This window comes from Vitis vinifera, chromosome 12 (assembly GCF_030704535.1).
Source record: "Vitis vinifera cultivar Pinot Noir 40024 chromosome 12, ASM3070453v1".
NCBI lineage: Eukaryota > Viridiplantae > Streptophyta > Magnoliopsida > Vitales > Vitaceae > Vitis > Vitis vinifera.
In genome coordinates, this window is record NC_081816.1 from 2,565,296 (window position 1) to 2,709,474 (window position 144,179).

Consider the following 144,179-nt stretch of genomic DNA (forward strand, 5'->3'; position numbering starts at 1 on the left):
AGAAAAATTAATGTTAAAAAAAAATGAGTGAAGATTAACTTTGGGGATGATATATACAAGTCATTTGTCAATAGGAAATAACTTTTTTGAAAATAACCATCATGGTAATGTGGGTGTCACATAGCACTGCTAACCATGGTTTTGTTTCTATAAACTAAAATTTGTCATTTCATCAAAGTCATATAGCAATCAACAAGTTCGAACTCAGATTGAATTTTAGAATCAAATAGATATAACTTAGATTTCCTATGAATACTACAAATTAGGAATTTGAAAATATGGGAAATAAGACTTTCACAAAATATATTAAAACGTCTAGTAGGAACAATAATCCTAAAAAAATATGGAATTATTTAAGTAAATTAGATTAAAAAAAAAAATCAGCAATTCATCAAACAAATTCATACTTGAATGAAATATCATGACCATTAGAATTGATACATCTATACCTATAAAAGAATATTAAGGTAGGGAATTGTAAGCACAAGGTTAAGGAATTAATTAGTTTGAGTCCAATTAGATGTAATTATTATTTCGAAGTTGTTAAACAATTTATTAAATTATTAAACAGATTACATAGATTAAATTATGAAAAAAAAGAAGAAGAGTAGCATCGGAAAGTGTGACTACCAAGTCAATAACCAATGTTCTTGCACCACTTTGGTAAGTGAACTGTTATCACTCTGGATGGGATTACATTGAAGCCCTTGTTCACCTCTGAGGACATTTTTTCCAAAAAAGGTTGTTGCTCACGAATTACTTGACAGACGTTAAGATCACTCACAGCTCTCACCGATCTCACCGGTGTAACGGCTGCTGCTTGCTTCAGAAGTTGTTGCACTTCTTAAGTTGGGTAGTTTGTAAGACTTTGTTAGATTAGTTAAGACTGTTACACAATGGAAAATTCTATGGCACCGAAGTGGGTACCGCACCTGCAAAATTCCTGTCGTTAGATCAAAAGCTTCCAATCACGACTGAATGCCTTTGCACAACTTAGCCGGACAGCTCCATGTGCAATTGGTGTTTTTTTAACCATCGTTGCCTCTTCTTGAATACGCTTTGCTTGACCAACTTTTCAGGTTTCTTTCTTGGTTTTGGTAGGACTGCACTGTTTTTGCCCCTGCTTGCACTCCATGACCCACTTTTTTCCAAGGAGGTGGTTTCCAATCAATTTTTCTCTCCTTGAATACGCCATTAGATCGTGATATGCGGACAGCTCTATATGCAAATTGAGTTTTGTCTCCTGTGGAATGTGGACTACAGCACCGTGATAACCCACTCTTCACTGCACCAGGCTTCACCTGAGGTTAGCTCTTTTGTCCTTCTGGAAAACTGCACCGCAGCTGTCCCTTCTTGACCGGCTCAACCCACTTTGTTCTTTCTTCATTCTTCCTACATTTCTCAAATTGCATTATGACATGCAAAGTTTTGTTGAATTGTTTTGAGTATGCCCTGCTAGAGACAGTTGCAGCAGCTCTGGTCATAATCCATGCTGTCAGTGATGTGTAGGAAATATCAATTTTTACGGGAGTTAGAAAAGTCTTGCTTCTTCGATGATTATCCAAAGATAGGTTTGGAACTTATTTCTTTAGAAAATGTAAATCTTCATGTATATATATGAATCTCCAACAATCCCTACTTTCTTTAAAATGAAAGTATTAACTTTAAATCAATTACATAAATTCCTTATTCCACTCGCTTTCAAATGAAAGTATTCTTATAGAATAGATATTAACTTTAAATACTTTATCAAATATTCCACCACTAAAACTCAATGGCAAAAACAATGAAGGATAGAAAATAAAAAATAAAAAATAAAATTATTTTATATAAAATGAAATAAAAATACCTTTGAACCTCTTCATGTATATAGGTACCGTTTGGAGTTATTTACGACTGATTTCTTCAATGTTGTCTAGAATATATACTAGAGATAGCTCAAATACTCACAATCATACACAAAGAAAGAGGAGCGATATACCATCTTCTTACTTGCAAAATGGGGATTGGTAGTTGAAAATTTTATTATTATTAATCTACCATTTCCAAAGTGAAACCATCAAAACTTTCTAAATTTGAATTTCTTGTTAATAAAGTTTGATAGAAGATAAGCAAAATAAAATTATAAGGTATAATATAAGTACTTTTTAATAATAATAATAATAATAATAATAATAACATTATTATTATTATTATTATAGTTATGGATTTCCTTAATATAATACATTAGATGTTCTTTAAGTAAAGGAATATTGTTATTGCTTTTATAATAATATATAAGAACATTAGAAAAAAATAGTTAATGACAAATTTAATAATCATAATTTAATATTTAAAACTACCATCAACAATAATGAGATTCGACATCTATAGATTTTAGAGGATTTATAATATAATCTTGTAAGATTTACATGTTTAATTTACATGAGCAAATTACTAATAAATTATTTAGTCCAATAAATCGCAATAGATGTGATATTTTATTTGAAAATAACTTTTAAAGTTTAATACATTAACTAGATAATATTTGAAAATAACATTTAAATTTTTTTATATAATTAGTGTTGGTTTAATTTTGTAAAATAAATTAACCTTAGTCTTTAATTATTTTCATTATCAAAGAGTCAAAAATAATGTGAAACTAAAAATTTTAAAAAAAGGTTAATTAATACTACAGTTTTTTTTTGTTTTCTTTTTGGACTAAAATTATTCATATTTGCAACATGAAAAACCATATCCTTGAGTAAAAAATATATATATATATATATATTACACAATGTGTATTGAACCAAACCAAAAATATAAAATATAAAACTTTGAATATACCTCCATTTTTTTTTATTTTTTTTTTTAGAAACAGAAATAAAAAAGCTCTATTTTTTTTTTAACTGTTTTCTTTTTTCAAAGTCTAAACAAATATTTTTTGTTTGTGCTATATATTTGAAAACTAAAATTTCCATAAAATTTTATCAAAACTTTAAACAAGTAATCAATATAAAAAGATTAATTTAATCACTCATATTTCTAGTCATTAAACTAAACATTGTCATCAACAAGTATTTAACATTTATATAACCTTGCTAATCAAAAACATAAATATGATTTTTCTTAATATATATATATATATATATATATATATATATATATATATATATATATATATATATATATATATATATATTAATCATTATTTGGTTGCATAGGAATTTTAAGAAATTTAATTATTTTACTAAGAAATTCATCATGAAGCTTAATTTGTAAAGTTACAAAAAAAGTCCATGAAATGGAGCTTTTTGTTGGAAGTTGATAGCGTGGAAATGATGTCTCTGCTACTAATGGGTTTGCAGTCCCTGTTTTTGCCATGAGCCATGTGCTCATGTTTGTATTGTGGGCTCTGGTTGCTGCTATTCCTTGTCAGGACAGGGGCCTCCAGATTCATTGTTCAGTCCCCCGACGTTCCTCATGGAGTGCTCCATTTATCTTGCTTCAAGAGAGAATTATGGAGGATTCAAAGAAGCGGGAGCGACGGAATTCTAGCGGGTTGTTGAAGGAGATCAATCAGATGGAAAGGTGTGCGTCTCACATGACAGACTTAGTGGATTCTGTTCACTTTCCTCTGACGGATGAACATAAGACAGAAGCAGGACAGCAAGAGCAGTGATGAGGTTTTCCACCTGGTCTGGTTCCTGCTCCGGGTTGAAAGTGCTGTCCCCATATTCATCAGAGGAGGTGCATGGCAAGGATTCTGAAGAAGCAAGCCAAGTTACTGTTTGGCTTCTTATGCCATCTGATCAGATAAGATGTGTTATTGGGAAAGGTGGACAGACAATTCAGAGTATACGCAGTGAAAGTGGTGTACAAATTCACATTCTAAAGGATGATCACTTACCTTCTTGTGCATTGAGTTCCGATGAGCTTGTTCAGATTTCTGGAGAACCCTCCCTTGTTAGGAAGGCTCTTTATCAAATGGCATCTCGTCTTCATGACAATCCTTCCCGATCTTGAAAACCTCGTCAACGAGCAGGTGTCTTCACAAACATACTCCTTGGATGCAAATCTTTGCCTTCTCCGCCTCTACCAATTTGAGCCAGAGCGAATGAGTACCCAAATCGTTGCTCAGATTTTGGTGAAGGCCCTTATGGCAATGCCAGCTCCAGATTTCAGCCTGTCTCTTTTTAATTCCAGAACGAGTGCAAATGGAGGAATAGTTTTAAGACTTCGATTGTTCTCTCACATTATTTGGAGACAGCAAGGTTCCGTCAGTTCTGGGATGAAGCAGCTAAGAATTGACACATAGTTGAAGTTGTTCCAGGTTTTGAGCAAGAATCCAAGCCTATGCCATTCACGTTATTTCCTTGACTTATCAAAAGGTTCCTAGGACTGTATTTGCTGTTATCATTGGTGGAGTTCTTGAGAAGGAGGTGAGAACTGCAACACTAAAAGAACCCTCAGGCCATCAGGAGCCCGCATGGTGTTTTTCCACTGAAGATGAGCTACCATCTAGAGTCCAGAACCTCACCCCTTGCTTTCTGTCATCACATAAATCCTCGTACCCCACTCTTGCATGTCATATATGGCCACCTTTCGTGGGCCATTCTTAAAACCTACGTGTCCTACCTCCTATATTTTTATGCATGCCTCCAAAACTCGGTTTTCAAAAATCCTGTTTCCAAATAATTTTAATTCTTCAATTTTTCTCTCTTGGTTTTAAATAAATCCAATTTTAATAAACCAATTCCTACCATTTTCCATTAGGCATGCATCTTTTATTTTTTTTTTATTTTTTTTATTTTTTTTTCTTAATTTTAAATATTTTCTATTTTTTAATAAAATTGGTTGCCACATTTCTTTCCAACAAACACTTTTCACAAATTCTCCTTGATTTTTTTAATAATTTTCTTATTTTCATTTTTTTTAATAAGCATGAATAATTCTATAATTTCAAGTAATGAAATTTATGAAGTTAACTCATGCTAAAATAAATCGAGCTTTGGTGGGGCCCAACATATGGGATTTTCTCATTGATCGATTGATTGCTATGTTTAACTGGCTTGCCTCACTCTATGGCATGCATACAATCATCTTGTATTTGTGTACTAACCTTGTCTCTTATGATAGTACTTAGCTTACGATTAAGGTACACCTCATACCCGATTGTGTTTATTTATTTATTTGTTATCATGTGTGTCTTGTTTTCACACCCCTGATTACTGTACGATATCAACAATTAATCAATCAATTGTCACACTTGTTTCACCTAATTAGTAGAGACCCATTTTAGGAGCTTAGAAGGGTGGTACGGTTTTTATCGTAACTTCCCAATAGGTAACCTGACCTCCGAATTCAGACTCGATTTTTCATAGATCTGTTTTTCCTTCAGGAGTCACATTTAGGGTTTTCTTTCTTATTTTATTTTTCCTTTTAAAAATAAAACAAAAATAAGTGACGACTCTAAGTTATTTTCTAAAAAATAAATCATTTTTCGAAATAAAAAGCGAGTCTCACCATTTAAGTGGGAAACGCATGCGTGTAGAAATACGGGGTTCACAAAGGTATAATATACGTACTTTTTAATAATAATAATAATAACAACATTATTGTTATTATTATTATAGTTATGGATTTCCTTAATATAATACGTTAGATGCTCTTTAAGTAAAGGAATATTGTTATTGCTTTTATAATAATATATAAGAACATTAGAGAAAAAACAGTTAGTAATGTATTTATTGACAAATTTAGTAAATATAATTTAACATTTACAACTACCATCAATAAGAATGAGATTCGACATCTATAGAATTTAGAGGATTTATAACATAATCTTGTTAGATTTATATGTTTAATTTACAGTGAGCAAATTACTAATAAATTATTTAGTCCAGTAAATTGCAATAGATGTGATATTTTATATGAAAATAATTTTTACGGATTAATACATTAACTATATAATATTTGAAAAGAACATTTAAATTTTTTTATATAATGAGTGTAGGGTTAATTTTGTAAAATAAATTAGCCTTAGTCTTTAATTATTTTCATTATCAAAGAGTTAAAAATAATGTGAAACTGATAAAAAACTAAACACACACAAAAAAGGTTAATTAATACTACAGTTTTTTCTTTTCTTTTTTTCTTTTTGGACTAAAATTATCCATATTTGCAGCATGAAAAACCATATCCTTGAGTAAAAAAAAATAAAAAATTACACAATGTATATTGAACCAAACCAGAAATATAAATATCCATATTTGCAGCATGAAAAACCATATCCTTGAGTAAAAATAAAAAAATACTAACAATGTGTATTGACTGGCTTCACCTCCTAGGACATCTTTCCCCGAAAAAAGGTCGTTGCTCACTAATTACTTAACAGACGTTAAGATCACTCACAGCTCTCACTGGTCTCACCGGTGTAACGGCTACTGCTTGCTGCTGTACTTCAGAAGCTGTCGCACTTCTAAAGTTATATAGGTAGTTTGTTAGACTTTGTTAGAATAGTTAGACTGTTACACAGTGGAAAATTCTACGGCACCGAAGTGGGTAGCGCAGCTGCAAAATTCTTGTCGTTGGATCAAAAGCCTCTAATCAAGACTGAATGCCTTTGCACCACTTAGCTGGACTGCACCATTCGTATTGCCTATTCTTGAATACACTTTGCTTGACCAACTTTTCAGGTTTCTTTCTCGGTTTTGGCAGGACTGCACTGTTGTTGCCCCTGCTTGCCCTCCATGACCCACTTTTTTCCAAGGAGGTGGTTTCCCACCAATTTCTTTCTTCTTGAATACACCTTTAGATCGTCATATGCTGACAGCTCTTCACTGCACCAGGCTTGACCCGAGGTTAGCTCTTTTGTCCTTTTGGAAAACTGCACCGCACTGTCCCTTCTTGACCGGCTCAACCCACTTCTCCGAAAGAGGTTGAGGGTGTCTTGTCCCTTTAGGGATCACCACATAGGGTTTACCCAGCAATTACTTTGTTCTTTCTTCATTCTTCCTACATTTCTCCAATTCCATTATGACATGCAGATGCTTGTTGCATTGTTTTGAGTGTGTCCAGCTGGAGACAGTTGCAGCAGCTCTGGTCATAATCCATGCTTTCAGTCATGTGTAGGAAATATCAAACTTTATGTTTGGTCATGCAGAAAATGACACCTGAATTATAATTTTTATGGGAGTTTGAAAAGTCTCGCTTCTTTGATGATTATCCAAAGATTCAATCATGAAATGCGGAAAATGTAAATTCATGTATATAGGTTTGAAACTTATTTCTTTAGAAAATGTAAATCTTCATGTGTATATGAATCTCCTACATTCCCTAATTTCAAACCCATATCAATGGTGTGTGTACCCCATTTATATTTATTACAACCATCGGTTATATATATCACATTCAAAACACCCACAATCATATACAAAGAATTTTAGCAAATTTTTGGTTGCAAAATGGGGATTGGTAGTTGAAAATTTTATTATTATTGATTATTATTTCATTAGAGGGTTGTCAAATTTCTTGTTAATAAAGTTTCACAAAAGAACAGAAAATAAAATTACAAGGTATAATATATGTACTTTTTAATAATAATAATAATAATATTATTTGTATTTTGTCTATCATTATATATATATATATATTGATAATTTATTTAAAGTTATAAATTTGTTAATATTATTACATAGTTATGGATTTCTTTAATATAATATGCTAGATGCTCTTTTGAGTAAAGGAATATTGTTATTGCTTTTATAATAATATATAAGAACATTAGAAAAAAACAGTTAATGATGTATTTTTTTGGCAAATTTAATAATCATAATTTCATATTTGAAACTACCAATAACATAATGAGATTCGACATCTATAAAATTTACAGGATTTATAACATAGTCTAATTAGATTTATATGTTTAATTTACATGAACAAATTAAAAATAAATTATTTAGTTGAGTAAATTACAATAGATATGATATTTTATATCAAAAGATAATTTTTACTGATGAATACTTTAAATATATAATATGGGAAAAGATCATTGAAAAGTATTAATAAACTGAGGTGGTGTTTGTTTTTTTACTTAATTCTAAATAGAACCTTAATGCTTAATAGTGTCAAATATTAGATTGTTTGTTTTTGTAGTATTTTATTTCTATTAAGTATTAAAAAAATAAAAATAAAAACAATATGTTATTTTTTCTATTTAGAAAAAGCTACATATTTTAACTTTTTCTATTTAGTAAAAAGTTTATAATAAGTCATGAAAAATAGAAAAATAAACAACCTAAATTCTAAAACTAAATTGTTTTCAGCAAAAAGCCAAAAAAAACAAACACCACCTGAGTGTAGGGTTAATTTTGTAAAATAAATTATCTTTAGTCTTTAATGACTTTCATTATCAATGAGTTAAATTAAATTCAATACATTGAACTATCATACCAAATGCTTTTCACTTTGATTGATTTAGCAATTATTATAAAGCTTATAATTTTTAGAAAATAAGAAAATAAATCTTAAAAATCATTCACATAAGGTAGACAGCTCTATTTGCAAGTGGAACTTTGTCTACTGTGGCATGAGGACTACGGCACCATGATTGCCCACTCTTCAGTGCACCAGGCTTGACCCGGGTAGCTCTTTTGTCCCTTTTGGAAAACTGCACCGTAACTATTGCCCCTTCTTGTCCGGCTTAACCCACTTCTCCAAAAGCGGTTGAGGGTGTTCTTGTCACTTTAGGGACCACTACACAGGGGTTACCCAACAATTACTTTAATATGTCTAACGAGAGACAGTTGCAGCAGCTCTAGTCATAATCCATGCATTCTATGAGGTGTAGGAAATACCAAACTTTGTGTTTGCTCATGCAGAAAATGACTCTGGATTTATAATTTTTATGGGAGTTGGAAAAGTCTTTGCTTCTTTGATCCATGATTATCCAATGATTCAATCAGGACAAGCAGAAAATGTAAATCTTCATGTATATAGGTTTGCCAGTTATTTCTTCAAAAAATATAAATATTCATGTATATATGAATCTCCAACAAGCCCTAATTTCACCCCTATAAATTCGATATTTCACTCCTATAATTTGTGTCATGCTTCCATATTATATTACTCTTCTCCAATAATCGTTGAATCTGCTTTATTAATTCTACTCCAATATCTCTTAATTTCGCTTTCAAGGACAAAGTTATAAATCTTCTATTCTATTAATTTATATCATGATCTAATTGCTTTGTGTCCTTAGTCACATTGCTTTGTACCCTTGATCACATTGCTTTGTAGAGAGGTTTCATTTCTTCATGTTTTTGTCCCAATTGGTTGATCGTACCATAGTTCCTTTTGCTTTGCATCCCCATTGTTACAAAATCAAATAAATAAGTTATACTCAACTCTCAATGGTGTGCACCCAATTCATTTGTATTACAACGTACCATATGCTATATATCACATTCAAATGGAAGTATTCTTATAGAATTGATATTGATGTTAAACACTTGACCAAATGTTTCATTATTTAGACCAAAGCTCAATGGCAAAAACAATGAAGGATAAATCATTAGATAAGGTAGACTTTAGGATTTTAATTGAGCTAAAATATTTTTATTAGATTATTAAAAACCGGATGCATGCTCAAACCTAGCGCTTAATTAAGTACTCAAATTTAGGCTCAAGCGTTTGAGAGCACTCAAGCACGAGAAGCACTCTAGTATTTGAGCGTTTGAAGTCGATCTTTCCAAATTTGAATTCCCAATTTTGTTTTAATTCTTTTCATGTTTTAAGAATTGGTTTTTGGAAACTTTAGGTGTCAATCCACTAGGGTTTCATCCTTGTATAAATATTATGTCTAGGAATTGTTTTCGTTATTGATGGAAATTTGAAAAAAAGATTATCAGCCTTTATGGATTCTAAAACTCCTAGGTTTTTGTAATTCTCATTCTTTCAGTTCGTGAGAGAGATCTGCATCCCTTTAGGTGTTGAGATAATCCATTGATTGCATGTGTGGTGTTGTGTTACGAATTTGAAAACTAGTATATGTATTGAAGAATAAAACTTAAGGATAACATGCACCATATAAATTTGTATATTTTTCTTTTGAAAGAAGATTTGTGTTTTGTAGTCTTTAATCCTATGGGTTTTATATCTGTATATTTACAATGATATAGATAAGGAATGATAAATATTTGTTCATATATATATATTAGATTATTAAGGTAGAGAATTCCAAGCACAAGGTTAAGGAATTAATAAGTTTGAGTCAAATTAGATGTAATTACATTGAAGTTGTTAAAACGATTTATTAAATTATTAAACAGATTACATTAGATTGAATTATCTAGAAAAAGAGTAGCACGGGAAAAGTGTGACTACCAAGTCAATAACCAATGTTTTTGCACCACTTTAATAAGTGAACTGTACCATATGGTTATCATTCTGGATGGGACTACATTGAAGCCCTTTTTCACCTCCTAGGACATATTTTTCCAGAAAAAGTTGTTGCTCACGAATTACTTGATAGACGTTAAGATCACTCACAGCTTCTCACTGGTCTCACTGGTGTAACGGCTGCTGCTTGCTGCTGTACTTCAGAAGTTGTTGCACTTCTAAAGTTAGGTAGTTTGTTAGACTTTGTTAGATTAGTTAGGCTGTTACACAATGGAAAATTCTGTTGTACGGACGTGGGTACGGTACCAGCAAAATTCCCGTTTTTGGATCAGAAGCTTCCAATCAAGACTGAATGCCTTTGCACCACTTAGCTGGACTGCATCATCGTATTGCCTCTTCTTGAATACGCTTTGCTTGATCAACTTGCCCCTGCTTGCCCTCCATGACCCACTTTTTTCCAAGGAGGTGATAACCCACTCTTCACTGCACCATGCTTCACCCGAGGTTAGCTCTTTTGTCCTTTTGGAAAACTGCACCGCAGCTGTCCCTTCTTGACCGGCTCAACCCACGTCTCCAAAAGAGGTTGAGGGTTAGGGATCACCACACAGGGTTTACCCACCAATTACTTTGTTCTTTCTTCATTCTTCCTACATTTCTCCAATTGCATTATGAAATGCAAATGCTTGTTGCATTGTTTCGAGTGTGTCCAGCTAGAGACAGTTGCAGCAGCTCTGGTCATAATCCATGCTTTCAGTGATGTGCAGGAAACATCAAACTTTATATTTGGTCATGCAGAAAATGACACCTGAATTATAATTTTTATGGGAGTTAGAAAAGTCTTGCTTCTTTGATGATTATCCAAAGATTCAATCATGAAATGCAGAAAATGTAAACTTCATGTATATAGGTTTCGAACTTATTTCTTTAGAAAATGTAAATTTTTATGTGTATATATGAATCTCCAACAATCCCTAATTTCACACCCATATCAATGGTGTGCGTACCCCATTCATATGTATTACAATCATCTGCTATATATATCACATTCAAACAAAAGTATGCTTATAGAATTGATATTGAATTTAAATACTTGATAAAATTAATATTCCATTACTTAAATCAAAACTCAATGGCAGAAACAATGAAGGATAGAAATTAAAAAAGAAATAAAATTATTTTACATAAAACGAAATAAAAATACCTTTTGAAGCTCTTCATGTAGATAGGTTTGGAGCTTATTTATTGCTTCTTCATTGACAGATTTCTTCCATGTTGTCTAGAATATATACCAAAGATAGCTCGAAACATCCACAATCATATACAAAGAAAGAGGAGAAATATGACATCTTTTAGCAAATATTTACTTGCAAAATGGGGATTAGTAGTTGAAAATTTTATTATTATTGAGCTACCATTTCCAAGTAAACTCATCAAAACCTCCTAATTACAAGGTAGTAGCTGTTGGGGTGTTCTCTTGAAATATAAAATTCCATATAGACTCTTGAACACTTAAATGTATAGCAAAAATTTAAATGGTTTCAGAAATATTTTCGGTTTAAAAAAAAAAAACTAACACGCTTACTTTTGGTTTTATTTTTAATGGTTCGATTGCCTTGATTTTTAAATCATATAATAAATTTATTTTTGAAAAATGAAATGTCTTTACCCTAATAATTATTTATAAAATTTTCTGAAGGGCAGCTTTTTGAAAAAATTTCAAGTCCTTCACCAATCCTCTTTTTCCACAAGTAATGTTACATTCTAGATTTGGCTATATTTTTATCTGCTTCTTCAATATATTTGATAGAGAAGTTATATACAAATTATCACACACTCTCTCTATTTAAATTGATTGAAAAAAGTGGACCAAAAAAAGTATCATTTGCCTTTCTAAATTGACATAACCAATAGTATAGCGTCGCTCTAATGAAATGATAAATCATTTGTTATGATGTGATATAGATATGAAATGATAAATCTTTTGTTCAAATATAAATTAGGTTGTTTTGTTTGAATTAACAATTTTGTTCTATTCATCTTGACTTAGCAATTATTTACTTGACTTTTCTTACTCTCTATTGAAGATTCAAAATTGTTGTATCATCAACCCAAAATTAAACAAGTATAGAGAGATTCAAAAAAGGCTAATTAGGATAAATTATGAGATAAAATTGGCTTTAGGTTTTTAATTAAGCTAAAATATTTTTAAATAGATTATTAAAAACTAGACCAACACTCAAACCTAGTGCTCAAGCACTTTAAGAACACCCAAGCGTTTGAAGCAAATTTTTCCAAATTTGAATTCTTGATTTTGTTTTAATGATAGGTGTCCGTCCACTAAGGTTTCATCTCTATATAAATATTGTGCCTAAAAATCATTTTGGTTATTGATGCGAATTTCATAAAAAGATTATTAGCCTTTACTACATCCCAATATTCCCATATTTTTGTGAGTCTCATTCTTTGGGTTGGTGAGAGAGATCTGTATCCCTTCAAGTGTTAAGGTAGTCCACTTGGTGCAGATATGATCTTGCATTTTGGACTTAAAAACTAGTATATATATTAGAAATTAAAACTTAGGGAGAACATTTGCCATGTAAATTTGTATACTTTTCTTCTAATAATGGGCTTCTGCTCTATAGTCTCTTACCATGTGATTTTTTTTACATTTATATGGTATTTGGGAGATTTTATGGGTGGTTTTTCATGTAAAAATTGTTGGTTTCTTTTTCTTTTTTTTCTAATTATTAAAGAGGAATTAAAAAAAAATTGTATTAAAAAGAAGATAATACGATTTACCCCGTAGGTGTTTCGTAATTGAAATATACAAACTTTTAAAATGTCATACATTTAACTTATAAAATGTGGAGAAGATTTCTAGTGTATAATTAATATAGAGAATTCCAAGCATAAGGTTAATGGATTTAGATTGAGTGCAATCATCTTGAGTTGTAATTATATCAAAGTTGTTAAAGTAATCCATTAAATTAATTATTAAATAGGTCACAATCTTCTAAACAAGGAGTAACATAGGAAAGAGATTGCCAAGTCAATAACCAATGCTTTTGAACCACTTAGATAGTTCCATGGTTGTCACTCTCGGTGGGACTGCACTTGAAGCCCTTTTCCACTTCCTCACACACTTCTTCCAAGAAGGTTGCTACCCACCAATTACTCTCCCTTAACCCCTGCTTTGTTGAACCACATCCTCTCCTTCAACCTTTATCAACAACCTTTTTTTCTTGTTCTCTCCAAGGAAAGATGCATCTCTTTTCACCTTATGTTTCAGTGTTTGCTTTGGTGCATTATTGGGTGGCTTGCTTCACTCCCATGGTATTCTCCATCAATTTAGTTGATGACTTTGCTCTTGTTGCCTTGAAAGCCCATATCACATATGATTCCCAAAGCATTTTGGCAACAAATTGGTCAACCAAAAGCCCCCATTGCTGTTGGTATGGTATTTCTTGCAATGCTGCTCAACAAAGAGTTTCTGTAATCAATCTTTCTAACATGGGTCTTGAAGGAACTATTGCACCACAAGTTGGCAACCTCTCCTTTCTTGTTTCTCTTAATCTTAGTAATAACTACTTTCATGCCTCTCTTCCTAAGGATATTGGTAAGATTCTCATAATTTTTCTCTATTTTACAAGTCAATACTCATATTTCCTGCTTCAATATATAACATCAATAAGATTGAGATTATCATAATTTTTAGCTTTCAACCATGATGAGATAGTTGAGTAATTGATAAATTATAGTTTAAAAAATAATAATTAAATATTTGTTAAATTGGATAATATGGAATGATAAAAGTTTAACTTATTCTCTTTATTTTGATATAAGATTCATTTTAATTAAATAAATCATTATAGGATTTAAAAATGAGTTGTATTTTTTTTTCATTTCTTAAAAATTATTTTCTTCTTTCTATTTTTACTGAATTCAAGTAAACATAATCATTACAATTGTAATAATTTTTTATTTTAAATTTTAGAATGGGTAATACCCACAAATTAGATTAAATAAATATAACAATAATAAAAAGTTTCAACTAACAAAATGTTTTTCTTTTAAAGTTACAAAATTAAATAATTTATTTATGGTAACATTTTTCATTTGATAGATAATTTTGAATATTGAAAATTTTGATCCAAAAAGTTAAATTATTGAAAAAGAAAAACATAATTTAAGTAATATATTATAAATTAAATGTAATAAAATATTTCATAGATATCAAATAATTTCATATATATATATATATAACTAAATTTAATTTAATATAATATATTTAAAGCTACAATACAATATTTATTTGTAACAAAAAATAGTGGATATTTTTGTTATTAATATTTCTTATAAAAAATAAAAATAAAATGTCAATTAGTTAATTATATTCTATCTAATACTTGACATTTGTGTTAAGTGCATGGTTAATTTCACAAACTATTTGATAATATATTATAGAGTAATAAACATTATTGTACACAATTCAAACCGTCATGTAAGTTGCAAATTGTATTCAATCAAACCAAAATGCTCTACCTAAATGCTTGGCAACCATCAACATGTGATTCATGATAAGTTTTTCTCAATATTAGTGCCTCTTTCAAATATTATCGTGATATTTGATTTCGAGAAAGTACTAAGAAAAAAAATAAAGAAAATAATTTTTTATATTTGATTTTACTATGAAAAAAATCAAATATAATTAATTAAAACTTATCTATTTTAAAATTATTTAATCTTTATATAAATGAATTAAAACAAGTTAAATATGTTTAAAGTAGCACGTAAATAATCTATTGACTTTAAATCTATTTTTTTCTTTACTTTTATTTTTACTCTTTCTTTTATATATATGAGGGAAAGAAAATAAAAAGGAAACTTAGAAGAAGAAAAAGCAAAGAAAAAAAAAAGATTTAAATTGAATAAATTAAATTTTATATGTTCCTTCAAATTCATTTAAAATTAAAAATAGATTTAAAGTTAATAAATTGATTTTATATCTTTCTTCAAATTCATTTACTTATTTTAATTCTTCTATATAAAAATTTAATAATTTAAAAATGCATACATTTTTTATTAATTTTAATTATTTTTTTTTTCCAATTTTCTATAGTAAAACCATTGGGAGAAGATAATTTTCCTTTAATATTTTTTTTCTTTCTTTTATTATCTTCTACAACCAAACATAGCCTATAGGTTCATGATAATCTTTTTTTTTCTTTAATTTTATTTTTGCTCTTTCTTTTTTATAATTTTTTTTTTGTCTATTTTGTTTTCCTCGTATTTTCTTGTAAGCAAGCAAAATCTTTGACTATGTTTGGTTCCCAAAAAAATAAGAGGGAAAGAAAATAAAAAGGAAACTTAGAAGAAGAAAAAAGTAAAGAAAAATAAAAAATAAAAAAATAAAAAAGATTTAAATTTAATAGATTAAATTTTATATGTTTCTTCAAATTCATTTAAATTTAAAAAATAGATTTAAAGTTAATAAATTGATTTTATATGTTTCTTCTAATTCATTACTTATTTTAATTCCTTGATATAAAAATTTAATAATTTTAAAATGCATTCATTTTAATTAATTTTAATTATATTTTATATTTTTCCTATTTTCTATGGTAAAACCATTGGGAGAAAATAATTTTCCTTTAATATTTTTTTTTTCTTTCTTTTGTTATCTTTTATAACCAAACATAGTCTATATGTTAATAATAATAATATTTCAAATCTTTTTTTATTTTAGGTAATGCAAGGAGCTTCAACAGCTGAATTTATTCAATAATAAACTGGTTGGAAGCATTCCAGAAGCCATTTGTAATTTACCAAAACTTGAAGAGCTATATCTTGGCAATAATCAGTTAATTGGTGAAATTCCAAAGAAGATGAGTCATCTTCGTAATCTGAAGATATTGTCATTTCGAATGAACAACTTAACAGGTTCCATACCAGCCACCATTTTCAACATATCTTCTTTACTCAACATTAGTCTGTCCTACAATAGCCTCTCTGGGAGTCTTCCCATGAATATATGCAACACCAATCCAAAGCTCAAGGAGCTTAATCTTTCATCAAATCATTTGAGTGGACAGATCCCTAATGGTTTAGGCCAATGTATAAAACTTCAAGTAATTTCCTTATCATATAATGAATTCACGGGAAGCATACCAAGAGGAATTGGTGAATTGGTGGAGCTTCGGAGATTGTCTCTCCAGAATAACAGTTTGACAGGTACACTCTTTCTTTTCTTTTTTATTTTTCCTTCTTATTCTTTCACTTTCCCTCAAGCTTTCAAAGATGTAAGCATAGCGTTAATGTTTTTCCAACCCACTCATTTTAATTGTGTTGCAGGAGAAATGCCTCATTCTCTGTTCAACATTTCTAGCCTGAAGTTTCTGAATCTGGAAGTAAATAACCTAAAAGGTGAAATCCCCTCTACTTTGTCACATTGTCGAGAGCTCCAAAAGCTATCATTATCATTCAATCAATTCACTGGACGCATTCCAGAAGCCATAGGGAGTTTATCTAATCTGGAAGGATTATATCTTGGTTATAACAAATTGGCAGGTGGAATTCCTAAGGAGATGGGGAATCTTCGTAATTTAAATATTTTGAGCCTAACTTCTAGTGGACTAAGTGGTCCTATTCCTACCGAAATTTTCAATATCTCTTCATTGCAAGAGATTCATTTAAGTAATAATAGCTTTTCTGGGAGTCTTCCAATGGATATCTGCGAACATCTTCCTAATCTCAAAGGGCTTTATCTTGCTATCAATCAGCTCAGTGGTCAACTTCCTGCAACTATATCCTTATGTAGGTAACTTCTGTCACTGTACCTATTTTACAACAAATTCACAGGAAGCACACCAAGAGAAATTGGCAACTTATCCAAGCTTGAACAGATTTATCTTGGGAGAAATAGCTTCACAGGTACCATTCCACCTTCATTTGGTAATTTAACTGCCTTACAGGATCTTCAATTGGGGGAAAACAATATTCAAGGTAATATCCCCAAGGAGTTGGGGAGTCTCATCAACTTAAAATTCTTGAATCTTGGCCCAAGCAATCTAACGGGGATAGTACCAGAAGCTATTTTTAACATCTCTAAGCTGCCGTCCCTTTCGCTGGTACTAAATCACCTTTCAGGCAGTCTCCCATCAAGTATTGGCACTTGGCTCCCGGATCTTGAAGGGCTTTATATAGGTGGCAATCAATTTAGTGGAATAATTCCATTGTCTATTTTAAACATGTCAAAGCTAACAGTCCTAGACATCAGCGTTAACTTCTTCACTGGATATGTGCCAAAGGATCTAGGTAACTTGAGACGACTCCAATACCTCTCCCTTTCACGAAACCAGTTGAGTAATGAACACTCAGACTCTGAGCTTGCCTTTCTTACATCATTAACGAATTGCAACTCTTTGAGAAATTTGTGGATCAGTGGTAATCCTTTAAAAGGCATTATTCCAAATTCATTAGGGAATCTCTCCATTTCTCTTGAAAGTATTGTCGCGAGTGGCTGCCAACTCAGAGGCACCATCCCTACAGGGATTAGTTATCTAACCAACTTGATCGATTTGAGACTTGATGATAATAACTTGACAGGGTTGATTCCAACATCATCTGGACGGCTACAGAAGCTCCAGGTGTTGTATTTTTCTCAAAACCAAATACACGGGCCCATTCCTAGTGGTCTATGCCATTTGGCAAACTTGGGATTCTTGGATTTGAGTTCCAATAAACTTTCCGGAACAATCCCTGGCTGCTTTGGGAATCTTACTTTACTACGAGGCATCGATCTTCACTCCAATGGACTAGCTTCTGAGGTACCTTCATCTCTGTGGACCCTTAGAGATCTCTTGGTTCTTAACTTGTCTTCAAACTTCCTCAACAGCCAATTGCCTCTAGAAGTTGGAAACATGAAGTCTTTAGTGGTATTGGACCTGTCAAAGAACCAATTTTCAGGAAACATCCCAAGCACCATATCACTTCTTCAAAACCTGGTCCAACTTCACTTATCCCATAACAAGCTACAGGGTCATATGCCCCCCAATTTTGGTGATTTGGTGAGCTTGGAATGCTTGGATCTGTCTGGGAACAATTTATCTGGTTCTATTCCCAAGTCATTAGAGGCTCTGAAATATCTCAAATACCTAAATGTTTCTGTCAACAAACTACAACGAGAGATTCCAAACGGAGGACCCTTTGCAAACTTCACTGCTGAATCTTTCATCTCCAACCTAGCACTTTGTGGAGCACCTCGGTTTCAAGTCATGGCATGTGAGAAAGATACTAGAAGGCACACAAAATCACTCCTCTTGAAATGTATTGTGCCACTGGCTGTATCATTATCAATAATAATAGTAGTGGTTCTCTTTGTTCTACGGAAGCAAAGACAGACTAAATCAGAAGCACTGCAGGTTCAAGTTGATTTGACATTGCTTCCCAGAATGCGTCCAATGATTTCACATCAAGAACTCCTTTATGCAACCAACTATTTTGATGAAGAGAATTTGATTGGGAAAGGAAGCTTAGGAATGGTATATAAAGGGGTGTTATCCGATGGGTTGATTGTTGCTGTAAAGGTTTTCAATGTGGAATTGCAAGGAGCTTTCAAGAGTTTTGAGGTAGAATATGAAGTAATGCAGAATATTCGGCATAGAAATCTTGCCAAGATAACCAGTAGTTGCTACAACTTGGACTTCAAAGCCTTGGTGCTTGAGTATATGCCTAATGGGAGCTTAGAGAAGTGGTTGTACTCTCACAACTACTTCTTGGATTTTGTCCAATGATTAAAAATTATGATAGATGTGGCATCAGGGCTAGAGTATCTCCATCATGATTATTCAAATCCTGTGGTTCACTGTGACTTGAAGCCTAGCAATATCTTGTTAGATGATGACATGGTTGCACACATTAGTGATTTTGGCATTGCAAAACTGTTGATGGGAAATGAGTTTATGAAGCGAACCAAAACCTTAGGCACCATAGGCTATATGGCACCAGGTAAAGTTTCCAACAACTTCAACACATTCATATATTACAATGATATGAACTTATGCCATTTTTTTCTCTCTCAACTAGCTGGTTTTCCATTTGACCAACAAGCACTAGTTGGCATCAAAGTTTTACATAATGAACAACTAATATTACATGCGGGGAGCAAGTTAGAGGATAAGTTATTGCAAGTTTTCTAGGTTTTTAAAATTGTTTTCAATCATTGGCTCTTTATAAATGTCTTGCATCTTTTTTGACTTCTTAATACTTAATATTTTTTCCTAAGAAGATCGTTTTTTATTAGTATTTATCTTTCTTTGTTCATTTTATTAATGAAAACTAATATGCAAGCATGTAGAGTATGGCTCAGAGGGAATAGTATCCACAAAAGGTGACATATATAGTTATAGGATCATGCTGATGGAAACTTTTGTGAGGAAAAAGCCTACGGATGAAATGTTCATGGAGGAACTAACCTTGAAGAGTTGGGTGGAGTCATCAACCAACAACATAATGGAGGTTATAGATGTCAATCTTCTAATAGAAGAATATGAAAATTTTGCCTTAAAACAAGCTTGTTTTTCTTCCATTAGGACATTAGCTTCGGATTGTACAGCGGAGCCTCCTCAGAAGAGGATTAATATGAAAGATGTGGTGGTTAGACTCAAGAAGATCCTCAATCAAATTACTGATGTAAGGACTCCACAATTAAGAGAAAGAAGGCATGAAGATCAGGTCTCTTTCTTCCACCCTGAGCTTGTTTAAAAGTTCACAAATCAAGAATTGAGGGACCATTGGGCATGGCCTGCCAAGTAGTTGAAAGTTCCTTATTATATGAACTCTATGCAAATTATGCTCAAGTGTTTGTGTAGTTCCATCCATTTTCCCTAATGTAATTCAATTTGAGTAATGTCATGGGTCTAATTAAATGCTTTTATTTTGTATTTTTCCATTAACATAACATTAAATGAAGGTGCCCGGTGAGTAACTTTTAGAAGAACATTTTGTGCTTTTCTTTTTAAGATATGATAGACTTTACTACAATAAATTATTTGTCTATGATTGATCATTTCAACAAATTGTCTAGTCAAAATCGACATCTGCTTGCAGACATATCTTAATTTCTTATAACTTGCAATTACTTCCCGATTGTGTATAAATGGATTTGGCTTATTTCAAAATCATGGCTCGTGAGAATTAAGAACTTTGAGAATTCGTATTAAAATGTGTCTTTCTTCTTCCAAACATGTTTTATGGTTTGAAAAGAATGTAATATAAATTGACAACAAACAACTATTGAAAGAATAGAGTAAAAATGGATTATTTTACTCAATTAGAAATGTAACATGATCAATATTTATTATGTAATTTGAACAATTTTGAAAAGGTCAACAATTTTAATTTTGTGTTTTTATTTGTAAGAATTAAGATCTCAAATTGGAAAAAGAATTTAGTAAAATGTAAAAAAAAAAAAAAAGCCAACAATAAATTGAGTGAAGATTAACTTTGGGGATGATATATACAAGTCATTTGTCAATACGAAGTAACTTTTTTGAAAATAATCACTATGGTAATGTGGGTGTCACATAGCACTGCTAATCATGGTTTTGTTTCTATAAAGAAAAATTTGTCATTTCATCAAAGTCATATAGTAATCAATGTAATTTGAACTTAGATTGAATTTTAGAATCAAATAGATATAACTTAGATTTCCTATGAATACTACAAATTAGGAATTTGAAAATATGATGAATAAGTCTTTCACAAAATATATTAAAACATCTTTTAGGAACAATAATCCTAAAAAATATGGAATTATTTAAGCAAATTAGATTTTAAAAAAATCAGCAATTCATCAAACAAATTCATACTTGAATGAAAAAGCATGACCATTAGTATCAATACATCTATATCTATATTTAAAGTGATAGATATGGAATGATAAAATATTTTATTCATATATATAAAAGAATATTAATGTTTTATATCAAAGTTGTTAAAACAATTTATTAAATTATTAAACAAATTTTCTAAAAAAAGAGTAGCATCGGAAAGTATGACTACCAAGTCAATAACCAATGTTCTTGCATCACTTTGGTAAGTGAACTGCACCATGGTTATCACTCTGGATGGACTACATTGAAGCCCTTTTTCCCCTCCTAGGACATCTTGTTCCAAAATAGGTAGTTTGTTAGACTTCCTTAGATTAGTTAGACTGTTACACAATGGAAATTTCTACGGCACCGAAGTTGGTACCGTACCTGCAAAATTCCTGCCGTTGGATCAAAACCTTCCAATCAAGACTGAATGCCTTTGCATCACTTAGCTGGACAGCTCCATGTGCAAGTGGTGTTTTTTCCCCCTTGGTAGGTGGACTGCACCATCGTCGCCTCTTCTTGAGTACGCTTTGCTTGACCAACTTTTCAGGTTTCTTTCTCGGTTTTGGTAGGACTGCACTGTTCGTTGCCCCTGCTTGCCCTCCATGACCCACTTTTTTCCAAGGAGGTGGCTTCCGACCAATTTCTTTCTTCTTGAATACACTTTGTTTGACCACTTTTTTCCATGACAAATTTAATAAACACAATTCCATATTTGAAACTACCTACAACAATAATGAGATTTGACATTTATAAAATTTAGAAGATTTATAACATAATCTAATTAGATTTATAATTTTTATTTTGCATGAGCAAATTACAAATAAATTATTTAGTCGAGTAAATTACAATAGATATGACATTTTATATCAAAAGATAATTTTTACTATGAATACATTAACTATATAATATTGGAAAAGAACATTGAAAATTATTAATAGACTGAGTGTAGGGTTAATTTTGCAAAATAAATTATCTTTAGTCTTTAATGACTTTCATTATCAAAGAGTTAAATTAAATCCAGTACATTCAACTATCATACCAAATGCTTTTCACTTTGACTGACTTAGCAATTATTATAAAGCTTACCGTGGCATGTGCAAGTGGTACACAGCTCTATTTGCAAGTGCAGTTTTGTCTACCGTGGCATATGGACTACGGCACCGTGATAGCCCACTCTTCACTGCACCAGGCTCGACCCGAGGCTAACTCTTTTGTCCCTTTTGGAAAACTACACCATAGTTGCCGCCCCTTCTTGGCCGGCTTAACCCACTTCTCCAAAAGCGGTTGAGGGTGTTCTTGTCACTTTAGGGACCACCACACAAGGGTTACCCAACAATTACTTTGTTCTTTCTTCATTCTTCCTACATTGCTCCAATTGCATTATGACATATGCAAATGCTGTAGAATTGTTGAATATGTCTAACGAGAGACAGTTGCAGCAGCTCTGGTCCTAATCCATGCATTCAATGAGGTGTAGGACATACCAAACTTTGTGTTTGGTCATGCAGAAAATGACTCTGGATTTACAATTTTTATGGGAGTTGGAAAAGTCTTGCTTCTTTGATGATTATCCAAGCAGAAAATGTAAATCTTCATGTATATAGGTTTGGAAGTTATTTCATCAGAAAATATAAATATTTATGTATATATGAATCTCCCACAAGCCTTAATTTCGCCCCTATCAATTCGTTATTCCACTCCCATAATTTGTGTCATGCTCCCATATTATATTACTCTTCTCCAGTAATCGTTGATTCTGCTTTATTCCACTCCAATATCTCTTAATTTCGCTTTCAAGGACAATGTTATATATCTTCCATTCTATTAATTTATACCATGATCTAATTGATTTGTGTCCTTAGTCACATTGCTTTGTACCCTTGATCACATTGCTTTGCAGCGAGGTTTCATTTCTTCATGTTTTTGTCCTAATTGGCTGATCGTACCATAGTTCCTTTTGCTTTACATCCCCATTGTTGGTACCAATCAAATAAATAAGCTATACTCAACTCTCAATGGTTTGCACCCATTTCATTTGTATTACAACCATATGCTATATATCACATGCAAATGGAAGTATTCTTATAGAATTGATATTGATGTTAAACACTTGACCAAATGTTTCATTATTTAGACCAAAGCTCAATGGCAAAAACAATGAAGGATAAATTATTAGATAAGGTGGACTTTAGGATTTTAATTGAGCTAAAATATTTTTATTAGATGATTAAAAATTGGATACATGCTCAAACCTAGCACTTAAGTGCTCAAATTTGGTGCTCAAGCACTTTGAGAGCACTCAAGCACGAGGAGCGCTCCAGTGTTTGATCATTTGAAGTAGATATTTCCAAAATTGAATTCCCAATTTTGTTTTAATTCTTTTCATGTTTTAAGAATTGGTTTTCGGAAACTTTAGGTGTCTATCCACTAGGGTTTCATCCCTATATAAATATTATGTCTAAAAATTGTTTTCGTTATTGATGCAAATTATGGATTGTAATACTCCTAGGTTTTTGTAATTCTCATTCTTTGAGTTCATGAGAGAGATCTGCATACCTTTAGGTATTGAGATAGTCCATTGATTGCATATGTGGTGTTGTGTTACGGATTCCCAAAGATTCGATCATGAAATGCAGAAAATGTAAACTTCATGTATTTTTATTTACATGAAATGTTAGAAAAGTCTTGCTTCTTTGATGATTATCCAAAGATTCGATCATGAAATGCAAAAAATGTAAGCTTCATGTATATAGGAAAAAACAGTTAATGATCGATGTATTTTTTGACAAATTTAATAATCATAATTTAACATTTAAAACTACCATCAACAATAATGAGATTCGACATCTATAGATTTTAGAGGATTTATAACATAATCTTGTTAGATTTATATGTTTAATTTACATGAGCAAATTACTAATAAATTATTTAGTCCAATAAATTGCAATAGATGTGATATTTTATATGAAAATAATTTTTATAGATTAATACATTAACTATATAATATTTGAAAAGAGTATTTAAAATTTTTTATATGAGTTATATAAAAAAAATTTATATAACTTAAATTAATTTTTTGATCAATATTTATCATTGAATCTAAGGGAAGACAATAATAGACTTAAATACCAAAAATGTCCTTCAACTAAAACTTTTAAAATTCAAAGCATTTAAAACACTTCACTTGATTTGTCAAGACATTTATGGTGCATGGGTCTCACATTTATTATAATTATTGACATTCAAATTTTAAACCAAAATTTTGAGTTTAACCCTTAGAATTATTACATATAGTGATAGTATAATTTGTTATTTAAATTAACTATTTAAAACAAAAATACTTCTAAAAAATATTTTCAAAATATCATTTATTGTTTTTATGTTTTTTTCTACATTTTTATTTTTATTCTAATTTTTAATTTTATTAAGAAAAAAATAAGTTTTACAATTATATAATAAAAATAAATTTAATAAAGGAAAAAATGTTTTTCTTCCTTCGATTTTTTGTACATCAGTGTGAGATAAATGGACCAATGGGTAGGTTGGATTTTCATTTTGAAACCAAAGTGTCCGCCCATGGGCAGTGAAAAACGGGGTGGGATCATCATTTTGAAACCAAGCACTTACATAATCCCATGGTTCCGTTAAATCTGGGTCGAGCATTAGCAAGAAGGGTGTTACGCTCAAAGGATGGTCCTTCAGGAGGAGCCTAGAAGTAACCCTCTTCGTCCGCACTTTCTTGGACTCTTTGCTTAGTAAAGAATCCAGAATGAACAAGAATGCGCATGAGGCGATGAACGCACAGTGTCTCATTCGGACGGACAGGGAGCTTAGCAACCAGCTCATGAAGAGTCATGGGCTGACAATGGTAGTGAATGATGTATGGGATGCCAAGTTGAATAGCACATTTCAGTGACATGGAATTTATGAAGTTGAATAGCACATTCCCACGTGTAAAGGGCATAAAGAGCTTCATATACAACAGGTCCAAATCGGCGGCCCCGTCAGTTCAGCGACAGTACGATGGCACTCTGGGCCCGGTGCTGCATCTGTCCACAAAAGTACACCACAGTTGTCTTTCACTCTCTCTGCCCACTCACTAGTCAAACACGTGTATTATGTTTTTAATATTAGGACCCACTCTTATACACAGAACGCAACGTTTCTCTTTCAGTGGCGTGGTTTTGGAATATTACGTGCCTTGGCTATATAAAGAGGTCGAGGTTCAAGGTTGGAATATGTAAAAATCAGCGGTAAGAGATCGGTGTGAGATACATGGATTTGGCAAACGGTGAGATATCAGCTGAGCTGCTTCATGCTCAAGCTCATGTCTGGAACCATATATTCAACTTCATAAAGTCTATGTCACTAAAATGTGCTACTCAACTAGGCATCCCAGACATCATCCACAACCATGGCAAGCCCATGACTCTTCCTGAGCTGGTCGCTAAGCTCCCAGTCCACCCTAAAAGGAGTCAGTGCGTGTACCGTCTCATGCGCATTCTTGTTCATTCTGGCTTCCTTGCTGCGCAAAGAGTCCAACAAGGTGAGGAAGAAGAGGGGTATGTGCTTACAGATGCCTCTAGGCTCCTTCTAATGGATGACTCCTTGAGCATAAGGCCCTTGGTGCTTGCCATGCTCGACCCAATTTTAACTAAACCATGGCATTATCTGAGTGCTTGGTTTCAAAATGATGATCCCACTCCGTTCCACACTGCTTATGAGCGGCCATTTTGGGATTATGCCGGCCATGAACCTCAGCTCAACAATTCCTTCAATGAAGCCATGGCTAGCGATGCTCGCTTACTCACCAGCGTGCTGCTTAAGGAGGGCAAGGGCGTATTTGCGGGGTTGAACTCATTAGTTGATGTAGGGGGTGGCACCGGAAAAGTGGCCAAGGCCATTGCTAACGCTTTCCCACATTTGAACTGCACCGTGTTAGATCTCCCCCACGTGGTTGCTGGCTTGCAAGGGAGCAAGAACTTGAACTACTTTGCAGGTGATATGTTTGAGGCAATTCCTCCTGCAGATGCAATTTTACTCAAGGTATACCCCAATTTTCTCTTGTCAGTTACATAACGTTGTCTGGATCACAAAGAATAAGAAAGATTTTTTTTCTAAATGTTCAAAAATAAATAAATAAATAAATAATCATTCTACGTTGTCAGTCAGTCCGGGTTCAAATATGCTACATGTTATATAGGGGTTCGGCTGGAAAAGCCAACTGAAATAAGGTCACACCGATCACAAAATACTAGGTGTCGAATACATCATGTGGCTCTTTCATAGTTTTTATCCATGGACATGAATTGAATTGGATTTCTGGTGAAGCTTTCTCCATCCGAATCTAATTATATACTTCCATGTGTAACTGGAATTCAAATGACTAGTGGATACTGCACGACTGGAGCGATGAAGAATGCGTGAAGATACTAAAGCGATGCAGGGAAGCAATTCCGAGCAAGGAAAACGGAGGAAAGGTGATTATCATAGACATGATCATGATGAAGAATCAAGGAGACTACAAGTCCACAGAAACACAGCTGTTCTTTGATATGACGATGATGATTTTCGCCGCGGGTAGAGAGAGGGACGAGAACGAATGGGAGAAGCTATTCTTGGATGCTGGTTTCAGTCACTACAAGATAACTCCCATTTTGGGTTTGAGGTCCCTCATTGAGGTTTATCCTTGATGCTCTATTTGTTTGTAGGATGGCAAATTTATGCATGGTTAATTCACAAAGTCTGCTGAGATTAAGATGGTTCTTGCTCCGTTTGATTGGGCAGAAGTACTGTTCATCTTTGTTGTACGAATTTCAATAATAATAATGAATTTCTTCATATAATCTACGTGTTTGTTTTGGAGTAATGAATTATTATTTTCTGTAATATTAAATTTGGTGGTTCATGGTTGAGTAGTGTTAGAGTGCATGATTGTGTGCCTAAATTCTATAAGTTTAAAATTTTAGAAAAATTGGTTGTTTAATATGATATTATACCCTCTTTGAATCTCATCCTCTATGTTTTTCCCTCAATTTATCAAAAAGAAAAAAAGAAAAAAATTACCTTTCCTTTTTATTAAAGCCATTTGTAAGTTCAAAGAAAGTCGACTCATGAGATGATGGTAGATTCAAATACTTAAGGTTACGTTTGGTTATCGAAAAATGTGAGGAAAACTACGATGAAAATAAAATAGAGAGGAAAAGTAAAAATAAAATAAAATAAAATAAAAAAATAAAATAAAAATAGATTTAAAGTTATTAAATTATTTTATATATTACTTCAAACTCATTTGATTTATTTTTCTACTTCTGCATAAAGATTAAATAATTTAAAAATATATAAATTTCTAACTAATTTTAATGATATTTAATTTTTTTTAATATAGAGACCAAACATGAAAAAAATCATTTTTCTTAATATTTTTTTGGTTCCTTGATACTTTTTGTATGTTCCAGTCATTTTTTTTAAATGATATAAAAAAGATTTGTTAAACATTATTAAGAGAGAGAAAAGGTTGAAATTTTCTTTTCAAAAGAAAACCTCTCCAAATCAATTATGAAAAGGAGACTTTTCAAGGGTGAAAGTTTATTACTCTTTTTATTTAAAGGACTTATTTTGGTCTTAGTAAAAAAAAAAAATGAAAATGAGGATTAACTAAACAGGAAAGGTGATTCAAAGACAAGGATAAGAAGAATGGAAAAGCCTTCAAACTAAAAAAAAAGTCTTTCTCTTCCAATCATTTATACTGAGACTGAGACAAAAGTGTAAGGTAAAGAATTTTGTATGTATTTTGGGATTAAAATCGATCGTTTGTATATTGTAGAGTACGTACATAATAGGCATGAGAAATTGTTAAGATATCTATGGATAAGAAATTTATTGTGTGGAGATTATTATTATTATACATTTTTTTAGCTGGTTAGTTGGTGAGAAAATACAAACCCTAATTTTGTGGGTTCCCATTTGTAAGAATTTTTTTGAAGTCATATATTTTAATGGAGTTGCAAATTATTGGAATACTAAATAGAAGGAAAATTTAGGCCACGTTTGGTTCTTAGAAAACTTGAGGGAAAATGTGAATGGAGAGAAAAGAAAGGAAAAGTGGAAGGAAAGTGAAAGAAAATAAAAAAAAAAAAATTTAAATTCAATAAATTATTTTTATATGTTTCTTCAAACTCATTTGACTTACTTCTCACCATTATATAAAGATTAAATAATTTAAAAATATATAATTTTTTTTACAAATTTTAATTTTATTTTATTTTCTTTTGTATTTTTCATGGTGAAACCAAACATGAGAAAATCATTTTCTTTGTCATTTTTTTTTTCTTTCGTCAGTACTTTTCAAAAACCAAGCATAGGCTTAATGTTTGATATTTGAATCAAATATGTTTAAGTAGGGAATAAAGGAGGAAGAGCGACCTGCATTTGAAAAAGAAAAAGAAAAGTAAGAAGTTGTAGTAAATGAGGCTTAGAAATTAGGAGAAATACAATTTTGGGAGGGTTATGCATGGGCAAGCCTGTGTATTTGAAACGATCCCTATGGACCTACATTTTTATCATGCGCTCCCCACTCGATTGGTGAGACTCGCTTTTGATTAAAGTGAAAAATTGTACATATGTAAAAACTTAAAGTCGTCACTTACTTTTATTTATTTTGTAAAAGGAAATCAAGTAATAAAAAATTTAAAAAAAAATGACTCCTAGTTTATTTAGAAAAGTTGTATCTGGAAAATTCGAGTTTGGGTTCGAGGATCAAATTACTTATTGGGAAGGTACATCAAGGAGGTAGCACCCCTCTAAGCCCTAAAATGATCTCTACTAGCTGAGTTAAGGGAAATACAACAATTAATCAATTGATTATGAATACCTAGATAGGTTAAGGTGATTTTAAAAGTCTACTAACTCTAATATGCTAAACAAGGATTCAAACCACAATCATAAAGAAAGGATAATATGCGTACTTGGATTTGCAACTTAAATGCTATCACAAAATATCAAAGTTAGTTCAGTTATTATCTCACTCAACATGCATTTTATCATAGGAAGTCATCAAGGCACCCAAAGTCAATATCAACACATGGATATAGTTTCCAATGACATACATATTCATAGAACTTTGAAATGAGAAGATAGAGAGCGTACTTGAGTAGCAAACATTAGCGCTTTTATAAAAATGAGGTTAATTCACAAATGATAATAATAAGATTAATGAATAATAAAAAACTAAACCTATATATATATATACTTAGCATGTCTCAAATCAAGGAAAGTTCACAAGCATGTTCAAAAGGGACCAAATTATCAAAAGCAAAGGAATTATCATTAATAGGTAGAATATCGGTTCACAAAATAAACTCCAAATAAATATCAAGAAATGTTATCTCACCAAAATAAAAAGTAGGTAACATCTTTAACATGTCCAGATTAACATCCAATAGGCCAAATTAATCAATTATATTCCAATTAATATCAAATTTATTCACAAGTGGGTTACTTCACAGAAAAATCAGCAAATGATCATAATAGAAGACTCTGCAAAACAAATCTAAAACAAATATCTAGAAGTTAAGTTTTATCATGAAAATTTTCAGAGAACATCTCCAATATGTCTAGTTTTTTTATCTAAGTGACCAAATTTAACCCGCCCTCATGTAGTACCAGATTTCATAATGATGATAATATGTCTAGAACAGGGTGTATTTTTAAGGTATTCAACAATTGATTTTTTTAATCAACTAAAATATGTACTAAAATCATTAAAAAAAAAATTTCATATACTAGCTTAATATTTTTATTTTATATGAAAAATAATTACAGGGAAATATCACATTCATAACATATTTAAAAATAAATAAGCATCTCTCAACTCCAGAAGAGCACTTGTATAGTGGATTCAAGAAGAAAAACAAAATATCTCTCATTTTAGAAATTATTTATTAATATTTTATGGATCAAAAATTAAATTTAAGAAGTATATATTAAGAGAAAAATATTTAAATAAATTAAAGAGATCTTTTAGTAATTTAATTTTGCAAAACAAAACTAAGTATAAAAAATAGAGTGAAAACCGAACCTTCTAAAATATTAATTTATATCTTCTAATTGGAAAACCATATTTGACCCAAGCAAGATTCTAAAATCAAGTTCAAGGAGTCTAGAATGTCATAGAATAGTTATAAAAATTTTGAAGGGTCTCTATTGTCAGATTCCAATTTACGAATGCAAAAGTACAGTGAACTACCCACAATTTCAATGAAAAACTATGTTTTGGAAAAAAACTTTGCATGTAGGGATCTACTAAATCCCATTTTAATTTCCTTGAATTTATTCATAAAGACTCCATTGATTAGAGCTATCAAATTTAATTCATGTATATTCAAAACCAAAATTCATTTTAAAACCTTTTTTCAAATATGCATACCGAATAAATTTGGTTGCATGAATTTTGGAAAATTGACATTTCTTTACCTAATTGAGCTAAGATTAATTTTAAAATGAAGTTAGAAGATTAATTTGGCTATATAAAAAAAGTTAAAACAAATTTAAAAAAATATTAAAAACACATAGAATCTCAAACACAAACTATCAAGAAAAAATGTAAATGTGTATATGTGAATTCTCTAGTGTGCCATGATGAAACTCAAGTGTCCTAAATATTAACCTAAGGTGCAGCTACATTTAAGACTAATTATGTCTTAATTTGGGTCTTAAATTATGATACAAAAGTATCCTAAGTGTGTGCCTAATTAAGCCTAGACAAGCAATCATCTATTGGTGTCAAATGTGTGTGAATTATGATAGGTAAGCCGAAAACTTGCATTAGCCGAAAATGAAAAATCAAGGAGGCATAAAACCTAATTAATGCATTTATTCAAAGCCCATTGTCATGCAATTTTCCAATGGCTTATTCAAATAAAAGAGTTTGAAGAAAAATTAACCCAATCTCAATCATAATTTATCAAACAATCAACATTCAATCAAACAAATTCCCAAATGTCAAATCTAATAACACTCATGTGTGGCCCGATTTGTCCACACCCAACCTATTCTAATGTATTCAAAAGAAATAAATAAAGAAGAAGATATGGAAAATTAAATCAGAATTAGGACAATTAGATAATTCATCACAAGGTGTCCAAAATTCTATTAATACCTTGATGTTCTCCAAGTTGTGTTCGACTCATATCTGCTACAGTTTCAACAAAACCTTCTTGTGACCCTTAATGTCCACACCAAACAACAAACGACATCGGAAGATCGACAGAAAAAAGAAAAGGAATGCATGATAATTGAAATGAACCAATGAACCAGAAACTTACTACAGCCATACCTATAACAACTCCTCCAAACCTTGTTGACCAAGCTTCAAGCAAGTTGCATCCCCTCCTATAGCTGATAAAATGACTAGCCCTCATTCTCTGTCCTTTAAATGTCTTCTCCTTTATTTTCCTTTATGTTTTCCTTTTGTTTCTGGTTCTTTCTCTCTCTCTTCGAGCGCTCTTTGAATTTTTTCCTCTGTGCCTCTTTGTCCCTATCTCTGCTTTTCCTTTAAAAATCAGAACTTTTTTTTTTCTTTTTCTCCTCAGAATCCTATCTAAAAGGCTTCTCTCTATTTTTTTCAGAAATCACAGCTTGCTCCTTCCCCATACACTCCATTTCCCACCAAAACTCCTTTCAGCTTTTCTTGCTTCCATGGTAAGTTTTCTCACCTTTAAAAAGTCTGGAGGATCATGCCTTCCATTGAGATGGCAGCCCGTTTTCCTTATGCAAAACAAAAATAATAATAATAAGTTAGCAACCATTCATTGATAAAATGAAGATATAAAATTTGAGAAACTTCAAAAGAAAGTATGATCTTATAATTAAAAATTAAAATTATGTAATTAAAACCAAAATATCAATCATATGCATATTAGAACAAATAAGATACTATTTCATGCAACTTAAAAAGAATTAATTTCGTCAAACTCATGCAATTTTGTGAAAATAAATAAATAGATAAATAAATGAATGAATGGACTAACAATTAATAAATAAGTATCATGTATACAATCAAATCTGAAAATTAATATAATGAATCAACAAAAAATAATGAAAAATGGAATATCGAACTTACACCACTAAAAAAACCGAAAAAAACCATCTTAATTAATCAAGAACTGAAATCAAGTCCCAAGCTCGCCTAACCCTAAAATCAGACAGTTAGACTCAAGAAACCAACCTAAGTGAACTAGGCTTAATTACGAAAACATCTAAGTGGAATCCTTCCTCAAAAAGATCTAAGTGAGATCTAAACTAAGCTCGAAAGGTAACCAAGGTCATAGTAAGGGTCCTTGAAGGTGGCTTAGAAAAAGAAGTATGAGTGTTGATGAGCCACCAATAACTACCATGAAGTATTGAAAGAGCACTTAATAGTGCAAGTACTAAGAAGACAAAATGGAGGGTCTACAATCCCTCCTGTGTAGAGTTGCCAAAGTGGGATTTAGGGTTTTGGGAAATTTGCAAAATAAGAAGAAAAAAAAACACATTTTCTCTTTCAATTTTATATTTTTCTGTCCATATAGTCACTTTGTCCAGTTTGTCATACTTCAAGAAACACTAGCACGAGAATACGCGAATATGTATTATGGTCTCAAACAACCTCTTATTTAAGATTTTGCTTTTCAACTTGGACTTTGTGGGCCAATTTTATGGCTTTCTCAAACAGCCAGCTCTCAATGTTCCATTGAGTTAAAAATGAGAATAGATATACCATGAAATTATTCAAATGTTATTTAGCTTTAATTTATTGCACAACATAGCACACTCACGAGTACAATCTTAGAGATGTGAGGCATACAACAACATGTCTTCATAGGCCTAATATTATTATTAATTAACCATTAGACATGACATATCGGATGCCATCCACAACCACAGCCAACCCATGACCCTCTGAACTGGTCACTGTCGTCTCAGTCCAATCATCTAAAGCAACATGCCTTCAGCGCCTCATGTGTGTTCTTGTTCGCTTTGGCTTCTTCGTCGAACCAAAAGTCCTCTTCCATAATGTGGAAGAAGGGTATTCACTAAATTCTTTTTCTTGTTCATCAAACTTTCTTTGAGTCTTATCTCCTAAAGAGCCTTCTTTGAAATCTCATAGCATCTATAGTTCATTTAGATATTAAGGCAAGCTCTTCTATTCGTCCCAATTCAAAATTCTCAGTTTTTTTTTTTTTTTTTTCATTCCTAGATGCCTTAAAAGTGGTTTCCTGTGGCTTCTAGGTCTCATGTAGAGACATTTTATAGGTCTAAAATGATCCTATAAGTTCATCAAATCTCGTAGAGAGTTGATGTCCTTACTTTCCTCTATGGTTGTGACCTTGAATTTAGGTATCATCTCTCCTATATTAAAACAAGAGTTGACTGTGTTGCTAAGTTCTAAGTGAAATGTAGAAAAGGTCAGCAATTTTAATTTTATATTTTATATTTGTGAGAATTAAGATCTCAAATTATGAAAAGAATTTAGTAAAATGTTAAAAGAAAAAAGGAAAAAAAAATTGAATGAAGATTAAGGGCCTGTTTGGTTGCTGTTTTTGAAAACTGTTCTGGAAAACAATTTTTGAGAACAGTTTTTGGTGTTTTTTAAAAAAAAATTGTGTTTGGGAACTGAATTTTGAAAAACAGTTTTTGTTCTCAAAAACAAAAAAACATGTTTGGTTGAGTTAATAAAAAAAAAATTAGAACAAATAAAACAAAAAATATGTTTGAAAGATTTTTTTTTCTTTTCTAATTAATAAAATATTTTCTTCAAGTAATTTTATATTATAAATTTATAAATAATTTTTAAATATATAGTTCATTTAAATTTAAAAAATTATTTATTTTATTAATTTAAAAATAAAAATATTTTTTATATTTTTTTAAAATAAATCAAACATAATAAAATTATTTTTATTAATATTTTTTTATTTAATCTTTAACTTTATTAAAAATTATAGCATATTTTATTAAGTTGAGATAAAATTGTTCTCATGATGTTAATTTTTTTTTATCTCTACTAAATCTAAAATTCAAAATGCCACCCACTTCTCTCATCGGGCATCAAGAAGCCCTTTTCTAAGTTGCCTTCCAGCCGAGAGAATAAGTAAAAGGCCCTATTTTCCTCTGCCACTCTCAATCCTCACAGGTACTAATCTAATCATGTTATTATTATTTTTTTTTTTTTTTTGCAACCCCCGTTTGATTCCCAAGAAAATCCATCCCCCATTCGATTTCCGGGAAAATTCATCCTCGTTTGATTTCCGAGAAAATCCAAGCAAAAACCCTGCAACCCCTGTTTGATTCCCAAGAAAATCCATCCCCCATTCGATTTCCGGGAAAATTCATCCTCGTTTGATTTCCGAGAAAATCCAAGCAAAAACCCTGCAACCCCCGTTTGATTCCCAAGAAAACCCATCCCCCATTCGATTTCCAGGAAAATTCATCCTCGTTTAATTTCCAAGAAAATCCAAGCAAAAACCCCAAGGAAAACCAAAAAAATGGATTTTCTTTTGCTCCCTGCGTTTTCTGGATCCGTTTTAGGGGTCTCTTTGCTATTGTGCGATTGGATTTAAATTTCACAAACCTTGAATCAAAACTGAGAAACAAGAAGAGGCGAGCCACTGTGCTGGAGAAGAGATGAAAACGGGAAGAAAAAAAAAACACGGGAAACAGATTGTTTTTTTTGGTTTAATTTTGTTCTGTGACAGTAAAAAAACGGGGAAAACAAGATTTTGTTGTTCTCTAAACAGTGTCATTTTGAGAACACGGGAAACAACAAAAACAAAAATCACTCTCTCAACCAAACGAGTTTTTGGTGTTTTTTGTTTTCAAGAACAGAAAACAGTTCTTGAAAACACTAAACAAACAGGCCCTAACTTTTGGGATGTTATATACAGTTGATTTGTTAATATAAAGTAACTTTTCCAACAATAATCACCATGGTTTTATTTCTATACACAAAAATTTGAAAATAATATTTGAAAATAGCATTTAAAATTTTTTATATAACGAGTGTAGGGTTAATTTTGTAAAATAAATTATCCTTAGTCTTTAACTATTTTCATTATCAAAGAGTTAAAAATAATGTGAAACTAAATAAAACAAAAGGTTAATTAATACTACAGTTTTTTTTTTCTTTTTGGACTAAAAATATCCATATTTGCAGCATGAAAAACCATATCCTTTAGTAAAAATTAAAAAAAATATATTAAACAATGTGTATTGAACCAAACCAAAAATATAAAATATAAAACTTCGAATATACTTCCTATTTTTTTATGTTTAGAAACAAAAATAAAAAAGTTCTATGTAAGGGTTGGTCGGGCCATGTGCTCTGATTAGTACAACTATTAAACTGGCAAAATGATTGAACAAGTCAAGTTTGAGAACTAGTTAATTTACATATAATTTTTTTTTAACTGTTTTCTTTTTTCAAAGTCTAAACAAATGTTTTTTGTTTGTGCTATATATTTGAAAACTAAAATTTCCATAAAAATTTATTAAAACATTAAACAAGTAATCAATATAAAAAGATTAATTTAATCACTCATATTTCTAGTCATTAAACTGAACATTGTCATCAACAAGTACTTAACATTTATATAACCTTGCTAATCAAAAACATAAATATGATTTTTCTTAATATATATATTAATCATTATTTGGTTACACAGGAATTTTAAGAAATTTAATTATTTTACTAAGAAATTCATCATGAAGCTTAATTTGTAAAGTTATAAAAAAAGTCCATGAAATGGAGCTTTTTGTTGGAAGTTGATATCTTATACCATATTTTAGTTTTTTATTTTCATTTTTTTCCTTATTCTTTTTTCTTAAACATAAAATTTTAAACGGCATAAAAATTTACTTTTTATGTGAGATTATATTTTAGTATTTACTTTGAATAACTTAAATTAATTTTTTGATCAATATTCATCATTGAATTTGAACAATTTTGAAAAGGTCAACAATTTTAATTTTATATTTTTTCTTTGTGAGAATTAAGATCTCAATTATGAAAAGAATTCAGTAAATTGTTTAAAAAAAAATTGAATGAAGATTAACTTTCGAGATGTTATTTACTGTTGATTCTTCAATAGGAAGTAACTTTTTCGACAATAATCACCATGGCAATGTGGGTGTCTCATTGCAGTGCTAACCATGGTTTTATTTCTATACACAAAAATTTGTCATTTCATCAAATCATATGGTAATCAATGAATTTTAAAATCAAATAGAAATAACTTAGATTAAAAAAATATAAAAAATATAAAAATAAAATCACCAATTCATCAAACAAACTCATACTTGAATGGAATAACATGAACATTCATATTAATACATCTATATCTATATCTAAAGTGATATAAATATGAAATGATAAATATTTTGTTTATAATATATTATGATGTGTAATCAATTTATTTCTAAAAAAAGGAGAAAATTTTAAGATTATTAAGGTGGAGAATTCCAAGCAGAATCTTAATTAGTTTGAGTGTAATCATCCATGAGTTGTAATTATATCGAAGTTGTGAAAACAGTTTTGTTAAATTGCTAAACAGATTACATCAAAATTGTTAAAACAATATTTTATTAAATTATTAAACAGATCAAATAGATTCAATTATCTAAAAAGGGGTACCACTGGAAATGGTGACTACCAAGTCAATAACTAACCAATGTTTTTGCACCACTTTGGTGAGTGGACTGCACCATGGTTGTCACTCTGATGGGATGACATCTTTTTCTAAAAAAGGTTGTTGCCCACTAATTACAGACATCTTTTTGTTAAAAATGTTGTTGCCCACTGATTACTTGATAGACATCAAGATCTCTCATCGCTCTCAGTAGTGGAAGACGACTGCTGGTGTGCTTTAGAAGTTGTTGCATTTAGATAGATTAGGTGGTTTGTTAGACTCTTTGGATTAGTTAGACTGTTACACAACGGATATCATGAAAGAATAAAAATAGAAGAAGGAGAGTTGAGTTTTCTGAAAAAACTTTCGTTACTTTCTCTTCCTTATCTCACACCCCAAAACTCATTCCAAGGGCATGATGATCATTTCACACCTCCTTCATATTGTAACTAGAAATTACTAATTACCAAATTTCTATTCAGAGTAATAAGACAAAATTTTAAAATCTCCCAGTATCAACTTTAAAAAAACTAACACATCAACTAAAGTGTTATTGTCTAAATAACTCCAAATTCAAATAATTTAAATGGGGAATTAAATTTTAACATCTAAACAATGTCCAAAAAAAATTTGAACTAAAATCCTAATAAAGAAAAATTCTCTGGCCTAGCCATCACTCATCGCCCGAACTGAGAGTACTTGAAAAATTATCAACGAATGGGCATGAGCTTAAAGCTTAATAAGGAATATCAATACAGTTTCATGGATCAAATATTTTCAATCATACTTGCAAATATGAGATATAACATATACTTATTTTCATAAAAAATTTTGAGTTCAAAATACTAATACATTCAAACTTTTCAACAAAACTTTCTCATATCCATTTCAAAACAATTTCTCATCAAAACCAAATCGAATGCATTCAAAATATCTTTACTCTGGTTATCAAATAACAAATGGTGTCCAATTAGGTTGGACTTCACAAATGAGTGGTTAGTTTCAAATTTGTTCTAGTTAAGGTGAACAAAACCAAATGTCAACAATTATAACCCATTGACTAAGGTCATATAATATCAACTATTATAACCCGTTGATTATGGCCGACAATGTCAACAATTATAACCCGTTGACTAGGACCATATAATCCAAAGTCAAACACTTTATTTCATTAATTCAAACTTACAAAACAAAATATCATATCTCCTCAATTTTTCACTTTTCATAAATAAATAAAGAAAATTCTCAAAAAAATATTTTCCATACAAAACACATATTTGATCAATGTGAAAAGATAAAAATAATATTTTTACACATTTCAAAATATAATATAAAAAGAAAATTATTTTCTTTTATAAAAATCTGCATTAATTTCTCTTACCTTGAAGAAGCACTAAAAAACTTGAAGTATTTAGCTTGACGAATTTACTCATCACCTAACATAATATCATATATAATATTGATTATTGATTATTTATTTAAATATATAAATTTGACAATCTTAAAAATATTTTATTTAGTATTAGGGATCCTAATTAATTTCTCATATTAATATTATTACCATTCAATATTATTTTCAACTTTCTAAACAATAATTTTTTTTTTCTAACTTATCTAAATTAAATCTTTTAAGAATATTTATTTGCATTAAACTATTATTACTATTATTTAAATCTCCTATTGAAACTTAACAAATACCCCATGCAATTCTTTTTTTTTTTTTTTTCAACATGCCAAATCCTTCCTACGCATCTTTCATCATTTTTTTTCCTCTCTAAAGTCAAAATTTTTAACCTCCATACTCACATATATATATATATATATATATATATATATATATATATATATATATATATATATATATATATATCTAGATCTATTCATTTGAGTAATCAAAATTTATCGATCTTTATTAATAAATCAAACTATGTTCATAAATTTTTAATCTTTTTGACCTAGAAATTAATTAAACGAACTCTAATCAAAATTGAGATATTCTAAAAAATATCTAAAGTGTTCAAAACTAATTAACGAATATAAAATATTAATTTAAGGATTAAAAATTTTACTTGAAAAATTAATCTTCAGCCCTATGTTTTCTGATCTTTCTGATTTCTGTGTAAAAGGGTTTTCTGAATAGAGAAGATAAGAAATATCTAATATATATTTAGGGGTTTTAAATACGAAAAGACCTTTTTACCATTATTAAATTACTCTAATTAATTAATAATTTTAAAATTATGATTTTACCCCTAAATTGGGTTTTGGGCATTACACCTTAACCTCAGCGTTTATGACTCATCCTAATCTTGTCCAACCTCCTTACCTCCGGTGAGTGTAACAACACTCCATAATCCACTCATCAAACAGAAAATCATAAGGGGTTAAATACATTTGGGGCAAACTCATCCATTCAATAAATAATTTTTTTTCAATAGTTCAATTTATCGACTTCTGATATCCTCTGTTTAATATAACAAAATCAGAAAACTTTTGATGTCCTCTATCTAGTATAATAAAACCAATTCAGGTTTCATGATCTTATAATTAAAACATTTTTATTAAATCATTAAACAAGTTACTAATAAAGAAGTAGCATTGTATGTGAGACTAGCTAGTCAATAACCAATGCTTTTGCATCATTGAGGCAGCTCCATGTGAAAGCGGTGTGCTTCTTAATTTTTTCCTAATTTCTTCTTGAATACACTTTGCACTAAAGATGCATCCTTTTGACCTTAGGAAAAAAAAACAGAAAGGTTTTTGCCCACCAATTACTTCACCTTAAAGATAGCTTCATGTACTAAAATAACATTTAAAATTTTTTATATAATGAGTGTAGGGTTAATTTTGTAAAATAAATTATCCTTAGTCTTTAATTATGTTCATTATCAAAGAGTTAAAAATAATGTGAAACTAAAAAAAAAAAACACAAAAAAGGTTAATTAATACTACAATTTTTTTTTTCTTTTTCAACTAAAATCATTCATATTTGCAACATGAAAAACCATATCCTTGAGTAAAAAAAAAAAATTACACAATGTGTATTGAACCAAACCAAAAATATAAAATATAAAACTTTGAATATACTTCCTATTTTTTTATTTTTAGAAACATAAATAAAAAAGTTCTATGTAAGGGTTGGTCGGGCCATGTGCTCTGATTAGTAAAACGATTAAACTGGCAAAATGATTGAACAAGTCAAGTTTGAGAACTAGTTAATGAAATATAATTTTTTTTTTAACTGTTTTCTTTTTTCAAAGACTAAACAAATGTTTTTTGTTTGAGCTACATATTTGAAAACTAAAATTTCCATAAAATTTTATTAAAACTTTAAACAAGTAATCAATATAAAAAGATTAATTTAATCACTCATATTTCTTGTCATTAAATTGAGCATTGTCGTCAACAAGTATTTAACATTTATATGACCTTGCTAATCAAAAACATAAATATGATTTTTCTTAATATATATATTAATCATTATTTAGTTGCATAGGAATTTTAAGAAATTTAATTATTTTACTAAGAAATTCATCATGAAGCTTAATTTGTAAAGTTACAAAAAAGTCCATGAAATGGAGCTTTTTGTTGGAAGTTGATATCTTATACCATATTTTAGTCTTTTTTATTTATTATTTATTTTTTTTTTCCTTATTCTTTTTTATTAAACATAAAATTTAAAATGGCTTAAAAAAATTTACTTTTTATGTGAAAATTTTTATTTTTGTATTTACTTTAAATAACTTAAATTAATTTTTTTTATCAATATTTATCATTGAATATGAGCAATTTTGAAAAGGTCAATAATTTTAATTTTTTATTTTTTTTTGTGAGAATTCAAATCTCAAATTATGAAAAGAATTCAATAAAATGTTAAAAAAAATAAAAAGGAAAAGGAAAAATAAAAACAAATTTGAATGAAGATTAATTTTTGGGATAATATATATCGTTGATATGTCAATAGGAAGTAACTTTTCTGACAATATTCTCCATGGCAATGTGGGTGTCACATAGCAGTGCAAATCATGGTTTTATTTCTATAAACAAAAATTTGTCATTTCATCAAATCCATATGGTAATCAACTAAGTTTGAACTTAGATTGAATTTTAAAATCAAATAGAAATAACTTAGATATCCTATGAATACTTCAAAGTAGGAATTTGAAAATATGGGAAATAAGTCTTTCATAAGATATATTAAAGCATCTTTTAGTAACAAAAATACTAAAAATATGGAATTACTTAAGCAAATTAGATTTAAAAAGAAAAAGAAAAAAGAAAAATCAGCAATTCATCAAACAAACTCATACTTGAACGGACTAATATGAACATTCATATTAATACATCTATATCTATATTTAAAGTGATATAGATATGAAATTTACATATATATTATGATGTGTAATCAATTTACTTCTAAAAAAGGAGAAAATTTTAAGAATATTAAGGTAGATAATTCCAAGCAGAATCTTAAGGGATTAATTAATTTGAGTCCAATCATCAATGAGTTGTAATAATATCTTAAAACAGTTTTGTTAAATTACTAAACAGATTACATCAAAGTTGTTAAAACAATATTTTATTAAATTATTAAACAAATCAAATAGATTCAATTATCTAAAGAAGGGGTAGCACCGGAAATGGTGACTACCAAGTCAATAAATAGCCAATGTTTTTGCACCACTTTGGTGAGTGGACTGCACCATGGTTGTCACTCTGATGGGATGACATCTTTTTCTAAAAAAGGTTGTTGCCCACTAATTACGGACATCTTTGGGTTAAAAAAGTTCTTGCCCGCTAATTACTTGATAGACATCAAGATCTCTCATAGCTCTGGAAGACGACTGTTGGTGTGCTTTAGAAGTTGTTGCATTTAGATAGGTTAGGTAGTTTGTTAGACTCTTTGGATTAGTTAAGACTGTTACACAATGGTTAGTATGAAAGAATAAAAATAGAAGAAAGAGAGTTGAGTTTTCTGGAAAAACTTTCGTTACTTTTGCGTCCTTAACCTCAGCTTTTATGACACATCCTAATCTTCTCCAACCTCCTTACCTTCTGTGAGTGTAACAACACTCCAGAATCCACTCATCAAACGGAAATAAAAAGTTATAGTAGTAGAGTTTTTTCTTCTTCTCATACTAGTGGCTACAAACATGTTTTTTCACTTTTTCACTAAACCCTAAATTATGAGTTAAATACATTTGGGCAAACTCATCCATTCAATAAATAAATTTTTTTTTCGATAGTTCAATTTATCAACTTCCCATATCCTCTGTTTAATATAACAAAATTGGAAAACTTTTGATATCCTCTATCTAGTATAACAAAATTAATTCAGGTTTCATAATCTTATAGTTAAAATATTTTTATTAAATCATTAAATAAATTACTACTCGAATTATCTTCTAATAAAGGAGTAGCATTGGATGTGAGACTACCTAGTAAATAACCAATGTTTTTGCACCATTGAGACAACTCCATGTGAAAGCGGTATGCTTCTTAATTTTTTTCCTAATTTCTTCTTGAATACACTTTGCACTAAAGATGCATCCTTTTGACTTCATGAAAAAAACACAGAAAAAGGTTTTTGCCCACCAATTACTTCACCTTAAAGATAGCTTCATGTACTACCACATCCTCGTCTAACATTAATTAATTCCTAATCACTCAAGGAAAAGATAGATGTATTTGTAAACTTGAAATTTGTCCTAGGGTCTTTTAAAACCCATTGACTTAGAAATATTTTTACCCTCTTACACTTGACCTATAAACTTTTTATATTTGTTTTGGAAAGAGAGAAATCAGAAATTTTTAAGGGTAAAATTAGGATGTTTTGAGAGAAGATCATAATTTTTTAAAATAGAAAATGAGAATTTTTTTGGGGTAAAATAAAAAAAAATTGAAATATCAAATTTTTAAACGGAAAATTAAATTTTTTTTTAAGGGAGAACTCGAATTTTTAAATAAAAAATAAAAATTATTTTTAGAGAAAATTGGACTTTTTTTTTAAGGGGGCTTTTTCTCACAACCAAGGAAGGGAGAGAGGGAGAAGAAAAGGAAAAGAGAGAGAGAGAGAGAGAGAAAAGGAATAAAAAGGAGGATTTTTGTGATAGAAGAATTGTATAGTTGCGTATTTTCCATGTTGTACCCGTTGGATATGGTCATAATTATACACTTTTCTACTTGTAGAGAGTAAAGGTGGTATTATTGTTTTACTTAATCAGAAATATAACATGATCAATATTCACCATCAACCATTGAATTTGAGCAATTTTTAAAAGGTCAATGATTTTAATTTTATATTTTTTACATATGAGAATTAAAATCTCAATTTGAAAAAAAAAAATAAAAATCCAGTAACATGTTAGAAAGAAAAAAAAAATCAAATTTATATGAAGATTAACTAATGGGATGATATGTACCTTTGATTTGTCAATAGGAAGCAACTTTTCCCAAAAATAATTACCATGACAATGCGGGTGTCACACCGCCATGACCATTATGGTTTTATTTCTATTAAAAAAATAATATATATTATCTCATCCAATTAACACAATAATCAATAAAGTTTAAACTTGGTTTAAAGTTTAGAATCAAATTGAGATAATTTAGATTTTCTATGAATACTTCAAATTAGGAAATTGAAAATATAGGAAATAAGTTTTTCATAAAATATATTAAAATATCATTTAGAAATAACAATACAAAAAACATGGAATGATCACTTAAAGCAAATTAGATTAAGAAAAAAAATCAATAATTTGGACAAACTCATACTTGAAATGGAATAACATGATCTACTAATGTCTCTAATCTCTAATGTGATAGGGATATAAAATGATAAATATTTTGTTCAAATATATATTATGGTACATATGCAATATAGATAGAAAATTCTAAGCACAAGGTTGATGGATTAATTACTTTGAGTGCAACCATCATTGAGTGTGTAATTATATCAAAGATGTTAAATTAATTTAATAAATTATTAAACAGATTACACAGATTGAATTATCCTCTAAAAAAAGAGTAGCATGGGAAGTTGGACTACCAAGTCAATAGCCAATGCTTGTACACCACTTTGTTGTGTTTCCTTTTTTTTTTTGTCTCCTTTGGTAAGTGGACTGCACCATGGTGTTGTCAATCTCCATAGGACTACACTGAAGCCTTTTCCACCACCCTAGACCCCTTTTTCCCAAAAAAGGTTGTTGCCCACTGATCACTTTCCCTCCCTTAACCTCAGCTTTTAACATTATTCTAATCTCCTCCAACCTTTATCAACTACCAACTCAATGATCGATCACTGCAATAATCATTGAGTTGTAAATATATGGAAGTTGTTAAAACATTTTTTATTGAATATGTAATGCATTGAATTGCCTTCTAATAAAAAAGGAGTAGCATTTGAATGTGAGACTTCACAATCAATAACTAATGCTTTTGCACCGTTCAGACAACTACATGTGAAAGTGGTGTAATTCTTAATTTTTTTCCCATTTAGTAGGTGGAATGTAACATGGTTGTTCCCTCTTGAGCATACACGTTGCTGTAAAGATGCCTCTTTTTGACCTCATTAACCCCTCTTTTGTAGAAAAAAAGAAAAGGTTGTTTTTGCCCCCAATTACTTTCCCTTGACCCCAACTTCATATACTATATAACATCCTCGTCCAACATTATTGTATCCACTTCATTTTCTTCTTGCTTTTTCTCCAAGGGGAAAGATGTACCTCTTTTCTCCTTTTGTTTTAGCATTTGTTTTGGTATATTGTTGGGTGGCTTGCTTCACTCCCATGGTTTTCTCCATCAATTTAGTTGATGAGGTTGCTCTTATTGCCTTGAAAGCCCATATCACATATGATTCCCAAGGCATTTTGGCAACAAATTGGTCTACCAAAAGCTCCTATTGTAGTTGGTATGGTATTTCTTGCAATGCTCCTCAACAAAGAGTTTCTGCAATCAATCTCTCTAACATGGGTCTTCAAGGAACTATTGTGTCACAAGTCGGCAACCTCTCTTTTCTTGTTTCCCTTGATCTCAGTAATAACTACTTCCATGCGTCTCTTCCCAAGGATATTGGTAAGATTCTCATAAATTTTGTCTACTTTATAGGTCAATACTCATGTTTCCTACTTCAATATATAACATCAATAAAAGCTAGGATTACCATAATATTTTACTTTCAACGATGATGAAATAGTTGAGTAATTGATAAATTATAGTTTCAAAAATAATAATTAAATATTTGGAAAATTGGATTGTTAAATTATTGTGATCATGTATAATAATACAGGTTTAATTTATTCTCTTTATTTTGATACAAAATTCATTTTAATTAAATCAATCATTATACAAGTTAAAAATTAGTTCTAGTTTTTTTTTCATTTCTTAAAAATTATTTTCTTTTTCTATTTTGAATGAATTTAGCATAACTATAGGAATGGTGATAATTTTTTGTTTTAAATTTTAGAATGAGTAATACCAAATACAAATCTAAATAAATATACACAACAATAATAAAAAGTTTCAACTGACTTAGTTCTTTTCTTTTTAAGTTATAACATTAATTGATTTATTTATTGTAACATTTTACAATCGATAGATAATTTCAAATATAGAAAATTTTGATCCAAAAAAAAATTAAATTATTTAAAAAACAACATAATTTAATGTAATATATTATACATTAAAATGTAATCAAATATTTAATAGATATCAAATAATTTCATATATATAACTTAATTTAATTCAAAATAAAATATTTAAAGCTACAATATAATATTTATTTGTGATAAACAATAGTGGATTATTTTGTTGTTAATATTCCTAATAAAAAAAATGAAAATTAGTTGATCATATTCTATGTAATACTCAACATTTCTATGAAGTGTATAGTTAATTTCACAAATTATTATTATAGAATAAGAAACATTATTGTACACAATTCAGACCAACGTAAAGGTTTCAACTAAACCTAATTTCGTAGCAAATGTCAATTTGTGATTCATTCAGTGAAAGTACTAAGAAAAAAATATTAAAGCAAATAATTTCCTTATATTTGATTTTTTTTGTAAAAATATAAAAAATCTAATATAATCAAAATTAATTAAAAATTATCTATTTTTAAATTATTTAATCTTTATATAGAAAATTTAAAACAAATTAAATGTGTTTGAAATAGCATATAAATAATTTATTGACTTTAAATATTTTTTTCTTTATTTTGTCTTCCTATTTTTCTTCTCAATTTTCTTTCTCTCATATTTTTTTCCAGCCAAATAAAACCTATGACTATATTTGGGAAAATATAAGGGAAAGAAAATAAATAAAAAATAAATTTAAAGTTAATAAATTAATTTTTTTGTGTTTCTTCAAATTCATTACCTTATTTTAATAATTTGATACAAAGATTTAATAATTTTAAAATACATAAAATTCTAACTAATTTTAATTATATTTTATTTTTTTCTTATTTTTTATAGAAAACCAGAGAAAATTATTTTCCCTTAATATATTTTTTTCTTTAATACTCTTTTGAACCAAGCATAGTCTACATGTTCAAAATAATAATATTTCAATTTTTTTTTTCTTTTATTTTAGGTAAGTGCAAAGAGCTTCAACAACTGAATTTATTTAATAATAAATTGGTTGGAAGCATTCCAGAAGCCATTTGTAATTTATCAAAACTTGAAGAGCTATATCTTGGCAATAATCAGTTGACCGGTGAAATTCCAAAGACGTTCAGTCATCTTCGTAATCTGAAGATATTGTCATTGCGAATGAACAACTTAACAGGTTCCATACCTGCCACCATTTTCAACATATCTTCTTTGCTCAACATTAGTCTCTCCTACAACAGCCTCTCTGGAAGTCTTCCCATGGATATGTGCAACACCAATCCAAATCTCAAGGAGCTTAATCTTACGTCAAATAACTTGAGTGGAAAGATCCCCACCAGTTTAGGCCAATGTACAAAGCTTCAAGTAATTTCCTTATCATATAATGAATTGACGGGGAGCATGCCAAGAGCAATTGGTAATTTGGTGGAGCTTCAGAGATTGTCTCTCCTCAATAACAGCTTGACAGGTACACTTTTTCTTTCCTCTGTTTTTTTCGATCCTCTCTCACTTTTCCTTAAGCTTTCAAATATGTAAGCATAGTGGTGTTGTTTTTCCAACCCACTCATTTTATTTTTCTTGCAGGAGAAATACCTCAATCACTGTTGAACATCTCTTCATTGAGGTTTTTGCGTCTGGGAGAAAATAACCTAGTAGGTATCCTCCCTACAAGCATGGGTTATGATCTTCCCAAGCTTGAATTCATTGATCTCTCAAGCAATCAACTCAAAGGTGAAATCCCCTCCAGCTTGTTGCATTGTCGACAGCTCCGAGTGCTATCCTTATCAGTCAATCACTTAACTGGAGGCATACCAAAAGCTATAGGGAGTTTATCGAATCTTGAAGAATTATATCTTGATTATAACAATTTGGCAGGTGGAATTCCTAGAGAGATTGGGAATCTTTCAAATTTAAATATTCTGGACTTTGGGTCTAGTGGAATAAGTGGCCCTATTCCTCCTGAAATTTTCAATATCTCTTCTTTGCAAATCATTGATTTGACTGATAATAGCCTTCCTGGGAGTCTTCCAATGGATATCTGCAAACATCTTCCTAATCTCCAAGGGCTCTATCTTTCTTGGAATAAGCTCAGTGGTCAACTTCCTTCAACTCTGTCCTTATGTGGACAATTGCAGTCACTGTCTTTATGGGGGAATAGGTTCACAGGTAACATTCCACCTTCATTTGGTAATTTAACCGCCTTACAGGTTCTTGAATTGGCGGAAAACAATATTCCAGGTAACATCCCCAGTGAGTTGGGGAATCTCATCAACTTACAGTACTTGAAACTTAGCGCAAACAATCTAACAGGGATAATACCAGAAGCTATTTTCAATATCTCTTCATTACAAGAGATTGATTTTAGTAATAATAGCCTTTCCGGGTGTCTTCCAATGGATATCTGCAAACATCTTCCTGATCTTCCCAAGCTTGAATTCATTGATCTCTCAAGCAATCAACTCAAAGGTGAAATCCCTTCCAGCTTGTCGCATTGTCCACATCTCCGAGGGCTATCATTATCACTCAATCAGTTCACAGGAGGCATACCACAAGCCATAGGGAGTTTATCGAATCTTGAAGAATTATATCTTGCTTATAACAATTTGGTAGGTGGAATTCCTAGAGAGATTGGGAATCTTTCAAATTTAAATATTCTGGACTTTGGGTCTAGTGGAATAAGTGGCCCTATTCCTCCTGAAATTTTCAATATCTCTTCTTTGCAAATATTTGATTTGACTGATAATAGCCTTCTTGGGAGTCTTCCAATGGATATCTACAAACATCTTCCTAATCTCCAAGAGCTCTATCTTTCTTGGAATAAGCTCAGTGGTCAACTTCCTTCAACTCTGTCCTTATGTGGACAATTGCAGTCACTGTCTTTATGGGGGAATAGGTTCACAGGTAACATTCCACCTTCATTTGGTAATTTAACCGCCTTACAGGATCTTGAATTGGGGGACAACAATATTCAAGGTAACATCCCCAATGAGTTGGGGAATCTCATCAACTTACAGAACTTGAAACTTAGCGAAAACAATCTGACAGGGATAATACCAGAAGCTATTTTTAACATCTCAAAACTGCAGAGCCTTTCGTTGGCACAAAATCACTTTTCAGGCAGTCTCCCATCAAGTCTTGGCACTCAGCTCCCCGATCTTGAAGGGCTTGCTATAGGACGCAATGAATTCAGTGGAATAATTCCAATGTCTATTTCAAACATGTCAGAACTTACTGAGCTGGACATATGGGACAATTTCTTCACTGGTGATGTGCCAAAAGATCTAGGTAACTTGAGAAGGCTTGAATTTCTCAACCTTGGATCCAATCAATTGACTGATGAACACTCCGCCTCTGAGGTTGGTTTTCTTACTTCTCTGACCAATTGTAATTTTTTGAGAACATTGTGGATAGAAGATAATCCTTTAAAAGGTATTCTTCCAAATTCACTAGGGAATCTTTCCATTTCTCTTGAAAGTTTTGATGCATCAGCCTGCCAATTCAGAGGAACCATCCCCACAGGAATTGGTAATTTGACCAGTTTGATATCTCTAGAGCTAGGAGATAATGACTTGACAGGTTTGATTCCAACTACATTGGGTCAACTAAAGAAGCTCCAAGAATTAGGCATTGCTGGAAATAGACTACGAGGATCCATTCCAAATGATCTTTGTCGTTTGAAGAACTTGGGATACTTGTTTTTGAGTTCTAACCAACTAACTGGATCAATCCCAAGTTGTCTTGGATATCTTCCTCCACTACGAGAACTCTATCTTCACTCCAATGCATTAGCTTCCAACATTCCTCCATCCTTATGGACCCTTAGAGGTTTGTTGGTTCTTAACTTGTCTTCAAATTTCCTAACTGGCCATCTACCTCCCGAAGTTGGAAACATAAAGTCCATTAGAACATTGGACCTGTCAAAGAACCAAGTTTCAGGTCACATTCCAAGAACATTGGGAGAACTACAAAATTTGGAAGACCTTTCCTTGTCCCAAAACAGACTACAAGGCCCTATACCTCTAGAGTTTGGTGATTTGCTAAGCTTGAAATTCTTGGATTTGTCCCAAAACAATTTATCTGGAGTCATTCCCAAGTCATTAAAGGCTCTTACTTATCTCAAATATCTAAATGTTTCTTTCAATAAACTACAAGGAGAAATTCCGGATGGAGGACCTTTCATGAATTTCACTGCTGAATCGTTCATCTTCAATGAAGCCTTGTGTGGAGCACCTCACTTTCAAGTCATAGCATGTGATAAAAGCACTCGCAGTCGATCGTGGAGGACGAAGTTATTCATCTTGAAATATATTCTACCTCCAGTCATATCAATAATAACTTTAGTGGTTTTCCTTGTTTTGTGGATACGTAGACGAAAGAACTTGGAAGTGCCAACTCCAATTGACTCATGGCTTCCTGGATCACATGAAAAGATTTCCCACCAGCAACTTCTTTATGCAACAAACTACTTTGGTGAAGATAATTTGATTGGGAAAGGAAGCCTGAGCATGGTATATAAAGGGGTATTATCTAATGGCTTAACTGTTGCTGTAAAGGTTTTTAATTTAGAATTCCAAGGAGCCTTTAGGAGTTTTGATTCAGAATGTGAAGTGATGCAAAGTATTCGCCATCGGAATCTCGTCAAGATAATTACTTGTTGCTCCAACCTTGACTTCAAAGCATTGGTGCTCGAATATATGCCTAAAGGAAGCCTTGACAAGTGGTTGTATTCTCACAACTATTTTTTGGATCTCATCCAAAGATTAAACATCATGATTGATGTGGCATCAGCATTGGAGTATCTTCATCATGATTGTCCAAGCCTTGTGGTGCATTGCGACTTAAAGCCCAACAATATTTTGTTAGATGATGACATGGTTGCTCATGTGGGCGATTTTGGGATTGCAAGATTGTTGACTGAAACAGAGTCTATGCAACAAACAAAGACCTTGGGCACAATTGGCTACATGGCACCAGGTAAAGTTCCTCACTACTTCTATGCCTATTTACTACAAATTTTTTTGAATTTGTAAATTTGTTTCCTTTCTTTGAAATAGCTTTCCAATTTTTTTAATTTATAATAAAAAATAACATGATGGGCAAGCAGAGTATGGCTCAGATGGGATAGTATCCACAAAGGGCGATGTTTTTAGCTATGGGATCATGCTAATGGAGGTATTTGCAAGGAAGAAGCCTATGGATGAAATGTTCAATGGAGATCTAACCTTGAAAAGTTGGGTGGAGTCATTAGCTGATTCGATGATAGAGGTTGTGGATGCCAATCTATTGAGGAGAGAGGATGAAGACTTTGCCACAAAGCTGAGCTGTTTGTCCTCCATTATGGCTTTAGCTTTGGCCTGTACAACTGATTCACCTGAGGAGAGGATTGACATGAAAGATGTGGTAGTTGGACTTAAGAAGATCAAAATCGAACTGTTGACATAAGGATTACTTCAAATTGATACACAACAGTTCATGTCAGTAGTTTAAAACATGTGGGAGCTGGTTAAGAGTACAAAAATAACGATCCTCACCATTCTTAGGTATATGTCATGGGTCTGACTGTTTTTAATTCTACCTTTTCTCCATTAGCAGAGTTTTAGAATAAGGTATATCTAAGTGAGTCATGGAAGGGCATATCATGCTTTTCTTTTTAAGGTTTAATAGAGATATTGTGCTAAAGGTTGCTTTGTTCTCATATAATTTAGCAGATGGGTTTCTTTTTCTTGCCTTGAAAGTCCATCCAACCTACGACTCTTAAAGGCATTTGGCAACAAACTGATCCATTCAACCTTCTCTATTTAATTCATTTATAAGAATTATTTTTTCATGTTATTTATTTTTTAATTTATGTATCATTATTTATATAACATAGTAGTTATTTTTATTTATTTTAAATTCCTTAATGTAATAAAATTAAAATTCTAAATAAATTATATTCAACTAATTTATAAGAATTACTTTTTCATTAAAAGGTTCTAAAATTTCTTGTTTCATAAATTTACACAAAAAAAATAACATAGAAAGAGAAAAAAATTAAAAGGTAAAATATAAGAACTTTTTTATTTTATTTATTTATTTGTTTATTTATTATATTTTCTACTTTTATGGATATATTGTGAAAATTATTTTAATTTTATTTATAATTCCTTAACATAATAAAATTATAATTATAAGCAAACTCAATTTGATTGGTTTATATGATCACTCTTTTATTAAAGTGATTTCATTAAAGATAGCTTGAAGAGATGACGAGTGATTTTGAGGTGATGGATGGTCCCAAGTTTTAAATTTTTATTCTTTTGTGGGAAATAGTATTTAAAGTTTAAGGGTATCAAATTTTGTGTCTTAAACCAATTAATCAAGGGCGATAGTTTATTTATTACTCAAAATTTTCAGCCACGTTCGGATCGCAATTCTATCACATTTGCAAAAACTTTATTTTTTACAAACAAATGTAAGTCAGTAGATCAATTTTAAAACCCTAATATTTAATTTATTTTCCCATGTGAGGAGTCCATAATTGTGAGAGCTAGGCTGTCAATTTGAGCTGCAAGCTTTTTACCTAATTTAAGGGTGTTTGTTTTAAGAGAAAATCTTATGGGTATTGGGTTGAAAATTATCTTTTCAATGAAAAATTATCCTTCAAAACATGGGTTGATTCAATGTAGTTTCCATCCCTACTCTCATATTCATAATTTTTGGGGTAAATCTCTTTCTTTTTCTTTTTCTTTTCTTGCATTGATTCAAGTTGAGACCAAAAATGAGTTTGGTGTAAATTCCAAGTATGCTATGAAAGAAGAAGATGAGTAGCTAAAGCTTGAAAAAACTAGACAAGTTGTCTAGGTGAGGATTATGACTTGAAGCCTAATAATGTTTTATTAGATGATGACTTTATTGCTCATATATGAGATTTCAGCATTGAAAAACTATTAATGGAAATTGAATCTATGAAGCAAACCAAAACCTTAGGCTCAATGGGCTATATCACACGGGGTAGAGTTTCTTACCACTTCGATACATACTCATTACAGCATAACCTAAGTTAGAAAATTTAAAATTTTTTCATGTGCTAAACTATCAGAGTGAACATTTGTATGTTATTCAATTGATGAGTGCTTACGAAATTAACTACTCATTCTATTAGGGTACCAAAGTTTTTACTCAATCATGTGCAATTGCTAAAGTTTGTTATTATTTTCATAAAATGGCATAGTAAACCTTAGGGTTTGGTTTTTATTCAAGAAAAATTGATAATTAAATTTCTTTTTTTACTAGGTTTTCTACAAAAAAAAAAAATATTAAGTTTTTGAAAAAAAAAATCAAGATAAGTATATTTCAAATAATTTTAATTTCTTATTTATTTTTCCTTTAGCCTATTTTTCTTGATTTTTTTATTTTTTTTCTTATTTATTTTTCTGTTTTTTCACTTTTCCAATTTTTTTTTTCAACCCCACATAAGGAAGTAATGAAAAAAAAATGGTGAATTATAGGGTAAAGTTGTAATTTCATTACTCACTTTTCCAATTTTTTTTCAACCCTATAGAAGCAAAGAAGTAATGGGAAAAAGGTGGAACCAAGGGCAAAGTTAGCAGATGATAAGTTGGGTCCTTCTCAAGTTTAATAAATAGGTGACCCTCTAGGATAATTATCACATCCAACTTATCATATTTGATCATTTTCCTAATTTTTGTTATTTATGCTTCTACATATTACCATTTCTTTGTTGATTTTATTAATGAAAGCTAATGCCATGGAGTATAGATTAGAAGGAATAGTATCCACAAGAGGTGATGTTTACAGTTACGGGATCATATTGATGGAAACTTTTATAAGGAAGAAGCTTATTTCAATCATTAGCCAGCAACATAAAGGAAGCTATCGATGCCAATCTATTGAACAGAGAAGACAAGCATTTTTCTATAAAAAAAAGTTGTCTTTCATCCATTATAATATTAGCTTTAGAATGTACAATTGAGTCTCCCAAGGAGATGATTAACACAAAAGATGAGGTAGCTAGACTCAAAAAGATTCAAATCAAACTATTGATGTAAAGACTATATATATTACTTTAGAGAAGAGTTAAATATTTACTTCAAAAATAAAATTGTTGCAAATTAGTTCATGTCCCTCTCCTCCGATGAGCTCAAGAGTAAACAAATGTGGCTAGAGGCACCATTAGCCATATGTTGCCAAGTACTGAAAGTTTCGTTTTATATCAATTGCATGTATGATAGTCCACAAGAGTTATTCTCAATGTCCTTTTCTCCTTTGTCCTTGAGACTATCACTACTTTAATTAATTTTGCTTCATAATCATCCTATTCTTCTTTTCCTTTAAATTTACAAATCAACAATTCAATTGTGCTTGAATAACACCATTGATTTGCATATTTTTGTTTCTCTTGTTAAATTAGCATATTCTTCAAGAGAAGGTACCCATGAGGTCTTTATGGTAGAACATTGCTAACCTTCATAGACTTTGCAAATCATAAAAATAGGGTGGACAACATTATTTGAAATAGGTTGTTGAATGCATTGCTCTACTTGGGAAGTGTTTTAAAAAAAAAATTGAAAAATAAACTCTATTTGGTAACTATTTTTTAAAATAGTTTTTTATTTTCTAGAACAAAAAAAAAAACATGTTTGGCAACTAAAAAATAGAAAATAGTTTTCTATTCTTGAACAAAAAAAATGTGTTTTCAAATAATATCTAATAGTTGTTTTTACTTGTTTTATAAAGATTGCTTTAAAAAACAATTTTATAATTTTAAAAAATTATTAAAAATAAAGCACTACATATAAACGTTATTTTTAAAAATAGAGAAAACATGTTAAAAACATTATAGGTTTCTAAATAAACTGTTATTCTACAAAACATTAAAGAACAGTTTTTAAAAATTATTCTCAAAACCTCTATTTTAGAACCGTTTTCAAAAAAACCTTTCAAATAGAGTCATAATTTTTAAGAATTGCTTTTAAAAATTATTTTTTGATGTTTTGTAGAACAAAGATCTGTTTAAGAACTTGAAATGTTCTTAACATGTTTTCTATGTTTTTAAATATTTTTTAAAATATTCTAAATAAACTTTTATTCTACAAAAAATCATAAAACATTTTTTTAAAATTATTCTCAAAACTTATTTTTTTTTTAGAGTTGTTTTAAAAAAGACTTCCCAAATAGAGTCATAGTTTTTAAGAATTATTTTTTAAAACTATTCTTTAATGTTTTGTAGAACAAAGATATGTTTAAGAACTTGAAATGTTTTTAACCTGTTTTCTATATTTTTAAATATTTCTTGAAATAAATTTTATTTGTAGTGCTTTAGTTTTAATCATTCCCCATACTTATATATTATTTTTTTAAACGTCTCTTAGAAAACAAATAAAATAATTAAAATAATTAAAAAATATGTTCATAAAGTACTTTGTTTTCCATTTTTAAGAACATAAACTTGGGGTCTGTTTGTTTAGTGTTTTCAAGAACTGTTTTCTGTTCTTGAAAACAAAAAACACCAAAAACTCGTTTGGTTGAGAGAGTGATTTTTGTTTTTGTTGTTTCCCGTGTTCTCAAAATGACACTGTTTAGAGAACAACAAAATCTTGTTTTCCCCGTTTTTTTACTGTTCACAGAACAAAATTAAACAAAAAAAAACAATATGTTTCCCGTGTTTTTTTTTTCTTCCCGTTTTCATCTCTTCTCCAGCACAGTGGCTCGCCTCTTCTTGATTTTTCCCGTTTCTCAGTTTTGATTCAAGGTTCGTGAAATTTAAATCCAATCGCACAATAGCAAAGAGACCCCTAAAACGGATCCAGAAAACACAGGGAGCAAAAGAAAATCCATTTTTTTGGTTTTCCTTGGGGTTTTTGCTTGGATTTTCTCGGAAATCAAACAGGATGAATTTTCCCGGAAATCGAATGGGGGATGGGTTTTCTTGGGAATCAAACGGGGGTTGCAGGGTTTTTGCTTGGATTTTCTCGGAAATCAAACGAGGATGAATTTTCCCAGAAATCGAATGGGGGATGGATTTTCTTGGGAATCAAACAGGGGTTGCAGGGTTTTTGCTTGGATTTTCTCGGAAATCAAACGAGGATGAATTTTCCCGGAAATCGAATGGGGGATGGATTTTCTTGGGAATCAAATGGGGGTTGCAAAAAAAATAATAATAATAATAACATGATTAGATTAGTACCTGTGAGGATTGAGAGTGGCAGAGGAAAATAGGGCCTTTTACGGATTCTCTCGGCTGGAAGGCAACTTAGAAAAGGGCTTCTTGATGCCCAATGAGAGAAGTGGGTGGAGAAGTGGGTGGCATTTTGAATTTTAGATTTAGTAGAGATAAAAAAAAATTAACATGAGAACAATTTTATCTCAACTTAATAAAATATGCTATAATTTTTAATAAAGTTAAAGATTAAATAAAAAAATATTAATAAAAATAATTTTATTATGTTTGATTTATTTTAAAAAAATATAAAAAATATTTTATTTTTAAATTAATAAAATAAATAATTTTTTTAATTTAAATGAACTATATATCTAAAAATTATTTATAAATTTATAATATAAAATTACTTGAAGAAAATATTTTATTAATTAGAAAAGAAAAAAAAATCTTTCAAACATGTTTTTTGTTTTATTTGTTCTAAATTTTTTTTTTTTATTAACTCAACCAAACATGTTTTTTTGTTTTTGAGAACAAAAACTATTTTTCAAAATTCAGTTCCCAAACACAATTTTTTTAAAAAAAACACCAAAAATTGTTCTCAAAAATTGTTTTCCAGAACAGTTTTCAAAAACAGCAACCAAACAGGCCCTTGTTTTCTATTTTCTAGTTATCAAATATGTTTTCTTATTTTTTTCTTTTTTCTCAAGAACAAAAAAATTGTTTTCGAGAATAGTTAACAAATAGTCAAAAAAATTTATGTTGTAGTGGTTGATCATTTCACCATAACTATCAAGTCAAACAACCATGAAAATGGATCATTTTTTTGAACTAAATTCCTAGCAAATGAAATACCTTCAATAGAACCCAATTTCCCAATACAAGGTTACTAACTTGTTTGGAATACTTCTAAATTGTCCTAGTAAATTATTTCTTGAGTACTTTTAACTTATGGCTTTAACAACATAATAAGTATATTAAAAATGCTTTTATTAAAAACAATAAGATAATTTTGACAATTTTGTTTAATTGTCACATTTAAAGAAAAGCAAAAGTCTCCCTTAGGTAAATCATGCTCGAAGAAAAGTGAGATGTAACCCAAATGTCTTTAAGAGTTAAATTTCAATTTCCAAGTTCCTTTTGGCATTTGAGACATTTTAAAAACAAGAATTACATGTTTGTTTCTTCTAAAGGAGGCCTAAAAGGTGTAATAAACCCAATAAAGGATTTATATATATATATATACACGATGAATTCTTAAGTAGGCAATAAATAAATAGTAAATTCCATTAAAATGTGAAAAACCGAATTTCAAGTGTACTGAAGAAAAAAACAAAAACATGTTCCACATATTTGAATGAGAAAAAAATAGTATGAGCTATCATACAATTTATTGCCACAAAATAAAATCACAATAACAATAATGGAGGTGCCATAGTAGTGATAAAAATGGTTATACTGTTGCAATAGACATGGGAGTGTTGAATTTTATTTATTATTATCCAGTGCACTTTGCCCAATTTTATGATTAAAAATATGAAAGCATCAATCACATGACACATAAGTGAAAACCACCTATAGAATCCCTTCATAGGTGAAAAACTATAGGTCTAGTCAAGTGCACATTAAATCAACTAATTATGAAAACATTAGACACAATTTTACCTAACTCGGAGGTTACCCTCTCCCAAGGAACTTATATTCATCTCTACTCCTTTTTCATGTCCTTAACAAAGGACTTATGTTTCTAGTTTTTAAATTTTTACTTAAAAAATTAAGTCACTTTTTAAGGATGAAATGATTTTGTCACCCACTATCATCATGTCATTTGGAAAGAGTTTGTTCCATGAAAATAATTCTATGATAAAAATAAAAATTTCTTATACCTGTTGAGGCCTCGTGTCCCTAGTAATCCATGTAGTTTCCAAATGGATGGACGCACGATCTCAACCAATACAGATCCTAGATTCAATCGTAATACCTGCAAAAAGCGTCCGAACAGGGTGTCCGGACGCACCCTCCGATGGTTTTGTCAGCCATGGTTAGAGAAATAGAGATAAATCAGTTGGCCTTTTACTAGGTATAGCAAGCTTACCTTTCCCTTTGTGTGAAGGTTCATATATATAGTCTCAGAGGCTTTGTTTCTCTCTTTAATGGTAGGGAGATATTTTGTGTTGTCATGATGACACTAGGTGGTGGCAGGGCCATCATCACCCTACGGGCGGCTGATAGAGATCGTGGTAGTTGCTGCGATTGTCAGAAATCGTGGGAAGTGATCGTAGGAAGTGACTTGTTGTCACTTCATTCTTGTCCTTTCACCCTGCAGGTGGCGGAACGTGGGCCATGGCAGGCTGTTGTGATAACGTGTAAGACTTGCTTACTTCAGTCAATGATCCGGACAAACATATCCGGATAGTGTATGTCGGTCGTCCGGATGTGCTGTGGCAATTGTCCGGATGTTATGTTTGTGAGTGTCGTGTGCCTCTCCTTGAGGGAGTCCGGATATGAGAGACGCGCCACGTATACTCTTGGGGAAATCCGGATGAGGTTGATCCGGATGAGAATATGTGCCATGCGTCATCAGGAGATATGTGCCACGTGTTTATCAGGGGGAGGGGTCCCTAAAATACCATGATTAAGAGAAAAATCTAGGCAAGAGGAGGTCTCCTGATTCGCCATAGCAAAGGGAATAGAATTGATTGTGCTACATGCTATTAATGAAATCATAATCACACCATTCATAAAAGAAATTCTATAAGAAATGACGCAAAAGGGATTCATCGTTACCAAATTCAATACGTTTGATTAAATGGGCAACCCCTTAAAGTTTCATGCATGTAAGACAATGATGGTATTGACATAAGATGATGATTCATTGCTTTGCATAGTGTTTCCATCATTTCTCCAGAGGCCATTCCTTATGTGGTTCCACCAGCTTCCACCCTACTCCATTATCAATTATGAAAACCAAGCTGGAAGCCATTTCACCAACCAGTACATTCACTTTATACAGTAGTAAAAAGGGCTAGAGGTTCTTTTCTAGGTGTAGAAGGCATATAGGGAATCCATTCAAGCATTCTTAAGGCGATTCAGCATCAACTATCCCAAGTTTAGGGTGCATCATTGAAGTCATGGTGATGGCTTTTAAGGACTTGTGGAAAGGTTGAAGCTACTCAGGTTGCCATCAAAATTGCCCCCTATTACTATAGAAGGATTGTTTTTCAAAGCTCAAAAATACATTGAGGAAGATTTGAAATCACAACAATCTCATCGAAAGGATCATATGGAAGCATTGTTATCAACTAGGCCCTTTAATGGAAGCCAACTCAGACATGGTATATAGGAAGACTGAGAGGATGGGTGAGACCACAAAAACAAGCAGCCCACACACCATGTTAACCAAAGGTGAGAAACCTAACCTCATCCAAGCTATACTTTATTGCAAGTATCATACGAACAAATCTTATCAGAGATAAAAAGGATGAAAAGATACCCAACTCTAATGCCACCTAGGATAACAAAAAGAAACCGCATAAGTACTCCCATTCTCACAAGGAACAAGGTCATTGGACCAATAGGGAAAGGAAAAAGATAAGGACTTAATCAAGCTATGTTAATTAAGCAAGGGAAGCTTAAATACTTCACAACATAGTAAGGACTTAATAGGGAAAGGAAAAAGATAAGGAAGAATGATTGTCACCTCTTCTAATAAGGTCTCCTCAAGCTATGATAACCATGATCATGGATAATGTGTGCAAAAGTGTGAAAGGAGCTATGTAAGACGGATTATAATAGCCATGACCATGAACAATGCAGCATGCACAAGCTTGCTTTGGACAACAGCCAGGCCATCATATAGTAATTGGTCCAATTCTTTCATTAAAGAAATTATCATTAGAGCTTACTAGTTTTAAGATTTTCATATTCAATCTATTAAAGCATTTAAGGTGACTAGAAATCACGAGTGAGTTGAGCAAGTACTTCTTTTCGTTAAATGCAACTTTGACATTCATCATCCCCTAAAAGAAAAACCTAGCAAGCTTAATGTCATAGGATGCTTCAAATGACCCTTCTCATGGGCTTATATAGGAGAAGGGAAGCTTCTGGAGACTCCTAGATCCATCTACACTAAGACATTCGTGAGAAGAGTGTGGAAGGTTCTAGAGATGCCTAGAGATGTCCACACATCTCTACACTATGGTGGAAGGCATGAGATGATTTCAAGGCTTTCTAGAGAATTCTAGAGATCTCTTGTATATTCTTGTACATAGGGTTGTACATAGATTAGTGTAGGGAGTTCTAGAATATTCTTGATTTGTAAGGAACCCTCCAAGGTTCCAAAGAGTTCCATTGGTGCCTATAAATAGGTGAGGCCCTCATTTGGCTAAGGCACCACCCAAATCACTTCCTAACCAAGCAAGTGAGCTTCCAAGCACTTGTAAAGGCTTCCTTGAGTTAATAAGAGTTTCCATTCTTTAAAGAGTTGCCTACTAAGCTTCTTAAGTTTTCGAGTCGTGAACGTCTTAGCCTAGCAAGCTAAGCATTAGGAGCAAGGTTGACTTAGCAAGATCAAACACCTTAACTTGCCTAAGTGTCGCATGAGCTTAGTGAACGACTAAGTCCGTGACAAGTGGTATCAAAGCGTGGCTACGAAGCAGGCATAGTAAAGGAAGCATGTCGGGCTCTAACGTGGAGGAAACTAGCGAGCAAACTTGTGGGAAGGAGACTGAGCCTACTGCACGGGGTAAGGGCAAAAAGGATAAATCTCGTGATGTCGTTGCCAACATGGAGGCAAGGTTAGCCAAAGTGGAGCTAGCCATGGCGGACACTCGGGAGGGGTTGGACTTGATCGAGCAAGGCATGGAGAAGGGCTTAGAGGATCTAAGGGAGCAAATCCAAGACCTTCGTGAGAGGGTGCTAGTCTCACAAGTTCAGCCAATGTCGCACGAGGAATTTGTGTCCTTCCAAGGAAAGGTCTTGAGCATGTTTGCTAGCATGGATTCAAGGATAGAGGTCTTGGCCACTCGAATGGAGTCCCGAGACCAGGAGGTTAGGCAGGAGTTGGCCATCTACAAGGTTGTTGTGTCGGCACGGGTCATGGCCACACAGAAGGCATCTAGGGTGGAGGTGCCAAAGCAACAAGGGTTTAGTGGCAAGTGGGATGCTAAGGAGTTGGATAACTTCTTATTGCATATGGAGCGATACTTCGAGGCTATCGCATCGACTGATGAGGAGACTAAGGTAAGAACTGTAACCCTCTATCTTACTGACACAGCTAGTCTATGGTGGCGTCGAAGGTTTGCCGATATGGAAAAAAGGCATTTGCACCATAGAGATGTGGGAGGACTTCAAGAGGGAGATTAAGAGGCAGTTCTACCCCGAGGATGTGGCTTACCTAACTAGGAAAAACATAAGGCGTCTCAAGCACACAGGCTTGATACGCAACTATGTCAAAGAATTCTCTTCACTGATGCTTGAGATTCCTAACATGACTGAGGAGAAGTTGCTATTCAACTTCATGGATAACCTGCAAGGGTGGGCCGAGCAGGAATTGAGGCGTCGAGGTGTTCAAGACTTAGCCACTGTCATGGCAATAGCAGAGTCTTTAACAGATTATAAGAGGGGAGACTTCTCCAAGGTTGAGTATTTGGAGGATAGCCACGCCATGGGTGAGGGAGACGAGGTTCCAAGAGACCACAATGCTCCTAAAAAGGGATCAGGCAAGACACCTAACGTCCGAGAAAGAAGGGGTAAGGCGGAAAGGAAGGAGTTCACGCCTAAAATCAAATGCTTCCTATGTGACGGTCCACATTGGGCACGGGATTGTCCAAAGAGGAAGACGCTTAGTGCCATGATCGAGGAGAGGGAGTAGGAAGACGAAGCACATATGGGCTCAATGCAGCTACTAGGTGCCCTCCAATTCAACCCGGAGCCTAGTGCTCCTAAGACCTCCTTACTAGCAGGGGTACAAGTAAATGAGGAAAAAGGGGAGCGAGCTGAGGTAGCCCACACACACATGGAAGAGGTCACCAAGGAAAAGGTGAACTCAATAGGTAAGAGGAAGCAGCACTCTAAGCATCAAAAACGCACTGGTTTGCATCCATCTGAAGCCTCACGGGAAAAGGAGGTGAAGAATATCCTGGCTGAACGGGTCACCAGGAGACAAAGGTCCCTCCTGTGATAGAGTATCTAGTCCAATGGAAATGACTATCTAAGAGGCAGGCAAGTTGGGAACATGTGGATGCCTTGAGAAGGTTCTGGAAACACATCGAGAGGTTTCAGAAAAAGGCAACGACGAGGACGTCAACGGCATAGGTGGGGGAGAGTGTCACAAGATGCTTCAAATGACCATTCCCATGGGCTTATATAGGAGGAGGGAAGCTTCTGGAGACTCCTGGAGCCATCTACACTAAGACATTGGTGAGAAGAGTGTGGAAGGTTCTAGAGATGCCTAGAGATGTCCACACATCTCTACACTATGGTGGAAGACATGAGAAGAGTCCAAGGCTTTCTAGAGAATTCTAGAGATCTCTTGTATATTCTTGTACATAGGGTTGTACATAGATTAGTGTAGGGAGTTCTAGAATATTCTTGATTTGTAAGGAACCCTCCAAGGTTCCAAAGAGTTCCATTGGTGCCTATAAATAGGTGAGGCCCTCATTTGGCCAAGGCACCACCCAAATCACTTCCTAACCAAGCAAGTGAGCTTCCAAGCACTTGTAAAGGTTTCCTTGAGTTAATAAGAGCTTCCATTCTTTAAAGAGTTGCCTACTAAGCTTCTTAAGCTTTCGAGTCGTGAACATCTTAGCCTAGTAAGCTAAGCATTGGGAGCAAGGCCGACTTAGCAAGATCAAGCACCTTGACTTGCCTAAGTGTCGCACGAGCTTAGTGAACGACTAAGTCCGTGACATTAAGCTTAGAAAATAACTTTCTTCTCAAAGAATAGGAATTAAGGCAAAATGCATTCCTCTCTTAAGATTTTGTAACCAACTTATGTTATGTTCAAGTTTGAGGATAGTGTTTCTTTTACTTTGTTCTTAATTTGCGTTAGTATTTGATTTCATTGTTTTTAATTAAATTTATAAAGTTTAAGCCCCGCTTTCTTAGTTAAGAAGAAAATGCTTATTCTCCAAAAACCTTCATATTCTAGATATACAACTTCTAAACATTTTCTTAAGCATTTTACTTAAAAAGGAAAATTTGAAAATGCCAGCATTTTAATTTTAGATTCTTGATTAAAAAAGAAAAGAAAAGAAAAGAAAAGTGACATGATAAAATGTTCAAAGAACCCAATTTCATACAAGTTTAGGAAAAACACCAAAAAGGAAAACAATGTATGGGTTTCAATTTCCTTGTTAAATGGTTTGAACAAATCAATCACATCTAAACTTTGATTAGATTTTAGACTCAAATTGAGATAATTTGGATTAAAAATTTATCTAAGTATGACCTCCAAATTATGACCGTTTACAATTGTTCACCAACTTGAGTGTATGCTTCCTAAAATTTATCAAAAAAGTTTTAGGAATTCATATGTAAAAGGACCTCCAAATTATTTCTGAATCTATGCATGAAGAACCAAATCCAAAAAATCAAGAATTAAAAAAAAATTATCACACAATAATTGCAATAGAAACAACCCCAACTAAAGGAATGCAGTTGTGATGACACGAACAAGACATAAGGAAAAAAAAAGGTAAAAGCATTGAAAAAAAAATTTCACAATATCAACATTTGAATATGGTTTTCCTTCTTTTTCTTTTATTCTCTAGGTCGATGTATTAATTTACTAATAAAAGTAAAGGTGACAATTCATGTTAGTGTATCTTATTCACGTCGTATCAAATGTTAGATAATTAAATAAATCAACTCAATTATAATACAAATGATAATCAATTAGAAACATGAGCTCAAACGCTAACTCATTTAATAAGTGTTATTTAATGATCAAATCGAGTTGAATTTTGTATGATGATCAATCTCTCAATCTGACATTTTCATGACCTAATTTTGACTCATTTATTTAAAATTAGATTTTAAATAAATCAAATATGGGTTAAATGGATTAGAGTTATAATCATGTTAATCAGTACAATCATTAAATAGGTTAATTCAAGTCAATTTTATATCATACATGTTGACCAAATAAACAACCTATTTATATAACAGGTTATCCAAACCGACTCGAATTTGATCTAAATACGATTATACTTAATCTCAACCCATGAAAAACATGTTGGATTCTAATCATATTAGCAAAGCACACCAAACTTTATCACTCCTATATAAAAGCTAAAGATTGTTCCTTCAACTATTGAGTATCTGTGCTCGAAGTTTATACGAATCAGTCTCAACAGGATCTTAGAAATTAATGGACAAAGAAAAAGGGGAAAAGAGAAAGGGGTTGTAGCCATGGATGCAGAAAGTCATACATTTGTCCAAACATACAGATGGATGGATATAAAAGAAGAAAATGTCAATACCCCTTGACCCTGCATTTATTGGAGTTGCCTTTCGGCCCCTAAACCTCCATACTCATTCTCTACCTCTAGTGTACCTAGACTGCTTCCAAAATCTTCACCTATGTAATGCAATTATTGAAGTAATGCTTTGAAAAACACACTCCTAAAATTCTATAGCTTCTGACTTGGCAGCAAGTGTTGAATTTAGTTGCCTAACGTGCCAAATCAAAGACTTTGAAAAACACTCCCTCAAAGCAGCATTTTCTTAACAATGTGGAGCCCGAAAGATCTCATGTTTAAGATAGGAAACTTCAAGTTTGAAAGTTGCAACAGAATTGGATCTATCAAGAAATCAAGATCTGTTTGTCAATATTTTCAAAAACATCTCAATTTATTCTGGACGGGTATTACATAAGGAAAAAAAAAAAGGCAAAAAACACTTCAAATTTGTGCTAAAATTTGTTTTCAAAAAAAATTATCAAAAATAACTTACTTTTAATATAAATCTCCTTTAATATTTCAATTATTTTCGTATAAGTGTCAAAAGAGAGTGTTATTTTTATGAGAACAAATTAAGAGTATTTTTGTTAAAAATAAATCATTTTTTAGGCTTAAAAATTCGAAGGATAAAATTTACAAATTTAGGATTCTTTCTTCCTTTTTAATAAAATAACCCTTAAATTATCAACTTTCATAAAAATTTAAACAATTTAGACAATAAATTATTTTTATATTTTATTTCAAAGTCATTGAATTATTTTAACACTTCTATATCCAAAAAAAATTAAAGAATTTGAAAATGTACAAGTTTTTAATTAATTTTAATTTTACTCTCGTCTTAATTCAAAGTAACCGATTGATTTCACAATAACAGGAAGGGTGTAAGAGAAATGGAGTCTACATGATGATACTATATTTAGATTCAAGTAAAGTTTAGTTCCATCCGAATTTGAGACAAAAAACACAAACATCACCATAATAAAAAATTCAACTCTATTCAAATTTCAAGAAGAAAAAAAAACAAACAAACACTACCATAATCAAATCTCTCCACACCTATCACAAGTCAGCTCTATGCAGTCAACATTTTTACGAGTGGTTTCCATTCCATCACCGGCTTCACCCACTTTTCTACCACCTAAATTAAGAGGTCTAAGGTTCAAGCACCCCAAACCAAGTCAATGCTAAAGTTATACAAATAAAATTAAGTCTTTGATTTGGCATGTAGAAGAAAAGTCTAAAATTATTATAAATAAATAAAAATAAAAATACATACAATACATTGAATCCATTGAGTAATTGAAAGAACCTAACATTTTGCAAAATTTGTATTGCAACTTCTTTAGATGTTTACACCCAGAAATCCTCTGGGTTTCATATATTAGTTTCACCATCAAGACTCAAGTATTTCAATTAGAACTATGAACATGTTTTCACCAATACAGGCCACCAAATATATCCAGAATTTAATATGATGATAATATAGATTGAAAGAAAAAGGAAATTACCAAAGAGACTTGAACTCCAGACTCTAATGAGACATCTAATTAATTATGTCTATGACACCATGTTAAGTTACTGACTTTCGTCAAAACTCAAGTTGTTAACATATGGGCCCAAAATGTATGGCATCTAATACACATAGGATTAAACTGTGATATATATGAAGTTCAAATTTTAATTTTGGGAGAACTTCTAGCGTGTATCAAAAAAAAAAACTAAAAGGAAAGGGCACCGGGAACTTGCAATAACAAAGGCAAATAAAATGAAAAGCTTATGATTCCAAATTAACACTGGTTTATGTATATAGTCATTCACCAACAACATGTGGCTTCCTTTTCTATAAAAAGAATTCTGAGCTCCCCTCCTTCACTTCCACCTTATACAAACGACATACCTTCCCTCTCTCAAACTCTCTTTATCAATGGAAAAGAAGGTTTTCCTCTTACCTTTTGCTTCAGTGATCCTTTTGTTGCACTATTGGGTCACTTGCCTTACACTAGCTGTGTCCTTAACCAACTTATCTGATGAGTATGCTCTTCTTGCCTTGAAAGCCCATATAACTTATGATTCTCAAGGCATTTTAGCAACAAACTGGTCGAGCACAACCTCCTACTGTAATTGGTTTGGTGTCTCTTGCAATGCCCACCATGGAAGATTGACAGCATTGAATCTTTCTAACATGGGTCTTGAAGGAACCATCCCACCACAAGTCAGCAACCTGTCTTTCCTTGCTTCCCTTGATCTCAGTGATAACTATTTCCATGCCTCTCTTCCCAATGAAATAGGTAAGGTTCTTACTGAGAAACTACTATCAAAATCCACTGCTCAATAGATATGTTAACCATGTTCATAAATAACACGAAAGTTTACTATATTTTGGAGCTTTAGCATGCATGAATAGGAATGTGGTCCATCAAATCTGAAATATTGAATGCAAAAACATGTCAAATCCATTTCTCAATTTCAGGTAACTGCAGGCAGCTTCGACAGTTATATTTTTTCAACAATGAACTTACTGGAAGCATTCCACAATCCTTGGGTAACTTATCGAAGCTTGAAGAGTCGTATCTTGATAGTAACCACTTGACAGGTGATATTCCAGAGGAGATGAGTAATCTTCTCAGCTTGAAGATATTATCATTGTTCGTCAACAACTTAACAGGTTCCATACCATCTGGCATTTTCAATATATCGTCTCTACAAAGCATCAGCCTCTCAGCAAATGATCTCTATGGAAATCTTCCTATGGATATGTGCGATAGGATTCCAAATCTCAATGGACTTTATCTCAGCTACAATCAATTGAGTGGACAAATCCCCACAAGTTTACACAATTGTGCAAAACTTCAACTGATATCCCTATCATACAATGAATTTATAGGAAGCATACCTAAAGGTATTGGCAACTTATCAGAGCTTGAGGTGTTATATCTTGGTCAGAAACATTTAACAGGTACCATTCCACCTTCACTATTAGGGCCTGTTTGTAAAGCCAGATTACAGAATGGGAATTGGAAAATCCATTCCATTTCTCATTCATTTGTGTTTGAATGACTAATTAGAATGGAAATATGAATCAAAAAACCATTCTCATGGAAACCATTCTCATTAGTATTTCCACTTTTATTGCCACATACTTAATACATCCTTAAAGTTGAATTTCAATTGTTAAGGTTTCTAATTGACTCTTATTAATTCTCTTACAGGAGAAATACCTGAAGCACTCTTCAACATCTCTTCCTTGAGGATTTTTGATCTCCCTAGTAATAACCTTTCAGGTACTCTGCCCTCGAGCATGTGTTGTAATCTCCCGTCACTTGAAGTCATTAGTCTCTCATGGAATCAACTTAAAGGCAAGATCCCATCTAGCTTATCACATTGTCAAGAGCTCCGCACACTATCATTATCATTCAATCAATTCACTGGAAGCATTCCTTTAGGAATTGGCAACTTATCTAAGCTTGAAGAATTATATCTCGGTATCAACAACTTGACAGGTAACCTTTCACCTTCATCTCAAGTGTTAAATTTCAATTTATCAAAATTTCCAATCAACTCCTACTAATTTTCTTGCAGGTGAACTACCTCAAGCACTTTACAACATCTCTTCCTTGAGGGCTATTGATCTCCAAAGCAATATCTTCTCAGATTTTCTCCACACGGATATTTGTCATAAACTTCCAGCGCTTAAAGTCATTAATCTTTCTCGGAATCAAATCAAAGGAAAAATCCCATCCAGTTTGTCACATTGTCAAGAGCTTCAAATTATATCATTGTCATTCAATCAATTCGTCGGGGGCATACCACAAGCCATAGGGAGCCTATCCAAACTCGAAGAATTGTATCTTGGGGTTAACAACTTGGCAGGTGGAATTCCAAGAGGGATGGGCAATCTTCTTAATTTGAAAATGTTGAGCTTGGTTTCAAATAGGCTACAAGGTCCTATCCCGGAGGAAATCTTCAATATCTCTTCCTTGCAAATGATTGATTTTACAAATAACAGCCTTTCTGGCAATCTTCCAATAGCTATTTGCAACCACCTTCCAAAACTCCAACAGCTAATTCTTTCCAGCAATCAGCTCAGTGCCCAACTCCCTCCAAATCTCTCCTTATGTGGGCAGCTTCAAGTGCTGTCATCACTATCAAAAAATAAATTCACTGGAAGCATACCGATAGAAATTGGGAACTTGCCCATGCTTGAGGAGATCTATCTTGGAAGGAACAGCTTGACAGGAACCATTCCACCTTCATTTGGTAATTTATCAGCATTAAAGGTGCTTGACTTGCAAGAAAACAACATTCAGGGAAATATTCCCAAAGAGTTGGGGTGTCTTCTCAGCTTACAAAACCTGAGTTTGATATCAAATGACCTAAGAGGCATTGTACCAGAGGCAATCTTTAACATCTCAAAACTACAGTCAATTTCACTTGCAGATAATCACCTTTCAGGAAATCTTCCATCAAGTATTGGTGCTTGGCTTCCTAATCTTCTACAACTTCATATAGGAGGCAATGAATTCAGTGGAGTAATTCCTAGATCTATTTCAAACATTTCAAAACTCATCAGTCTAGATTTATCATATAACTTCTTCACCAGCTATGTGCCAAAAGATCTAGGCAACTTGAGATCCCTCCAGCATCTGGGCTTTGGGAGTAACTATTTGACTTATGAACACTCCACCTCAGAGCTAAGTTTTCTTACTTCTTTGACAAAGTGCAAATCCTTGAGGAGATTGTGGATACAAGATAATCCCCTAAAAGGTCATTTTCCAAATTCATTTGGGAATCTCTCTGTGTCTCTTGAAAGTATTGATGCATCCTCTTGCCAAATCAAAGGTGTGATTCCTACAGAAATTGGTAATTTGTCTAACTTGATGGCACTGAACCTCGGAGATAATGAACTGACAGGAATGATCCCAACAACATTGGGACAGCTCCAAAAGCTCCAGCAGTTGATTATTTCTGGAAATAGAATACATGGATCCATTCCTAATGATCTATGCCATTCAGAAAACTTGGGTTCCTTGCTTTTGAGTTCCAATGAACTTTCTGGACCGGTGCCAAGTTGCTTTGGGAATCTTACTGCACTACAACAACTCTTTCTTGACTCCAATGCATTAGCTTCCCAAATAACTTCATCACTGTGGAGTCTCGGAGGTATCTTGTACCTTAACTTGTCTTCAAATTTCCTGAATGGTAATCTACCTCTAGAAATAGGAAACATGAAGACCATAATAAAGTTGGATCTGTCAAAGAACCAATTTTCAGGTTATATTCCAAGCAGCGTAGGACAACTCCAGAACTTGGTTGAACTCTCCTTATCGAAAAATAACCTGCAAGGCCCAATACCCCTGAAGTTTGGCGATGTTGTAAGCTTGGAGTCCTTGGATCTATCTTGGAACAATCTGTCCGGTACCATTCCACAGTCACTAGAAGCCCTCATATATTTGAAACATCTCAATGTTTCTTTCAACAAACGACAAGGAGAAATTCGTAATGGAGGACCATTTGTGAACTTCACCGCCAAGTCTTTCATCTCCAATGAAGCACTATGTGGAGCACCACGATTTCAAGTCATGGCATGCAAGAAAGTCACCACTAGAAAATCAACGAAGGCAAAATCCCTCCTCTTGAAATGTGTTCTACCGACAATTGCATCGACAATAATTATATTGGCTCTCATTATTTTGTTGATAAGAAGACAAAAAAGGTTAGATATACCAATTCAAGTTGACTCATCACTCCCCACAACATATAGAAAGATTTCACACCAGGAGCTTCTTCATGCAACAAACTACTTTAGTGAAGGCAATTTGATCGGAAAAGGAAGCATGGGCACAGTATACAAAGGGGTATTATTTGATGGGCTGACTGCTGCAATAAAGGTCTTCAATTTAGAATTCCTAGGATCTTTCAAGGGTTTCGAAGCAGAATGTGAAGTAATGAGAAATATTCGTCATCGGAATCTTATCAAGATAATTAGTAGTTGCTCAAACCTTGGTTTCAAGGCCTTGGTGCTTGAGTTTATGCCTAATAGGAGCCTTGAGAGGTGGTTGTACTCTCACAACTATTGTTTAGATCTTATTCAAAGATTAAACATTATGATTGATGTAGCCTCTGCATTAGAGTATCTCCATCATGATTATTCAAACCCAGTGGTGCATTGTGACTTGAAGCCCAACAATGTTTTGCTAGATGAAGACAGGGTTGCACATGTAGGTGATTTTGGCATTGCGAAACTACTGCCAGGAAGTGAATCAAGACAACAAACTAAGACCTTAGGCCCAATTGGCTATATGGCACCAGGTAAAGTTGCTCCCAACTTTTATACATGCTTATTACAAGAGTCAGAATTGATGAAAATTTTCCTTTTTCCAAATAGCTTTTCTATTTACTCAAGAAATATCTTACTTTAAAGTTCTATCAATTGATTATTGAGTCCTTAGAAAAATTGTGTTCTTTTGCCTCGTCGGTATTTCTTATAGTTTCATATGGACAAGATTTTTCTTTTTTCATTGATTCAATCCGCTTGCCTAATACTATTTATTAGTTCATTTTATTAACAAAGCCTAATATCGCAACCGAGCAGAGTATGGTTCAGAAGGAATAGTATCTACGAGTGATGTTTATAGTAACGGGATTATGCTGTTGGAAGTCTTTGCAAGGAAAAAGCCTACGGATGAAATGTTCGTTGGGGATCCAACATTGAAGAGTTGGGTGGAGTCATTAGCTAGTACAGTGATGGAGTTCGTGGACACCAATCTACTGGACAAAGAGGACGAACATTTTGCCATAAAAGAGAACTGTGTCTTATGCATCATGGCATTAGCTTTGGAATGCACGGCTGAGTCTCCTGAGGATAGGATCAACATGAGAGATGTCGTTGCTCGACTCAAGAAGATTAGAATCAAATTGTTGATGTAAGGATTACTTAAAAAGAAGGTCAACTGGTTGGAGAAGAATCAATGTCCCTATATTAATTGTTGTCTGAAAATAATGTATACAACAGTTATTTCTAAGATGTTTCTAATACATATCATTCCAGTACATTTAGAATTCAAATATTTTCAGAATGGAATGATTTAAAGCATCAATGCAGGTCAACAAAATTCAATTTCCCAGCACATACATTTCTGACAAAATAGAGATTCTTCTCCAAACAGAGACCTATACTACAACCTATTTTCTTCCCCAGACAGATGAGTAAGGACAACAAAAGCCCTGGAAAACAAGCTAGCAGAAATTTTAGGTCCTTAAATTAGCTGAGGAAGAACATAGAGATATTTATAATTTGCTTCAATTATTTCACAAACTTGCTTTTCCAGGCTCCTGTGAAAGGGGAGACTTGGTTGCATGGAAACTAGAGCAGCTGCCTACCTTTGAAGTTGGCCTGTGATTCTTCACCAGTGGGACCAGTGACTGTACAACATCAGCCATCAATGGCCTATAATCTGCCTCTGGTTGCACACACATTGTAGCTATAGCAGCCACCTGAATAACCTCTTTCATGGAGTATTGACCCTCCAGTGCTGGATCCATTATCTGTACAACCTTCTCTCTATCTGTGAGGTGGGGCAAAGCCTGTAGCAAAACCGATAGACAACATGAGATAGTCCGTAAAGTCAGAATGAAGTAAGAGTGTGTGTGTGTGTGTGTGTAAGCGAGAGACAGAGAGTAAGTAAGAGAGATAGGGGAAAGGGAGAGAAGGACAGATAGGGGGAGAGGGAGGGAGAGAAGGATGGATAGGGGGAGGGGTAGGGAGATGGGAGAGGGGGAGAGATAGGAAGGAGATAGAGAGAGAGAGAGAGAGAGAGACTAGAATAAGTGAAAGTATGCCAAAGAAGCGTGTGTATATGTTTGGGCATGTGTGGCATGCACATGTGCGTGTGTGTGTGTGTGTGTGTGTGTGAGGGAGAGAGAGAGAGGGAGAGAGAGTAAAAGATAAGAGAAAGGATGCCAAAGATGAGCTCCTCTAAACTAAGTAAAAAGGTGGAACAGAGTTGTTAATATGTTATGAATCATTTTATTGCAGTGGAATCAACTAAGCAGAGATGAGGAGCCCACCCAAGATACAAGAACACCTTCCCCAGAAGCTCTCTTCATATCCACTGGAACTCTGCCAGTGAGCAACTCCAAAAGGACAACCCCATAGCTGTACACATCTGATTTTGTTGTCAGATGGCCAGTTAATGCATACCTGTACCCCAAACCAATACCAAATTCGTAATTAGGTCCTGAAGGCATAAAGCACAGTTTGTGCTTAGCACCAAAATGGGAACTAACAAATATAACTAATGGGAATTATATGTAGTAAATAAAGCAAGCTGTGTCAGACTGGAGCTGATATTGGTTCTTACTCAGGAGCAACATATCCCTGGGTGCCCAACACTCGGGTGGAAACATGTCCACCAGCTTTATCAGATCCAAGTTTAGCCAATCCAAAGTCAGAAACTTTAGCATGGAAATTTTTGTCTAAGAGTATGTTGCTGCTCTTAAAATCTCGGTGGATCACTGGGGGACTGACATGTTCATGGAGATACTCCAAACCTTTGGCAGCATCCAGGGCTATCCTCAACCGGGTTTCCCAGTCCAACCTTGAAGAAACAGAATTAGAACCTGCATATTTTAATAACGTTAAAATTAAACTGCAAACCACCAGTTACACTTAAAACTGCTAGACAGAAACTCTGGCACAAAAAATAACAATGACAGCAAAACTGCTCAGCAGGAATAATGCCTAGTAAGTAAATAAGAGCTTATAAAAGTTCACATGCAACCCACAAATGTTCAAGGCTTCTCTCAACTGCTCGAGTGTAGAGTTACATGCAGCCAAACAGACCCTGACATCGTCTTTTCCTCCTTTTTTGGTCTTTCTTTCTTTTCTTACCTCATTTGAAATCCTTGCTTAATACAAGAGCATTTCAAATTATGATATTTCTTACTCTATATCATCATAATTGTCTTTTATGAATTAGTTACATTTATTACAAAAATGAGACAAGCCTGAGGAAAGTTAACTCATACAAAAACTTAGGGCTTTGGTAGTAGAGATGTGTATGAAAGATAATATCAGTTATAAAACATTATATATGGTTCCTTTCATAAAACTACATACCAAAACTTTACATATTAGAAGGTAGGAATTACCCCATGGCATCCAACTAGATTCCCTTTTTAAAAACTAAAAAAAATTCTCCTCCAGCACAATGTAAAGCACAGCTTCCAAGTTAAAAGCAACAAAGAGCAAAACCAAATGGAATCCATTTACCCGAGATGGGATACAAATGCTCCTGCAGTCCACCATTTGCCATGAACTCATAAACCAGCAATTTATGGTTACTATCTGAACAGTACCCAAGCAGTGCCAGCAAATATGGAGATCGAAGCCGACTTAGTAACTCCACCTATTATTCAATTACCAACCAATCATAACCATAGTAATCCAATCCAGAACTGGAATTCCAGGGGCATTAATCTATAGTTCTGTATTTCCAAAAAAAGGTAGGAAAATAAACAAAAAAAAAGTTAAGAAAATAAAATACTAATACTTTTATATTTGAAATTTTGTTAACCATGGAACCATAAAGCAAAAGCTCAAGTCAACAGAGCCTAATATAATAAATTAGCTATTTGAGATAAGTTTTTCATTTATTGGAACCCAATTAAACATCAGATGTAAGTTTTAAATTTTAATATTTATTGGAACCCTATCAAAAAATATTTTTTCTTTTCCTTAATTTTCTCATCGGTGAAATTTTGGATAAAAAGAATAACAAATGAATGTCAAAATCCAACCTCCACTTTGAACTCCTCTTCTCCCTGTTTTCCTGCCCGATCCATCAGCTTAACAGCGACTTTCCTACCATCATGAAGCACTCCTCGATAGACCAACCCAAACCCACCATGACCAACCACATTAGATTTGCCAAAACCACCAGTCGCAGAATGTAGCTGCTTGAAAGTGAAAACCTGAAGCCCTTTCTCTGTAGCAACTTGGAGATTTGCAAAACCACCTTTATCCTCATAATCAATCCCTTTAAACAGAACCAAGTCAACAAAAAATTAGCAGTTAATCTTCAACAGGAGTTAGGATATATCATAAATCAAAATATGAATTCATTCCCCATTATGTTTCTAATAGGCAAGAAGAAATTTTATCAACACAGTGCCCAACAAAAGGGAGCACGTTCCAGTACACTAGTATACAAAGAAAATCACAACCCGGAGAAGGGGAGAAAAGAACTGGGCAAGCCCAAGCCATGGACAAAATCTAGTAAGGAAGCTATACTAGCTTCCCCCAAACCACTAGCCAAGACAACAAAACTTTAGGGAAGATACTTTCACCATTGACTCTGACTGCTCCACCTACTCAAAGGATATTTTGTTTCTTCCTTTCCAGATCTTCAAACGTAAACAAAGCCATTCTCCAAACCTCCCTATGCCTCTTATCCAAGAAACCACCATGTCATCCAATCAACAAGTCTTTTGATCAAATTAGGAAGAACCCAAGCAACTCCAAACAATGGATAATATAGACTTCACAGGCTTGAACCCATTATTTTAGACTGAATAAATAAAAATTGTCACTAAACTGTGCCTAATATCGCTTTCTAGCTTAGTGAATTAGTTCAAAACTAAAATAGCATGAAATACAGCATTCCTATTTTTATTAAAGAAATAAAGAATAAGAAGATATTTCAGGGTTTCAATGCAAAATGATCTATTAAAGCACTCTCCACAGGCAGCTCAAATGGCAGGCACCACCGCATAGGAATGGGAGGTTTGAGGTTTGCACTATAGACTTAATCGATACATAGTTTTTTCTTTTTTCCTTTTTTTCTATCAGCAACCTAATAGATCTTTTCTATAAGGTAAAAAAAAAAAATCAAGAAGAACAAGACATTCATCCACAATGTACAAGGGAATAGATTCCTTTACAAGGAACCATATAGTTGAACAAACGAGAGAAGTCACAAAAAGTGAGGCAACATTTGAACAACCGTTAAGTAGACTCAAGGAGGCACATGATCTCCAACAAAAGAAACCAACTATTTTGCTCCTCTTTTAGCTAGTTCATCTGCCACCATTATTAGCAAAACAAGAAACCCCATTGAATGGAGCATCCCAACTTTGTTAAGGTATCAAATATTTAGTACAACAATGTACCAAGTCTCCATGAACCTCTTTCCTTTTTAGTCGGCCATGAAATAACAATAACAAAACCTCCCAACACCACAAAGTTGGACAAGCCCAAAGTTTTTCCTTGCACAAGGCCCTCCAAGAGAACTACGACCTCAACCTCAATAGCAAAACCACCACCTACAGGTTTAGAACATGTTTTGATTACTGAACCTTGATGATCTCTAATCATTGTGCATAAGGTTCTTCCCAATCTTGCGAAGCAAGGCTAGTGGATTTGCACTGTCAAAGAAAACACATCTGCGTGTGTGTGTGTGGAAACATCATTTTTTTTTTAATATTCAGTTGCTCAAAACATGAATGGAAAGAGGAGGGGGGTGGGTGAAGAAACTTGAAATATTTACTTTTTTCACAATTTGGCGACCTGTGAAAACAGCAGCATATAGTCAACCTAAGCCAAATTTTTTTAAATAAGCAAATAAAACAATTTTATAAACTAACAGTAAATATACAGCGCACCATAATACACAAGACATATACAATGAGTGCCAAAAGGCACAACCAAAAAGAGAGAACACAGAAAACAACTTCCTCTCTTAGTAAGAACCCTATCAATCTACAAAACCATTTAAAGACATAGAGCCTATAACTATGTACATCTTCATCCACAAAAAGAAAAAGAAAAAAAAAAGTAAAGAAACAAAAGAACTTTTCAAGGCTTGATCTGATTGCCCCTCATTGTCAAATGACCGTCAATTCCTTTCTTTCCATACAATCCAAGAGATGCGATGGAGCCACTCTCCAAACCTTGCAACTTTTACCCTCGAAGGATCCTTGTCACTGTAAGAAAGTCTCTTAAGCTGTAGCAGCTTGCACCCAATGAACACCAAACTAAGTGAAAAGCAATTGTCAAAGGACCCTTGCCTTGATACAGTGAAGAAGGATGTGATATATGGATTCTTTCTCTACTTTATAAAAGAAAAACATCTATTGATCAAAGACCACCCTCTTTTCGAAAGCTAATTTAGGGTCAACACCTTTCCCTCAGCTAGCCTCCCAAATGAAAATACTTTCTTTAGAAGGCACCCATGAATTTCAAATTACACTCGTTGGAGAGGAAACTGATTCCCTTGGTTCCAAGGCAACGTATAAAGATTTAATTGGGAACTTATTATTTATCGAGTTCATCTACGTCACCTTGTCTTCCACCCTCACTATCTATTGTCACTCCTTGCAACCTTGAAAATGAGTCCTTTACATTGTCCAGTTATCAATAATTTAAAAGTCTAGAGAAACAAGGGTTCCAATAGTCTCAACAGTCTAAGGCATATAAAGAAGGGAATGAAACTCACAAAGGTTCATCCACACACAATTTATCCTTCCTAAACTTCACATTCCTCCCATTACCGACCACAAAGGAAGATCTAGTATAAAAGGTGTTCAAATCCTTCCTAATAGATTTCCATAGCTTGACTCCATACCCGCCTCTCACTTCACAAGATTGCCAACCTCCCTCTTCCTTCCCATATTTTCCACTAATGACCTGATTCGAAAAGAGTCCTCTTTCAATTACATATTGTTAATTCCATTCGCATAAAAGCACCTTATTTGGCAAAGAAAGGCATCCAATGTCCAACCCCCTTACTCTTCTCCATGTACATGGTTGGCCACTTCACAAGATGCATCTTTTTCTCCAATGCCCCACCTTTCCAAAGGAAGTCCCTTTGAATTTTTCTAGACTAATACTCCAGCTAGACCAATAGGCACTACTCCAACCTTCCAAAGGTTCCAGAATTATTTTTTTTTTCCCTTTTGATAGTCAATGAGGAAATATATTAACAGTGGCTAGCAAATTAGTGCACAAAAGTACACACAACGTATATGATAGGTACCAAAAGGCAAGCAAAAGAAAAGAGAAACAAAAAACAACTTCATCCCCTTACTTAGAACTCAACCAATAAATAAAGTTTATCATGTGATTCAATAATCATTTATGTATATTTTAACCCACTCTAAAAAAATACACTTGGAGGAAAATTTGATTGTTTGATCTACCTGTTACACATTTCCAAATGTGATTGATTTCTCTCCTTCCATGCAGTCCAAAACAAGCCCAAAAGAGCAGCCCTCTAAGCCTTTTTTGCCTTCTTCCCAACATGGACCCATGCCAAATCAAGAAATTCCCTCTTGCTAAAGAGTGCATCAACCAAGCTCTTCCAAACAAAGAATAAACTAGTAGCCACAAGATTCTTACTTTAGAACAATAAAGGAGAAAATGATTAAGAGATCATTCTTCACCTTTACGCATAGAACATTGGTTCGGAAACATTAATCCACTCCTTTTAAGCTCATCTAATGCTAACATCCTCCCCCAAACTGCTTCCCAAGCCCAAAAACTTCTTCCCAAGGAAATGACCCACTTCTTCTGGTTCCATAACATTGCTTTTAATTGATTCCAAGGCCCAGTTATCATGGTTTACATAACTAAAATTGGCACCCTTAACATCAATGATTCCCAAAGGTGGGGAAGAAGTTATGAGTGAGGGAGCTCTTGGCATCAGCTTGCCCATAACTATAACAGATTCCAATACATGACCATTTGCAGGCCCAATTGGAAATGATTGATCCATTGAGAAAACATATGCAGTCGTCGAGTCCATGCTTTAGGAATCCAATCCATGGAAGCAAAAACTTCATTTGCCTTACTGCTAGGAGAAACTAGCAGAAAGACCTATTGTTTTAGTAATCTGTTGTACCCTTGAAGAAGGCACACAAAAGCTTCTAAATTAATAGATCAGATACAAAGTGAAAAAGAAAGTTAAACAAATGAAACGAAATCTGGTTCACTAATATTCAATGTACTAGTGACCTCTATGATCAAATATTTCCAAAGGAACCAACTTTATTCTATTATCCATGGCATATAAACAATATTCTCAGATGTTTTCTAACCAGATTTCATCATATTTATGCATTCTACTAAATCTGTATTTGTGCATCAATTAATAAATGAAATAATATATGTGCCAGGCTATTATAAGTATTCATAAAGAATTCTTGTCCTCCTTCAAGTCGCCCATGAGTCATGAGGATGACAACATTGTTTGTGTTGTCTTAAAAAATCCTTTCTCAGATTATGTTTTACTATATTTTATTTTGTAGCTTTCTTAAAAAATCCTTTATCAGATTATGTTGAACTATATTTTATTTTTTAGCTTTTCTTGTAAGATCCTGTCCTAAGCTACTTAATCAGCCATCCAGGGTATGTAATCCTTTATACTAACTAATACCTCCCCAAGCAAAGGTCCCTTCTCCTGTAAGCTATTGCTCCCAAAAGCACAAGGAAGAGCTAATAGCAAAAGTAAAGCTAGATGCCAGTCCAAGCCTATATCACGCAGGCAGCAAATAGCTCAAACCCATTTTTATGTAAGGCTTCAGCCCTCCCATTCTCAATCAAAGAAGCCAATTCAACAGCTAAGGTAAAAGCCTCAGATTTAGCCCTAGTAGCCAGAAATTTTAGGCTTTCAAGATGCTCCGCTGGTTTTCAGTTAGCTAATTTGGATTCAATTAAAGCTTATAACAGTTTGAGGGCACACTTAGATTGAACTACACAGCAAGTAACTTCACCCGATGAAATCACAAGACATCAATATTGGCCAAGAAGGTGTTTGGTGTTCAGTGGGTCTTTCCAGAAACTGTAAAGGAGGTCTTATTAAGCTGGAGGGGCCCTTTTGTAGGGGAAAAAAGGAAAAAGATATGGAAATCTATACCGTTGTACATCTTTTGGTCTCTTTGGAAGGAAAGAAATAGGCTAAATTTTAGGGGGAGGGGGTGATAGATATTCAGAAATTAAAAAATTCTTTTGTCTGTAATTCATGGTGTTGAGCGAGACTGTATAGTGGAGAGAGTTCGCTGTCTCTTATAGGCTTCTTGGAGTGGGTAGCCTCCAGATAAGGGCTGGTGGGGTTTTTTTGCTTTCCTTTTGGTTGTGAGGCTTAGCTAGTTTGTATACTCCTTGTATACGTTGTGGCTTTCTGGCCTCTTATCAATATATTCTGCGCTTATCTATCAAAAAAAAATATTGGCCAAGAAGGTAATTAAGGTTGAAAGAAATGCTCAGAAAAATGTCATGGTCGGTCCAGTATGTTCTCTCATACCTCGCCCATAATGCTAATCATGCCAAAGAAGGCTCATGCCTTTGTGCATGGATGAGTATTACATGCTTTCTCTTCTCTAATAAAATTTTATATAGAGCATTATCTTGCTCTTCCAAAGATCACAATAAAGAAATAGTGTCCTTTATTGATGGTAGCTGTTTAATTGACATCTTGCAAGTTGAGCAGCCCATTATGTCACCAATATGGACTTTTAAGTTGGGATAACCTTTAGGCAAATGGTCAAAGGCATACCTGGGAAGACTTCATTTCTTCAAAGGAGATGATTGGGTATGGTTTCCATATAAGGAGCATGAAAGATCATCTAGCTTCAAATCTCATGCAAATGGCTTAAAGAAACACATAACATTCTTTCATAACAAGTTAATAGATAAGTCATTGAGAGACAAAGAAAGAGACAGATTACGGTGGAGAGGACATAGGTGATTGATGCACCACAAACTTTCTTTTCCTACTTTCGCAATCTGGTTGGGGTTCCTCCATGCAGCCATTTGGAAAAAGAACCATAACAAATTGTTTTAAGCTTAGGGCTAAAAGTGAGATGCAAATAGTCTCATGCATTAGATGTCTCAAGAGTTTTTATACATGCATATTTATATATACACATATGTGTGAGTCTACATGTACATGCATACATATATACATATATACATACATACATATAAACACAAACAATCCTTTATTTGTAATTTTTTGGGATGGGTTAGAATGTACATAGGAAATTACTCAATATCCATAGTAGACTTCATTGATTGGTTGGGCTCTAAGGAGAGGCTATTCTTTTTTGTATCTCTCTCAGCTTTGTATGGCCTTTTGGTGTCTTTGTATACACTGTGTATACTTTTGTGCGCTCTTTTTCTAGGCGCTTGTAATGGATTTGGTCTTTTCCCATAAAAGACACACATACACACACAAACACACACGCAGATATATATATATTTCAAAATGGGTAAAGCCATCAAGAATGCACACTTAGCAAATGGCTACAGAATCTCTCTTGTAATCAACAGCATGTGCAAACTTTGAGGCACACATCATTTCACCAATTTGGAGATCATAAGCTTTAGTCTTCTTACACTATAGCAGGCCATCTAGAGTTGTTATAATCTACTGTATCATATAAATTTTATAATGTCATTTTCCAATTCACCAAATTTTGTATATGCCTCTGCAATTGTATGAAAAAGGCCCACATGTCGGTGGCCCTTCACTTGGCACCAATGTGACCTACTTGAAAATCTCCTCACATATTCGAATTAGTTTTTAGACTAAATTTCTGCAGTGGCCATCTTAGTGATGACTTCTTGATGAAATCTTTGTTCCATCGATTGACAATCCATAAACGCAAATTAGGACAATCTCTATAACGCATATTCGCCTTCCCTAAAACTAGTTTTCATACCATATCCAGAAATGATTTTTACCATTCTCTCGTGTTTCCTGCTCAGATCATTGAATCAATATAACAAATTTTGCAGCGGAAATAGAACTTCAAATTTTTCATTTCCTTTTACTCCTTCCGGCTCGATAAAAGCAAAATTATCGTAAGAAACCATCATAATGCCTCATTCTCCCCAGAACCAAAAGGAATCTTTTTTTTTTCTCCGCAGCATCCTCGGCAACCAACCAGAAAGTAAAAAAATAAACAATGACAGAACGAAAATCTTTCAGAGAACTCACTTTTCTGGTTCTTTAAGCGCCTGGAGACCTTGTTACGGATGTAGCAGTAGTAGCTGAAGGCGACAAGCAACGACGCCAGGGCGACAGACGCCAGAACCACGATTGCAACTAGCGCTGTGCGCTCCTTCCTTCGATAACTCTCATCCGCCTCCATTGCTTTGAGTAAAAAAGCCAAACCCTAACCCTGGAAAATGCTTGAAGCAATTCGGAGGAGAGAGAAGAGGAGATCTCAGCCCAGACCCCTGAAGTGAACCACTCACTCTCTATTCTCTCTGTTTTTGTCTCGTTTTGTGGCGCGGAGAATTTTGTTGGAGTGGTGCAGGGGTTTTGCACTAAGGTCCCTATGCTTTGATATATTTATGTTAAGACTGGTACTATGCAAATTTTAATTGTATATACCCTTGCTTTTGAAAAAGTTGTCCAAGAAAAACACATCGCTTTTTCATTGCTTTCTATTCTTGTTTTTAACCAAAAATGGAAGCCCAAATCAATGTTATAATTTTTAAAGGATAATATATATGTAATTTTATAAATAAATAAAAATAGAAACTTTTATTAAGATTAAAAAAGATTTTGACCTCTTTCATTACATTAAAGGCTAATATTAATATTATAAAAAATTTAATTAAATAAGAAAATTCTGCTTATATAAGTTAAAATAGGATTTTTATTATAAAAAAAATAGTTGTTAAATTTTATATTAAGCACTTTTTTTAAGTTATAAGTTTTTTAAATAAAATTAACAAAACAAACATAAAAAAATAAAAAAAATAAAAAATAAATAAATAAAATCAATTTTTTAAGAGTGAATTCAAACAACACCCTAATCATATTGGTTTGGAAGATGTTTATTTTTCTAACTTTTTGTGTAAAGGATTTGCTTTCAAACTTTAAATTATTTGTTTTTATATTTTTTATGATTTATTATAATTTTTTCATTAAATAGAAAAAACTAAAATATTTGACTCTTTTTAAATGAAAAAATAACATATTATAGCTTATTTAGTAGTGATTGCAAAAAACGTTTTTATTCTTTTTAATTCTTGAAATTTTTTATTTTTTAACCATTAAAAATACTAATTACGTTTCATATAATCATTATCAAACACATTCTTAATTTTTATATTTTTATTTTTTTAATACTTAATAAAAATAAAAATATTATAAAAACAAATAGTCTAATACTTAACACTATTATGTATTATTTAGGGGTGATTTATTTTTTACTTAATTTTAAATATAACTTAAAACTAAATAGTATTTAATAATATTAGGTATTAAATTATGTATTTTTATAATATTTTATTTCGATTAAGTACTAAAAATCAAAGAAAAACTAATATATTATTTTTCTATTTAAAAAAATTAAATATTTTATTTTTTTCCATTTAATTAAAATTTTATAATAAATCATAAAAAAATAAAAAAACAAATAATTTAAGAAATTACTTTTAACAAAAAATTTAAAAAAAAAAAAAAACACTCAATTTTAAGTTCTATTAAGAGTTAAAAGTAAAAAAATAAATATGGGGTCAAAGTACCAATACTTAGAATTAGATGTGCCCTAAATGAAATATGACTAATTAGTGAAAGGGGACACGTTAAGCACATCTACACTTTCAAAATTAAGATAAATGCAACAATATTCTTTATATGCATTTTTTAAAGAAAAGCGAGGACGCATGGAAGTAGGATTCAGCTAACGTGGGGCTACAAGTATAAAAGAGTAAAGCTGTGGGGTGCGGGCCGGCACGTGCAGAAGTGAGTCAGTGACGAGGAAAAGGACAAAATGAATAATGGAGTGCATTCCACAAACGCAATGTGGAGTGTGGATACCAACCGACCAAGGGTGTTGTCACCACAGTTGGGAGGTTGACACGTGTCAAACCAGAGGCATTTTAGTAATTGAAGAACTTAAAGGCGACGTTTGAAAGAGAGGGTGTAGGGTTAGTAGTATGAGGGTGAGTGGAGGGCAGCAGGGCTCTGGTATTTTGTTGCAAATGGAGGCTGCAAGGCAAGTAAATATTCTGTCGCTTCGAGCAAAAACATTTAACAAAACATGGGTCGTACTTTACCCACAGCATTAGTGGGGCATGAAAAGGGTCACAAGCAAGCGTCATCGGACGTCCACGTCCCAACTCCGACAACAAATCTAATCATACCGTTAATTCATACTTTAAAAATAAAATTCAGTATTTTTTTAAATAAATAATAATAATAATTTTTATATAAGATACAAAAATACTTAGGATATGTTTGCAACGATTTTACAAATAATTGTTCTTCAAAAACAATTTTAAAATAAAAGTTTATTTAAAAAATTTAAATATTTTAACTTATTTTTTATGATTTCAATTCTTATAATAAAAAATAAATTTTATACATAATACTTTATTTTTAATTTTTTATATTATTTTGTAAAATAATCCTATAAAATAAATAAAAACAATTAAACTACGAATTTAGAAGTCATTCTATTTTATGTTTTTAAAAATAAAAAGTTGTTTTCTATTTTTTTAAATAAATAATTGTTTCCTGCTTTAAATGTCTAAGAGGAAAAACAAAATATAAGTATTACAATTTTTTTCTACCTTGTTGAGTATAGTTCCAAAAGATAGTTTTTAAAAATAATTTTTAAAATTATTCTACAATATTTTGTACAACAAAAATTTATTTAGAAACATAGAAATATTTTTAATATATTTTAAAATTTTAAAAATAATTTATGTACATAATATTTTTTAATTATTCTTTACAGGTGTATAATCATTTTTTAAAACAATCCTTAAAAAAACAACTAAAAAACATTATTTGAAAACATAATATTTTCTAATTATATAAAAACATTTTCTTATTTTTTTATTTTTAATAATAAAAATAGAATTTTCAAATTTTCTTATTATTTTTCAAAACCAAGCCACAAGTGGCCTTGAACTTACGTGGGATGTGACATAAATTATGGATTGAGCTAATAAAGCATGAAGATCACCCAAAATAAACAAATAAAAGTTTAGAGGCTGCAGCCAATACCATAATCATGTAGAAACCCAACCGAAACCACTACTTCCAAAAATTATTCATCCAAGCGTGAAAATTAAGCTTATAATCAAATACGGGAGTAGAGTCCACGTTATCTAATGATCATTTAATTTAAATTACCATCATTGGACATTGGCATTGGAATGCAATACCAATACCAGAGTATGGCTGATTACTAAAGTCAAGCACCAACCATTTGAGGGCAATAGCAGAATGCCCTACAAAGTACATCTTGCATGGGAATGGAAATCCAACCAACCATGAGGAGAACATCTAATTCCAACAACAGAGAGATGTGCCATATATATAACCAATCAATAGAGGGGGGAAAGGATTTTTGGTTCAGATTAAGCTTCCAGCTAACATTCAATTCAATTCTATTTCAGACAAGGATGCATGAATTCCCATCCCTATAACTACAGAAGGTAAAGCAAAAGCCAAATCAAATAACTACTTCTCAACTCTCAGCTGGGATGCAGCCATTACCCAAAAATGATGATGGAAATTCATAAGCAACTTTAAAGAGAATGAGGAAAATTTGGAATACCCTTCAACAAGGGGTTTTATGTGAGAATCTGCTTTTAAGATATGAGCTGGCCACTGAATCACATTATTGGGCATGCAGCTTGTTGTAGTGGTCTGCAGCCATGGATAATGACTGTATCGAAACTGGGAATCCTGGCCCCATCTGCATGTAATAAAAACGTCATGGATTACTTCGAGTAGAGAACTATGTGCAAGTCAACAAAATAATGTACATGGCAACAATTAGTAGCAGGACAGATGAGCATCCTGAATGCAAAGGCACAACCTTCTTGGTTGATATGCCAATCAAAAACAGAAAATGCGATCCTTCTGATCCTCAGCCTAGGGATATTGCAGCTAAAATAAATAAAAAATAATGGGCACCCAAAATGCATTGATTCCAGAAGAAGGGACTATCAACATTCAGCTAGAGCTAAATTAACACAGAAGTAGATGAGTGGGGTTTGAGAAACTACTGAATGCAAGTGATTGGGATCACCTAGCTCTTTTTGTAACATAGTCTCATTATACAAGCTACTTTGCCTAGTCTGTTTTAATATGAAGTCGCATAGAGATGAGTTGCTAATTTTTGGCCATGGAATAAACTAGGATTCCTGTCATTCTATAGCTGCCACATAAAATAATACAAGTGCAAAAAGAAAATAGCTGACAACAATTTTGAGGTCTTACCGTACTGCATAAATGGAAGGCGTTCACATACCCAGCATACTTGGAAGCTGCAAAAAGGGGGCAAAACATTCATCAAAGCATGAAAAGGTCCAATCTACATTCTATCACCAGTTGAAACACCAAGTTCTATCATATACACAAGTAAGAAGTCAAACCATGTTGGCCTTCAATCATAAACCACTATCAGAATAAAGAATATTACCAGTCAAGAAATAAGAGAAGTTGATGTTGTTGCAAGTGGAGATTTTAAGTAATAAAAATGCCTTGTGTATCAAAATGACTTTGATAACAAAAAAGGAAGTAAAACTACATGAGATTCCACAGCATCATGTAGAATGGTCTGACTCAAGGTTTGGCAATCTCTACCCCAACCACTATGCATCTTAGTTTGTGAGTTTGAGTTGACTAACTAGACCTGTTCATCCTCATTCAAGCCCATTGTATGAAATAATTTTGTACATGAGATTTATATGAATTTATTCAACCATTTACATGCAGCTGATTCTTGTAATCACTAACTATATCTGCTTTGTTCAGCATCTGCAGCTTAAAGCTACTATGATTTGCTTGGGCCTATGGTTTGACTTCAGATGTATGGAAATGCCAAAGAAAATCAGAGACACTGAGAAACGGAAGATACTTCATAGCTTTGATTTCTTTATCGAGAAAACTAAAAGACAAATTTGAGTCAAAAGTTTGTTGAACAGTAGTTACAGAGGTATTTCTAGAGCATGGCAGAACCACAAGACCACTTATCTTTGGGGATATGAAGACAGCATGATAGCATATGCATCATACTTTGCACCTAATATCATTTTAGGCAATGAAAAACAAACTCTCAACTATAAAACATCCACTTACTCTTCTTTAGGCCTGCTGGCTTTGCAAGCAAAAGAGCATTCACAAATGCACCAATGTTCTCCCGTAGAACCTTTTCTGAGAAACTCACCTGTAAATCATTATTTTTTCCTTGTCAGAAGAGGCATTCATATCCCTGTTAAACTAATCATATAATGAGAAAAATAACACTGTACCTTTCCAAGCCCAACATGCACAATTGCAGTTTTGTCCATTTTAAATTCCACACGACCTCGTTTTGCCTCTCCTACTGCCTTAGCAATATCAACAGTCACAGAACCTCGCTGCACAATATATTAATACAAATAATTGTTAGGGCCATTATTAGCCATCTCTTGATTCCATCCATCAAGCTAGAAAGTGAAAGATAACAAACTCACATTAGCGTTTGGCATCAAACTACGAAGAATCCTTGATATCTGCAAAATGATGAATATAACCTCATATATGAAGGGTTTTAATTCTATTAATTGCATATTTCGCAATACCCAAATTCCCAAACCTTTGTAAGACGGGGCATCATTTGAGGAGTTGCAATACACCTGTCGAAATTGAGCTTGCCACCACCTACATATATTTAAGTATGGGTTTCAAAAGTCAATTCCTCAGTTGATTGTACTTCAAATAAGAGATCTACATTTATAGTTAGAAAAACAAATGACAACGAAACTAAAATGACAAAGAATTCTGTTTTGCAGCTGTGAGGACCAACTGTGAGGAACACACCAACACAAGGAATCATCTGAAATAAACTTCCTTAATAAATAGACACACACATAAAGGCGATATCAAATGACAAAGAGGCTGAAATCAATCAGAATGTTGTTTTGCATCTGGCCAGAGGATGAGCTGCATGGAGCATACGAGCACAAGAAACCCTCAAAAGAAAAAACTGTAATTTTAAATATCAAAATCAAACTTGATAGGCATTACCAACTATCCTAGATAGAACTATCTCCTATTTCTGATTCAGTCCAGCCACTGTTTACCAGTCAATGACATGAAAAGAAGACAATTAAAAAAATAAACCTTTAATACAATTTGAAGCCTATTAAAAATATAATAAATTTTTAAAAATGTTTACATTTTCTCTAAAGAGTGAACTACTGAAAGGAGCAAAAAAGACTTGGTAAGAACATGCTATTTTCTTATAAAAAGAAAAAAGAAAGACCAAACTTAAATTTTCCTAACTAGCAAGATATAGATTGGACAGGAGAAAGTTTTAGACCCCATTTGGCACTTCTTGATTTCTTGAACCATTCCCTAACCATAAAAAGACTTCAGTGTTCTTGATCACACGTGAATGCACTTTAAAACAGTATAATTTCAAGACTTGAAACCTCTTTTCAGTAAAGTTGGGGGCAAAATGCCACTTTAAAAGAGATTACAACATACAAGGAGAAATTTATGAACTTATATTTTCAACATCCTCTTTTTACACTGATCTTTTTACAAGTGAATGACATTCATTCCCATAAATCATTTTTCTTCAGTTCTATGTTAATCATGTCATTTCGAATGTTAGACATTAAACACAGTCAGAAAGTCCATCTCATAAATCAATAATTCAAAAAATATCAGAAGATAGAGAGAGAAAAAAATCATATAGGATTTGTTACTTGTTTTCCTTCTTAAGTCCTATTGGGCCATCCTTCTTAGCCTCTAAAAGCCCACTTATTTCATTGGTAAATCATGTATTACAGAAGCTGCTGGATCATAATGGCAGAAAGCAAAAGCACAAGAAACACAGATTTGGACAGAGAAAAGGAAGAGCCCCATGGGGTGGAAATTGCCTTTTGAACTCCTAGTAAGTAGTATATATCCATAGCACTAATTAATCACCTTGGTGGAGATTCTTGATTTCATCAATAAGATCATCACCACCAACGATATCAGCTCCTGCAGCCCTAGCTTCTTCTGCAGCTGTTCCTTCAGCAAAGACAGCCACCCTGACAACCTGAGACAAGATAATACTTATCAAATAAACAAACTAGAATGTAATTTACAAAAATGGTACATTCATAGTCTAGCATAAGCTTGGATGGTACCTTCCCAGAACCATGAGGCAGAGTTGCAGCACCCCTAACCGTCTGCACTTCAATTCAGATAATAGTTAAGTGTAACCTCTTGAACAAAAAAGATTGAAAATAAATATAATAATGCCTCAGAAATATGTAAGCAACGCAAATCAACAGGAGAAAAAATGATGAGAACTTTTCATGGTTTCTGTAAGAAACTAAAATAGCATTTCCTTGTCTTATTAATTACCATAGCTGTCAACTTGTAAACATATCATGCATCATTTTCCTATTTGTTCCTTATATGTATCGTGCACCATAAGTTTTGCGACATATTGTAAAATAAAACAGAAAAATATGAGGAAAGCTCTGTCTTGAACGAAGACAAATCCATCTCTATTTTACTCATTGCAGAGATTCAGCAACAGTATGCTTCTGTAGACTGCATAGCATCAGAAGGTTCATATGTGGATTCCTTGATATAACTTTACTTAAAAGGTTCTACTGATTTTTTTTTCCTGGCTTAAGAGCATGAGAGATGAATAGAGGAGATGCAGAAGAAGAGAGAGGAGAAAGAAGGCAGAGATGAAGGGTGGGCTCAAAGCATTTTTCTGGGAGTCCTCCCCATAAGAAAGCAAGGCTCTTCAAATATTCATTATTATTAATCTGTCTCAAAGTATGCCCTTTTTTCCACAACCTGGCCTTAATTTATATGCTACACAAGATACTACAATCAATTAAGGACCTACTAAAACCATTCTGTCTTATAAGCCAATAAAAATATACGAGAGGGCACCAAAAATAAGAGGGACAACCATGGTGCACAAGGAACATAATACACAAGCACACAACTTTTTTATAAGCAAATGAAAATATACAGGAACCCTGGCACACAACGAACATAACACACAAAACACACACACACCAAAGGCCAAAAGCACACAACCAGTGCCAAATGCCTTTAGCCCTCCCTTAACCTATCTATGAAGTCTATAAAGATGAGACTCTCTTCCCTAGGAAATCCTTGAACTAAACAAACATGGATTTTAGGAGTAATTCTTTAACATTCAGCCCTAGCAGTTCCAAGTTTTGAAAATTCTTCTATTCCACCCCTTCATATGCACCAAAATAAACTCAAGGTGCCATTCTCCACATGTTCCTCCTCTTTCTATAGAGCTTCCATGCCAAATAGACAAAGTCTTCACAGATTTGGGCAACACCTATGAGACACCAAATGAAGGGAATGGCAAGGAGGAAGTTAGAAGAATTCTAAAACTCTTCCACACGATATAGTAGCCTATTTAGCTAGCCTCAGTTTGTATTTTTTTTATCAGAAGCCACAGTTTATATTCCTAACACTCTAAAATGTCCCAAAATGAAATATCATACATAATCAAATAACAAACTCCAACTAAAACTGAAATCACTTCAGTTATGAACATGCCAACATATTGTGGATCTGCCACCCACAAAGCCTCCAAAGGCATATTGTTTTAGCAGGATCCACTTGATTATTCGTATATTAGGACGCATAACATTAAATTCAACTTTGATGGATGCTCCCTAAACAACTTTGATGGATCAATTGGATATAGGCAGTAAACAGCATGGATTTAGGGACCTCATCATGGAGGTTGATTCCTTGTCTGCCAGAATTTGAACAAGTCTAGATCATGAGAAACATTGGCTCATGAAAGAGATTTTTTGAATAGGGTGCCCTATAAGTTCATGCAGAACATTAAAAATTGGGGAGATGATATCTAGCTTCTTTTTTCTTTTCTTTTTTTCTTTTTGATAGGTAAACAAAATAAATGTATTACAAGCTCTAACTAAACGTGCACCATAGATTTCTAGCTAAATAAAGATTATAACTTTGCAAATAGTTGGTGGACAGTTTCACCAGCCTTGATTGGTTCCTGCATTTTAGCGGTTGTGCTCATGTTATTTGATCCTTAAGTTCTTCCCTCTTGATTTAATATCATGAGAAAAAAGGGTGTTTTATCTAAATTTTAGAGAGTATAAACTTCTAATGACATCCAGTGTCCTTAGATTAGTATCTATCTGAAATTATGCAAATGACCAGATCAAGTAAAGATGTTAAAATACAGAAAACAAAAGAATAAAAAAATTAATAACAACAAAGCTATATCCATTTCAGACAAACCTAACATTTTCAGGCGCAATGCTCCCATATAGAAAGAAGAACAGATACATATTTAAATGCACCAACTACTATGTCATGACTGCATGTCAGGAGTATCCAGCTAACGTTACAATTTTAATTTGAGAACCATGTGATGGCATCACAATATCTAGTGCATAGATTGAATAGTGACTTGGGATTGATCAATCTAGTTTGAATTGGACCATGATCAAACATCATACATATTATCTCACAAAATTTTCTATAATCTAATGCATTTTCCAGGAATTTGATCCAAACAACATATGCACTGATCAATCATATTCCATTCCATGGTACATGATATCAGAAATAATATTAAAAAATACTTTAGATAAATTAGCAAGTACCATGTCACTTCGGCGTCGATCAATACCCAATCTCACATGTGCTTCAATAGTTTCATCAAAGTTCCGATTTGCATTAGCCTGAACAAGTGCTAGAAATAACACACAGAAATTAGTAATAACCAAAAATGTTTATAAAAATATGAATAAAATATTCATGTTTATAGCATGTTATAAGCAAGCAAAAATAACATAACAGCTCCAAAGTGATTAACGGCTCAAATCTTCAAATTTTTAAATGTTACTGATAATTTTGATTTTATAAGCAGAAAAATTAAAATTTAGGGGAGAAAACCAGGAAAAATATTTATGGGGTAACCATGACAATTAATGGATGTACCAATTGATAGTGCACAGATTATTTCCCCACGTAATAAATAGTAATCCTGTATTCTGATAAATGATTTTATGGCTCACAATCCTAGCCATCCTGATTCGATAATTAATACACTCCTAGAGCTAACATAGGAAATGAGGACCATAGTGGGTGATATACAGCAGTTTTGAGTAAAACTATATCAGGATAAAATTCAGTGAATTCCTTTTTTTATCTTTTTACAAGAAACATGTAATTGGAGATCATAACAAGCCACCTTGCCACACTGCATCTCTTAAGTCTCATTATTCTCCTGCAGATATTTACTACTTCAATCTTTGCTCCAAAAGCACACACATGCAGAAATACATGCACTCCACCTTTCCTCTGACTCATGGCACAGGGCAGGATGATGATAGGGTATACTTTGGGCAGGTAGAAGCTGAAAAGAATCATGCCCAGCCCAACCTAAGTCAGTTTGCAGTAGTTCTATTTTTTTCTTGATAGGCAAACAAGAATATATAAACAATTTGCAGTAGCTTTATGAGCTAAACAATTTGATTCTAGGTTCACAACTCAAGTAAACTAAATCAAATAGAACACCAACCCTAGTATAATTGAGACATGCATATAGAATCATAGATTGTGTGCCTTTAAAAGGGAAAACTCCTTTTAACTTAATAAAATAAAAATTAGATGGGAAAAAAAGTTGATAGAAATGAACCCCAAAGGGAAAGCTTGAAGAATTTTTTTGATATGGAAAGATCAAATATATTAAAAGTGTCTAATAAAAGCTTTCACAAAAGTTTTTTTAAAAAAAGGGCAAACAAAAAGCTTTGGCAAAAGCATACACAACATATACAAAAGCACAAAAAAGCCAAACAAAAAGGAGAAAGACAAAAAAGTAACTCTTCCTCCCTACTTAGTTCAACCAATCAATAAAGTCCACCATGGAAATTGAGGAATCTTCTATATACACTCTAAGCCGCTCCAAAAACTTGAATATAAGGATTGTTTGATCGCTTGATCCACTTCTCCAATAATTTCAAACATTCTCTTCTTCCTCTCCCAAATAGTCCAAAATAAGCACAAAGGAGTCATTTTCCAAGCTTTCTTCCTCTTCTTCCCAACAAAGGACCCATGTCAACCCAAAAGGGCACTTATTACCAAGAAATGCATCACTCACTTCTTGCCAAATAGGAGATAAATCAACAACCACAAAATGACTATTGTAGTGCAATGAAGGAGGATGTGATTAGCCGTTAGATAACATCTATTTGGCATCGTTCATCCCCTCCTTTTGAGCTTATCCAATGTTTTTTTTTTTTGATAAGTAAAGCAAGATATATTAATGAAGGGGCAAAGAGTTACAAGTATACAGGGGGTATACAAAGCATTTGAGCTTATCCAATGTTAAGATCCTTCCCTATGTAGCTTTCCAAGAAAAAAAGTCAACCCTTAGCAAAATCTAAGGATTCTAAATCATGCTTGAAGGGAAAGCCTCCATTCTTCCAACAAACAAAGAGGAACAAAGAGACTTAACAGAGAAATTGCCAAACTTCAAATTCAACCACAATATTTTATCCTCTATGTTGTGACAAATTGTCTAACCTTATAATCTCATAAAAAAACCTCCAACCCATCAAGATCCTAGTCATGGATTTGTCTTAAGAGGCGGGGGTTCCAACAACTCTCCCTTTTTTGCTCCCACACCTTAGCTACCCATGCATCTTTGGTAGTGACTAGGGAAAACATCTCAAGAAAAGACTCTCCCATGATAAGTCACTACACCACCTATTCTTCCAAAATTTCACCATCTACCTATTGCCCACCCTAAAACCAATTTTGCTATTAAAGGTCTCTCACCCGCTTTTGATTGTCTTCCACAAACCCACCTTATACTCTTCCCTCACTCTTCCCCCCCTTACTTCCTTGCAATAACCCACTTCCAAATGAAATCCCTCTTAGTAGCAAATCTCCAACAACACTAATACCCACACCCTGCTTCTCTAGTCCATACAAACTCCCGGTCAATTTACCAAGAGGCTTATTTTCAAAGGAACCTTCCCATCTAAAGAACATCCCTTTGAATCTTCAACCTTAGGCTCACCTTTCTAGGGATGAAAAATAAAAACATGAAATAGATTGGCAATCTTGATTGTGATTTTTAGATCAATTTACCAAGAGGCTTATTTTCAAAGGAACCTCCCCATCTAAAGAACATCCCTTTGAACTTTCAACCTTAGGTTCACCTTTCTAGGGATGAAAAATAAAAACATGAAATAGATTGGCAATCTTGATTGTGATTTTTGGAGTAAGTCTTCAAATGATAGGTATTTTATCTTCCACGTACCAAGTCATTTTTTAAATCTTTGCTCCACAACTTCTCAAACTCACAATGAGCCCAGAACACCAACTAGGTGCTCTACATTCTGAATAAGATCAACTCACTTTTCCCCAAATTGGTTTTTAAAGCTTGTCTTGAACCACATGAAAAATCAGCTCAAATGCTCCAAATGCCCTTGACTAGCATCACAGAGGATAAGAGTATCATCCACAAGGAGACATGTCCATTCCCACACCTCTTCTTCCACTAACTATGAAACCCACAATGAAGCCCCCTTCCTTTTGCCTATTCAAAATACAAGAGAGTGTCTCCATAGCCAAGATGAAGAGGTATAGGAAAAGAGGGTCACATTGTCTCAAGCCTCTAAAACTCTGGAAAAACCCTTGAGTTCCATTAAACAAGATGAAGAAACAAATCATAGAAATGAACCACTCAATCCATCTAATCCGCTTGGGACCAAACCTTATTTTTTTCCAAAATCACATAGAAAAAAAAAAAAAAAACCCTAATTAAACCACTCATAACTGTTTTTTTAGATCATAAACAAAAGTATTAATTAATATTTAGAAAACATGACAATGATGAGAAATCATCCCCATAAGATACAAACCTAATCAAAAGACCCAAAAAAAAAAAAAAAAAACTTTACAAGGAGATCCATGCAAAAGGAACAAAATAGGCGACATCTCTAGAAGCTCGTCTAGGCTCCTCCCCATGTAGGCCCAACCCTAAGGTATACACATCAAAAGCCAACTAAGTTGTAAATTGGACAAAGGTAAGAAAACCTTAAGTCAGTGGCTTCATTTTCTATAAGAATTGCATCCAATATTCAATGATCATCCACAAATGCATGCTAAAATCCGAAACCACTTTTTCTACCTTTTTTTATTATTATTTGCTAGGACTTTTGTTAGCAATTTCTATAACCCTCTCACCAAACTAATTCGTCTATGGTCTTTTAAATCCTCTACACCCCCCTTCCTTGGGAGTAACACTATGAAATTGACATTTAAGCTCTTTCAAAGGAAGTTAACTCAAACTCCCAAAAAATTCGCATCACCTCCTTTTTTACAAAGTTCCAGCAAAATTGCCAAAAAAAATTAGGACTCATAGGATATTTCTCCAAATTACTAAAACTTTGAAAAAGAAAAATTCCTAGCAACACCACTAAAAAAATACTATTATAGCTCAAACTACTTTAAGAAATAAACCCTTGCATCAAATAGATGCATCACCTATATTTACTTAAAGATATGGTCTCAAAACCGAGTTGCAACGAAAAACAACCCCTTCCTAATAAGAGCCCAACCAATCCACAAAATCAACTAAAGATGAAGGACCAAAACCTATTAAACAACTTGAACCATGCCTAGAGATTACAAAGAAAAGAGTGTTTCAACCCTTAAAAAGATTGTTCCTCATTTTCAAATGATCTACTATTCCTTTCCTTCCAAATTGTCCAAAAGATGCATGAGGGAATAGCACGCCATGCCTTTTCTGTTTTTACCCATGAAAGAGTCATGTCATCCTAATAATGTCTCTTTAATTGTTGATGGTAACATCTAGGACATGCCAAATAAGGAAAACAATAAATACTACAAAACCCTGCCCCACGTAGCCTCCCAAGCAAAAAATCCAACTTCCGATAGCACCCAAGAATTCCAAATAACACCTATTGAAAAAGATAATGAACTTATTGGCTCTAAAGATGAGCAGAGGAATTTAACAGAAAACTTGTCATTCTTGAACTTTGTCCAGATCACCCTACCTTCCTCTCCCCTACACACCCTCCTCTGTTCCAGGTTTCACATAGTTGACGCTAACTATTTAAGAAATAAGCCTTTTTTTTTATGGGCAAAATGAGATAATATATTAGAAGCGTAAGAAAAAACACATTGAGGTACACATGAGGTATACAAATAGCACCAAACAGATGAGCAAAAAGACAGAGAGTAAGCAAAATAATCTCTCTCCTTAGAAAGCACCCACCCAATCTACAAAGCCTATCATGGACATAGAGGAATCATCTATGTAGACTCTAGCCTTGTCCAAAAAATTACACACAAAGAAGGATTTGATAGTTTGATCTGACTGTTTTACTTCATTAAAACTCCTCCTATTTCTTTCCTTCCATAACCTCCTAAACAGGCACAAAGAGCAGCCCTTCATCCTTTCTTCCACTTCTTCCCATAAAAGAGCCATGTCAGCTCAGAAGTGTTCCTCTCACAGGGGAATGCATTACCCGAGCTACTCCAAACAGAGAACAAAAAAGTGTCAATACATTCTTGTTTTGAAGTAGTGAAGAGCATATGACCAGCCAACTTTTTCTTCCCTTTTACATGTAACATCTATTCGGAATATCCCATCCCCTCCTTTGAAGCTAGTCAAGAGTTAAAATTCTTACTTCCACAAGAAAATATAAGCCATTGCTGTTCTAACTGTCGCCACTCTTTACTCTTATTTCCAAAATTCAGTCCATAACAGAGAATTTAGCATGCATTACTAGGCTGAGTGACCTCTTCCTTTAGTAGTGGAAGTTATAGGATCAAAACACGTAGCAGCAGAAGATTACATCAATGGGTTTCAAAATAATTTCAAGGACAATGGCTCTTGCTACAATTTAGATTTCACTGTAGACAAAGATTTAAAAAAAAAAAAAAGTCAATCTAACTTTTTTTTTTTTTTTTAACATTGCTACAGCATCAGTTTTCTTCAATTCTCCTATTCATTTCTGACACACACATTCTAGATAATTTCATCTTCAACCACCTTCTTTTAAAGAAGCACATACAAAATTATTGTTTATTCTTTCACTTAAGTGTTCCCCATGTCAACTCAATTCCAAATGTTGTATGTCTATGATCCAAACACAAATCTTAAACTTCAAAGAAAAACATCCAGAATCATTTTCAAATGGAATTCATGCCTAAGATTTAAACCGTTTGGCCTGCAATTTGGCTACACCTGCTCTGCTTAGTGCTATACTTACAGCTTCAATAACCCTAAAAGTTGACCAACGTAAGAAAATATATTCAAGTTTCATAACTATTCGAACTAAAAATCATTGGCAATTGTACTTCATTATAGTGAGAAGGTTACACCGACCTTCACTTCTCTAATGGCATCCATCAAATCAAGAATAACCTTCTGTTCCTGCTTCTTCTCCACCTTTATCAGCCTAGGAAATGGAAAAGCCTTCTCTTCTTCAACTCGAAAAACCCTTCTTCTAATCCGATTCTCTGCCTCAATTCTGATCCTTTCTTTCTCCATCTCCTCACTCTCCTTCTTCCCTACTTCCTCCTCCGCCTCCGCTGTAACTCTGTCCTCCGGCAGCGGCGCCACCCGGGTCGGATACGACACAGGCGAGATCGAAGGCGCGTCCTTCACGTACCGCATGTCTTCTCGAGTCCACATCGAGCGACTCTCCGCGCTGCCCCAGTCGGACTCGGGCTGCCTCGGCCGCCGTGGGAGCGGCAGCTGAGGCGACGGTGTTTGGGGTTGAGGATTCTCTGGGCTTGGTGGGGATTGGTCTTTCGGTTTCATAGCGTAGGAAACGCTTTGGATTGGCACCGATTCAGTGCTCCTCTTTAGGGGCTCATCGGGTTGAGGCGGGTCCGGGTTTGATGATGATGACGATGATGAACAGAGAGATCTGTGAAACCCTAGAAGTGAAGCTCTGGCTCTGGTGGTGCAATGGCGGCGAGCATGAGAGAGGAGAAGCTCTAATGCCGCCATTGATTCAGCTGACTGAGCGAGACAACGGTACGAGGGCTTCTACGGGGTTTTAGAGACGCTTCGCCAACATAGCGCTGGGCATTGCTGTTGTAACGACACAAATTTTATTTTCCTTCATTTTACAAAATAAAATTTTAATTATTTTTTAAAGATAAATTAATTCAATATATTTAAAACATTTTTAATAATTCTGAAATCGTTTTTTTTTTGTCGGGAATTATTATTATGAAAAAAAAATTATATTATGATAGTAAAAAACTAAAAACCTTTATTTTTATAAAATAAAATAAAAATTATTATATGGTTTCAAAAAGACTTTAAGAGTTATTTGGAAGTGACTACTAAAAACACTTTTAACATATAATACTTTTTAGTAGAGTGTTTTTTATAATGATTTTAAGAAATGTTTCTAATATTTCTAATATTTAAAATTTTTTTTTTATAGTATTAAAAATATTAAAAACACTTTTTAAAATTACTTCCAAACACACTTTTAATAACATTTCTTCAAACTCTTTAATCCATCAAACAAGCAATCAACCCAATCCACTTCATATCAATATTGTACGGGTGTTCATATGTTTCTTCAAATTCATTGGACTTATTTTCTTTAATTATATAAAGATTATATAATTTTAAAATGTATAAATTGTTAATTAATTTTAATTATATTTTATTTCTTTTTATATTTTTCATGATAAAACCAAACATAGCATTAGGGTTTGTCATTGAGAAAAACACGAATTGAGAGAAGGAAGAAGAAGATAGATGAAGATATTTTAAATATATTGAAAATTCTTAGGTGGATGTGTTAAATGGATTGATGTTTTAAAATGGATGCGTAGTGTGAATGGGTGGATGCAAATATAATTGCTCATCTTGTATCATTTCACAATTCTATTCAAGCTTCATGAGTCCCCTGGTTTCCTACTAAAGGATTTTAGGAAGTGTTTTTAGTTTTTTAACACTTAAAATTTTTTATTTTTTAAGTATAAAAAAAATTAAAAATACTTTTTAGAATCACTATCAAACAGTCTTAGTACCATACATCATATTCAACAGAAATATATATATGAAAATTGAAAATAAAACCACTGAAAACATAACCTGAGACCACAATTATATCACAAGATCAAATATACATTTCTTATTTCAATTGAATGGTAAGTATATCACATTGATTGGGAGCATTCCCATTTTTCTTCCCTTCTTCATAGGGCCAATTTCCCACTTCTCATCAACAGACTACATTACATTAAAACTAAAATGGCTTTCAATTTAACACATATCACCTGAAATGTCAGCAAACAGCATTCCTGATTTGTTAACTTTTTCTCTTCCTCTTTTTTTTGCCAATCTCCAAATTGTAAAAAGAAAACAAATGAAACTATTGTATGAATCAAATGTAACTGGAGTTCCCCAAAAGTAAATCAAGCATGTCATCTGGAGTAAGAAGTGTTGTACCACCAATAATCAATTCTATATCAGGTCTTCCACTTTCAGACAATGCCTCTTGAGCTTCACGTACCTTTTGACACATTCAGAGGACAAAATGTCTTGTTACTGTTATGGTAATTTAAAAACAGAAAGAGCTAGTGTGCATTGTAGTGATAGAACATTGAGCCAAGTCTAGTCATTTGGAGAAGTTGATCGAGAATGGAAAGTGTAATAGGTTTTTGTGGTTGGAATGCTTGAAATTTGACAAATAATGAGAGAATAGACTTTAAATAAATAAATAAGCTAGAAGAGTTTAAGGAATTCAGACCTCAAGACCATTGATTCCTCCGATAACAAAAACCAGAATAACATTCTGGTCAGCAAGACTTGGTTTTGCCTGCATGATTCAAACAACTGAGTTCAGAATTTTTGAACCACTAAAGGAAGGTGTTTATTTGTTTTATTAGTATTTCCCTTTTTTAGGGGTGGAGGTGTTCGGAATACCTGTCCAAGGCCAAATCTTCCAAACCCACTTTTGAAAAGTCGCCCCACAGTAGAGGAATGATAATCCAACCCGGGTACCTCATACTTGCCAAGTACCCTTGTTAGAAGTTTATAAAGCAGTCCTTTACTCGTGGAGGGATCACCACTGAAGTCATTATCCAAGGCCAATGGCCCTTCTCTTAAGGGTATATTCCTCCTCTTCAAACTCGACAACTTATGAAGGACTTTGAAAAGGTTATCCACCCTGTCACGCAATTCCAACTTCAGCTGCATGTCACCGTAAACATGCCCTTTATTATTATTATTATTATCATCAGCATCTTCATCACCCCAGTTACCCCATTGATCATCATCAAAATCATCAAGTTTTAATTGATCCAAAGAATCCTCTTTGGCTTCCTCAGATTTGATCTTGTTTATGTTGGCTTCAAGCTCTTCTGTTAAACCATCAAGAAACTTCAGTTTAGCTATTGCTGGGTTTTCAAGAACTGCATCCACAATAGCTTCTTTCAACAAGTGCTCCTCTTGCCAAGAAAAAGGGCCACCAGAACCAGATGTTGGAAAATTCTCACCAGCCAAAATATATCCCGTAATTGTTAGAAGCAAAGCATCTTGAAAAGAGAGTAGGCCTTCCGAGGGCTCCATCTTTCCATTCTTCTGTTCATGTGATCCCACTAAAACACTCTTATTGATAAGATCACCAATCTGAGCTGCAAGACTCTGGCTCGTGTCTCCAGCACTTACACTCAATATTTTCTCAGCACTGGTAAACACATCCCATCTGGAAGAATGTAATTCATCAAGAGTGAAGAGTGTGGCTGCTGCTAACTGAATAATTCCTTTGTTTCTCAGTAAACATGATTGGCTTTTAGTCAGAGCTTTAATCATAGGTTGCAAATCAGATTTTGTGGCAAAACCAGGACGCATTTTCACATTCAGAGTCATTTTCTCCCGACGCAAAGTTTCTTGAAGCCACTTCTTTACTAGGATGGTTCCATCTTTCATTCTTCTATCTAGTATGGTTTCCAGGTATGGCGTTCCATGAAAATTTTCCATAGCAACAAAAGATCCACTCAGAAGCTCAATCTCAGATTGAGGGGACTTTTCAGAGTGAAGTTTGGCACTGAGATTAACCAAATCTACAATTTGAGCATCAGAGCTACCAGAATTCCACCCACATAAAAAAGCTTCAATGCTTTCCAAAAGTCGGAAATTATCTCTTGTGGAATCTTCTTCACAGAGAATTTTGCCAAGTGGTATCTGAACATCAAGAGGACGTCGGTGCAGGTTACCATAGCGATGTTTGGGTTGGGTTTGTGAGCCTTTTATGTGAGTAGAAGATGTTGTTCTTTCCCTACGGGGCAGAGATGAAAAAATACGATCCACAAGGGAGTCCCCATGGCAGCATGGAGTATGAAGATCAAGAGTGCGATCAATGAGTAATAACCCTGCCGATCGTTTACGTCGACCAACATCATAAAGACTTGACATGTCTGTCAAAATCTTCCCAACTGTTTTTGACAAATTGCCAAAGGAAAATATCTCCATTTTCAGATCCATCTGCATGTTTAGGAGAAAGAAATTCATAAAATCAGAAACAAATGAGAATGCCTTTAAAGGTGAAAGTGTAGCACCAAGATTTAATCCATCACAAGTAAAACACTGAGCCTAAAATATCAGAAAATAAGCCCTTTGATCTTGTATTTTCATACCTAGAAAATTCAAATAATTAAAATAGTTTAAAATAAAAAACATATGAAAATAAAACATATAAACAATTTTTCAAAATATAAAAATAAAATATATAAATATTTTTTACACATTAGAAGAAATCATCATAAGTTGGACTAAGACGAAACAAGGTTAATATTCCCTAACTGATTAGATTAAATAAGAGCAGGGAATGGTTCTGTGAAAATAAATGGTCAAGTAACTAAAATAAGTAAAAGGGGATGAAATAAAGATACTAATGTATCAAGACTATATTGGAGGATAAATACAAAGATAAACAGTACAAGGAGATTAGTAAAAATATTCTAGAACATCAGCACTGGAAAAAAGGAATAAATTCAGGTTTAAGCATGTAGAGCACATCTGACCTTGGTAGTCAGGTGGTACAGAAAATGTGCAGTAAGAGTTGCCCCAGGGGGGATGTCATCGCCATCAGGAGGCAATCCAGTACTTAATGGAGGCAACCCAGGACTAAGGGAATCCTCATGTTCAGTTGATAAATATGCTTCAGCAATTGCTCCCTCTGAAGGCAAGATGAAGACTCTTGGTGAAAAAGGACACAAAATCATAGGAAAGTGATGGACAGAAACAACCAATTTTTGCCCTACATCTTCCGTGCGACCTACTGAATTATCTTGATATAAATCTCTTGGACTTGGCCTAGCTTCAATTTGAGAAATGCTCTCTTCAATAGGACCAAGTTGTGACCATCCCTCATCTTCCAGGGTCAAATTCTCCAGCAAGCTAGTGTCTCCTGACTGTCTGGATTTTGTCTCACATTTCTTAACAAGCTCCTCATAATCTAGAACAAGCAAGGATTCATATTCATGAAAAGCATCTGGACCCAGAGGTGAATCAGGATATGCTGAATGAGCTATCTGCAATTGTTGTGCAGTTAATAATACTTGATCAAAATAAAACAGATGAAGTAAACAAACCATGAAATATAGTTTGATAACCTTTCAAATGTTGCTACAGCAGTATTATATTTCTAAGTTACAAGTTTAAGTTGCAGGACATTTCAATAATCATGTCATCCTATGTATTCAATCTATGACACCAACGTAGGTGCGTGACCTTGCATTTCAGTTTATCAGTATAGAATGTGGAAAGAATTGAAATACCGCCATCCACAGCAAGACCTTTTTAGTTGTATGCATATATTAGGACATGTTAATAATAAATACATGATCTATTTCCACTATTTATAATATGCATTAATAGCAAATTTCATCCATACAAATGCCAGGTTGAAAGACACAATCATATATGTTGCAAAGTTAATTATTTGCATTTTTTCTTTTTTTATAAATAAGAGAATATATTAAAAGTGCCAAAAGAACTAGTACACGAGAGTACAAAGTTAATTATTTGCATAGAGTATGGCAAATTCAAATTAATAAAATCAAGCAACTAAATACAATAATGACAAAGAAGCACCTCTGAGATAGACGTAAATATTGTGCAATGGCGAACACCTTGATGCGTGCTCAGACAACGTAAGATATACCGATGTGCATCACTCAGAAGACGTGATGTGATGACCACAATTTTCCTCACGGGATCAAAATTTGGTTTCCAGTCAACCACCTACAGAAAGGGTTGAAATGGGAAAATTATAACATCATCCATAAGCTACCATAAGTAGATGGTTTCAGATACAAAGAATATAAGAACATGCTAGAGGTACCAATATTAAATTATGTAATATCACATCCTAAAATGGTTGTAATTGCAACCCAGGACACTTAGAACACTGGTGGATTGTGAATGGTACTCGGATCCTGTAATGTTATTTTATTTTGCTGCTTTAGTTCCACTTGTGTGCCAGGTCCTGGTGTACAACAGCCAAAACCACAAAGAGCAGGCCCCTTAGTACCTAGATATTTGAGGTTAGTTTTGGATATTTGGACTTTAAAAATAGAGGAATCCATCTTTGGCAAAATAGAAATATATTCTGCAGTACTCCAGCACAGCGCATTAAAACAATGAAATGTGCATCTATTCAAATATTATCACAGAGCATATAAAATATTTTTAAAAATTACTAAATTGGCAATGAGTTTCTTGGTCCAGAAACCTTGTAGCATATCTTTCTCAGAACTTTCGAGGAGTGGGAAATTTATTTTCTACATGAAATGGTGTATGGATTGCATTCACTTTTCAAGCATAGTGCAAACATCCACAACTCATTGAATGAAGAAGGGAGGGATGGGGATTAGTTATTGTCAATCAATTCATTTCAAGAGTGAAAAATTTGCTAATTAGTTGAAAGTCGGTCATGAAAAGTTCATGAAGCACCAACAACAAAGTAGACAACAAATGTCACAAATAGCTTATATTAAACTAAAAAAAAAAAAAAAAAAGATTGTCCTTACTGTATCAAGGGGAGACATGTTCTCCAAGCTGCAAACAGCCCGCACTCCAAGTTGCAGTAACAAGGGGAATGCACCAAGGAACTGGAAACTCTCTGTGCATCCACCATCTAGGTAAAGAGTGGCACCCTCAATGTGATCTGATATCTAAAAAGATAAAGAGAAATCGGAATGCGTCATTTGTCAACCCATAAAATCAGGTTGATTCCATACAAAAACAATTGAAGGAGAGGTAAAGTTTAGAATACATGGGGTATCTGGTCTACTCAACCGACAATTTTCTAAAAGGGCAAGAAAAGAAAAATCCCACTAGGATAAGTACCCCACAAAGCAAAGACTCTTTTGCACTGGTTGCAACAGAGACCACTGCCACTCACCCCCACCCCTCCCCCCAGCCCAACAAATTCCTGCCCACAATACACAACTAATTATCCTCAAATATTCTTCTATTGTGTTCCTTTCATCTGCACCAAAGTTGACTGTGAGGAACCAATCCTCATGCTAATTTCTTGAATCCACTTCTTGCCAGAAGGCACCATCCCCATAAAGAAAAAGAAAACAAAAGGATAAAAGGGTAACAATTAAAAAAATAAAAAATAAAAAACAAATAAAGAAAAACACAACCTTATCCAATCTGCCCAAGGTTGCTTCATTAAGAAATACACATTGGAAAGCAAATGGGTCCATTTAGAAATGAGAACAGGAGATGCCAATAGGCAAAGCACAAACATGTGAAGAACACCTTTCCTGTGGATGTCACACTGTAAAAGCCGATTTCTTATTTAACTTTTATAAACAGAAACTTTTTTTAATAAGCATTTTAATTGAATTCCAGCGGGTCATTGCAAATTTTTATTAAAAAGGCAAAAAGAAAATTCTAATTTCATGAGAGATATGCTAATTATTTGCTCAAAGAGAGGGACGAGTAGTTTCAAAAGCTGAAAGGGATTAAACACTATTACAGAGAGGAATCCCTATAGATTCAATATTAGCAGGCCACCTGCCACAATCCCGTACTTGTTAACACACAGTCAAAGCAAATTATCAATCTGGAAGTCTCCAATGATTCATGAGACAACAACAAGGGAGCAGTGTGGGGTGGGGTGAAAAACTCAATAAATTCACAGAGTAAAAAACTGGGCCCTCTAGTTAAGAAAGTACTGTGGGTGTAGAAGATGCCAGCAAACGAATCTACCAGGCCAGAAGTTTTTCTTCTAAAATACTTCCATTAATATCAAGAAACTAGGTTCTGAAATAAAAGAGGATTTGGAGGACTTATTTCATTTCCCAGAACAAACTGATTGCAATTAAGGGGCCAATCAGTTGAATACGAAAAGTTCTTAGTATGGTACCTAAAAACTGCCCTATAATAACATAAAAATGACACTTGATAAAAAAAAATCAAAGTAAAAGATCAAAAAAGAAACAGCAGTGGCATTTTTGTTGATAGCTCTATATTTTATATGATTACATCAAACAACCATCATCGCATAGACCAATCAAATAAGACGAAGATCCTCAGATGGCGGAAAAACACACTTACTTGGTTAATAGAATCAAGGCAGGACTTGATCACATCAACCAAAGCCATTTTTCAGGCTGCAGTCTTCAGTACATGAAAGCAAGCAACCTGTAAGATAATCAAGAATCTGTTAAGAGTGAAAAAACAAAGATATCATCCATTGGTTGGCCTAGCCAACGGTAATCTTAAATCCACTAAGAAGTTCATCTTTCATCTAGACTGCAACCTACAGAACAACCAAGGATAAGAACACTAAGGTCACACATAGGAAAAGAAAGTCATCGACTTTCCAGAGAACCAACTTTGCCAATGAATTTCAAGAAAAAAGTTGTGTGAAGTTTTGCTTGATTGCTCAATTTATTAATACCATGGGAAGTCATATGTATGAGCTCAACAGAGAGAGAGAGAGAGAGAGAGAGAGAGGAGGGGGGGACAAAAGAAAGAAAGAAAAAAATACAACCAAAAAAGAAAAAGAAAAAGTGTAGACATTCATGTCATCTCTGAATTCCCAAGATCAGTCATTCCCTACTCTAACCAGTGTGCCCTAGGATTATAGAGAAAAACTTAAGTTTCTCAACAGGATAACGCATTATCAGCTTCTAGAGAAAGAATGAAAAAAAGGAGCTTTAATGGAATGAAATCAGAATGGTCATATGAGCCTCCAACCAGGATGCTACATAAAGAAACCTACCAGCTCCAGCATTGGAATGCCAGTGATGAAAACGAAAAAAAAAAAAGATACATCTTTTCATCTCAGAATTCCCTTTCCTATAATTACAACAGTGACTTCTCATAACCTCTCATCACTAGCAGAGGGAACACACACACATGCAGAAACACACACAAAAACCAATCAAATTCCATATAAACCCATGCAAGTTTAAATCTAGGACAAACTTTCTCATCGTTTGTGCAGTGGCAAGATTGATTAGAAGTTCATTCCAAGCAATTCACAGAGGACAAAGGGCTCCTACAAAGATAAAGGATGGGATTTAGAACATTCTTCATCAAGTGCTTACGTTACCATGATCATGACATTTATAATTGGGATGCAAATAAGTTAATGCAAGGAGACAAGAGATCCTAATTGTTTTACAGATACTCTATAGCTATATCTATACATAAATGTATGAAGAGTTTGTTGACCCCCATTATATCACTTATTTCCCTTCACATTCCACATCTTTATTATACCTATAACAATCATAATGAATTCACCTTGACGATTTTAACAAATTCACAGACATTTTTATAACTTAGCAGTTATAAATTCATCTTGTTATTACTTTTCTCATATTTTCTCTAAATCCATCTTTATGCAAGAAAACATTCCCAAATAGCAAACATCGTCAATCCTAAAAAATTTCAGTCTGAACCGTAACCCAAACTTGCAATAGTTCCACCGCTGTTCAAAGATAAACCCCAGAACAGAAATAGCATCTCCAAGTTATAAAGCAATCGGATAAAATGAAGAAAAATACAAGAAAAATCATATTTTGATTCCTATGGTACCTCTCCCATTCTTTACCGCCAAAAATTAAAATAAATAAATAAATAAATAAAAATTAACTAAGCCAAAGGGTCCTATGAGTTTTACGTGAAGTTACATTTTCTGTATTTTCCTTCATTTTCTCAGCATCCAAACGACTGTTTCTAACCTAGAAATTGATTGAATTGCGAACCGAGATTGGCAGTACCTTGATTCAAAGATCGATCGAAACGCACCGTTCGGAGAAGAAATAATTGAATACTTCCGTGTAAATAGGGATCGAGGCTTCTTGTGCTGCAACCAAACCCTACAGCGGTTTACAGCTTGAGTATTGCATCAGGCTTCAGCCAGGTGAAAATGGGCTGAGTCCCCGGCCCAATTTTTAAACTGTTGGGCTGTAAGTTGGGTGAGTTCTAATACAAGTCATAAGCCTTTTTTTTTTTTTATCAAATTTTATACCTTTCATGGTTTGTCCACACAAAGCTCAATCCATCATCATTGTTGAAGACTGAAGTCAGTTTTAGATTTTACAAAATTTAATAAATAATTCAACTTTTTATTTATAGAGATATATTCATGAATATATTAATTATAATAACTTGTTATTTATATAGATATATTTATTAATATATTGATTTTATGATTAATTAATTAAGTATATCTAAAAATATTTTAGAATAATATTTATTATTTTATTTACTAAACCAATATTTGAAAAACTTAGGACATGTTTGAGAACTGTTTTTTAAAACCGTTTTCTATTCTCTAGAACAAAAAACATGTTTAATATTCAAAAACTATTTTCTGTTTTTTGTTCTTAAGAATAGGAAATAGAGTGTTTTGGTAACATCTTTTAATTATTTTATGTTGTTTTTACTTGTTTTCTAATGGTTATTTTAAAAAATAATTATATAAATATATATAATAATTAAAAATAAAACACTAGATATAAAAATTATTATTAAAACATATTTAAAAATAAATTTAAAACATTTTAAGTTCCAAACAAACTTTTGTTTTACAAAACATCATATAATAGTTTTTAAAAACTATTTTTCAAAACTGTTTTAAAAAAACAATTACCAAACAAGGCCTTAATGCACCTTTAACTATTTTTATCATTTTAATTCAAAATAATTATATAATAATAATAAGTATCTCATTTTTAAATCAAGTAATTATAGACTCTCAATCATTCTATAAATACTTTGTGTTTTCTTATTTAAAATAAAAACTATTTTTTTATTTCAATAATATTTCACATAATTAAAATATTATTTAATTACATTCACCTAATTTTCAAAATCATTATATTATTGTTATATCAAATTTATATTATATAACCAAAAAAACAAAAGTCTTGGTTTCAATCTCCTTATATTATCCTTTTACACATGTATATAAATATTTTTTACAATATTAATTCCATATTTCAAAAGAGTTAATTCATTATCTAATAAGTACTCCTTTTGAATTTGACTTATATTATATTTGGTTGGCCAGATTAGATAAGGATATAGATACCCTAAGATATTATTTATGTAAAATATCTTATCCCATACTAATGTTTGGATGCCTCAAGGAATTAAAAATCATATAAGAAAATATAGCAATTCGAATGTTTGCTCACTTGATATAAGGATTGAATATTTAAATATTTCAACTATATCTTATATTTTTTATATTTATAATATTATTATGACACCTTAACCCCCGAGGGTAGGAGTCAACATAAAGGTAAAATATGCAAAAAATGACTAAATAATAAAATAAAATAAAAAACAAAAACAAAAGTCTTAGATTCTCCTTTCAGAGTGAGTTTATAGAACTAAAACTATCTTTCCAATATAAAAGTTCAAGGATTCACATAAGTATAAAGTACCAATTTAGTTCAAATTACATAACACATAACCTAAACCAACATATCTAAACAAATGTGTCATGGCCAAACATAAACTAAACTAATAAAAACCTTCTTGTCCCCAAAGCCACTCATTGTCATCTACAAGTGGGGTACATGGAAGGGGTTTTCAAAAGTAAAGGTAATGAATGTTACCTAAGTAAGGAATATACTAACAATTTCTTTTGTTAAAATAAAAGTAATATAACACATGATATAACCTTTAAACATATAAAACATAAACAATTTTTTTTCCCCAAACTAATGGGACCTTTCAAAAATAAATGATCTTTCAGTTCAAAAAGGATTAACCAACCATATGATAATATCGGGTTTGTGACTACTACACTATCCTCGTATGACTAAGTAATGAAGTCAACTATACAACTAGTCAAATATTAAAATACATAATAGGAGTGATATTTTTTACAACATAAAATTCCCTTCATATGATAAAATGTTTTTCTACCCTTTTAGAAACATAACATTTTAGAGAATATTTAAGGGTCATAATTCCTTATTTGATAAAAATGTAAAAATTGATTAAACTTAGGATTTATTTAAATAAATAAAATAAATCTCATTAATACAAACCTATTTTAACCTAAGGAAAATTTTATATCACATGCTAGTAATTTATTCCTATAATAATTAATTTATATTAAAAAAATTATTATTTTCTTTATCCTAATTTACTTACGGTGTTATATGTACACGTGATAGTTGATTTTTCTTACTTGTATCATTGTCCTCCAATCACACCAAAACAAACATCATCAGTTTTTTTACTCTTACATAATAAAACCTTCGTATTATATTATAAATTCTATTAACCTATATTTCTTTTTCCTATTTAATTTCCTTTATTATTCATATTTGCAACCTTTTTTCTTTATCCAATTAGTGAATCATCCAGATGCGTCTATCATTCTATTGCATTGTAGAAGTCGATGCATATGCTCTAGTTTTTAATTTGATGTGGTCCCCTTGAAATTTTTTGCAGGCTTTCAGATTCTCCATCTCGTTCTCTATCACAAGTGTATGGCAAGGCAGATGTCTCTACTCTTCAAAATTTTACTGTTCTACATATTGATGCTTTCATTGTTGGAAATCATCAGACCGCTACTGCAGCCGAGGCTAGTGGAGGGGCCTGAACACCTATATCTTTTTCTAACTTTTTGTGATCCCCCCATCGGCTTCTAAACCCATTAAAATTTTCTGACATGAATTCCTAGATGGTGAACCCCCTGTTCATGGTGACCTTCTTACATGACACACAAGATTTTGGTGGTATGGATGGTACTTTGTCATCTTAGATGTAGTAGTATCATGGATTTGTTTCGTATCACTCTGTAACACTTATCACTTTCAGATTTGAACCCATCTCTCCCCCAACTTTATCCTTCCATTTACCACTCTTACTCATTTCATTTGTTGGGCTATGTTTTTGCAGCTCAACCCATCTACTAGGGTATTTTATATTTGGATATTTTATATAAATATAGCATTAGGGTTTTGGTAGTATGAGAGAAGGGGGTGATTGAGGAAAGGAAAGAAAATCAGGTTGTTTTATGGACACTGTTCTATGGCTCAAAGGTAACAGTTTCCTTTATTAACCTTTTAAGGAATTTTGTAGTATGTTTTCTTTCTTATTTTCTTATTTTCTTATGTTCATTGTTTTTTGGGGTGGTGGATTCCCACATCTCAAACATTAAGATATTTATATAAGTTTTTAAGGTGAAGAAACCCATAAGGGTTTAATTATTGTATCCCCATTTAATTGAAGTAGAAAAAATTTTCTTGGTGGTATTTTTACTTCAATTTGGAAAGTTTTTTCATGTTATATTTGATGTCCCTTTTTAGTTGAATGTTATTGAATTATTATTGAATTATTATTGTTCATTCTTGTTATGCAGTTATTATTATTAAATTAATTTTAGTTATTATCATAGAGGAATCTTTAACCTTAATTGGTCAATACTCTAAATATTTCCTTTTTACTTCCCAACATCATTACCACTACTAAAGAAAGTAACAACAACGGTCACACACTAAAGAACAGACCAAAGAGAATAAAACAAAGAAAAAGTGGTAACCCTTGCAATTGGAACGATTCTCTAAACCGAACAATCATGTAAGGAGCTAATTAGCTAAAAATTCAAAGGTTGAGAAACTAGGAAATAAACTAAAGAGTAAATCTAAAGTAATAAATAGTGAAATGTAGAAAATTAACAAGTCTTAGAGATTATAATTGAAGTTTCTCAACAACCAAATACTTACCTATGATTGTTCAAATCTTCACTTATGGTTAAAGACATCAAAGAAGAATTGTGAATGCCTCTCTTCGAAATCCTCTAATTTGCTTGATGGTCACCCATGGAACGTCTTAGTTCATATTAGGCTTTTTTTTTAAGGGGAAATGAGATGGATTAATATGAGATTTTATATCTCTAGATTAGTATGTCAATGCATGGGATTTTTTATCATGCATGGGGAAGATTAGAAACAAACTCCCAATAAGTTATCCTCCTTCATTTTCTATCCAATTACAATCCAAATAAGGGAGAGGAAATTTAAATCCTATCTCACCATCTAATCCAACCGACCAAGCACAATCTTAGTTAAAATTAAAATTTTAATTAATTTATTAATTTTAATGTTAAATATGTAAAAAAAAAATGTTTCTTCTTAATAATAACCATTAAAATTATTATTTTGTATTATTTTGTTAGAGGGTTCTTTTTTTTCCATTTTTATTTTAAATTTTTCATCAAAATACACTTTTCAATTATTATATCTCATGTATAAGGAATTATATATATAAAAAAAAATGATAAAAGATGATATATCTCATCATTGATCTTATCTCATATTTGGATGAAGAGAAGATAAGTGATGATATAACTTCTCTTATTGTATTTCATGTTATGTCTCATTAATCAAACATGACCTTAAAAAAAAGTTAAGGATATGTTCAAAAATTGTTCTTTAAAACTATTTTTGATTATTTAGAGTAGAAAATAATTTTCTAACTTAAAAAACACATTTGACAATTTTATTTATAGATGTTCTTTTAAGAATTTATAGTGAAAATATGTTATTTTTAGACCAAATTTAAATTATTTTTCAGGTGTTTTTTGTGGAATATTTTGAGAAATAATTGAAATTTTGAAAAATATTTTGAAAATTTTGATATTACACAATACATAATATTCTTATAAAGAATAAGTTGATAATATGGTTTTCATGTTTGAATTTTATTATTAAAAATAATTGACAAAAGCCTTCTTTTAGAGCTGTTTTCGAAAAGTTGTCAAGAGAACCTAATTAGCTTATGCATTAAAAATCACCAAGTGGAGCTATTAACATTTGTCAAATTTTGCCCACAAAAATGGATGACGGTGAAGAAGTTTATTCTGATGTCTTTGCCACTTGCCCATTGTGGGAGCACACAAAATGAATTAAAATTAGATTATACAGTGTCAGACAATTCAATGTGTTGATGAGACATCAATATTTTCTTAGAAATTTTGATTTTTTGAGGTTTAGAAACATATTTTTAATACTTAGAATCCCTTTCCTCATAAAATTAGATACTTATTAAAGTTTTAAAAATCTAGATGTACACTTAAAATTAATTTTTGGATAGTCATTTATTAATTCAAAATTTACTTTTTAATTATATATTGTGTAATATACATTTATAAAGTTTTAAAATCTAGAGATACACTTACGATGAATTTTTGGATGATACTTAATATCATATTAATTCAAAATTTACTTTTTAATTATATATTTGATAGGTGATTTTAAAGCCTTGTGATCATAAAATATTTGATGTCATAGTTATTTCTTAAGTATGATTTAACATATGTTTTTCATGGACTAGACCACACCGATTGATCACAAAATAAGAGGATATGAAATTCAAATATAGTAGAAGTAATTTTAAGAGGTTAATAGCCTCCATCTCATTAGATTATGGACACTGGTTCATGGTAAGTCTCCATATAGTGAATAGTAAGTCACAAACTTAAGAAATCGATTAAATCTAATGTGATTAATTTTCATTTCAATATAATTTTATAAGGTATTGAAATGTAGTTGACTCTCTATAGTAAGTGTTGAGTCAACTTCAAAACTGTGTTATGATGGAATAAGTATTTTCCTATAGGTTTCAATGGTCCTTCTTCAAATTCATAGTCTTTATTGGTATAAAGGCTTAAGAGAATTAGAATTTAATCACACTTGTGTATAAGAGCACTTTAGTAAAAGTATAATTTGCACAAAAACTAATAATTATTTATTTTGAAGTTTTATGGAAAATTAATATTTTATGTGCATAAAGGTATTTTGGTAAAAGTATAAGTTGCAGAAAAATTAATGATTATTTATTTTGGGTTTTTTTCTTACTTTGATTAATTAATTAATTGGAATCTAATATGATTAATTAATTAATTATGACTCAATGGGTTAAATTAAACGACCTTAGCATAGGTTGGACTAAAGTCATTTAAGCATATTAGAGTGACTAAATAAATCTCCTAAAGGTTTATGATTAGCTAACCCATTCAATCCATTATTGTAAAGAGAAACTCTTAGTCTCCGTTTTTTTCCTCTCAATTATGTCGTCACTTCATACATATGTTGAGGTTCAAAGACAAAGCTAATAGGCGGAACATTATGAGATTTTTGAGATCCCTACATCAATTAAAGTAGAATTTAGGAACTTCCGAATCCAAAGGTATGATTTTTATAGCACCTAGATATAAGTTTTTTTTTTTTCTTCAAATGAATGCTTTCATCGTATTTAGATCTAGTAGCTCTAGGATCTAGAGAGCTTGCACCCTTATAATTATGGTGTATCCAAAATTAAAGGAGGGAGGAAAAATGGAGGAAGAAGAGGATGAAAAGGCAAAGGAGTCATCTAAAAATGTAAGAAGAAGCAAATATTTATATAAAGGGATCAAGTTTTGTTTTTGGTATTTTATAATATTTGAAGGGTGATGGATAAATTCACATTTGAAGTGGGGCGAAGAGGGTTGGTATAAAACCCATACTCGTCTTCAACCTACTATTCAAGCTTTTGACAAATATAAAGTTCCGTAAGCCCATTTCATCCCCAATTGATCTATTTCCATACCCATCCCTGGTTGTAACTTGTAACCCTTAATTTGTAGAAAGAAGTACAACAATTAAAAAATAAAAATAAAAATCTTCCTCCAAGGAAGCATCATTGTTAAAGACTTAAAAAAGAAGCTTGTTGATTATTACTCCAAAGTTTTGTAAAAATTGAATGTGGTGTGGTCCTTTATGCAAAGTAGAAAACTTTTTTTTTTCTTTTAAATTAAAATTAACCTAAAATTTTAAAAATAAGAATTTGTGCCAAGTAAAAGCTATGTGAAATTTGCCTTTCAAAAAGATGAATTATGCCATTCTTGAACTTTACTTTTTTTTTTTAAAGTTTTATATAAATAAATAAAATTTATTTATTTTTATAGTAAACTTATCTTTTGAAAAAAACAAATTTTATATTCACAATATATATGTTTTTTTTGAAAGGCAAGTTCTTTATAAATAAAAAACTTCAATATTAAACATATCTATGAACAAAATTTGAAAAACTAATTCCTTTTTAAGGCTTAATAAGAGTTTCTATGTCTTACTTATTTAATTTTGTTCAAATAATTAAGGGTTTAAAAAAACAAACTTAATATGAAGTAAGAAAAGTGATATTTCTTATAAAAGCTCTAATTTGTTCTATATAAGTTCTTTTATATTTAATAAATATTATTTAATACCAGTATTATTCTTTAAAAATTATGACTTTAACTTTAATTTTTAACTTTTTATGAAAATAAAAAACATGAAATTATCTCATATGAACCCCACACATTGTTTGATTGATTTTTGAAAAGTCAAAAACTCGTTCTTAATCTCAATAAAAGTTTTATGTATGTCAGACTAATTTTATTTTAAAAGGTTATTATTAAAAAAACAGGATAGAGGCCAACAAAATTATTTTTTATAAGAATTTTATTTTGATTCATACAAAAAGGTTTTCATATTTAATAAGCGAATAATATTTTTAAAAATAATGATCTTATTTTTAATTTTAGTTTTGGTTTTATTTTCATTTTTCAATTCAAACAAAAAAATCAAGAAAATATAAAAGAAAACGAGAGCCTAGTATGAAAAGTAAGATGATTTATTGCTATTCTGAAAAAGGGTCCAGGTTTTGCCGTAGAGTTTGATGTTTTGAGAATCATGGTGTTGTAATAATAATGGTTTTAAAAATAGCCGCCCCTTTATCAGATTATCATCACCCAAAACTCAAGCATTGGTCAAGCTTGTGCCACCTGTTGTCTCCAAGCATCTCTCTTCCCCCAATTATATTAGCTTGGTGGGTCACATGGACTCCAACAACCCCATTTTATATACTTTCTCACTCATCACGGATTTTCTAATTGGCCCTAAAATTTGAAGCCTCTCGAGTTGAGAACTTGAGAGCATGTGGGCTGCTCCACTCTCTCAGACACTGTGCATATTCCCACCCCACCACCACACTTTCCCTTTCTCTCCCAAAACCCGGACCCGACTCTCCATCCCCCCAAAACTCAGTAGAAACTCCCTGCTTGCCCTCTCTTTCAAGGCTCCTGTAACCATGGGAACATCACAGAGTCAACCATCATTGGATCAGATTCTCGGTAGCAACAACTGGGAAGGCTTGCTTGAGCCCCTCAACCTAAGTCTCCGAGAGCTCATTATTAGATGCGGGGACTTCTGCCAGGTAACTTATGACTCATTCATCAATGATCAGAACTCCAGATACTGCGGCGCGTGCCGCTACGGCATGAAATTCTTGTTGGAAAAAGTCATGCTCATAGGGGCCTCTGATTATGAAGTCTCCGCTTACCTCTACGCCACCGCCCGTGTCAGCGTCCCTGAAGCTTTCATCCTCCACTCAATGTCTCGGGAGTCCTGGGATCGAGAGTCCAATTGGATTGGGTACATCGCCGTGACCACCGATGAAGTGAGTAGAGCCCGGGGACGACGTGAAATTTACGTGGCGTGGCGTGGAACGACAAGAGACTATGAATGGGTAGACGTGTTAGGGGCTGAGCTTGAGTCAGCCGAGGAATTGCTACGGCCTCAAGAAGGAATAAAGAATGAGGAGGGGAGTAGCAGTAGTGACAGTGATGATGAAGATGATGAGAAAAATGTAAAGGTCATGCGGGGTTGGTTCACAATCTACACTTCAGGTGACCCCAGATCTCCATTCACAAAGGCAAGCGCCAGAAAACAGTTCCAATCAAATATTAAACGCTTGATGAATAAGTATAAAGACGAGAAAGTAAGCATCATCGTCACAGGTCACAGCCTGGGTGCGAGTCTAGCAGTATTGAGCTCATTCGACATAGTTGAAAACGAGATCGTCCCGCCCGATGTCATAGTATCAGCCATCGTATTCGGTTGCCCGGAAATAGGGAACAGGGCATTCAATAACCAGATCAAGCAACACTCCAACCTCCACATCCTCCATGTAAGGAACACTATCGACCTCATACCGCACTACCCGAGCATGATCCTCGGCTATGTGAAGACGGGAACTGAGCTAGTCATCGACACGAGGAAGTCTCCAGACTTGAAAGATTCGAAGGACCCCGGTGACTGGCACAACTTGCAGGCAATGGTGCATGTGGTGTCTGGTTGGAATGGGCCAAATGCAGAGTTTGAACTCAAGGTGAAGAGGAGCTTGGCCTTGGTGAATAAGTCCTGTAATTTTCTCAAGGATGAGTGCTTGGTTCCAGCGTCATGGTGGGTGGAGAAGAACAAAGGGATGATGAGGAAAGCAGATGGAGAATGGGTGACAGAATCGCCCGCCGAAGAGGACCGTCCAGTTCCCCCTGTTCTTGATTTCTAGCCAGACCCATTTTCATGTCGTGTTTGACTTGTATTTTAATCTATCTTATCCTTCCATTTGATAGATGTTGATGTTCTATCCACCACATTTGAAATTATGTGATGTTTTTTTATCTTAAACTGCACCCATACATATTCTCTGCAGCTTGTACTCGTCAATGCTTGCATTTGACTTAAAAAAATCTTTAAAATACTTACCTAAACTCAATGCATGCATTATAAAAGTATTACACTAATTTAAACAAATAAAACCTTTTAGATGATATAAAATTGATCTGGTCAGATATCCCACAAGAACATACAATCAAGTCGTTATATATATGTATGTACGTATGTACGTACGTGTATATATATGTGTACCTAGCTGCTTAGGTACCAATGATGCAATAACTAACTTTCATTCATAACTTAATAGTCAGTGGACTTTGGATTCCTCACTTAACAGTCAATGGAAAGCATAGAAGGGTGACACAATTGTTGAACTAAAAGCCTCTCCTGTGAACGTACATTAGGGAAAGATGAGTGCAACCTACAGCTACTGAGTTCCAACACGAGTGGTCCACCCACACCATCTGATAACACTGTTCATCCCTACCCAGGTATGTCTATTTCATATCCATTAAAATGGTCCCTTGGATTCTCTTATCTTTACAACAAAACAAAACCTACCTTGCCTTGTCCCTATGCATGGCTTCACACTTCAGAGTCTCTTGCGGGGATCGTGTCAATTAGCAAAACAAGAAAAATGTTCCAATTCTCATGTTCTCACTATAGATGGCTAAAATTTCTATGGCCATATATCCTTGAAATAGACTTGCCAACCACTGAAGTGAATTGTTCTCTGGCATGACTTGCGTGGATGACCAGAAGCAGAAATTTTCTAAGGTGGCGGTGACTTTTGCTAATAAGTGATCATGTCTAATTAAATTAGGTCAGTGGCCATTAAGTAATCACCTAAGGACAGCGATTCTAGAAAGCATTTACAGTCTTTATAGCACTTAAAAACAAATCTTTTAACAACAATTTTCAAATATTATAAAGGTAAGAAAGGCTTCATAGGATCATTACCAAACTGATTCTTTAACTTTTAGTCTAACCATTTTAGGCCATATTTAGCATTGATATGGAGCAAGAATGGCGACAATGATGAAGGAACTGATCAGAAACTGTGTGTTTTGCTCATAAACTGCACTTCCATTGGCGCGGGTTCTCCTTTGGTAACTACCAGTCAAGAACTCAACCAGATATATCCTTATTGATTTGTCCATATATGTCATACATATCTTTATGGATTGGTCCGTGCATGTCTACCCACCCATGGCTCATGCCTTCCAAGGTGTAGTTGTCTCTTGAAGTGTGCTCACATGCTACATTAAAAGCTTGTAGGGGACCTCTCATTCTTGCTATTCCTGGATAACTATGAATTAATGGCAGCTGATTTTGGTTACGTATTCATATTGCTCTCATATACATGTATTCCATTTTCTATATTTTCCACTTTTATAACAAAACTTTTATTTCTCTTATTTGAGGTTATTAAGTCTATTGCATTTTCTAGATTAACAGAAGGAAAATAAAAAATTAAATTTAAAGTTAATAAATTATTTTTATATGTTATTTTAAACTCATTTGTTTTTATTTAATATCTTTTATATTAAGATAAAATAATTTGAAAGCATATAAAATTTTAATTAATTTAATTATATTTGATTTTCTTTCATTCATTTCACTATAAAACCAAACACAAGAAAAACATTTTTTTTAATATTTTTTTTATTTTCTTAGTATTTCAGAACCAAATATAACCTAAGATTATGTTTGGTTTTCAAAAAAAATTGAAAGAAAATGTAAGAGAAATAAAATAGAAATGAAAGGTAGTAGAAAAGAAAATGTGAAAAAAAAAAAAAGTTTAAAGCCAATAAATTATTTTTATATTATTTTAACTCTTCGATATAAAAATAAAATAATTTGAAAATATATAAGATTTTAACTGATTTTTATTATATATATATATGGTATTACAATAATATGAAAAATGGAAAGAATAACATAGAATAATTGCAAATTAATTTCAATTATTCTTATTACCCATTATCTTCATAATTGCCATAATCTCCTTTAGCAATCCAAACTTACCAAAAACTTTAACATTGACCAAGCCTTCATGCTGGCCACCCAAAACAATGCCATAATATGCGGTTTCAACAAATCATGCAAACAAATATTCAAACTTTCCTTTCAAACATGCCCTCTCAAGTTGGAGAGGGGCATATTTGCAGGCACTGTTGAAATTGGAATATATTAAGTGATAAGCAAACTCAATACCTATTTTTCCTTTTTCACAAGCTCAATATTTTTTTATCACATGGGGGCTCATACACATGCAATGCAATAATATTATCATAAAAGAATTTATTAGGCTGGGAGAGGATAATGCCAATATCTCAGAGTAGATAGGATAGCTAAGTTATTTTCGTGGTTTTGGAAATGGCTCTATACTTAGCTTTAGAACTAGAATAAGCTAGAAATAGTGGGTTACTTCTTTGAGCACCAAGACAATGCAAAATCCTACTATATTGCACCTTGTCATTGGACAACCTGCCCAATCTACATCACAAAAACCATATTAAGTAATAAGACACTACAAAATGAACCAAACACCGAAATGTTGTGTCCCCTTTAGATAACCGTCTGCTCTTTACAGCCTTTTGATAAACAAATTTAGGTTCATTAAAATGCTGATCAATTTTATTAACTACATGGCTAATGTTTGGTTGTGTGAAAGGTTTTACTTCAATGCCCAAGAAGTAATATGCAAGTCACCCAAATCTTTAATAGTAAATTCACTACCAAGTTTTTGAATAACTTGTATAATAAAATTATTATCATTTTATGTTATTATAATATCATCAACATAACCAAGGGAAGAGTGAGGTCATTTGTATGATAAATAAATAACAAGAAGTCAATTTTGATACAAAAGAAGCCAAGATGCATGGAGCAATGACCGAGACAAACCATCATCTAAGCACGCAGCTTGTTTAAAATTGTATGAAGATTTTTTTTAGAGATGTGTATAATTTGGAAATTTGGAGGTAGTGAAAGTAGGGAGTTGTGCCATATATACATTTTTCTTTAAATTTCCTTGCAAAAATATATTTTTAATATTAAATTGACACAAATACCAATTAAGAAAAAGGGAGAGAAAGATTACTGAATTAATCATTGTCAATTGCACCACTGGTCTGAGTGCTTCAACAAAATAGAGGTTAGAAACCTGAGTGTACCCTTGCAATAAGTCACGCTTTAAAGGATGAATAGATTCATCTTCTCTATATGATTCTATATAGTACCTACTGTGATCCAGTGACGTTAGTGTACGTGAGTGGGATTAATTAGGTATGAGCTACCACATTTTGTTGTCATGAAAAGCTTGAAGTTCTTCCTTCATTACAGCAGCCCACTAAAGGTCCTTTAAGGCTATTTGAAGAGTCCAGATTCAATTCGTGATGGAGTAGTGACTAATGAAGAGCTTATGGGGCTTTATTAAAGGATTAAAAGCTGCCTTTTGTAGGTGTCACTAACATGTTTTTTAGATGAGCTTCCTTCTCAGCCATGATTGGTAAAAGCTATTCCTCTAATGAAGACCACACCTTGAAGGATTCTCATCAATTATAATGCTTAGAACTTCCTTCATACTGACAAGCATTCACATAGTATGGAGGCCATCATTGTTAATCCACAAAGTACATGTATTGTGGGTTGAGTTTGCCTCTTTCATCTTTAATTTTTTTTTAAGGTTTGTCATGGCCTAAGAGATGACGGTCAACACCAAGGCTTCGCCCTAAAGGAAGAGTTTGAGAATGCACAACAAAAAGTTGTCATGCCCATCTTTAGAGAGATTAAGCTTGAGCATTGATTGAATGGTTGGATGGTTAGGATAGGATTGTTTTGGGTTGAATATATAGGTCATGGCTTAATCTATTTTGGCTTGTCGGTTAGGCAATGATTAATTGCCCTAATCTCCTTTAGTAATCTAGTTAAGACTTTCCAAAACTTTAGCTTTGACCAAGCCTTCACGCTAGGTGAATATGCAGTTTTCACAAATTATGCAAGTTAATACTTAAACTTTCATTTCTAATATATGTTATTGTTTCATTCAATGAACTAAGGGGCAGGGGAATAGGTGTTTTCTTAAACAAACTCAAGGCATCCCCCAACATATATTATCTTACTTTAAAATTTCTCAAGATAATATTCCTTTCTTTGAACAACTCTTTAACAAAAATTAAAAATGACATGCAAACATGATGCAACAACACTCTCCCAACAATTTATAAATGGAAGTCACACGCATGCAAATACTTCAACACTCCCCAACACAAATTTATAAGCACAAATTCCTCCTTAATATATTTACAATTACTTCTTGATATCTTTATCAAATTGAACAGAAAATTATTCAACAATATCCAAAAGATAATCACACCAATTTCAACTCATATTTCATCCATTCATCATATCAATAAATGGAAATAAATTAAAGAGTAGAATGAGATCAAGTGAGACAATGAGACTAGAATATTTTACATGAAAAATCTTCTAAAAGATCAAAAACCACAAGCCTATCAATGATAAAAAAATTCCACTATGAAAAACAACCAATATGTATAAGGATTTATCTAGCTCAAGTCCACCAATCCTTTTACAAACTACTTGACCAACACATTTTCACTTCAGCTGCATGTCTTCATCTTTCAAAACATACTTGAAGTCTACACCAAGTTTGATCTCAGCCTCTTCTTAAAGGTCAATCCAGAAAAAATAAATAAAACTTTCACCAAAATCCAAATAAATGATAAAAATGAATCTTGCCAAGTCCCATTAATTGATCATAAAGATATCGTGGAAATGTTGCACAAACCCATATATATAGGAACGGAAATAGAATCACCTTGATACTAAACCGGATCAAGTCTAGGATCTTCTTGGAAATGGGAAGATCTAGGATAGGCAGCCAACCTCTTGGAGAGAGTAATGTGTATGGACCAGGTGAGTAAGGATGCAGCTTTGTGGACTACTCGTTGGGCCTAATAGGTACCAACCCATGCTAAGGTTGTTAACCTGTTGCAAGGGTAAGTCATTTGGACACTCATCAGTCCGAAAGGAATTTGTTAGATGGAGAATGGATATCAGACTTAAGTCCTTACTCAATCCCCGGACTCAAAACCTTATTTTCTCCCTTTCTTGGGGAGAATAGGGGTGAGATGTACTTTCCATGTGTTCAACATTTCTAGTCTTTGAGCTCTAATCAACCACTTGATCTGCAGTGGGCAATGGAATAAAAACCCTTTCTCTGGGTTATCTCTTCTTCAACCACTGTTGGTTCATGCCCAACAGGCTCTACATTCTGGTCAATGAATGCTTGAGGGTGTTTGTAGATCAATAAAAAATCTCATCCCCAAGCACTTCTTAAATGGGAAAAATCAACCCATTTTCAAGAAAATCCATTGGAAAAATAATTTGGAAATCAAGATAAAAAGGGAATTTTCTTGGCAACCAAACATCGCTAATTTGGTAGAGAGAGTGAGAGCTCAAGAGGATGAAGAAAGTAGTTGTTAGCCTCACCTTCCCAAAACAAGAAGCATTTCTAGGTTTAAAAGGAAAGAAGCCCTTGATCCAACGGTTAAGAAAAAAAACAAAAAACTAGATTGATTTTATCAAAATTTGGATTGATCTTGGAACAAGACACTTCAACGCTTAGTAAAAAAAAACAAAGAGCTTCCCAAGCCTCCTTAACTCAAAAAAAAAATTCAAGAAAAACAATAATTTAAAAAAACTTATTGATTCAATTTTATCCTTCTATAACCTCAACTACATACCTTAGTATTTTTTTTAGTAAATTCACCATCTTGATTTCATTAGGCAAATAGTCTATAGAAGGATTTGAAAAAAAAAAAAACTAGATTGATCTTACCAAAATTTGGATTGATCTTGGAACAGAACACTTAAACACTTAGTAAAATGGAAAAAAAAAATGTGCTTCCTAAGCTTCCCTAACTCCTTAAAAAATATTTCATGAAAAAAATAAATTTGAAAAACTTAGTTGATTCAATTTCATCAATCTACAACCTCAACTATATACCTTAGTCTTTTAGTAAATCCAACATTTTGATTTTCATTAGGCAGGTAATCTAAGGAAGGATTTGGAAAATTGAGTTAAAAGACATTTAGTAAATTTTGTCTAGAATTTACCAATTTAGCTAAGCAGTCAAAATGACATCAGGAAAAGGAATATCTGTTTCAAGATGCATGTTTTAAGGTCGACCTTTGAGTTTATAGCCAGATTCTCTCTCAGATTAATTTTAGGAACTGAACTGATGAAGGTCATAGGAATTTGCAAAATCATTTTATTGGGATTGTATTATTGGGATTGCATCTTGCAGATGTAGACTGCAGGGACTTTAGAAGAAAGACTACTTGAGATTATAGTCCCTTCCTGACAGTCTTAGTATTTACTATGGACAGGTCATGAACATATGAGCCCTCAGTTGAGAGATATCAGATCCAACAGTACAAGTGCATTGATATCTTACTATGCCCTCAGTAATTGTAATGTGATTCATCAAATTTATCTACAGAGGTTTACTTGAACTTGAATGATGGACTCATTTGTTTTCATGGGCTATCAGAAATAATTAGTAGCACAAATGAAACAGAACTTGGGCCAAACCGAGGACTTTGACATGGCTGAGCTGACTCATATTTGAGCAATTTAGACTTATTTATGGATGGTTGGTCCAATTTCCTTTGGAACATTCAGCTGAAAATGTTTTTCAACCTTACCTGTCAAATTCTAATCCATGAAAAGTTTTGGGCTCTATCGATGATAAAACAGGTCCTTTATTTCTTCAGTCCATACTAGTAGATATCATAGTCACATTTTTGTACCTGAAATGATGTTTCTCTTGCTGGCCCTGGCTCCTTTAATAGCTTGTATGGTTCCAGTAGCATTGAATGTTTATTCTGCTGGCCCTGGCCTCTCCTTCTCTCCCCCATCCTTGTGGATATGTCCACAAATGGATGAAGAGATAAATATGAATTAGAACTTAGAACCATGACTAGTTCATAGAATGCTACATTAGGTGTTTGGGCACTGCTAATAAAATGTAAGAGTTCAATTCCAGTGAATTTAGTACATTAATTTGCATGACAGTTGCTGCCAATTCCCATATCCTGACCAAACATCATAAAACTGCTCTAAATCATCTAATTTCTAGGCATCCAAACAGGCCCTAGATTGAAAGTAATGCAATAGAAAAGTGCACTGCACTTTCCTGCCAGGACAACATTGTGACTCATTCAAGTGCATTAAAATCATTTGTTTGACCCCAAATGCTTCCAAATTAACACCTAATTCACTTGACAATGATACCCTCAATTCCTACCCCCACTAAGAGTACTAATCAAAGGGGAAAAAAAATTCAACCACCTACCTTTGATCTTAGCTCTTCAAATTGTGTTGATGCTTCTTTCGTTTTGAAAATTTAAGAATAGCAGTCCAAGATGGATTCCAACTTAAATCAAGCTTAATTTGATTACTGGCACATGTTCATTAAAATGATTCGAGTCAATAAATCTTGCCACCCTCATTATGAAGATTCAAGGCCAAAGTCTCAAATAAATATTAGTCTGAGAACTAACTGCATTCCCATGGAACAAGTCTAGCCCAACTATGTCAGCTGTCATTTATCTGAACTCCATTAATTCAAAAAAAAAATAAAAAGAATATGAAAATATCCTGGACATAGATGCGCCAATACCCACACGGGTCAAGATGTAAAGAAAAGAAGAATTCTGAAATGTTGAAAAGCCTCTCTTAATTATCGAGGACAGGTTATAAAATATTTATATTTTGAGGATATTCATTATCCTTTACATGAAGAATCACATTTGATGGGGCTCCCCACATAAATTATTATTTCCTTTCGAACCAACTTCACAAACGATAGATATGACCTGTTGGGACTCATAGACAAGAAACACATGAGAAGTAAATGGCTATGATCACCATCTCCACCATCAAAGAGAGATGGAAGCTTTCTATAACTGCAAGCTTTATGGGCTGCATCATCCCAGTACTATTCCTCAACCACAGCCATGACAGTACAAATCTTTCTGCTCTTCTAGGCATACGGATGGAGCCTTCTGAACCATCTAAGCTCAATAAGCACTCGGATTCAACTCTTCAAAACACATCCACATCCCCAACATCTTTTGGTCAGTTTCCCACACCTAATGTGGAGTTCTCTCAAATATCTAAGCTCACCGGGTTTCCAGATTCAGCTCCTCAAATCATGAATACATCGGTATTATTCTCTGAACCACCTAGGCCTAACACGGAGTTCTCTGAACCATCTAAGCCTAAGATGGAATTCTCTGGGCCATCAAAACTCACTGATTACCCAAGTTCAGCTCTTCAAAACACAACCACATCCACATTATCTTTTGATCAGTTTCCCAGGCCGGAAATGGAGACAGCTAGGCCAGAAATGGAGATCTCTGAACCATCTAAGCCTAACATGGACTTCCATGAACCATCTAAGATCATTGAGAACCCAAAACTGATGAACCATAGTAATGAAAAGTGTGACATCTTCGATGGGAAATGGGTTTATGATCCAGAAGGAAAGCCTCTCTATGGCCCTCAGTGTCCTTTCCTTCATGATCAAGTGAGCTGCAGGAGGAACGGGCGACCAGACTCCGACTACGAGAAATGGAGTTGGCAACCAAATGAATGTGAAATTCCAAGGTACATGACCTTAAAGAATACAAACTTGGAGTTAAGATGTTTTGTTTCATGTCAGTGTAACTAAGTCGATATTGACAAAGTTGTCTTCTAAGGTTTAATGTCACAGACATGTTCGAGAGGCTTAGAGGGAAGCGATTGATTATGGTTGGAGATTCCCTCAATGGAAATATGTGGGCATCTCTTGCGTGCCTTCTTTATTCCGCTATTCCACCTTCTCGATCTCATATTGAAACGAACCGCATCCCGCGCTCCTTCAGATCAAAGGTAAGAGAGCTATTTAATCTAGTAGTAGAGGTGTTTTTCCTTCTCTTCCTCCTCCTTTTTCTCCTCCAATTTCAGTAGTACTATTCTCCAATGATCTTAATTTACCTTTTGGGACGATGATGCAGTCCTTTAACTGAGGTTTTTCCTGTTGAAAGGATTATAACTGTTCCGTGGAGTTCTACATGAACCCGTTTCTAGTGCAAACATATGTCAATAAAACAGATGGTACTAGGGTTCTAAGGCTCGACCAAATTTCAGACTCAGCTCGGCGTTGGCAAGGCGCAGACATCATGGTATTCAACACTGGACATTGGTGGATGCACAAAGGGCGGTTTCAATCGTAATCTCTCTGATCAACAAAATGTGAATTATGATGACTACTTTCGAAATGGAGTTTTGCTAACAAGGGAAAATTTTGCAGGTGGGATCTTTTTCAATATAAGGGAAAATTGGTGGAAGAGATGGAGAGAGAATCAGCATTTGGGATGGGCTTGAGGACTTGGGCGAGGTGGGTGGATCGGTACGTGGACCGGACCAAAACAACAGTCTTTTTCCGGAGCCTCTCACCGCAGCACAGTGGGCAGCATTACTGCTACAATCAGTCTCAACCCATCTTGGATGAATTCCTATTGCCACCATTTCCAAATTCCATGGCTAGAATTGTTGAGGGAAGGATCAGAAGGATGAGGACACCAGTGAGGTACTTGAACATCACCAAGCTATCCCAGTATCGAAAAGATGCACATCCATCAATCTATTCATCCAAACGAGAGAAGCTGATGATTAATCAAAAGCAATCTCCTGATTGTAGCCACTGGTGTCTGCCAGGACTCCCAGATACATGGAACATGTTATTGTATGTGTCAATGGTCTCTAGCAACTCGAGTTCTTGGCATCTCATGGTTTGATTGTTGTTACATTGGGTCATAGATTTTTGGAATGCTTTTGTTCTTGACAACAAAATTGAAAATAAAAAATTTATTCTATCATTGGGATTTTGATTCTTCTCTTTTACATGCTATTACGATTCATCTCTATTTCCATCTTATTTTCATTCCTATTCCCACCTACTGATGGCAGCCCAAAAGTTTAAATATGGTTATGATTTCTTGATCACATTGCCCTTCCTGCAAAAGTTGGTGTAGCCTCAACAACACAAATCTTCTCAAGCTGTACCTCATCATTGTACAGTGATTTCTATTCCCAGCTCAGTGGCATAATTACCCTCAACTGAATCTGTATTCTAGCTGCATTTTTTATGATCTTTCTGTAAAATTTGAGTCGTTGAATCCAAACCATAAAGATCATTTTTCTCTCTTAATTTTATGCGTTCTTGTTCCTCCGTAGGGAAGGTAGAGTTCTCCACGCGTTATGCCTATCCTCTTAGCAAATGTAGTTTGGGAAAATACGGAATACCTATCAGAGATAACATTACGTGGGGGTTGGTTGAACAACTTAAGGGGGAAGATTAGCATGACAAACTTAACAATAGAACTTCCTTGGTATAAGGCCGCAGATTCTTCCATAACAACTTAATAATAAAAGTAATAACAAATTAATAATATTCCCCATAAAATATCTATAAAGAAATATTAAAAATATGTTGGGGCGTGACAGAAATTTGTACGCATAAATTTCGTAAATTTGGTCCTGCAAAATTAGCAAAACAAATAGGAAAATAATGCGAACAAAATATTTACTGAAATTTAAAATATTGTGGGTATAATCTCAAAAATAATATTCTTTTCCAAAAGAATATTTTCTCTCTGATTCTTTTATCTTGATCACACTTTGGAAGATGACGTTTTCGAAAATCAATCGAGGGCCAAGCTTATTCCCGAATGACCTTATTGAATAGCAAAGAACACATATAGTAGCTCTTTTGCTGATGAAGCTCTTTCTTTTACGAAGTTGATTTTGGATTTTCTCCTTAGGATTTTCCTTTTTGAATATTTCTTATTTCTAAATTTTCCTTTCCTTTTTTTGATAAAAAAACACCTCTATTTATAAGTGAAGATAGAGAATTTGAATTTCAAGTTCCTGAATTTTAGTTGCTTGATTCAAGGGATTTAGTTCCTTGGTTTTAACAAATTTTCTTCTCTAAGAGGTTTTACCAACAAAATAATAATAATAATAACAATTTTCTTATTATTATTATTATCTTTTTTATAGTTGGAAATTAGGGAAACTTATCCATAAGAGGATATACATAGTGTACTTTTTTTTAAGACCATATTAGTGGTAATTTAATCCACTAATTTTTTTTATGTTTACAAATGCTCCCACTTCAAGATGCATCGTATACATGCATTGTCATGTGGATAGGGTGAGTCTTGAAGTAAATTTTTTTTTTAAAAGAAATATTTTAATAGAAAGTTTCTTTTTTTTTTTTTTCAAAAAAATATTTCTTTCCTACCTTTTTTTTCCAAACTCCACTTCATTTTCCTACTTTACACTTTGAATCATCTTCTAATTCGTTTTCCTTCTTACTTTACACTTTCAGTTCTCTTCCAATTTGTATCCCTATATACATTTTTTTATATAAAGGGGGCAATAGTTAAGAAATTGGACTTGAACTTTTTCAAAGAACTCTTTTGATCTTTTTCAGAGAGCTCTTTTGATCTTTGGGTGTTATTCAATCCAACTCGAGAAACCTGACTTGAATTCACCATGAGAAATCTTTACCTCTTCAAACTTGTAAGTGTTTTTTTTTTTTCAAATATATATATATATATATTCAATCCAACTTGAGAAACCCGACTTGAATTCACCATGAGAAATCTTCACCTCTTCAAACTTGTAAGTGTTTTATATATATATATATATATATTCAATCCAACTTGAGAAACCCGACTTGAATTCACCGTGAGAAATCTTCACCTCTTCAAACTTGTAAGTATTTTATATATATATATTTGAAAAAAAAAAAAAAAAAAACACTTACAAGTTTGAAGAGGTGAAGATTTCTCACAGTGAATTCAAGTCGGGTTTCTCAAGTTGGATTGAATAATACCCAAAGATCAAAAGAGCTCTCTGAAAAAGTTCAATTCCAATTTCTCAACTATTGTCCCATTTAGATTAAAAAAAATGTATATAGGGATGACAAATTGGAAGAGGACTGAAAGTGTAAAGCAAGAAGGAAAACTAATTAGAAGATGATTCAAAGTGTAAAGTAAGTAGGAAAACGAAGTGGAGTTTGGGAAAAAAAATGTCGGAAATAAATATTTTTGTGAAAAAAAAAAATAGGAAACTTCCTATTAAAATATTTCTTTGAAAAAAAAAATTTACTCCAAGACTCACCACATCCACATGGTAATGCATGTATGTGATGCATCTTAAAGTGGGGGCATTTGTAAACATAAAAAAATTAGTGGATTAAATTACCATTAATTTGGTCTTTAAAAAAAATTACACTATGTATATCCTCTTATGGGTAAGTTTCCCTAATCTCCAACTATAAAAAGGATAATAATAATAATAATAAAATTATTATTATTATTATCTTGTTAGTAAAACCTCTTAGAGAAGAAAATTTTCTAGAACCAAGGAACTAAATCCCTTAAATTAAACAACTAAAATTCAGGAATTTGAAATTCAAATTCCCTATTTTCACCTATAAATAGAGGTGTCTTTTATCAAGAAGAAAAGAGGAAAATTCAGAAATAAAAAAGGTTCAAAAAGGAAAAACCTAAGGAGAAAATCCAAAAGCAACTTCGTACGAAAAAGGGGCTTCACAACAAAAGAAAGAGGTTCATCGGTACGGAAAATGGGCTTCACAACAAAAGAAAGAACTTCATCGGCAAAAGAGCTGCTACATGCATTATTCGCCATTCAACAAGGTCATTCGGGAATAAGTCTGGCCCTTGATTGATCTTCGAAATCAAGAAAACGTCATCTTCCAAAGTGTGATCAAGGCAAAAAAATCAAAGGGAAAATATTCTTTTGGAAAATAATATTATTTTTGAAATTGTACCCACAATATTTTTAATTTCAGTAAATATTTTGTTCTCATTATTTTCCTATTTGTTTTGCTAATTTTGCAGGACCAAATTTACGAAATTTGTAAATTTAGTAAATATTTGTTTTTAATTTCGTAATTTTGGTCCTCCAAAATTAGCAAAACAAATAGGAAAATAATGCGAACAAAATATTTACTGAAATTAAAAATATTGTGGGTACAATCTAAAAAATAATATTCTTTTCTAAAAGAATATTTTCCCTTTGATTTTTTACCTTCATCACACTTTGGAAGACGATGATGGCATTTTCTTGATTTCAAATATCAATCGAGGGCTACAAGTGGTTTATTCCCGAATGACCTTATTGCATGGCGAAGAACGCGTGTAGCAGTTCTTTTTTCGTTTATCGAACTTGCAGGGAGATTTGATGAAGTTACCTTTGGATTTTCTCCTTAAAATTTTTCTTTATGGATTTTTCTTATTTTTTTGAATTTTTTGAATTTTTTTTATATAGAAGACACCTCTATTTATAGGTGAAGATAGGGAATTTGAGTTTCAAATTCCCGAATTTTAGTTGCTTAATTCAAGGGATTTAGTTCATTGGTTTTAACAAGTTTTCTGCTCTAAGAGGTTTTACCAACAAGATAATAATAACAATTTTCTTATTATTATTATTATCATTTTTATAGTTGAAGATTAAGGAAACTTATCCATAAGAGGATAAACATAGTGTACTTTTTTTTTTTTGAAAACCAAATTAGTGGTAATTTAATCCACTAATTTTTTTATGTCTACAAATATCTATAAACAAATATTAAAAATATGTTGGAGAGTGATTCTTTGAATTCTAAAAAATTACGTATTTGACCAAATTTACGAAACACTTTCAAAAATTTTGAAAAATCACATGTAACGTTGAAAAAGAACTTACAAAATTTTATAAATAAATATTTGATAGATGATTTTCTTAAAAACACTCGTAGGAAAAAACACTTTTATTAAAAATACTTTGAGTAAAAACACTGCTAAATGCATTCTTATAGAGTTCATTTGACAATGATTTTAAAAAGTGTTTTTAGCCTTAAAATAATGTTTTTGAAAGAAAAAAATTGGTATTTGCCAAAAAAAATTTTAAAAAAAAAATTTTTTAAAGTCTAAAAAATTATATATTGGAAAATCACTTTGTATTGTTTTCTAATTAGTACACTTTCAAAGAAGATATTTTCGTTAAAAATACTTCAAATAAAATTATTGTCAAACACTCTAAATATAATGTTAAAATAAACCCTCTTAAAAGGATTATGAAAAAAAAATTAAAAAAAAAAAACTTATTTCATTATATATAAGTAATGGGAATTCAACACTGTAAGAATTTTTTTACAATAATTTTAAGAAACACTTCTAATTTAAAAAATATTTTTAAAATAAGTCAGTTATTTAATAAAATTTTAAAAATACTTTAAAAAAAATTTAAATCATTTATATTATTCACTGAAAATTCATTTTCTAGATAATTCTTCCCAAAAAAACACTTTAAAAAATATATTTTTCTTAAAAATAATTTTATGAAAATACCGTTGAACACACTCTTACTAATTTTTTATAAGATGAAGTCAATACATTGAAATGAAATTAAAACCATCATCTCTCATCTCATTTCATTTGTAGAGAAAATTTTACACGAGTTTTAAGGACAACCAATAAACCCACGCAAAGGGAGAAAGGAAAAAAAAAATACATTTATTTCTTTACCAATCTTATGCTTTAAAGCAACTTTCACATGATGTCTTTCTTTAACCCTAAAAATTCCTTCTTGTTTTCTCTCTCTTAAATTCATAGAGCTATTCTCTCTCCATACTATACCCATGACTTGCCTTTCTAAAAGAACAATTTACAAAATGGGCTTAAACAACCTCAATCCTCCATGTGTTGGAGGCTTGGAGCAAGGCCAAGCATGGCAGTTCCTGTAACATTTGTGTAAGAATAGTAGCCAATTATTATTGGGTATGTTGATAAATTATTTTAAGGTATAAAAACAAAATTAATAAATAAAAATTAGAAATTATTATTCTTGACTAGTTGAAATTATGACTTAGAAATTAAGACCATCGATGAATAGATAGTCTTAGAAATTCCAAGTCATAAACTAATTTTCTTGAAAAAAATCAAATATTGTGCAATTATAAATACCTTCTATCTACCCAACCAAATAAAATAATTCTCAAATCAAAGACAATAAATTTGGAGTGTTATGTGAGTTTCACTTTGCCTTTAGGAGTCGATTAAAATGGTAATAGTTGATCTGTTAGCTCAAAAAATAAATCCAAATGCACAATGTAATTAGATTTCTTGTTAGATTTTTTTAGAATTGGTAGTCGAATAGGTGTTTTTAGGTACGTGTTCTTAATGGAATAGGTTAGATAAAGATTAACAGGTTTAAAGCCTCAGACAAGTTTGAGGATTTTCTTAAAATTTAGGACAATTTTAAGGTGGATTTAGGTATGACTTTATCTTATCATGCTATATAATGACTTAAATAAAAAAAATTAATTTAGTTCAATTTTTTTATTTTTTATTTTGTTCAACATATATAAAATATTACTTTTCATAAAAATGAAATTTAAATATTATAATATTTATTTATTTATAAATTATATCCATCTTCTTCTAAAATTTAAAATTTTAAAAATAAAAAACTTATAAATAAATAAAAACAATTAAGTAGCATAAGATATGGGTATGAAAATTTCCTAACATCTGCTCTATCCTACCATTTTTAATGTCTTTTTTTCATAAGGGTCAAAATAAATATAAAGAAATGGAATTGATCCCTCCCGAACTCCACTCATTGCCATCCTTAAATACAATTACACCTTCTTTGGCCTGAGATTACCACTTCACCTGAAATTTTTCATTTTAGGGTGGTTGAAAGTCACTCTTGGCATGTTGCCCATTACTTGCTTACAACCCTACAAGGAGACTTATCAAAATGTGTGACAACCTTTCAAGTCCCCATCAAGCAGAAGCCACCATTTTTAATCATTTTCTCTTTAATTTTTATAAATATAAATATTATTGTACTAATTGGAATGTAAATAGAAAAACTTTATCAAATCATATCACAATACCCACTGAACAAAATCTTGGGAGTGTGTCGATTTCGAGCAATTGTTGTAGACAACAAGTGTGAGTGGTTGGCAAATCCATTTATCTTGGAGCTAGAAGAATGTTACGTCCAAGTATTGTTAGCTTTTTCAGGGCTATAAAATTGTCTAATTCGAATTTGGACAAGATGTCCATAATCAATTGACTGTTAGGGTTTTCTAGAATCAGCTAAATACCGGAAAATTAGAAACATAAGACCAGAAATATAAATATGGTAGATGCTTTTCGGCTTTAAAATTCTTACCTTCTAACTAGTGTTAGGGTTTCAAATTGAAATTAACAAGGGGGAGAGGAGGACCTGAACCAGATTGGACTCATGTCTGTTTCGTCCAGGAGCTTTACAATTATTTATGTTTTTTATTTTTATTTATTTTATTAGTTTATCTCTTTTATTTCATATTTTTTATTTTTTTAACTTTATGATTTTAATTTAAATTAATAAAAACATTATAATTTTAAATAAATTTTTTTAAATATTATTCCTCATATTTTAAATAAATGTCTGATTTTAAAATAATTTTTTTATTTTAAAATAAATTTTAAAATTTCTAATTTCAAACTAAAATTCCGAATTTAATTTAAATTGTATTATTTTTTATATAATTATTTTTAATTTTAATAATATATAAATTATATATTCATGAGATCACTAATTCAACTACGATTCAACCAATCTAAATAATAAACTATGAACCGATAACTTTTTCGATTCAATAACCAATCTAAATCTAAAAACATTGCCAAAAATGTTAGATTTTTATATTTATTTTACAATTATTTTTTTAATAATATTTAAAAAAAAAAAATCCCCATTCCAGTATAAGCCATTGGCTCGAGGCCCAATAGTGGCAAGAATAGCTAATATTGTGAAGCAACACCCACATCATTATTGAACAGTATAGGGTTAATTCATAAAGCATACGGACTCATGAGACAGTAAATGACTAGAAATGCACACAGGTTTCATTTTTTCAGGTCAACAAGACACCTAAGTTGTTGCATACGACAAACTCCTCTTCAACCCTTCACAACACAGACTATATAACAAGAGTTCCAAACATGATGACTTCCAAACAATTTTTGTCCTCTGTTGTGTCCACCATGGTTTCATTATTTCTTTCCTCGAAGTTTCACTCCAAGAGCCCTCTCCAACTTGACAATTATCTGTTGATTTGGAATAGCTTTACCAGATTCATACTCTTGAATTATTTGAGGTTTCTCATTGATCATCTGCAAACAAGCTCCATTTCATTATGCAGTTCTATACGAGTGCAGTGGAGAGGATACATATTGGGTAAGGGAGAAAGATTTACCTGAGCAAGTTGAGACTGGGTAAGTTTCTTGTCCATTCGAGCTTGCATGATACTTTTCTTCAGCTCAGTTGGTACTCGATCATCTGCACGCAAAAATTAGATGATCCATAACTACAATGTCAAATATGCAAATACATGTAAAAGAAATATTTTTCCAACAAAAATAATTGCGCAACAAACAAAAAGCAAGAGATCTGCAGAACCATCTGAAAATTGAAGACTTCACAAGGAAGAAGCAAAAACATATAATCTTCAAGGACAGTATATTAAACCAAATGTTGGGGGACAAAAAGGAAGAAACAATTCCATAAATGTAACCAAGTACCTGAAATTGAGTAGAAAGCACAAAATATTTAGTGGCATGATCACCAATATTCAGTACCAAATGGGCAAAATCTAGAAAAATGTCAGACCATCATGCACAGAAAAGCCAGTTTGTGAAATTATACCTCATTATTTGAACACTCTGTAGAAAGCGTAGCTTATGAGCTCCATGCTCATCAACATTCAATACCAAATTAGGACAAATTTAGTAAAATATTGAAGATTCATGCACCCCATGGTACTGATATTACTCCTCAGTATGGGAAGAACTAGTGGTTGTGTTGTACTATTACCTACTATGCATATTTTTACTCAGAAAGCATATCAGATTTATTCATAGTTCTCCTCACAAATAATCAGGGGTTATGAGTGAAAAAATTCACACAATGTGCTTGTTGGAGGGCACCAACATAGGAAAGAATGTGTAGAATCTCCACACTTAAAATCCCAACCAAAAAAAAAGAATTTAATGCTGCTAGTTTCAACCATGCTCTCTCCAAAATACATTTTAAAACCAACCCATTAGGATTTTAAACCTTTATATAGGGAAGCTAAAACCCTAAAACCAGACAACCTACCCAAGATCATTCTATTCTAAATTCCAGACCTATCTCCAGTAAAATAATAAAAATATAGCATAATAAAGCAGTAAAACTGAAAAATGATTAACTACTCATAAGAACCTACTCGTAACCCCAAATGACTCATTATATCACAATTTAGTTGCCTACTATGATACAAGGAATCTCTTCAAGTTCACCCCAACTAACCCATGTCAGCACGGTATGACCTGCAGGTTTGGGATTCTTGTCAGATGCATTCATCCTGCTTTTGATACCTATGCTTTTCACCAGTTTTTACCCCCACATTATACTAGATAAATATGAAATGGAATTTTTTTTTTTTTTTAAGTATTAAGGCTAAGAGGAGGGAAATGAGCATTTTTATATAAATTTTCAATTTTTCTTTAAACAACTGGATGGGTGAGGCTAAAGAGAAGCTGGTCATGTGTCGTATTATTGATATGTGACATCATCTTACCACATGGCATTTTTATTTGTCACATGTGTTTTACATTATAAATTGTTCAACACATGGCAAATTTTTTACCTCACCACTCGGCACACTTGTCAATCCAAGATTGACCATTCATCGACACATGGCAAGAATGAGTGGATAAATTTTGCCCCTCTACGGTAGGTTAAGTAAGCTAAACTCAAAACCATTTTATTATAATCAGGTTTTTGTAAATAGTAAATTAGTTCCCACCTAAGGTCAACCATGTACAATGAGCTAAGGTGAAATTTTTAAAATTTTAAATTGCTAAAAATAATAAAATGATATTAACAACGTATCAAAAAGTAATTAACCTTAATCTGGTTTCAGTTTGGTTGGCAAGGTTAAGGAGCTAAACTTGGATCCAGTTTGTTTATAATTGGACTAGTTTTGGGTTGCCCATTTAGATGAGGGAATTATGGCAGGAAGTAGCATGTGGCCAATGTTTTGCTAAGAAGAAATATAGTTTCAATATCCTACTTTAATTGGTCCTAAACAAGGCCTTGTTATGTAAATGGGTATAGAGTTTTACTATGGCAAAAAAGATAAGTTGTCAAGGAAGGTCATCGGGGGAGTTTTAGGGAAGCGAATAGTAGGTGTCTAGGGGTGGGACAACAGGTGACATTGGGATCTTTGGGAGCTATTAGAGAAGGATAGAATGCCTTACTTCCTAGGATTTGTGTGGAAAACAGGCTTAGGACTCAATTTCTAAATCATACTTGGAGCAGGGAGGTTCCTCTTTTTCCAATATATTCTTCACCAGAGCAAGAAGCTCAGACGACAGACAACAGGAATATTGAAGGTGCCACAAGCCCTAGAACACAAGGTTAACCAGATGCTTGATTGAGAATTAGAGATATTGAATCATTATTGTTTTGTATTCAGGTCATGGTGGTTCTAACAATAAAAGGAAGCTAAAAACTTGTGTGGTATCTAGGATAGTTGCTACTCATTAAAGGCTCAAATGTTGGCATCTCTTTCCCACAAAGAATGGTTGCTCAGGAAGTTTCAGAGAAAATTCTTCAACTTTAGATTAGCTTAGGAAAATAAAATTCTAATTTTTTGTGGGAAAGTAAAATAAAAAATGAATTTTTATATTTCCATAAGTAAAAGGAAACACCAATATACTTCCAGGCAATTTATTAAAGCAAAAACCAAGATATACTCACGAGCAAGATTCTCCGTTTCTTCATCAAGCTTCCTTGTGTTTAAAGAGGTGCTGCTAGAAGCAGCTTTGTTTGTCCCAGCATGAGCTACAAGAGATGGCAAGAACTATCAGAATGGATGTTCAAGGATCTAAGATAAAATGAAACAAGATCACAAGATTAAAGACCTATTAAAAATCATATAATTATCAGTCATAAACTGTATCAAGTGGACATCCCACATCATTAAAGATGAGAGAGAGAGAGAGAGTTAAAAAAGAGTAGAAGGGAAAGAAGGGGGTCAGATGGGACCATGTTCCATTTGAAACGACAGCTGGTCAAGCAATAATTTTGTCACATACAAATAACAGGTCATTAATATTCCATAACTGCATTGGCAATCAAAGGATTATTACAATTGTCAAATGAAACAACTCATCATCGACTGGTAGGCAAAAAAGCAGCACTTCTATGAGTTAGGCACACACACTCGAATAAGATTGATTAACAAGGACAAGAAGTCATCACCTACCGTACACCTACACACTCAATCAGATTATTATTTATTAATTTTATACCCTAGAATTCCAATTATCGTCTTAACATCGAATTAATGGGATGATTAGTTAAGCAATTATATCAAATTAGTATCAACAGTTATAAAATTATATTTAAAGTAAAAAAATAATAATTAAAATTATATAAATATATAATTTAATATAATCTTACTAATAATAATAAAAGGCAGTGAGGTGTGTTTTGTTTTTTTTTGTGTGTGCAGTAAGGAGATGTTTGGGATAAAGGCCACCATTCCCTTCTAACTATGAGAGAAAACACATGTAGAATCATGGACCTGATCCGAGCTATCAGTTTGAGAAACTACCGGAAACCGTTACAATTTTGTCAGTCAGCTATATGTTCACTTATGGGTCTGGCACAAGGCCTTTTCTTCTTTGTATTTCAGCTACCATAAATCTGACTTCTACCATTTATTTGCATTTTCCTCAGCCAAGCTGTGTTTCCTCATTTCTTCTTCCTCTTTTACTGTGAAATTTGGTGGGCTTTTTTTTTTTTTTGTTGATAGGTAAACCAAGCAAATATATTGATAGTGTTTGGAAAAAGCACACAAAGTACACACGAAGCATACAAATAGCACCAGAAGGCAATCAAAAGGGAAAGAGAAACAAAAAACCACAACCTGATACAAAAGTCACCCTAACCTAGAGAAAGTCATAAAGACCTCAGATTGCCTTCCATGCTTGGAAACTGAAACTGCTTTTTGCAATCTTATTGAATCCTTGGATAAATTCAAACTTCATTTACCTACTGCTGCCAATTCCACTCTCCTTTGCCACTTCCTGAAACAAAGACCTTCTGCTGCTTTACAAATTACCAAATAAACCCAATCCTCTAAATCCTTTATACAATTCCAGCCTCTCTACTCTTCTCTATCCTTCCCATATCTAAGGAGAGCCAAACACCCGGCCTCTAAACCTTGTGAAATTGGTGTTGTTTTCAGGCTTGCTCTCCCAGTCCAAATGTCCTTGTTTTATTTATTATTTCTTTCTGGAAACACCATGCTCATAACCTATTAAATCCAACTGGGATCCCCATTCCCTATGCAATTTTCTAGACTTGGAAAAAAGGTTTGATCCAATAAAAGGGAGAATAGGAAATTACTTTCTCATTTTGTAACTTCCTCCCACAAAACTACATTAAGAATGCAGCAAGTTTCATGGTGATCACAGACTGCAAATAGTCTAATGGAATTTCTTCACGACATTTCCTCTCAAGGGAAACCATTTCCACAATTCATATTGTTGTCAAAAGAAATTTTCTCCTCTCAGCAACTTCTCCCAAGCTGCAGCTAGATTATTGCCAAAAGTAGGAATTGTAGGTGGTAAAGGCACTCCCCTCAAAGGGAGAAGATGTAGGAGTTGTTGGAGAAGATGTAGGAGTTGAAGGTACGTTGGCAAGTGGAGGGTTGTGTTGGTTTGTTTGTTTTTTTTTCGATAAGTAAACACATATATTAGCAAAAGGCAAAACGCCGCATAGCATACAGGGAGTATACGAGGCGACGAGGGCCTCACAACAAAAGGAACAAAAAACCCACTAACCCTTAACTGGAGGCTATCCACTCCAAGAAACCTATAAGGGAGCGAGGTTCCGCACCACTATACAGTTTTGCCCACCCCCACACATTACAAACAAAAGAATTCTTAACTTTCTGTATAGCTAACTCCCCCCCCCCCCCGAATGCTAATCTATTCCTCTCCTTCCAAACCGTTCAAAAAATAAATAACGGTATAGATCTCCAAATTTTCTCCCTCTTTTTACCCACAAAAGAACCCTTCCAGCTAAGAACCACCTCCTTTACAGAATTCGGAAAGACCCACTGGGCTCCAAACAAACTAAGAACAATCCCCCCACAACACACTAGCCATTGTACAATGAATAAGAAGATGATTTACGTTTTCCTCATCACTACCACATAAATAACAACGATTAGGAAACTATCATCCTCTCTTTTGAAGCCTATCAAGGGTAAGAACCCTCCCCCAAGTCGCTTCCCACGCAAAGAACGCTAGCTTAGAAGGAACGTTCTCCACCCAAATGCCCTTTTTAGGAAACATAGGAACACTAGGGCTGATCATCAAACCATACGCTTCCTTAACGCCAAACTTCCCATTTTTTCCTCCCTTCCATAAGGTCGAGTCCTCCTCCAAGGTAATTCTTTGACTCCTTAAAATTTGGAGCAATTCGTCTACCATGTTCAGCTCCCAATCATTGAAGCCTCTAATGAACCTTAGATTCCAACCTCCTTGGCCAGAATTCTGGTCCCACATATCCCCCACTGTGGCACTCCTTTGGGCAGCCACATTGAAGAGTTGAGGGAATCTCCGAGCCAGCTCCACATCCCCACACCAAGGGTCCTTCCAAAACCTGATTTTGGTGCCTTTTCCTACCTTAAAAGTCATATTATCCCAACACCAATCAGCTTCTTTCAAAATCTCCTTCCAAACCCCAACACCAAACGCCCCATTTGCCTTTTTAGTCCTCCACCCAAATTCCTCTTGCCCATATTTTGCCACAAGAACACGTTTGCACATCTCCTCCTTGGCTCGAGCAAATCTCCACACCCATTTTCCAAGCAGAGCTTTGTTCAAAGGGACTAACTTCCTCAAACCAAGCCCCCCCTTCTCCTTACCCACACACACCCTCTCCCAATTGACTAGGTGGGCTTTTCTTTCTGTACTTCCCCCTCCCCACAAGAAATCTCTTTGCAACTTTTCTAGTCTTCTTGCCACTGTCCTAGGCATTCGGAAGAAGGACAACCGATATAACAGCATGCTAGCCAAAGTACTCTTTATGAGTGTGATTCTACCGCCCTTGGAGATGTATTGTCGTTTCGAAAGGGCTAATTTCCACCTCATCCTTTCTTCCACCCCATCCCACACACAAGCGGCTTTATTGGACGCACCCAAGGGTTGTGTTGGTTTGTTGTGGACTCAAAGTCCTTTGATCTTTCTGTAGAGGTGTTGGTGGGGGGTGGGAGTAGTTAAGAGGCATTATTGAGGAAAGAGGAAGAGATCTCTCAGACTGGATTAGGTTCAGAGAGTTGTTCACGCTGCCTGTTGGAACGGGTGAAAACTTGCTACAGAGATGAAGTCTTAGCAAGGTAGAAAAAGTCTTGGGAGGAGGGTCAAAGGAAGTTCAATCTGGAGATGCGTTCAAATGGGGCCGGGAGGTTTTTGTTTTGTTTAGTTATAACTGAAGAGGCGAAGAGGTTTTTGTTGATCTTCCCTCAAGGGAGGGGCCATCTTGGGGGATGGCCTGTTTTGATGAAGAAGCTTCATTTTCTAGGAATTGTCCCCTCTTCTAAGGTTAGGGGAGTGGTTCCCCCTGTTGGGGTGAGGAGTTCTCCAAAGGAAGCGACTGCTTTTGGGTCCTTTGCAGAAGTAGTTACGAAGGACACGGGAGTGGTGGGAGAAGTTGTTTGGCTTCAATTGGGGGAGGGCGAGATGAAGTGTAGGGAGGAGAAGTTGAGGCATTGGACCCGCTACCAGATTTTTCTTGGACAAAAAACTTTGTGACTAATCTTTGGTCTTTGAAAGGGGGGGTGAAGATCTCTGCCTTTGGGGGAGCTTTGCTCTTGTTTGACTTTGAAGATAGCTTTGAGGCAGAGAGGGTGCTGGCAAGGGGTGCAAGAAGGCTCAAGAAGAAAATTTTGCTTCTGATAAGATGGCATCCTGAGGTTAGGTGTTTGCTTGAAGGGAGAGGTCTACAAAGGAACTTTGGGTGAGAGTGATGGAACTCCCTTTGCACCTCTGGGATTGAGAAGTGTTTAAGAAGCTAGGGGACTGGTGTGAGGGTTTTGTCACTGTGGATGAAGACATTGTGCTCTTGTCTCATCTATAGTGGGCGAGGATATTGGTTAAGTATGATGGGAGAGTTTTACCCAGATCATTGCAAGTAGTTGTGGGATGTTCCAGTTTCTCCATCCAGTTGTGGTGGGAAGCTCCACCCAGATTTTCGATGGTGGCCTCAAGAAGCAGTTGCAGTGGGTATTTTGGTCATGAGGAAAGGGATGATGAGGATGCTTCACACACCAGCGTGGGAGTAGGAAAGGAAGGGCAACTAGGGTGTCTTGCAGGCAATGTTGTATTGCAGTCATTTGGCAGGGACGCTCAGTTAGAAGAGGTGGAAACTGTCAACTTCACAAATTCTGCAAAAGTAGTGGAAGACCAAGAACAAGGTGAGAGGATTACAACCAAAGAAGGAGGGGCATGTTTGGTGGTGCCAAGTGTTGAGGGAGACTTTGGTGGGAAAGAGTCAAGGTTGCATCATTTGGGCGGACAATGGAGGGGTGGGACCTCCTTTTGACCACGTGTCTGAAAAGACTCAAGGCCTTTGTGGGCCTACTGCTTCTGAGGCCCATGAGGCAATTGGGATTTAAAGTGGGTGTTAAGAGTGGCTTCAGGCAGGAACCAAAAGGCCTTGTGGCTTCTTGGTCCAATGGCCTTACTAGGCCTTTTACTTCAACGACCCATAAGGCTACATGTTTCAAAGTGGGGGGGATATTAAAAGTGAGCCAAACATCGGAAGAGGATTGTCTAGCAAGGGTGGAGGTCTTAAGGGGGGGTCGTGTTTCTATGGACATGGCTAAGGGAACAAAGGGTTTGCTAGGGCTTCTTGATGGGGGTGGTTCTTCTAAAGATTTCCATGAGACCAAGTGGAGGAGTCGTGTTAGAGATGTGGTGAAAGGGCAAGTTCCATCGCCGATGTCGGGATTGGTGTGGTCCCACATGGCACTCACCAACGAAACCCTCATGGCGGAGGCAAATCGATTTCCTCCTCTCTCTAGCTTGGGGCTTATGGACTATGGGAGTCAACCGCTTATGATGTTGCGTCAATATGGTAGTTTGTTGGAGAATTCAGGAACTGATCCAAAGGATCCTTCAAGTAAGGAGTTGGTGATTAAGGCTAGGGAGTCGAAACCCTCTAAGGCGTTGGAGCTTGCTTGCATTTCAAAGGGAAATGTTAGCCTTCCTAGTATGTAAATTTTAACAACTATGTGGGGATGCCAATAACGAGGTTCGAGAAGGAGATCAGCTCCTTTCTAAAGAATTTGGAGGCAAGAAAAGGGTATGGGGTTAAGGTCTCAGGTGGAAAGAGGAAGCACCTCTAGACATCCCGTTTTGAGATGGAATTACGTAAACTTGAGTGCTTGGTTAACTACGACAATTCTTCATGTACTATCAGGGGAAAGGAGGGGAGCACTGGGGACTCAACACCTATGTTGTGAGGTTGTGCTTGGCTTGTGACCTTTTTGTATTACTTCGTGTGTGTTTTAATACGCCATTTTGCAAGAATATATTCTCCTTATTTACCTAATATATATAAATAAATAAATAAATAAAATAAAAAATAAAAAACCTTCTTCCAAGCCCATAGAGCATTAAGAGGTACTTTCCTGCAAGTGTGAGTGGGAATTTCCCCTTAACAAATGGCACTTTCCACCAACTAGGTTATAGGGATGAACTTTATAATTATAAGGAAGGGCTAGGGACAAAATGATATGACAGAAGATAACAACTTATCATACTTTTTTCTATGGATAAAATGGAGTATATTAAAAAGAGAAACGTGAAGTCTATTGATCACATCCTTTTACATTGTAGTAAGGTGAGGGTGTTGTGGTAGCTTTTGTTCTCTCTTTCTGGTATTTCATGGGTAATTCACTCCTTTGTTAGAGACTCTCTTAAGTAGGCATGGCTCTTTTTTCAGAAGGAAACGAAAAAAGGTTTGGGGAGTAGCTCCTTTATGCATTTTTTGGATAATTTGAAAGGAGATAAACAAAAGATCGTTTGAGAAGGTGGAGCTCTTTGATATAACTAAAATGGCTAAAAATGCCTTTGTTGAAGGAAGGCAAATCCTTGATGTTGCATTAATTGCTAATGAGGCCATAGACTCGCTGCTAAAAGGGGATGAAGCTGGTATGTTATGCAAATTGGACCTAGAGAAAGCTTACGATCATATTAATTGGGATTTCCTGTTGACAGTGATGCAAAAAATGGGTTTTGGGGGGAAATGGGCTGGTTGGATCAAGTGGTGCATCTCCACTGCTTCTTTCTCAGTTTTGATTAACGGATCGCCTGCGGGTTTTTTCCAGAGCACTCGAGGTTTAAGGCAAGGGGACCCCATATCCCCTTACTTGTTTGTTTTAGGGATGGAGGCTTTAAGCTACCTCATTAACAGAGCAGTTAGGGGGGGCTTCCTGACCGGCTGCAGGTTAAGGGATAGGGGTGGCAGTGGGATTCAAGTGTCTCACCTGTTGTTCGCTGATGACACATTGGTTTTTTGTGAAGATTCCCAAGAACAAATGGCTATTCTAAGTTGTCTTTTAATGTGGTTTGAAGCCATTTCTGATTTGAGCATCAATTTGAACAAGAGTGAAATTCTGTCGATGGGAAGAGTAGAGAACGTTGAGGTTTTGGCTTCTGAACTAGGATGCAAAGTAGGTTCTCTCCCCTCCACTTATTTGGGGCTCCCTCTAGGTGCTCCTCATAAGTCGGTGGTTGTGTGGGATGGTGTAGAAGAAAGGATGCGGAAGAGACTTGCTTTGTGGAAGAGGCAGTTCATTTCCAAGGGGGGGAGAATCACTCTCATTCGGAGCACTTTGGTTAGCATGCCGATCTATCTTATGTCCTTGCTGCGTATGCCAAAAGTTGTTAGATTGAGGCTTGAGAAAATCCAAAGGGATTTCCTTTGGGGTGGGGGTGCGTTGGAGAAGAGGCCCCATCTTGTAAAGTGGGATGTGGTTTGTTCTCATAAAAAGAAGGGCGGTTTGGGGATTAGAAATTTTTCTATTCTCAATAGGGCCCTATTGTGTAAATGGAGTTGGCGGTTTGCGATTGAAAGAGAGTCCTTTTGGAAGCTTATTATCAGTAGGAAGTATGGGGAAGAAGGTGGAGGGTGGATTTCTAGTGAGGTTAGGGAGGGCTATGGGGTGGGGTTTTGGAAGGAAATTAGAAAGGAAGGCTTTTTGATGTTTAAAAATGTTTCTTTCGTTGTAGGGGATGGTAGAAGGGTGAAATTTTGGAAGGACATTTGATGTGGAAACATTCCCCTTTGTGAGGCTTTTCCCTCTTTGTTTGCCTTTGCGGTCTCCCAAGATACATGGGTAGCGGATTGTTGGGACTCTGTAGGGGATGTGGGGGATTGGTATCCTTGATTCTCTAGACCCTTTAATGATTGGGAGTTGGAGGCGGTGGTGAGTCTCCTTTCGTTCCTTCAAGGAAAGAGGCTTTTTGTTGGGATGGAGGATAGAGTGTTGTGGAATGCTTCTAAGAATGGGTTTTTCTCTGTAAAATCGCTTTACAATACTCTTGATTCTAGTGGTGCAGTCCCGTTTCCTTGGAGAATCATTTGGAGCCCTTGTGTGCCTACAAAGGTGGGTTTTTTTTGCTTGGGAAGCTTCTTGGGGGAAGGTTCTAACCCAAGATCAACTCAAAAGGAGGGGCTGGATTTTAGCAAACAAGTGC

General features: G+C 33.3%; 9 protein-coding genes, 1 long non-coding RNA gene and 1 pseudogene across 13 annotated transcripts in view; 6 read left to right on the forward strand and 5 right to left on the reverse strand.

Annotated features, from left to right (window-relative positions):
• Positions 1-3,733: 3,733 nt before the first annotated feature.
• LOC100260955 (eukaryotic translation initiation factor 3 subunit K-like) lies at positions 3,734-4,601 on the forward strand (annotated as a pseudogene).
• A 13,122-nt stretch (positions 4,602-17,723) lies between these two features.
• LOC100259207 (probable LRR receptor-like serine/threonine-protein kinase At3g47570) lies at positions 17,724-71,088 on the forward strand. The gene is given in 2 exon segments (XM_059741269.1): positions 17,724-19,386; positions 70,754-71,088. Coding segments are annotated over 2 exon segments (1,422 nt in total). The 5' UTR covers positions 17,724-18,299.
• Positions 25,443-27,105, forward strand: LOC100247273 (trans-resveratrol di-O-methyltransferase-like). The gene is made up of 2 exons (XM_002281332.5): positions 25,443-26,303; positions 26,648-27,105. Exons 1-2 carry the CDS (start codon positions 25,533-25,535, stop codon positions 26,948-26,950), a joined length of 1,074 nt encoding a protein of 357 aa, XP_002281368.2. The 5' UTR covers positions 25,443-25,532; the 3' UTR covers positions 26,951-27,105.
• Positions 31,381-31,829, reverse strand: LOC104880829 (uncharacterized). The gene is made up of 2 exons (XR_786963.3): positions 31,594-31,829; positions 31,381-31,482 (listed from the first exon to the last, which is right to left on the reverse strand). It is a non-coding gene; the product is annotated as an uncharacterized LOC104880829 (long non-coding RNA).
• Positions 44,628-51,317, forward strand: LOC100254091 (putative receptor-like protein kinase At3g47110). The gene is made up of 4 exons (XM_010658750.3): positions 44,628-44,998; positions 46,520-47,005; positions 47,122-50,511; positions 50,642-51,317. The coding sequence occupies exons 1-4, from the start codon at positions 44,644-44,646 to the stop codon at positions 50,977-50,979; spliced, it is 4,569 nt and encodes a 1,522-aa protein (XP_010657052.1). The 5' UTR covers positions 44,628-44,643; the 3' UTR covers positions 50,980-51,317.
• A 27-nt stretch (positions 71,089-71,115) lies between the features above and the next one.
• On the reverse strand, positions 71,116-81,477 carry LOC100252390 (probable serine/threonine-protein kinase PBL7). The gene is made up of 6 exons (XM_002281130.4): positions 81,159-81,477; positions 73,960-74,198; positions 73,433-73,568; positions 72,522-72,780; positions 72,229-72,361; positions 71,116-71,745 (listed from the first exon to the last, which is right to left on the reverse strand). Exons 1-6 carry the CDS (start codon positions 81,310-81,312, stop codon positions 71,470-71,472), a joined length of 1,197 nt encoding a protein of 398 aa, XP_002281166.1. The 5' UTR covers positions 81,313-81,477; the 3' UTR covers positions 71,116-71,469.
• Positions 81,478-84,474: 2,997 nt separating this feature from the next.
• Positions 84,475-97,327, reverse strand: LOC100257519 (uncharacterized). Its single transcript, XM_002281089.4, has 10 exons — positions 96,586-97,327; positions 90,821-90,898; positions 88,319-88,360; positions 88,113-88,227; positions 86,773-86,837; positions 86,651-86,689; positions 86,447-86,554; positions 86,274-86,361; positions 85,413-85,459; positions 84,475-84,885 (listed from the first exon to the last, which is right to left on the reverse strand). Exons 1-10 carry the CDS (start codon positions 97,213-97,215, stop codon positions 84,808-84,810), a joined length of 1,290 nt encoding a protein of 429 aa, XP_002281125.1. The 5' UTR covers positions 97,216-97,327; the 3' UTR covers positions 84,475-84,807.
• A 1,007-nt stretch (positions 97,328-98,334) lies between these two features.
• On the reverse strand, positions 98,335-106,627 carry LOC100262654 (sec1 family domain-containing protein MIP3). Of its 4 annotated transcripts, none has more exons than XM_010658748.2 (9): positions 106,482-106,627; positions 105,682-105,754; positions 104,806-104,892; positions 103,266-103,409; positions 102,328-102,477; positions 101,256-101,765; positions 99,157-100,716; positions 98,981-99,049; positions 98,335-98,743 (listed from the first exon to the last, which is right to left on the reverse strand). In XM_010658748.2, the coding sequence occupies exons 3-9, from the start codon at positions 104,851-104,853 to the stop codon at positions 98,615-98,617; spliced, it is 2,610 nt and encodes an 869-aa protein (XP_010657050.1). In that variant the 5' UTR covers positions 104,854-104,892; positions 105,682-105,754; positions 106,482-106,627; the 3' UTR covers positions 98,335-98,614. The 4 variants fall into 4 exon arrangements, with proteins under 4 accessions (XP_010657050.1, XP_059597143.1, XP_002281104.1 ...); XM_059741160.1 differs by lacking the exon at positions 106,482-106,627 and adding an exon at positions 106,392-106,475; XM_002281068.4 differs by lacking the exon at positions 105,682-105,754 and having other exon boundaries at positions 106,482-106,621.
• A 7,972-nt stretch (positions 106,628-114,599) lies between these two features.
• LOC100267811 (phospholipase A1-IIdelta) lies at positions 114,600-116,216 on the forward strand. The gene has a single exon (XM_002281059.5). It carries the CDS (start codon positions 114,685-114,687, stop codon positions 116,095-116,097), a length of 1,413 nt encoding a protein of 470 aa, XP_002281095.2. The 5' UTR covers positions 114,600-114,684; the 3' UTR covers positions 116,098-116,216.
• Positions 116,217-124,008: 7,792 nt separating this feature from the next.
• On the forward strand, positions 124,009-126,161 carry LOC100264389 (protein trichome birefringence-like 42). Its single transcript, XM_002276855.5, has 4 exons — positions 124,009-124,908; positions 125,001-125,172; positions 125,328-125,512; positions 125,594-126,161. The coding sequence occupies exons 1-4, from the start codon at positions 124,154-124,156 to the stop codon at positions 126,078-126,080; spliced, it is 1,599 nt and encodes a 532-aa protein (XP_002276891.2). The 5' UTR covers positions 124,009-124,153; the 3' UTR covers positions 126,081-126,161.
• A 6,997-nt stretch (positions 126,162-133,158) lies between these two features.
• Positions 133,159-144,179, reverse strand: part of LOC100245498 (multiprotein-bridging factor 1a) — a 14,019-nt gene continuing 2,998 nt past the window's right edge. Inside the window, exons 2-4 of the mRNA XM_002280956.5 lie at positions 136,159-136,242; positions 133,610-133,692; positions 133,159-133,526 (exon numbers count right to left, since the gene is read on the reverse strand). Coding sequence (XP_002280992.1) covers positions 133,407-133,526; positions 133,610-133,692; positions 136,159-136,242 — 287 coding nt within the window. The 3' untranslated portion in view covers positions 133,159-133,406. The remainder of the gene's footprint in view (positions 133,527-133,609; positions 133,693-136,158; positions 136,243-144,179) is intronic.

Coding starts and splice junctions, on each gene's coding strand:
- LOC100247273 (XM_002281332.5), top strand. CDS start 25,533: ATGGATTTGGCAAACGGTGAGATATCAGCTGAGCTGCTTCATGCTCAA. Junction 26,304..26,647: donor CAGATGCAATTTTACTCAAG/GTATACCCCAAT, acceptor TCAAATGACTAG/TGGATACTGCACGACTGGAG.
- LOC100257519 (XM_002281089.4), bottom strand. CDS start 97,215: ATGGCGGCATTAGAGCTTCTCCTCTCTCATGCTCGCCGCCATTGCACC. Junction 86,690..86,772: donor TGATGCCCCGTCTTACAAAG/GTTTGGGAATTT, acceptor ATCATTTTGCAG/ATATCAAGGATTCTTCGTAG. Junction 86,555..86,650: donor GTTTGATGCCAAACGCTAAT/GTGAGTTTGTTA, acceptor TATATTGTGCAG/CGAGGTTCTGTGACTGTTGA.
- LOC100262654 (XM_010658748.2), bottom strand. CDS start 104,853: ATGGCTTTGGTTGATGTGATCAAGTCCTGCCTTGATTCTATTAACCAA. Junction 100,717..101,255: donor TGTACCACCTGACTACCAAG/GTCAGATGTGCT, acceptor CTAAACATGCAG/ATGGATCTGAAAATGGAGAT. Junction 99,050..99,156: donor GAAGATTTGGCCTTGGACAG/GTATTCCGAACA, acceptor TGAATCATGCAG/GCAAAACCAAGTCTTGCTGA.
- LOC100252390 (XM_002281130.4), bottom strand. CDS start 81,312: ATGGAGGCGGATGAGAGTTATCGAAGGAAGGAGCGCACAGCGCTAGTT. Junction 72,781..73,432: donor GCATTTGTATCCCATCTCGG/GTAAATGGATTC, acceptor TAAAATATGCAG/GTTCTAATTCTGTTTCTTCA. Junction 71,746..72,228: donor AAGGTGTTCTTGTATCTTGG/GTGGGCTCCTCA, acceptor GTTTTGCTACAG/GCTTTGCCCCACCTCACAGA.
- LOC100264389 (XM_002276855.5), top strand. CDS start 124,154: ATGGCTATGATCACCATCTCCACCATCAAAGAGAGATGGAAGCTTTCT. Junction 125,173..125,327: donor CGCGCTCCTTCAGATCAAAG/GTAAGAGAGCTA, acceptor TCCTGTTGAAAG/GATTATAACTGTTCCGTGGA. Junction 125,513..125,593: donor CACAAAGGGCGGTTTCAATC/GTAATCTCTCTG, acceptor AAAATTTTGCAG/GTGGGATCTTTTTCAATATA.
- LOC100267811 (XM_002281059.5), top strand. CDS start 114,685: ATGTGGGCTGCTCCACTCTCTCAGACACTGTGCATATTCCCACCCCAC.
- LOC100254091 (XM_010658750.3), top strand. CDS start 44,644: ATGTACCTCTTTTCTCCTTTTGTTTTAGCATTTGTTTTGGTATATTGT. Junction 44,999..46,519: donor GTCTCTTCCCAAGGATATTG/GTAAGATTCTCA, acceptor CTTTTATTTTAG/GTAAGTGCAAAGAGCTTCAA. Junction 47,006..47,121: donor CCTCAATAACAGCTTGACAG/GTACACTTTTTC, acceptor TTTTTCTTGCAG/GAGAAATACCTCAATCACTG.